Here is a 144,179-nt window from a genome sequence, read left to right as displayed (position 1 = left end):
ATGTTGAAAACGGCCTTTCTGCAGGGTCACCCTGAACTTTTTGCCTTCCTCCTTCTATTTTTCATACCTCATTTTTGCTGGGACACACACACGCAACACCCCCACCCCACCCTCACCCACTACAACACACACACGAATGCATATCCAAACATTACAGTAACACCCACCAAGCCCCCCGGAAGAATGCAAAGACAAAAGGAAATGAGTGGAACCATTGTAATATATCAAAATAGAGTAAGCAAATATATACATATATACACTATTAACAAAATATACACCACGAATAGTAGTCCAGGTATTGCACCATTCATAGTCCGTGGACCACTGGGCCCAAAATGCATGGGCGAGGCCCACACAAGATACCCAAACATGACGAAGAGAACACTGCAGGGGCATCAGATAGAAATACAACAGGCACCTCAGGGGGAAGGGAAGGGGGGGCACCTCAGCCGGATGAGTGCACGATGCCAGATCCACGAGGGGGCTCCATGCCCATTGATGTATCCTGGGGAGTGCAAAGCCACAGTCTCTCAAGTCTCTACAGTGGGTGGGTTGCCCACTGTACCATCCTGGGGAGTGCTTGCCTTGGCGGTCCTTGCCCTGTTCAGCGGTGCTTGCCTTGATGGTCCTTGCCCTGTTCAGCGGTGCTTGCCCTTTTCAGCGGTGCTTGCCTTGGCGGTCCTTGCCCTGTTCAGCGGTGCTTGCCTTGGCGGTCCTTGCCCTGTTCAGTGGTGCTTGCCCTGTTCAGCGGTGCTTGCCTTGGCGGTCCTTGCCCTGTTCAGCGGTGCTTGCCCTGTTCAGCGGTGCTTGCCTTGGCGGTCCTTGCCCTGTTCAGCGGTGCTTGCCCTGTTCAGCGGTGCTTGACTTGGCGGTCCTTTCCCTGTTCAGCGGTGCTTGCCTTGGCGGTCCTTCATTGCCCAGCTGGGCTAGGGCTGGCGGTCCTTTATTGCCCAGCTGGGCTGTGGCTGCCGGGGCCCTCCTGGGCAGCTGGGCTGTGGCTCCCAGGGCCCTCCTGGGCAGCGACGATGGGGCTGGCGGGGCCCTCCTGGGCAGCGACGATGGGGCTGGCAGGGCCCTCCTGGGCAGCGACGATGGGGCTGGCAGGGCCCTCCTGGGCAGCGACGATGGGGCTTGGGGCCCTCCTGGGCAGCGACGATGGGGCTGGCTGGGCCCTCCTGGGCAGCGACGATTGGGCTGGCGGGGCCCTCCTGCCCAGCGACTATGGGGCTGGCGGGGCCCTCCTGCCCAGCGACGATGGGGCTGGCGGGGCCCTCCTGCCCAGCGGGGATGATGGTGGTCTTCTCCGCCGTGCTGCTCCTCCTAGACTTTGAGGGTTTATTCTGCCCCTTCCCCACCCTGGGAGGAGTCACAGCAGAGTCCACACTCCCCCCGGGACCCCTGTGATCGGCTTGAGTGGCTGGAGTCTGCCCCCTCTCCCGCCGGGCACTGGCCAACTTCTGGTGCTTCACAGGGGGGGAACTGGCTGTGCTCTGGCTCCGTGATACACTGGCTGGCCTGGTAGCACTCCACATACCTGTGACAACAGGCACCACTGGTCCCGGTGATTTTGTGGCTGAGGTGCTAGTACGGGAGCTATGAGTTGGACGGGGGGGGTGGTGGGAAATAGGTTAAGGGTGGACAGGAAAAGTTGCTTGGAGACACTGGGACGGGTAGCTGGAGGGGGTTTGGGAGTGGAGGAAGAGGAGGTGGTTGTAGGAGGTGTAACTTTTGTGGCTTTGGGTGCAGGTGCATGCGCTGGAGGCTGTCGTGAGGTGGATGTATGTTGGGTGGGTGTGTGCCTGCGTTTGTGTATCTTGGGAGGGGGCGTCACAGACACACTGGGAGAGGACACAGGGGACGTGTGTATGGTAGTGGGGGTGGTGACTGCACGTGAGCGGGGTGTGCTGCTGGGTGTGCTGGTGCGGGACGTAGTGGCTGTAGAGGTAGTGCATGCAGGTGTGAGTGTAGACAAGACTGGGAGGGAGGAGGGAGACGAGGAGGAGGGGGACACAGTGGAGGCAGTGGATGTTGGTGTGTCTGTATGTGTGTGATGCTTGCGTGAGTGCCTGTGGGATGTGTGGTGCTTATGTTTGCCAGAGCTTCCCTTGTGTGTTGAGGTGTGTGCAGGCTGGTCTGATGGTGTGCTTGGGATAGGCAGAGGTACAGGGGATTGGGTCTGGGTGGAGGAAGTTGGAGAGGGGAGGCTAGACACAGGGACAATGGCTGCCATCAGTGCTGAGGCCAGAGTTTGAACGGTTCGAGGAAGGGCAGCCTGACCAGAATGAATGCCCTCCAGGTATGCATTTGTGTGTTGCAACTCCCTTTCTACACCCTGGATGGCATTCAAAATGGTAGACTGCCCAACAGTGAGGGACCTGAGGAGGTCAATGGCCTCCTCACTGAGGGCAGCAGAGGTGACAGGGGCAGGGGCTGAGGTGCCTGGGGCAAAGGTGATGCCCACCCACCTGGGTGAGCGGGCACGAGGCGAAGGCTGAGGGGCTGCTGGGAGGGCAGTGCTGGTAGGGGGGGTGGCGGCTGTACCTGTTGAAGTGGGGGGCACAGATGTTGCCGCCACCACAAGGGAGCTCCCATCGGAGGATGAGTCTGTGTCGCTGGTTGCAGATCCTGTGACCGCCGTGGTGCTCCCCTCGCCCTCCGTCCCACTGGTGTATTCAGAGTCTGTAGTGTGGGCCTCCATGCCCATGTGGGATGCAGCTCCCTCGTGCTCCGGTGCCACTGCACCTCCGCCTGATGATGCTAATGCACACAAGAACAGGGAGACCGCAAAAAAAGGGGGGGGGGGGGAAACAGAAGAAAGACATGTTGAGTGCATGCATTACCGCTACCGTTGGCGGACAAGACAGACACAGCAGCCCCCTGCCCTACGTCGCGCTGTTGGGCTCAACCTTGCAATTCCTGGGAAATGGCCTACAAGGCTATGGACGACATCTGCACACATAGATGACACAGGTGCATGAATACCTGTACTTGGTACTCTACAGAGGTGGGGTGGGCGGCCACAGGGCCATGCCTTACGAAGAGGCCTTGCCTACGGAACTCGCCCTGGCCTAGGGAAACCCACAGCCCTCCTCCCCCACCCAGACCCCTCCACTGCGCGCAAAGTCAGCAGAATGAGAGTGTACTCACCCCCTTGTGTCTGCTGTGATGCCCTCAAGCGTCCATCCAACTCAGGGTAGGCCACCGCCAGGATCCGGAACATCAGGGGGGTCATGGTTCGACGGGCACCCCTCCCACGTTGGGAGGCCATCCCCAGCTGAGCCTCCGCCGTCTTCTTGCTCCAGCGGCGAATGTCCTCCCATCTCTTCCGGCAGTGGGTGCTCCGTCTGTGGTGGACCCCCAGGGTCCGGACTTCCTTGGCGATGGCACGCCAAATATCCTTCTTCTGGTGGGCGCTGACCTACAAGAAATGTACAGGGGAAGAGGAGAAGTCATTACCAACTGCACCGTCAAAGTGAGTGGCCCCCATCCCTATCCTTGCCATGTGGCACATGCACCCACCGTCTTTCATGCACGCAGAACTCTGCCCCCTTCCTTCTTACAACCAGCCCTCTCCACACAGGCATAGCCCATACAGCATGCTCCCTGTGTACTTACCTGTTGGTCTGGAGGACCGTAGAGTAGCGTGTACTGGGGGAGGAGCCCGTCGATGAGCTTCTCCAACTCCTCCGCAGTGAAGGCAGGGGCCCTTTCCCCAGACGCATGAGCCATTGTCTCTTCCAGACCGAGGTCACAGCAGCACTTGCAGTGTAGGTCCTCTCCTGTCGAAGATCAGGTATCGAGTGATTCAACAGCTAGAAAATGGCGGTCACGTCCACGGCGGTCACATCCGCGGCGGTGCGTACCATCACCACCGGCGTACATCGTCATTGGCTCCTGGGACCCATAGGGTCCAATGTTAACCAATGCAGCATTGCGCCACGGTCTTCGACCGCCTACCGCAACGGTGTACAACACCAGCACTGTTACCTCACATCCCATTGTCCCGCTTTAGAGGTCAGGCAGCCGCCATTTCAGGGGCCCACATGGCCTAATTACCAACTGCGTCACACATACCTAGGCCTACTCTCAACACACATACAGGCCAGATTTTGTGTATGAATCGTGTTCTGTGAAGACTGTGGGTACATACCTCTGAGTTGTTTGACTCTGTGGTCGCTGTTGTCCTTCATAGGCACCGTCCGCTGGGACATGTGAGGAGATGGCGGAATCCTCCGGTGTACCGACCGCTGGTGGACCTGTCGACAATGAGGAAAGAAATTTGATCATCACCTACAGGTTTGACCATGCCACAATCCAGGAACTGTGTACCCAGTTGGAGCCAGACCTGATGTCAGCAATCCGCTATCCCACAGGAATCCCCCCTCAAGTGCAGGTGCTATCAGTGCTCCATTTCCTTGCAAGTGGGTCTTTTCAAACAACTGTGGCCATGGCATCAGGGATGTCCCAGCCTATGTTTTCCAACGTGTTGTCCAGAGTGTTGTCTGCCCTGCTGAAACACATGCGGAGCTACATCGTTTTCCCTCAGGTGGAGGACTTGCCTACAGTGAAAGGTGACTTCTATGCCCTTGGACATATCCCCAACATCATAGGTGCCATTGATGGGACCCATGTGGCTATGGTCCCCCCACACAGGAGTGAACAGGTGTACAGGAACCGGAAGAGTTATCATGCCATGAATGTACAGATGGTATGTTTGGCAGACCAGTACATCTCCCATGTGAATGCCATGTTCCCTGGCTCAGTGCATGACGCCTACATCATGTGGAATAGCAGCATCCCTTATGTGATGGGTCAACTACTGAGGCACCGGGTGTGGCTATTAGGTGACTCTGGTTACCCCAACCTGTCATGGCTACTAACCCCAGTGAGGAATCACAGGAACAGGGCAGAGGAACGCTACAATGAGGCCCATGGGCAGGCTAGGAGGGTGATCGAACGCACCTTCGGCCTCTTGAAGGCCAGGTTTAGGTGCCTCCATATGACAGGTGGATCCCTATTCTACTCACCAAAGAAGGTGTGCCAGATCATCGTGGCCTGCTGTATGCTTCATAACTTGGTTTTGCGATGACAGGTGCCTTTTCTGAAGGAGGATGGCCCAGATGGCGGTGTTGTGGCAGTTGTGGAGCCTGTGGACAGTGATGAGGAGGAAGCAGAGGAAGAAGACATTGACAACAGGGACTCAGTCATCCAGCAATATTTCCAGTGAGACACAGGTGAGAATACATTCCTGCCTACTACAAGTACTTTTACACTTCTACCTCTCTCCTTTCTGTTGATTTCACCCAGTGTATGGTCACTGAGTTGTCACTTTCCCTTACGGTTTCACAGGTGTGGGTCCCAACGTGTGTCATCTGTTTAGATTCCTCATGGACTAGAGCTGTGTGACATCGGTATGTTGACATTACTATTTCCTGGAAATTTTGTCACTGTAATTGCAAATACACTATTTCGAAATCACAGACAGACTCCAGATCTTTTGGTGTTTTAGGTGTGTTTATTTACATAAAAAATATTGGAGGGGGAAGTTAAATGGTGAAGGGTGATGGCAGAGGAGTGTCCATGGCAGAGTCCAGTCTATTTGTCTCATAGGTGCATTGCCCATATGGACATAGGAAGTGGAGCTGGGGCAGTTCCAATATGGACAGGGTGACAAAGTGGGACAGTGGGTTGACAATCAGGGTGGTCTAATTTCTTGGCGGGGTCTTGGCATCGTGCTCTGTCTTGTTCCTGGATCTCAGGGACCGCTTGCGGGGTGGTTCTCCATCTGCAGGGGGTGGGGTACTGGTGTGGTGGTCCTGTGGCGGTGCCTCCTGTCCACTAGCGCCGGCGGAGGTGGTGGGCAGTTCATCGTCCATGCTAGTGTCAGGGGCCCCTTGGAGTGCCACAGTGTCCCTCCTGGTGTTGAGTATTTCCTTCAGCACCCCTACGATGGTGCCCAGGGCGGAGCTGATGGTTCTGAGTTCCTCCCTGAACCCCAAATACTGTTCCTCCTGCATGCGCTGGGTCTCCTGAAACTTGGCCAGGACCGTTGCCATCGTCTCCTGGGAGTGGTGGTATGCTCCCATGATGGAGGAGAGGGCCTCGTGGAGAGTGGGTTCACTTGGCCTGTCTGCTCCCTGTCCCACTACCCCTGCCCCCAGGTCCCTGCTGTTGTTGGGGTGGTGGGTTATCGTGGGTTCCCTGTAGTGGTGGACACACAGCTGATTGACGTGTCCTGGGGACAGAGGTATGGGCCCGCTGGGTGGGTGCTGTGCTTGTGTTACCAGAGGGTGGAAGGTCTGTGGTGGCCTGTGCCTGTGTGAGGGGAACCGACTGTCCCGAGGCCCACGATGGTCCGGGCTGGTCATCTAGATCCAGGTGGACAGAGCTGCTGTCATCACTGTGGGCCTCTTATGTGGGTGGGGTGGAGATGTCTGGACCCTCCTGTCTGGTGACGTTGGGTAGTGGTCCTGCAGGGGAGGAAAAGCATGATTATTGCATCTGTGTGTGTCATGGTGTGCAATGGGTGGGTGACTGTGTACCCCAGTGCTGGCATTCCTGTGTGGGGGCTTGTGTGATGATGGTTTAGGGGGGTGTTATGGGTATGTGCAGTGGGCATGCTTTAGTGATGGGTGTTCATGCTTTGGTGTTGCATGCAGGGCTTTGTGTTGGGTGGTTTGTGATATTGGGACATTTGTGAGGAGTTGGAGTGCTGGGGGTGACTCCTGCGAGGCCCTCAGGATGCAGAATCTCCAAGACCTGCTCCTCCCATGTTGTTAGTTGTGGGGGAGGAGGTGGGGGTCCGCCGCCAGTCCGCTGAACCGCCTGGTGGTGTCTTGAGAACACGGAACGCACCTTCCCCCGTAGGTCATTCCACCTCTTCCTGATGTCGTTCCGATTGCTTGGGTGTTGTCCCACTTTGTTCACCCTGTCGACTATTCTTCGCCATAGCTCCATCTTCCTTGCAATGGAGGTGTGCTGCACCTGTGCTCCAAATAGCTGTGGCTCAACCCGGGCGATTTCCTCCACCATGACCCTGAGCTCCTCCTCCGAGAACCTGGGGTGTCTTTGCCGTGCCATGGGGTGGTGTAGGTGATGTGTGGGGTGGTGTGTGTGGTGATAAGTGTGGTGATATGTAGTGGTGTGTGGTGTTTTGTGCGTGGAAGTTGTGTGGGTGAAGGTGTTGAGTGCCTGTGGATGCTAGTTTGTGGATGGTGGTGTCTCTCTCTGGCCTTCTCTCTGTAATAGTGGTCGTAGGGGTTTGTGGGTGATGTGGGTGTGTGTTTTATATTGTATTGGGTGTGTGGGAGTGGTGTGTGTATGTGTATCAGGTGTGTGTATTTCGAATTGTCCAATGTGGCGGTGTTTTGTAGAAGTGTGTGTATTTTGAGCGCGGCGGTGTGTACCGCCAATGGAATACCGCGGTTGAAATACCGCTACGTGGATTCGTGTGTCGTAATAGTGTGGGCGTATTTCTGTTGGCGTGACGGTGGAGGTTTTGTTTTCGCCAGTTTATCACTGACCTTTGGTGTGGCGGAGTTGTGTGGGTGTCGGATTTCGAGATGTGGGTCATAATAGCTGTGGCGGAATTCCACGGCCGCGGCGGTGTGTTGGCGGTCTTCTGCACGGCGGTAAGCGGCTTTTACCGCCAATGTTGTAATGACCCCCAAAGTGTTTTGGCACAGTACAATTCAACAGCAAATTCAGAATGGAAGATACAAGGACAAGTGGACCCTAAAGCTACAGGTAGGCATGTGCTAAGGAAAAACCTAAATAGAATCTCACACCTCGGTAGGGGCAGACATGTGCCTCAGCTATTTGGATCACAGGTGCAGCAGATATCCATTGCTAGGAAGATGGAGCTATGGCGGAGAATCGTGGCCAGGGTCAACGCTGTGGGACAGTACCCCAGAACAAGTGATGACATCAGGAAGAGGTTTGAAAGACCTGGGGTGAAGTTACGTTCCATGGCAGCAAGACTCCAACTAAATGTAGAGAGGACTGGGCAGTGTCCCTTCATTTGTAAATATGTATCTAGTTTGGGATTTGTATGGACATATTTCTACTATATTTATCTTATTACACTCACTTTGATCTATTGCTGTTGTCCTTGCATTATTCCTGAGGAGTACGGGATAAATATGTTATGTAACTGCATCTGCTTGTGTGTGTGGTGTTGTGGTGGGGGTGTTGCGTGTTGCGTGTGTGTGTCACTCTCTTTTTCCTCCACCCTCCCCTGTATGCTAGGTGGCAGTACTCACAGTGGTCGTCTTCACTGGCGTTGATGTTCGTGGTGGAGCAGGACGTAGAAGATCATTGGAAAAATATGCAGCTCGGGCTCCAGGGTGGCATGGTTCCTGCCAAACTCTCCACAGGTGAGTCGTTTCCCTTCTGTGCAGTGTTTCCACCAGGCTTTTGATGTCATTGGTACCGCCCCTGAAAATGTGGCGGATTGATGTGTCATAATACAGTGGGCGGAACATTGACTTCCGTCTGGCTGTAGGCAGTTACCGCCGTGGTGCCTGTCGATTCCGCCATGGCGGTCGGTGTGTTAAAGTGGCTGTCTATCTGAGCTGTTTCCACCATAGTCATAATTTGGCAGTGTTTACCACCAGCCTGTTGGCGGTATTACTGCTGCTTTATCACCGACCGCCAGGGTTGTAATGAGGGCCTTTGTCTCCAATTGGGTTGATATTGACCAATGTACTTGCACATTCATCTTCTGAGTCCTTCTAGCCTCACCAGATTGATTGGCATCTGTCTTCTCTTCCTGTGGCAGCCTCCAGACTTCAGCATCACCCTCCAGGTGCCTTCTGGCCCCCACATTTGGTTGATCTCAATTCTTAGAACTTACTGCCTAGCTAGGATGTCCTTTTCTAGGTGGTGCTCTCCTGTAGGGCAACCTCCCAGCACCCTTTACCTCAGTGAGCTTAGCCTCATTCCTCAAGTCAGATGCAGCTTCTAAGGCAGGGCTAGGATCCAGGTCCCTTGCACCACTTCACAGTCATCAAGCAGCGGGGTTGATGACTCCACATGGCAGGCTTCTGCTCTGGGGGTTGCAGACTATCCTCTTTCTTCTGCAGGCAGTTCCTCCTTTTGTCTGAGCAGTCTACAGCTCTTCTAGCAAGGGTTTTCTCAAGTTGTCCCCCTGGTTTACCTTGGGGTCCAGTTGCAGGCAATTCCTGACATTTTGTTTATCACTCCAAAAGTAGTCAAGCATGCAGTGGATGCAACATGGATACCCATTCACACACAGTAAAGCACTACAGATACAGTCTATACTCACCATAATTCACACAAGCAACATGCAGAGTGCACACATGCTCACCATCTATGTCCTCTGCAACCTACACAGAGCCCATTCCCTACCTGTTCACAGCCGACTGGCCTTATATTAAAAGGCTTCCATGTTGCAGCTCATAAGGCAATTTAAACAGAGCTTACCGTGTGTGTGAATCCATTAGGGAAGCTTACCACACAGTAGACGTCCTAATACCAGATGTTAGAAAACTGAAACTACGGTTTTTCATGGGTTAGAAACCATTTTCCTAAAAGGTGGCTAGCAGAGACCACAACAAAAGTCTCATGGAGGGATGTAGGAGGGAAAAGGTGACAGGAAACAGTGCACCCTCTTCAAGCTCACAAAAGGAGCCTGTAGTGGAGGTGCAAGACAGAGTACCAGATTTTTCACTCCCCTCTGCTGTGCAGCGAGCGCTTGTTAATGGGCCTTGTAGCGAATATGGAAGAATGGTGCTGAGGGAAAGTGGGAAGTTAAGAAAGTGTTGACAGTGAGTAGGGCTACAGGTATGGCCTTGATGATGGCACTGGTAAAACCGTATATTCCTATCTGTTGATGAAGCTTCCTGCTTAATATCATACTTGCCTTGATTGTGATGCAACATTGCATTGCAGATACCAATGGTTTTGTGAGGGTAGCTTGCATTGAATGTTCTGTTTAGGAGGGAATGTCTCGGTTTTGCTATAGTTTAGCTGTCCTTTAATTGTGGTGCGTGGGGTTCATTGTCGCAGCATGTGTGGTACTTGTTCCATTAGGGGGGAAACTTTCACTGCTGCTGAACATGCTGTGCCTCTCCAGTTTGTCAAGAAGCATTGCACCACTGCCATCTCTGCTGTAACTGTCATAGTTGTCAGTTTAATTTTTGCACTTTTGCTGCCTCTACTGCACCGCGTTTGTTTGTGCAGAAAGCATTCATCACTGCTCTATCTGCTGTACCTGCCACATAGGTGAGGGAAGCGTGTGTTCTACCTGTCCCGCTTGTCTTAAGTGTGTACCCCTCCTGCGAGTACTGTACCTATTCTGTGTCTGTGAAGGGGGAAGATGAGCCACTGCTACCTCTTGTGTGGGAAACTAGCATTGCTTCTGTCTGTGCTGTACCAGGTTTTTCTGAAATATGTATATATATATATATATATATATATATATATATATATATATATATATACACACACACACACACATATAAATAATCACCCTGGGAAAAGAAAAGCCAAAGGTTACAGGTACGTTATGGTTAGACTCACATTTTAAACACACAGAACCATAGAAATTCACCTGTTATACTTAGAGATACTTAGAAATTATCTCAAGTAACTATAACTCGTGCCTTAAGGTAACCATAACTCGCGTCCCCGCCATGCACAGTTTTTTCGTCAAAAACTTCACTGCAAATATTACATTGATATTATCAATGATGTTATCAAAGATGTCATGAGGTGCATAATTTGTGGGGTAATTAGCAGTGCATGGAGAGCAATGTCTTTCTTTTTAAATAAAATGACCATATGCATTAATTACAACAGAAACAAGGATACACAAATAATATCATATAATGACTTAAACTGTTAAGTGCTCATTAACAGTAAGTTAATTTAGGAGCATGATCATGAATACTACATTACATAACGATTCTGCTGATTAAGCCGGATGATTCATTGCGGCTTCCAGAAATTTGCTCACACATGTTTTGTTCACAACAGGGATGAATATACACATCTGAGGCCTCGCTATGGCCTTAGCTCTGTTCTTGTATATCTATATGCACTTTGAAATGATGATCTTTTTGAAAATGGATACCCAAATATCTAAACTCACTAGTGGTCTTCAATAATCTCCGTTGAGCCACTGCTTCAGTTTATTTGTTTCTTTCTTTCTTTGAGACTATCATTACTTTTGTTCTGCTGGAATTTGTTGTCAGGTAATTCCCTGCACAGTATGAAGAGATGGCACCTAATTGTTGTTGAAGATCAACAGGCGTAAGGTCAAGTAAGGTGGTATCATCAGCATAGAATATAGGCAAAAATAACCACACGCTCCCAGTTTCAGTAGAAGGGCATGGACAGGGCTACATTTTGTGGGACATCAGCAATATACAGCAAAAAGAGGAGTGGGGCTAAAATACTACTTTGCCTAAACCCACTGGGCATGCTGATTTTCCCTCACAAGGCACCATTTCTCCCCAGTTTAATCCAGGTCTCAACACCTGCATGGAGGTGAATTAGTAATTTTAGGAGACCTGGTTGGATTTTCCAATGAATCAGTATTTTTCCATTGATATCCCTGATTGATGTTATCAAATGCCATTGATACATCTAAGTATGCAACATAGCTTGGTTGATTTATTTAAAAGCATATTCTTTCACCAATAACTTTATTGCAAAGCACCCATCTATTGTTGAGTATAAGTGGCTGAATCCTACTTGCACTTTTGGCAGGATCGAAACCTTTTTGACCCATTCTTCGAGGGCTTGAAGAAGGTGTTTTGTATAACTTTTATATAAACAACACAAAGACTACCCTGTTTGCTCATGAGAACCAGGGTAAATCTATAAAAACCAAACGATTGTTCCATGGGACTAATTTATGTAGTTCTCTCATCTACTTTAGAGGTGTGTTAACTCAATTCACTATTTATATAATACTCAATCGTTTGGCAAAATGTACAGGACACACCTTTTGTACAAAACTGTATTTGTAATATAGGTACAGTATATAGCTTATAAATCACACAATTTAGTGCTGATGACGCAGTGCTCAGACTGTGAAAAAGCCTTTTGCACACATGGTGGCAGTTCGTTGGCCCGCCCCTTTTACAACAAAATCCTAATAAACTATGTTTATTGCTGCTGCTGGCAGGGGGGGCGACGCTCCTCTGCCATAGCGGAGTAGCCGCCCCAGCCTGATTGATTGATTGATGAGCTCTGTTCAGTGTCTTGCTTTATGTTGTTTTGTGTATTCTTGTTCACAGTTTGAGCATTACGTCATCCACATCCACTGAGATTTGAGAACATGTGAGACCATTGAAGAACTGACATTCAGCTTGCCTTTGTGAGAGCCTGTGTCATCTATCAAAATGGAACACAGGACTCTTTACCTTTCAACCTAGTTCTTTGAGGGATGCCCCGTTGACAGAGGCTGGTCACCCCGATTCCATCCATGACTTTCATTTCTTGATACACCACTGTTTAGCTGTGGGGTATGTCTCTAATCCACTCCAACTGCTTATTGGAACCAGTCTGTCCCAGAGCTGTCCCAATTCCAGTGAGTCTAATAAGGGCCACTGGGATTATGCAATTGTGTGGTCGCAGTCAATTTTCGCATAATGATAGATTTGCCGCATTTGTTATGTAATCCATCATCTGCCACATAGGGGGTTATTCTAACTTTGGAGGAGGTGTTAATCCGTCCCAAAAGTGACGGAAAAGTGACGGATTTACCACCAGCCGTATTACGAGTCCATTATATCCTATGGAACTCGTAATACGGCTGGTGGTATATCCGTCACTTTACCGTCACTTTTGGGACGGATTCACACTCCTCCAAAATTAGAATAACCCCCATAATCTGCAGATTTTAACAAAAAGCTTTGGGGGTTATTACAACTTTGGAGGAGGTGTTAATCCGTCCCAAAAGTGGCGGTAAAGTGACGGATATACCACGAGCCATATTACAAGTTCATTATATTCTATGGAACTCGTAATACGGCTGGTGGTATATCCGTCACTTTACCGTCACTTTTGGGACGGATTAACACCTCCTCCAAAGTTGTAATAACCCCCTTTGTTTCTAGCTCACAGTGTTTGAATGTTAATAAAAATGCAGGGACACATGTTGTCGTGTGCTGGAAGGCCCTTTGCAAAACTGGACGAGTCACCTTTTTGTTACATATTGCTATATTTGGGTGTTCATCTGGTACTAATGAAATGCAGCCAATGCCGAGACAGTGTTTAAAAATGATTGAATAATGAAGTAATATTACTACAAAACGTGCAGCATTATGCCACATAATTTGCATTTTCTTGCTGCATAAGCTACTCAACCCTGCTGCGTAACTTGGTCCTACCCTGCTGCATAATTTCAGTGGCCCTGTATATAACTGTAAAACTTTCAGTTTGACCTTTTCCTTATGCGATACGAGCCCCAACGGTTTGGTAACCCCTGAGGTTTACTTTGGGAGCTAAATCCATTCCTAGCACCAATGGCATCTGTAAGAGAAGGCCTATTTTTGCATGGTTAGCCCCCCACTTTTTGCCTGATGTTGATGTGTTCTAGAAGTTGGTAGTGCCCAGGGCCCCTGCTAAACAGGTTCCCTGGGCCAGAGCTCTTTCCTTAAATCTGTTGTGATGCTTGGCAAAGTTGGATACGTCCCTAGTAAATGGGTACCCCAGTAACAAAGGCAGGAGATATTAAGAGTAGACTCCAGAGGTCAGCAGCACTGATTGTGCCACCACCAAGGGTCCTGCACCCAGATGCACCCAGCACTGCCATTGCAGGCTGAGTGAACTGGGGCAAACCTAAAAAGACAAACTCAACATGGCACCCCCTCGGTGTGCCCTGTCCACCTACACTTCATGTATTATGGATAAGACACCCCTCTGGCAGGCCTTCCAGCCCTAAGGCACGGTGCACCATACTGTATGTGAGGGCATAGCTGCATGAGCAATATGCCCCCACTGTGGCCTTGCCAAACCTAGGACATAGCGAGTGAACAGAGCAGCCATTTTAGATGCATGTACTGGACACTGGTCAAACATGAGTTTCCTAGTTACATGATGGCTACTCTGCACCCTGGGTTGTTCGGTATCAAACAACTCAGAATGATAAATCCAAACTGGTGCCAGTACTGGATTTATCCCTAAATGTACCCAGGGGTCACTTTAGAGGTGCCCCCTGCAAAAGCTAACCCTAACTGGTAGAGTTGTTGACTGGTTTCATACAGCCTGCCACTCCAGACAGCCAATCTACAAACCTGGGGGAGAGCCATAGCTCTCTGGTTTGTAAGACAATGCTCTTCCTGGGTGGAGGAGCTAACACTCCCTCCCTCAGGAATGTGCAACACCCTGGTGGTGAGCTTCAAAGGGCTACATCCCCTGAAACTCGAGCCCCAGGATTGCTGCTTGCAGCAGAGGGCTTCCCCCCTTGTAAACCACAACTTTGGGCGGGAAACCAGACAAAGGGTAGGAGGAGTGGCCTCACTGTGCATGCACCACCCCTCAGGGCTGGCATGCGTAGTGGACCCTCTGATTCAGTTTTCTCCATCTTGGAATGGAGGAAATCAGCCAATGAGGTTTAGGGAAGTGACCCTTCCCACAGGAAGTGGTCACTGTAGTGGGTGTAGCCACTCAAGGGTAAGTGTCCCATTGAACACTACCAGGTTCCCCCTAAAACGCCTACTAAATTCAGTATTTAGTGGGCTCCCCTAGACCAAGATTTTAGATTTGAAAAGCATCCCAGGAAGAAAAGAAGACCAGCACCAAGGAACCCACCAGGACGAGAACAGAGGACCCCTGCTTGCTGCACCAGAGTCCCGACAATCGTGACTGCAGAGTAGCTGAACACTGGACCAACCCCAAGAAGCCCAGGGGACCTCCAGGCTTCAAGGATCACCCCAGATCTCTCTCCTGAGTGGAGGCACCGCTCAAGAAGAGCAAGAAACCTGCAAAGGACTAACAAACCAGTGAGGGTCACTTCACTGTATTGTCAATATCTACATGACAGGAAGTCACAGCTGAACCGGACAACACACGGATGACTGCATGGAAGTGCTCCACAACTGTGTCAAGTTTGGTGGCACTGTGCCCCCTAGTGGCCGAGATACAGCAATACCCTGGGTACTGGTCAGCTGATGTTGGACCAGGAGGAATCCAGCTCCCCCAGAGCTGAAAAAGGAGCAGGAGGAAGCCCCATTCGAAGGACTTCAGGAACACCCCAGGCCTCTGACCAGAGTGCCCCTGTTGTCCTGTAAGTCACCAACAAAAAGACTCACCTCCAGCTCCAGTGGACGCCATTGCACACAGCATCCAAGACCTCCAAAACGCCCTGCACCTGGCCGCCCTGGGCTTTCCATCATGGGATCCGTTGTGTGCCCCAGGTCCCCAACCCCTTGCGACCTCATCTGCCCTAAGGGACCCCAAGGCACCAACTTTAAATCTGCAAACCAGCTCCTTCTCCAAGTGGCCCCTCCAGGTGGCCTTGTGCCTGTGCCAAGAACCTCTCCAACGCTGCTCCTGCCAGAACCGGGAGCTGCCCAAGACTCTCCAGCTGGTATAGTGTGCCCACCAACTGCTGCGGCCACCCTGCAAAAGAAGAGACTGGTAAATCAACTGTGGAATTTTTAGTGCATTTTTATAAGTGACTGCCTATTGATTCATATGGTGCGTAATTACGCACAGAAATACTAACTTTGCTAAAACTTTTAAAAGTCATAACTCAAAAAGTACTTATCGTATTCTAAAGATTTTGGTCTTAAAAATTATAGAAACGTCTGAAGTATTTTTATAAATTCCGATCTCGAGTTATTCATTGAGTGTGTGTGGTGCATGATTGGATTTGTGAGTGCAGCAAATACTTGGCACACCTACTGGATTAGCCTAACTGCTCGACCAGCTACCTTAAAAATTAGAGAATTAGGTGGTCTGATTTTTTACCTCTGGAAACCAGCGTGTGGTTGCCTGAACCCTCTGCATAGTGTGCTTGGTTTTGCACGCTGCATAGAGGGCCAGCCTCCAACAGCCCCTATACCGAAAACAGGGAATTTGACTTTGGGACAACATTTTTTACTATCTTGAAACCATCTTTCTTCCATGATTCAAAGTCCTGTTAATTTTTTAATTGCTAGTTTTTGGGAGTATGATATTTTTTATCTTAACAATCTGTGCTGTGACCCACTGAGCAAACAACCTTCTGCTAATAAAAAACTAGAATAAACATCAGAACTACTACTGTACACTTGATGTGTTTGTAACACTGTCTTAGGCATCTACAGCCTCAGGGAAACACTGCCCACAGTTAAAGAAGTGAGAGTAAATTAGAGATTTTTTTATGTCGGTCCGTACACTCCCAGCCTTATTTTTTCATCACATTACTGCATAAGTACTACAATACTTTTTGAGGTTGAAGCAGATGCTGCAAGGACGTCCTTAGTTTTTGATTTTTGCTTTATGACAACTGCCATCTTATGCTTTAACCACGTTTACATGAAGATCTGCTCGTTTGAAAATCGATTACTGTATCTTAGTTCCAAACCTACTCGGTCTGCTGGCACTAATCTTGACTGCTTGATGGAGCAACACTTGAGGAGTTAACCAAACTAACCTCACGGGGGAAGCTATGCACTTATCCAGGGTTAAACATCAGTACCCATCCCTGTTAGGGGTAGCATCCACTGACTGTCCTAAATCCCAGAGACCAAAACCTTCACAACTTATAACATTTATTAATCAATTCATCTAATGTGTCACTAGTGTGAGGTTCCATATTTTTGTGGAGGGGACTGTATGCCACACTATAACAATATGGGCATCCTTTAGGGCTTGGTGAAGTGCTGGATGCCATAAACCACTGATCAGCCCTCCGCTCCATCCCTGCGGTTCTCCTGCTCTATTTCAGGTCCTGGAACCGCTTGGGTAAGGTCGGCATAGCCTCCTTTGGCTCCGATGACTGTGACCCCTAACTAAGCGGGCCCTTCTCCACACAACCGCTGGGTCATAGTAGCAATTTCCCCACCATAATGGTGGGGCGACCGTCACTCATATTCCCTATCTGCGTCGGATATGTTAACTGTCCCATACTGGGAGAAAACTTCCCATCTGTTGGCGCTATGTTTTTTAATGAGCGTAAAGAACCTACTATGGGAGTTTGTTTCTTCTGAACAAAAGTTTGCTGTGTGGGTGCTTCAAACATGGGGCAAACCTTCAGTGCTGTAAAAGGAGCTGTCTTGATCCCTGTTCTCTTTACAGCACAGAGATCCCTGCCAAACGGATGGAGTTCGCTAAAAGGGGTAGATGGTTCTTCGTCCCCTAGCACACCATTAAATAAGGTCGTAATAAGATGTGATGGCTTTCGACGATGCTACTAGTCACCAAATAGCACCTGCAATGATACATTAGGCATTGCATTTTGACATTTTAGGTGGTTATCCAACGTGCTCCGAGCTTTTGCATTTTGTTGAAAGTGTAACTGTACGAGTATTTCTTCAATATCATCTGTTACATTATCCCACGTTATGGTCCTTAGCAGGCCTTCAGAATTCTCTGCTGGGAAAGTTTTGAGGATAGGTTGAGGGTAAAGGCTTTTGCCTCTTTCAAGAAGTATCACATGGTCACAGTGATGGGTCCTCTGTTACAAACAAGGTCGGCTCCAGCTGACCTCAGGGGACGCTGTGTTTAAAAATTACTTATGGGTTAAAAGCACAGGTTGCAGAGGTCGTTCTATGTCCAGCAGTTTTCAGGCATCAATAAAAATGTCAAGCTAACTCTACTTATTAACGTTCCTGCTGCATAGAGATTGACGTTTTGTTTAGTGGCAGTTCTGACTCATCATAAAATAGCGTGGAGAGTTAATGTGCTGGATGAAAAGAACGTGTACCATGCAGATCACAGAATTAAGTGTGAGTGAACTCTGAATTGCGCAATAAAAAATGTAATGCATGCTAGAGAAGGGCTGTGGAGGGATTAGGGGCACTGTTGGAGGGTCATAGTTTAGGAATTTGCAGAGAAGGAGGTTGTTGGGGGTGCTATCAAACAAGGCTGTTGCACCAGGTGCCACCAGTTCTAGACCCAATCCTCATACTAACCTCACATTGAACGAAGAGACTATGGTAGCCATTTAGAGGTTGGCAGAGGAATATAAAGACAGACTGATGCAGTAAATTATGGAATGTAATCCATAAGTATTGAGAAGCCACATAATGGTGGCTCAAGTCATGGATACGATTAACTAATAAACAGTACAAATCGGTAGCCTGCATGAAGGCAGAATAGATAGGGGCACTTCACACTAGCTCCCAACTCAAGCCTAAACCTCTTCCATGTTTCTGGGGGCGCTGAGATCCATAGGAGATCAGGCATTAAAATTGTAAGATTTGACATTGTATACCAACGAGGTCAGCCAACCATTCTCATGTCGGCCACCTATTCCCTTGTTGTGGCATCATAGTCAAGTGTCTTCAGCTGTAGCACTCAGGTACACTTGAAACAACTGTATTTTATTGTACTATGTTGCTATTATAATTGCATTTGCAAAGCACTTCATATTCCTAAGAAGGCCTCCAAACACAGTAGTGGATTGGTCAGTGGCATAGCTTAGTCAGTGAGATTAGGAGGAGTGTCAACCTCAGGTTTTCTAACTAAAAAAACAGTGGCATACAGGGTGAATATGTGAAGTGACCAAGGCAACCTCAAGTTTTCCAACTAAAACAGCAGTGGCATACAGGGTGAAGATGTGAAGCGACCAGGGTTGGCGATGGACTGTTCTCATGAGGAGCAGGGTCAGTACTGATTTGCATTAGGTAAGCCTCATTGTCTGATTTAGAATCTGGTGGACAGAAACCTTCTAGACGGCAACAGAGTACCCTGTCTGCTAAACTGAAGGTCTGACACCCATTTTTAAGTAGGGTGGATCACAGGTTTTACGCCGATGAGCAAAATTTACTGTCACTGTAAAACATCCTTCAACGGTCTGACAGGTAGGTGCCATCAGAAGTAAGCCATCCCACCATCAGCCCTATTGGAGAGGATGGTCAGTTGGCTTTTATTTTTTTTATTTTTTTTTACAGACATTGAGGGACAGTAAAAAAGGGAAAAAGGGAAAGGAAAAAGGAAATTAAATGACTCCCCCATACAATGGGAAAAAAACTGGTATGGGGGTCATTATTGTTTTTATTTTTGCAAAAACAAACTTCAGTTTTTGGAGTTTGTTTTTGAAAAATGAAAAACTTCGCGAAAGTTTCACCGCCAGCCGTCACGTTTGACGGGGCCTTCCGTTCAACTTTTCCTGTATTGACAGGAACCACCATGATGGTGGTTCCTGCCAGTGTAAAGAGATGTCTGCCGGGCTGTCCGCCTGGAAACTTAAGACTGCTATAGCCTACTACTGCCAATGTTTGTGAATTCTAAAAGGCAGTAAACTAGCATTCATTCAAGGAGTACTTCTGTGGGTTCAGATTTACTACTTTTTTGGTAAACCAGTCACTAAGGAGTATATTTAATGAGAAGTAAAACAACACATCAGCAACCAAAGTTGCTGCACTGTGTTGCGTCTCTGAGGAGAGCAGAACTGCATCATCACTTCAAAGAAATGACGCATTCTGCTCTCTCAATGTGCTGGTGCATGTAGGGCAGCCTTGTGCCAAAGCAGGCACCTACGCACAGTAGTGCAAAAGATGTCTGGAAAGGTCGGAAACATTTCTGTGCAGGAAAACCTACCTTCCTATCCACAAATGTTCTTTGCAGGCTTTTTCTTTTTCGTATGTGTGCTGCAGAATGAGAATACAGCACACAAGCAAAAAATAAATTATCAGGATAAATAAAGATATCTCATCTTGATATGCACTTGTATCAAAAGCCATGCACCAGTCACGGAATGCCTACCTGATACAAAGTAACACAACACAGTGCTTCCTTACAAAGTCATGCAAATTGACATTTGTATGGCTTTGTACCTACCTAAAAGAATTTTGCATTGGGGCAACATCAAAAAACAACGCAACCCAGATGCAAAACCTTTCTAAATTTTGGCCTATGTAAATATGTGCTTGTATCAGAATCCATGGGTGTATGCACAGGAACGCCCATGCGCCACCCATGAAACACCTACCTGAGGGAAAGTAATACAAGGCAGTGCAATGCCTTGTGTTGCAAGTTTTTTTCTTACATAGCCACGTAAATTTACATTTGCATGGCTTTGTAAATACCAAAAAAGGATTTTGTGCTGGGGTTGTCTTTAAAAAGGGACGTAACCCACACAATATCTTTCTGAATCTGGACGTATGCAATTATGGATTTGCATCCAAATCCATGGGTGGATGCATGGCAACATCCATGCACTACCCATGGACTGCCAACCTGACACAATGTAACGCAAGGTAGTGCACTGGGTTACGTTGCCTTTTTTTAAAACGCAACACAATTCAACATGTGTATGCTCAGTAAATAAGGAAAATTATTTTGCATCGGGCTGCATCAAAAAAGTGAGGTATCCACTACACAAACTCCTCGTAAATCTGGGCCTGATCATATTTAAGTTCCTGATCCACAAAATGAACGCGATAAACCTTTTAGTGAAATGAGGACAGCAAAAAAAGTCAGAGCAGACCAAACTCATGGCCCCCAGATCCAACTAAAATGTCAAGAGTGCATTTATTTAGGGGGTGTCATACCCGAAACATTCCCCCCTGAAGCTATGCCCCTGGGACCTGTAGCATGCTTCTCCGAGGGAGGCTGTTCACAACGCTGGAATACACAGTGAGCTCCGCCGAACTACATGGATGTGAACAGGGATTTTCAAACTGTGACTATTCGTACAGTTAGTGGTCCAGCATAAGCGCCATTTTACAACAATGCAGTTGAGCGCATGCGCACTGACCTTCAGAGAAATAAAATTAGAATTAAAACAATGTGTGAACTTCGCTGCGTGCGAAGCAAACAGAATTAGAAACGTGAAATCAGCAAATACTTATGCATGTAATGCCCCAGCGATTGATGCACTAAATTTGATTATATTGAGCAGTTCAATTATTCTCTTCGAAGTGACCTCACCGCTACGTTCCAGTGCGCCGCAAGGTCCATTAACGTAATGCAACAATTCACCGTTGACATGGTGGCAATCAACATGTCAGCGCGCATGACAAATCAACCGCGAACAAAATGTCGCTCATGAGTGGAACATACATCAGGGTCAGTGGAGACTATAAAAATCATAAGCACGACTTCCCTAAGCACAATTCTAAGCGCGTGCTGGATTTGCATGGGAGCATAATTGCCAATAATGTGAAAGCATGTCAGATCAATAATTTCCACTAAAAAAATAATTAAATATGATGTTCAATTTCCATGTGTTTTCACTTACATGATGGATGCGGCTTTATTGATGAATGGAACTTCATTTGCATGTATTTCTCAAATGCCATTTATTCGTCAACGTGCCTCGCATACAATACTGTTTTCACTGTGGCTACCGGCTGTGCGGCACCTCGTTATCAGGCATACTGTCTGAATTAGCATATGTTTCCTTTCAGGTGAATTCTTCTTCCTAAGGCATCACTGGAAGGAATGCAGGGGGTCTCTGTTGACTTTCACGTGTGCTCACGTGCTTCAGTCAGTGACGTCTCTAGATGTAATTTTTACGGGGACACAGAAGAGGCCACAGTTGAAACATGCGAGTCCACCTACAACGAGTATCATGGAGAAAGGGTGCACGCACGCGCACTCACATATATATAAATAAATATATATATATATATATATATATATATATATATATATATATATATATATATATACTACCTGCTGGCGGTCACCAGTAGGTAGTTATAGTTCGGACCTTGTCTCCATAGAAAAAGCATTTTTTGACTTGCCTATAATTTTCACAAAACTGTCCAAAAAAGTGCCCCAGTGATTCCTGTTGCACATAAAGGTTTCGAGGTGATCCCTAGTGGGGGGGGGAGCGATGGGCGAGAAAAAGGGGAGGTAAAAAAACATGCGTTTCCCATGTTAATTGCATTAATAAATCTGTTCAGTAGTTTTTTGAGATATTAAGGGAAATCCAAATTTGTATATCTCTGACTGCAACAACTTCACAAATAATGACAAGCTTGTGCAGGGAAAAGAAGAGCTCTGATTGGCTGCCAACACTTCAACCAGGAAGTGTTGGCAGCAATCTTGGGGCTCAGCTTCAGCCAAGTCCCAGAAAAAAAAGTAAAAAAATAAGACATGGGCCATGGTAGATTCATCCGACCCCTTAGCTCTGGTGCTGGGTTCCCAAAGGGACCCTCCAGGGCCGTAATCCCTTCAAAAAAAATGTTTGCTGCAATTTTGCAACAACATCACAAAATTGTGGGAAAGTAAAAAAAAAACAAGCACAGGCTGCTGCACTTGTTTTAAAAAAGCCCCCGGGTGGGCCAGGTTCCAGGGGTATAGATCTTTTTAATGCACGGGGCCACCTGGTGCCCCTGCAGCCTCAGGGACCTCCACCTCCCCAGGGCATTCAAGAATTTGAATGCGGGGGCTGCCTGCCCCCCCCGCACCCCTGGTGACCGCCACCTTCCCAGGGCTTTTGAAAAATACAGTGTGGAGGGGCCAAGTGCCCTCCCGGCAGCCCCGGAGACCACCACCTGCCTGCAGCTTTAAACAAACATAAGGCTGGTCCGCGTGGCCACCCCACAACCCCGGGGACTGCCACCGCCCCAGGGCTACAATAAAAGAGTGAAGGGGGTCTGTTTCAGACCCCCGAACCCTGTGGACCACCACTTCCCAAAGGCTAGAATACATGGGAAGGGGGCTGCGCGGCCCCCCTCATGGAGGTAATTCCCCATACCGCCACACTCCAGGGCCGGCTCCTGCCCCCCGGGATATAGCCTTTTGCTTTTGCTTGGTGGGAGCTGACAGCTCGCACCAAGCAAAAGCAAACAAAGTCAACTTTCTGATAGCGGGAGCTGTCAAAAAGCACCCACTGGCAGAAAGAGGAGTTTTCATCTATTTCCCTGCTTGCAAATATGCATGCAGGAAAACAGATGAAAACATTTCTCCCATAGGCAGGGAGCTGCTATCAAACTATTTTAAGTAGCTTCCTGCTTCTGGGAGCAATGCCTGCTCTCACAGGATGTGGGGAACCGGCTTGGACCGTGGGGTCCTTCAGGCTCCCCACACGATCCTGGTTTCTCCATGCAATGACTTCAAATAGTAAGACTAGCAAGATGTTTGGCACAAAGGTTATAGTTAGGTTTGGATGCAGAGCAGGGCTAATGGTCAAGGTCTAGTGCTGTCACTCAGTTGGCTCAAAGTTCAAATCCTAGTATCACTTGGCAGCGTGTTTGTTTGTTTACTAGTATTTTGAACATCTCATTCTAAGAAAAGCATTCATCGACGCCTAAAAAAATCTCACTCTCTCCTCCCTTTCACTATCCTTCTCTCTCAATTTCTCTTTTTCACTCTCTTTCTCCACTCACACACCCACTCAGACCCTTAGGCACCCACTCACACACCCACTCACAGACCCAATCAGACTCTCATACACCCACTCACAGACCCTATGTGACTCACACACCCACTCACAGATCCACTGAAACCCCCACGCACCCATTCACAGACCCACACAGACACTGGTGCCCCTACTCAGACCCACTAAGACACTGATGCACCCACTCTCATACCCAGACACTCTCCTAGCCACTCTCACACTCAGATACACCCTCTAGTACCTATTCTCACACCCAGAGAGAGACCGTGGCTAACTACCACCGTGCATGGGCAAAGGCTGTGTGCAGCTTGGGGTTAGGTGGTTACGGGGGTTGGCTGCAGTGTCTGGCCACAGGCCAGAACCTGCGGCTAACCCCCCCATTCGCAGCGTGGGGTTGTGTGGTTAAAGGGGTTGGCTGCAGGCCCTACAGCCAACCGCTGCTGCTTAAGGCCATAGACCATGAGCAGCGCAGGGTTTGAGCTGTTTTAGGGATTGGCCGCAACCTGTTTATAGGGATTGGCTGCAACCTGTGAAGGTTGGATTAATATATAGTAATGAAAATTAGTTTACGTTAAAAAAACACAGAATTTCACTAAAAAAACAAAGCTTACAGGGACATTACAGTTAGGAAATAGAATTTTAAAAAAACATAGAAATTCACTAAACAAAAAAAAAAACAAAGGTTAAAGTGACGTTATAGTTAGGCTCACATTTTAAATGTACAAAACTTCACCTGTTAAATAACTTGTGCCCTACGGTAACTATAACTTGTGCCTTCGCCATTCACTGCTAATTACTTCACAAATTGTGGCGCTCATGACATCTTTGATAACACCATTCATAATATCAATGTAATATTTTCAGAAAAATGTTTGACAAAAAACATGTGCCACTCAAATACCCACTCACTGAGCCACAAAATCACTCACAAGCCCACCTATCCACTCACACACCTACTCAGACCCCCATAACAAGTGATACATGCACTCATACAACCACCACACACTCACACACCCACTTATACACCCACACAACCACTCACACACCCACTCACACACACCCTCAATCAAACTCCCAGGTTAGAGAGACGTTGGTGGTCATTACAACCCTGGCGGTCGGTGGTAAAGCGGCGGTAATACCGCAAACAGGCCGGCGGAAAAAAAAGGGAATTATGACTGTGGCGGAAACCGCCAACAAAGACAGCCACTTTAACACCTAGACCGCCACGGCGGCACAGACAAGCAGAGCAGCGGTCACCGGCAACAGACAGGCGGGAGACAAAGTACCGCCCACAGTATCACAACCTACCAATCCGCCACCTTTTCCGGGGCGGATTCTCCGTGGATAAAAACACGGCAGAAACAGCCATTTCAATGGGAAAACGCTCACCTCTACACACTCCACGAGGAACGAGGGCACCATGGAGCCGGAACTCCAAATACTCCCTGCAATAGTCTTCCTGCTTCTCTACGATCATCATCAATGCCGGCGCCGAAGACAACGGTGAGTACTGCACCTATGACATTGGGAGGCAAAAGTCAGGGACACACACATGCAACACCCCCACCCCCACCCCCACCCGACCATCACCCACTACAACACACACACCAATGCATATCCAAACATTACAGTAACACCCCCAACCCGCCCGGAAGAATGCAAAGACAAAAGGAAATGAGTTCAACCATTGTAATATATCAAAATAAAGTAAGCAAATATATACATATATCCACTATTAACAAAATATACACCACGAATAGTAGTCCAGGTATTGCACTATTCATAGTCCGTGGACCACAGGGCCCAAAATGCATGGGCGAGGCCCACACACGATACATGAGCACAACGGAGAGAACACTGCTGGGGCATCAGATAGAAATACAACAGGCACCTCAGGGGGAAGCGAAGGGGGGTCACCTCAGCCGGATGACAGCACCACACCAGATCCACGAGGGGGCTCCTTGCCCATTGATGTATCCTGGGGAGTACAAAGCCACAGTCTCACAAGTCTCTACAGTGGGTGAGTTGCCCACTGGACCATCCTGGGGAGTGCAAAGCCACAGTCTCACAAGTCTCTACAGTGGGTGGGTTGCCCACTGGACCATCCTGGGGAGTGCAAAGCCACAGTCTCACAAGTCTCTACAGTGGGTGGGTTGCCCACTGCCATATCCTGGGGAGTGCAAAGCCACAGTCTCACAAGTCTCTACAGTGGGTGGGTTGCCCACTGCCATATCCTGGGGAGTGCAAAGCCACAGTCTCATAAGTCTCTACAGTGGGTGGGTTGCCCACTGCCACATCCTGGGGAGTGCAAAGCCACAGTCTCACACGTATCTACAGTGGGTGGTTTGCCCACTGCTTTATCCTGGGGAGAGCAAAGCCACAGTCTCTCAAGTGGATAACAGTCTCTACTGGTTCTGGAGGGGGCTTGGTGCCCAGAGTGCTTCATCCTGCCAAGGACTGAGGTAGTGGATGTGAATCTCCACTGGTTCTGGAGGGGGACTGGTGCCCAGAGTGCTTCATCCTGTGCAGGACAGACGGAGTGGATGCATGTCTCCACTGGTTCTGGAGGGGGACTGATGCCCAGAGTGCATCACTCTCACCGTGACGGTCCCAGTTCCGTCACTGCCCCTGCCGCACATGGGCTAGCGGTGCTTGAGTTGGCGGTGCTTGCCCTGTTCAGCGGTGCTTGCCATGGCGGTCTTTGCCCAATTCAGCGGAACTTGCCCTGTTCAGCGGTGCTTGCCATGGCGGTCTTTGCCCTGTTCAGCGGTGCTTGCCCTGTTCAGTGGTGCTTGCCATGTGGCGGTCTTTGCCCTGTTCAGCGGTGCTTGCCCTGTTCAGTGGTGCTTGACTTTGCTGTCTCTGACCTGTGCAGCGGTGTTTGCCATGGCGGTCCCTTATTGCCCAGCAGGGCTGTGGCTGCCAGGGCCCTCCTGGGCACTGACTCTGGCGGTGGTCTCCTGACCAGTGACGATAGGACTGCCCTCCTGGGCACAGACTCTGGCGGTGGTCTCCTGACCAGTGACGATAGGACTGCCCTCCTGGGCACTGACTCTGGCGGTGGTCTCCTGACCAGTGACGATCGGGCTGGTGGTGGCCTCCTGGGCAGCGGGGATGATGGCGGCCTTCTCTGCCGTGCTGCTCTTCCCAGACTTTGGCGCTTTCCTCTGCCCATTCCCCACCTTGGGAGGAGTCACAGCTGACTCAACATTCCCCCTGGGACCCTTGTGAGCGGCTTTGCCGGCTGGAGTCTTCCCCCATCTCGCTGGGCACTGTCCAACTTCTGGTGCTTCACAGGGGGGGACTGGCTGTGCTGTGGCTCTGTGTCACACTGGCTGCCCTGGTGGCCGGTGCACTCCACATACCTCTAACAGGCACCACTGGTACCGGAGATTTTTTGGCTGAGGTGCTAGTATGCGACCTATGAATTGGGGGGGACGGGGGAAGAGGTCAATGTTGCTCAGGAAAAGTTTCTGATGAACACTGGGACGGGTAGCTGGAGGGGGCCTGGGAGTGGAGGAAGAGGAGGTGGTTGTAGGAGGTGTAACTGTTGATGATTTGGGTGCAGGTGCATGTTCTGGAGGCTGTCGTGAGGTGGATGGATGTTAGGTGTGTGTGTGCCCGCATTTGTGTACTTTGGGAGGGGGCGTCACAGACACACTGGGAGAGGACACAGGGGACGTGTAAATGGTAGTGGGGGTGGTGAGTGCAGGTGAGCGGGGTGTGGTGGTGGGTGTGCTGGTGGGGGTCCTAGTGGCTGTAGTGGTAGTGCATGCAGGTGAGTGTGTAGACGACACTGGGAGAGAGGAGGGAGACAACGAGGAGGGGCACACAGTGGAGGCAGTGGATGTTGCTGTGTCTGTATGTGGGTGATGCTTATGTGAGTGCCTGTGGGATGTGTGGTGCTATGTTTGCCAGAGCTTCCAGGGGATTGGGTCTGAGTTGAGGAAGTTGAGGGGGGGAGGCTAGACACAGGGACAATGGCTGCCATCAGTGCTGAGGCCAAAGATTGCAGGGTTTGATGATGGGCAGCCTGACCAGAATGAATGCCCTCCAGGAATGCATTAGTGTGTTGCAACTCCCTTTCTACACCCTGGATGGCATTCAAAATGGTAGACTGCCCAACAGTGAGTGACCTGAGGAGGTCAATGGCCTCCTCACTGAGGGCAGCAGAGGTGACAGGGGCAGGGGCTGAGGTGCCTGGGGTGAAGGTGATGCCCACCCTCCTGGGTGAGCGTGCACAGGGCGAAGGCTGAGGGGCTGCTGGGAGGGCGGTGCTGGTAGGGGGGGTGGCGGCTGTACCTGTAGAAGTGGGGGGCACAGATTTTGCCGCCACCACAAGGGAGCTCCCATCGAAGGACGAGTCTGTGTCGCTGGTTGCTGATCCGCTGACCGCCGTGAAGCTCCCCTCGCCCTCCGTCCCAATGGTGCATTCAGAGTCCGTGGTGTGGCCCTCCATGGCCATGTGGGATGCAGCTCCCTCGTGCTCCGGTGCCACTGTACCTCCGCCTGATGATGCTGATGCACAAAAGAACAGGGAGAGCACAAAAAGGGGGACGGGGGACGACAGAAGAAAGACAGGTTGAGTGCATGGCTTACCGCTACCGTTTGCGGACAATACAGACACAGCAGCCCCCTGCACTACGCCGCGCTGTTGGGCTCTACAGATGCAATTCCTGGGATATGTCCTACATGGCTATGGTCGACATCTGCACACATAGATGACACAGGGGCATGTATACCTGTACTTGGCACTCTACAGAGGTGGGGTGGAGTGCCACATGGCCTGCATTACGGAGGGGCCTAGGCTACGGAACTCGCCCTGGCCTAGGGGAACCCACAGCCCTCCTCCCCCACCCAGACACCTTCACTGCGCGCAAAGTCCGCAGAATGATGTTGTACTCACCCCCTTGTCTCTGCTGTGATGCCCTCAAGCGCCCATCCAACTCAGGGTAGGCCACTGCCAGTTTTCGGAACATCAGGGGGGTCATGGTGCGATGGGCACCCCTCCCACGTTGGGAGGCAATCCCCAGCTGAGCCTCCACCGTCTTCTTGCTCCAGCGGCGAATGTCCTCCCATCTTTTCCGGCAGTGGGTGCCCTGTCTCTGGTGGACCCCCAGGGTCCGGACGTCCTTGGCGATGGCACGCCAAATGTCCTTCTTCTGGTGGGCGCTGACCTACATGACATGTACAGGGGGAGAAGAGAAGTCATTACCAACTGCACCGTCGAAGTGAGTGGCCCACATCCCTACCCTTGCCATGTGGCACATGCATTCACAGTCCTTCATGCTCGCAGAACTGTGCCCCCTTCCTTCTTACAACCAGCCCTCTCCACCCAGGCATAGCCCATACAACTTGCTCCCTGTGTATTCACCTGTTGGCCTGGAGGACTGTAGAGTAGCGTGTACTGGGGGAGGACCCCGTCCACGAGCTTCTCCAACTCCTGTGCAGTGAAGGCAGGGGCCCTTTCCCCAGACGCACGAGCCATTGTCTCTTCCAGACCGAGGTCACAGCAGCACTTGCAGTATAGGTCCTCTCCTGTCGAAGATCAGGTATCGAGTGATTGAACAGATAGAAAATGGTGGTCACGTCCGCGGCGGTGACGTCCGCGGCGGTGCGTATCATCACCGCCGGCGCACTTCGTCATTGGCTCCTGGGACCCATAGGGTCCAATGTTAACCAATGCAGCATTGCGCTGCGGTCTTCGACCGCCTACCGCAACGGTGTACAACGCCAGCGCAGTTACCTCACATCCCATTGTCCCAGTTTAGAGGTCAGGCAGCCGCCATTTCAAGGGCCCACATTTCTTCATTTTCAACTGCGTCACACATACCTAGGCCTGGACTCAACACACTTACAGATAACTTTTTGGATTATGTTTCGTGTTCTGTGTGGACTGTGGGTGCATACCTCTGAGTAGCTTGACTCTGTGGTCGCTGTTGTCCTTCCTAGGCACCGTCCGCTGGGACATGTGAGGAGATGGCGGAATCCTCCGGTGTATCGACCACTGGTGGACCTGTTGTCAATGGAGGAGCGACATTTAATCATCACCTACAGGTTTGACCGTGCCACAATGCAGGAACTGTGTACCCAGTTGGAACCTGACCTGATGTCAGCAATCTGCCATCCCACAGGAATCCCCCTTCAAGTGCAGGTGCTGTCAGTGCTCCATTTCCTTGCAAGTGGGTCATTTCAAACAACAGTGGCCATGGCATCAGGGATGTCCCAGCCTATGTTTTCCAACGTGTTGTCCAGAGTGTTGTCTGCCCTGATGAAACACATGAGGAGCTACATAGCTTTCCCTCAGGTGGAGGATTTGGCTACAGTTAAAGGTGACTTCTATGCCCTTGGTCATATCCCCAACATCATAGGTGCCATTGATGGGACCCATGTGGCTTTGGTCCCCCCGCAGGAGTGAACAGGTGTACAGAAACCGAAAGAGTTATCATTCCATGAATGTACAGATGGTATGTTTGGCAGACCAGTACATCTCCCAGGTAAATGCTATGTTCCCTGGCTCAGTGCATGACGCCTACATCATGCGGAATAGCAGCATCCCTTATGTGATGGGTCAACTCCAGAGGCACCAGGTGTGGCTATTAGAGGACTCTGGTTACCCCAACCTGTCATGGCTACTGACCCCAGTGAGGAATCCCAGGACCAGGGCAGAGGAACGCTACAATGAGGCCCATGGGTGGACTACGAGGGTGATCGAACGCACCTTCGACCCCCTGAAGGCCAGGTTCAGGTGCCTCCATATGACAGGTGGTTCCCTATTCTACTCACCAAGGATGGTGTGTCAGATCATCATCGCCTGCTGTATGCTTCACAATCTGGCTTTGCGACGCCAGGTGCCTTTTCTGCAGGAGGATGGTCCAGATGATGGTGTTGTGGCAGCTGTGGAGTCTGTGGACAGTGATGAGGAGGAAGCAGAGGAAGAAGACATTGACAACAGGGACTCAGTCATCCAGCAATATTTCCAGTGACACACAGGTGAGAACACATTCCTGCCTACTACAAGTACTTTCACACTTCTACCTTTATCCTGTCTGTCTGTTTCAAGCAGTATTTGGTAACTGAGTTGTACATATCCATTACGGTTTCACAGGTGTGGTTACCAACGTGTGTCATCTGCTTGCATCCTTCATGGACTTGTGATGTGTTACATAGGTATGTTGACATTACATTTGAAAACGCTTTTTGTCACTGTCATTGTTAATACACATTTTCAAAATCACAGACTGACTCCAGATTGTTTTGTGCTTCAAGGGTTTTTATTGAAGTGCTAATTATTGGAGGTGGTGGTAAAATGGTGAGGGGGGATGGTGGAGGAATGTCCATGGCAGAGTCCATTCTAATAGTCTCACAGGTGCAATGCCCATATGGGCATAGGAAGTGGAGCTGGGGCAGTTCCAATATGGACAGGGTTACAAAGTGGGACAGTGGGATGACAATCAGGGTAGTCTCATTTCTTGGCGGGGGTCTTGCCATCGTGCTCTGTCCTGTTCCTGGTTCTCGGGGACCGCTTTCGGGGTGGTTCTCCTTCTGCAGGGGGTGGGGTGCTGGTGTGGTGGTCCTGTGGTGAGGCGTCCTGTCCACTAGCGCCGGCAGTTCTTCGTCCATGCCAGTGTCAGGGGCCCCTTGGAGTGCCACGGTGTCCCTCATGGTGTTCTGTATGTCCTTCAGCACCCCTACGATGGCGCCATGGTGGAGCTGATGGTTCTGAGTTGCTCCCTGAACCCCAAATACTGTTCCTCCTGCATGCTCTGGGTCTCCTGAAACTTGGCCAGGACCGTCGCCATCGTCTCCTGGGAGTGGTGGTATGCTCCCATGATGGAGTAGACGGCCTCGTGGAGAGTGGGTTCCCTTGGCCTGTCCGCCCCCTGTCGCACAGCAGCCCTCCCAGTTCCCCAGTGTTCCTGTGCCTCCGTGCCCTGGACCGTGTGCCTACTACCACTGCCCCCAGGTCCCTGTTGTTGTTGGGGTGGTGGGTTCCCTGTAGTGGTGGACACACAGCTGATTGACGTGTCCTGGGGACGGAGGTTTGGGCCCGCTGGGTGGGTGCTGTGCTGGTTTTCCAGAGGGTGGAAGGTCAGTGTTGAGCTGTGCCTGTGCGAGGGGAACCGACTGTCCCGAGGCCCATGATGGTCTGGTCATCTGGATCCAGGTGGACAGAGCTGCTGTCATCACTGTGGGCCTCTTCTGTGGGTGAGATAAAGATGTCTGGACCCTCCTGTCTGGTGACGTTGGGTAGGGGTCCTGCAGGGGTATAAAGGCATGATTATTGCATCTGTGTGTGTCATGGTGTGCAATGGGTGGGTGAGTGTGTACCCCAGTGCTAGCATTCCAGTGTGGGGGCTTGTGTGATGATGGTTTGGGGGGTGTTATGGGTATGTGCTGTGGGCATGCTTTAGTGAGGGGTGACCATGCTTTGTTGTGTCATGCAGAGCTTGGTGTTGGGATGGGTGGTTTGTGTTATTAGTACATTGGTGAGGAGTTGGAGTGATAGGGGAGGGGCTGAGGATGGGGGTGTGTGATAGCATGCAGGTAGGGTGGGGGATATGATAGTTAAGATTTGACTTACCAGTGTCCATTCCTCCACCGACTCCTCCGGGGCCCTCAGGATGCATGATGGTCAAGACCTGCTCCTCCCATGTTGTTAGTTGTGGGGGAGGAGGTGGGGGTCCGCCGCCTGTCCACTGTACTGCAATGTTGTGCCTGGATATCACGGAAAGCACCTTCCCCGTAGGTCGTTCCACCTCTTCCTGATGTCCTCCCGATTTCTTGGGTGCTCTCCCACTGCGTTCACCCTGTCGACTATTCTTCACCATAGCTCCATCTTCCTAGCTATGGAGGTGTGCGGCACCTGTGAGCCAAATAGCTGTGGCTCTATCCGTACGATTTCCTCCACCATGACCCTGAGCTCCTCGTCGGAGAACCTGGCGTGTCTTTGCCGTGCCATGGGGTGGTGTAGGTGATGTGTGGGATGGTGTATGTGGTGATGTGTAGTGGTGTGTGGTGTTTTGTGCGTGGATGTTGTGTGGGTGATGGTGTCGTGTGCCTCTATGTTGTGGGGTTGTCTATGCTGTGCTGTCTCTCTAGCCTTCATCTAAATATTGTACAAAGGTTACAGGGACGTTATATTTAGGATCAGATTTTACACACACAAACCCTAGACATTCAGCATTTATAGTTACCTCAAATAACTATAACTCGTGCCCTAAGGTAACTATAACTCACGCCCATGCCATGCACAGCTAATTACTCCCTCATATTTCATCACTCATGACATCTTCTATGACAGTGTTGATAATATCACAAACATTTGCAATAAAATTATTAATGAGAAAACTGTGCATGGCGGGGACGCAAGTTATAGCTACTTTAGGGCACGAGCAACTCTTTTCACCCAACACACTGTACATGGGTAATATGTTGAATACAAAATATTATAGATACACACCGGCCTAGAATAAGCAAATACCCTTAGGGAATACAAGAATAGGCAAAATGTAAACAGGAACAACATCACTGTTCTCAGGCTAGGAGGGCAGTGTCTTATTGCTGCTAGTTGCGGCTGTCAGTGATGGAGCACAATGGTGGGGAAACAGGACATTTACAGATGGGTCACTGCCCACCAACCCTCCACTTCACCATCAACAATGCCAATAGGGGCAACAAAGCTTGCAGCATGGGCATATGCGGGGTTAGAGGTTCTGACTAATGCCAGGTTTTGATTTACCTATCTTCTATACAGTCTGTTTCCTGGCTTTTACGCTGTAGTGTGCACAATTTAGTTTATCTCAAGTTGTATTAGGACCTATTTGAAAACAGAAAAATCTTGAAGACTTCCATTCCATGAGTTTGAAACCATTTCTACATTTTTCCTGTATATTATGTGTACATCAAAAATCTAGTGCAAAGTATAAATGTTCATCAAACAAAAGGCTCTGCATTGTTCATACAACAATATATATATTTTTTGACACAATTGTTTCCTTTGTTTTTTTCTTTGGCTGAGAAGGCCTTCAAAAATCCTCTTTACCAACCTAGCACTTATTCATTTTTAAATTAATTAATTTTGAAATCTGATGTAAATATATGATTTTGTGTTATTTAACATAAACACTCTTGGAAATTGGTTTACTGTTTGGGGTGGGGACCCTACCGAAGCAGCAACCATAATTCTTGCCAGGGTAAAATGCAAGCAAACCCCAAACTAACATGTGCTTAACCTTCTGGTAGCTTGGTAAAACAGTAGTCAGGCTTCACTTAGAGGCAATGTGTAAAATATTTATGCAGCAGTAAAGTAATAGCACAACACAAGAAAAATTCCACACCAATTTAAAAAATTGAGCAGAATTTAATAAATTATTTGACACTGTAAATGACAAAAAGCCAATTAGTAGAACCTGAGATATGCAATGACAAAGATTTAGAAGAAACCAAGCACTAAGAACAAAAATGTGCCAACTGCGGTTATCTAGGCACAGTGGACTGGGTCCAAGTCACAAGTTCAGGCCAACTTTAATAGAGCACAGGCCGACTACAGGATGGAGTTCAGTCCGATGGCAAAGTACCTTGTGGCCTGTTTGTCAAGCTGTGAATTCCTTGCATTCAGCTGCGCAGGCTGGAGAGGAGCAGCTGTGATGCAAGGTTCCGCATCGAGTTGCGTTGCACATCGGTGGAGTCGATGTTCATCGACAAAGAGCTGCAATGCAAAGTCCTGCAGCATCATCAAGGGAGCCGGCGGGGCCTGCGGAGACTTGCTCTGCGATGAATCGGTGCAGGGAAAGAGATATGTCGCACTGGGCTGGTGTTGTGTGTCAGGGTGCGTCAGCATCAAAGTATCCATGGCTTGCTAAGCTGCATTGGCGTCAACGATAAGCTGGGTCGCTCTTTGCCAGAGTTGATTGTGGGCTGCATCACAATGCACCAGGCTGAGTGGAGATGCTTCAATGTCAAAGAAGACTGTTAGGTCAAAAGGTTTGACTAGAGGTCCAGCTGACTGACCCCTGGAGATTTCCTAGAGTTTTGGGTCCCCACAGGCAGCCTGGAATCAGCAGGACAACTCACAGTAGCAGAAGAGTCCTGGTGCACCACCAGCAGACCGTGGCCAGCAAAGCAGTCCTTGTTCAGCAGAACAGAGTTTTAGGCAGTGGGCAGTCTTCATAGCTGGGCTGTCCTCCTTTCTTGCAAAGTCTACAGGTCCAGACATGATCTGAAGAGTTGCATCTGAGTTGGGTCTATTTATACCTGTGCTCACTTTGAAAAGAGAGAAGCTACTAAAGCTCTTCCCCTACAGAGGTACCTGGATTTTCATGTTTCCTCACCTCGGCACCAGCTTGTCTGGGGGCACCAAAGAGTAGTGTGAAACCCTTTGTGAGTGTGCTGAGGCAGAGTCTTTGTGATGTGCAAGTGTGGTAGGTGACAGTCCCCGCCCACCTCTCAAGTTGAGATGATCCATCCTGCCAACATCTATCATCTTTTTGTCTCACTGCCTGGGAGTAATGCACAAAGACCAACTGCCAGCTACACTTAGTCATGTGACCCAGGATACAGGCTGGAGGCACCAAATGGTTAATAAAAGAAAATGCCAACTTTCTAAAAATTATATTTTCAGAAGTGTGACCTAAACTCTGACTATAACTTTAAAGTGGGTTGTGAATTAGAATTATTTGGAAACAAAAGGTGACTTTCCTATCCTCTCCAGATCAAATGTTATCACTTATTAAATGTAATAGGGTAACCCAATATTACCCTATGGAACAGGCAGCCCTTGCAGTAGTGAAAAACAAATTTACGTTTTTTTTCCTACCAGCACATGTAAAGGTAAAACATGCATGTCCCACCTTATAAATACACTGCACCCTCCACTATTGGCTGTTAAGGGGCTACCTTAGGGGTGACTTATGTGGATTAAAAAGGAAGGTTTAGTCCTTGCAAACCATTTATTTTGCCAGGTACAAATGTCAGTTTACAACTGCACAAATAGGCTCCAATGGCAGGCCTGAGCCATGTTTCAAAGCCTACTTAAGTGGGTGGCACACTTACAGCTGCAAGGCAACTAGTAGCATTTTAATTATCAGGCCCTTGGTACATATAGTACCAATTTCCAAGGGACTTATTAGTAAATTAAATGTGCCAATTGCGAGTAAACCAAATTTCACCATGGTGAAAGGAGAGAGCACAAGCACTTTAGTACTGGTTAACGGTGGTAAAGTGTGCAAAGTCCTAAGGCGAATTCAGCAAAAACAGGAGGAGTAATTAAAACGTTTAGGGTAAGACCAACCTAAGGCTGGCAGGTGTAACACACGATTTTCATTTTTGTTGCCACCTTCATTTTTAGATATCCAATGAGCACTTTTAAAGTGAATTAGTGAGATGCCTATTTAATAGTTCGCTATATATTATTGTTTGAAATTAAATATTGTAAATGCTTTTTCATACGGTTCACCTTTCTCATAGTTTACATTTCTTCACAGTATTAATGTATGTATTCTATATTGCTTCAATACCTACAAATATCCCTTATTCCTTCTAAATGGAAAATAATTTCTTTATTGTGATTAAAATTGCTCTTGTATTTAATCGCAAGGGGTTTTCTGGTTTTTAGATTCAAGATTTTCACATAATACTTATAATCCTGCCTGTGCCCATGACCATGGCTCTGCTACAGCGGCAACCTATTTCACCTCCTACTTCACATGGTGCCTTTATATTTACATAAAATGTAGTACATGCAGGGGTTGTATTGGGAACAAAATTAGGCCTGGGCACCAAAAGAAAAAGTGGCCCACATTTGTGAATAATGACCTTTTATCAAACAATGCTTTGTATCAGGAGCAATTTTGGGAGAAATCTCTGATAAATTAAGCTTTCTTGTGACTCGTGGGGTCAGTAGCATTGGCCAAGAGAAGACACACCACTAGAAACACCATTATTCTTCACCTGATGTTCAGGCCTATACATTTCTCTACTTCGGGTGCCTACATTTGTTAGTCATCTATTGGTCCATTAGTCTTTCCTCCCCCCACAAAGATCTTTAAATGTTGTATACCATATCAGGCCATATGTCACGGAATCAAGGGCATACTTTGTTTCCGGAGGCTTCTGTTAACCCTCAAGGAACTAAGGGTCTTCCTCTTTTGACTGTCACTCAGGTGCCTCTCTGCAAGAAATGTCTTTGGGGATTGCATACAGCTTTGTACTTGATGTTGTTTGAATTGTGGGTAGAAACTTGATTTGAATCTGGAAAAGCTGCAGGAATTCAATCCAAATGCCTTTCTGCCTTTGTCTCTGTACTCCCTTGGCACTTGGTGTTTCCATCTCTCTCATTCTTGATATCACTATTTTGCCCCTCTGTCTTGTTCTTCCTTTTTCTCTCCCAATGTTTCCTTTTTCCTCTCCTTGGTGTGTCTCTTTCTACCTATGTCCTTCACTAAGCCTCTCACATTTCTCCTCTGTGTTTTCCTATCTTTCTGTCTAGAAATCCCCGTCTCTCTCCCACTCTTGTGTAGCTTGTGGGTTCTTTCTCCATTTTTATATCTCTTATGCCCATATTCATCCTGTTATTGTTTATCTCTCCTTGACGTTTTATTTCATGTATCTATCTTGAAGAGTTTCCCTTTTCACCTGTCTTGTTCTCTTCTGTCACACCCCTCTACCCCTTGAATTTCTCTGTACTATACATAATGTTATATTCTTATTTGTTTCCTTCATTGCTATACTACAGACAATAATGGAAAGCTCTCATGTGCCTGGCGGCAGTGTTTAACCAAAGGAGAAACCACAGGTGGAACTTCCTTTACCATTCAATTTCCTTTGAAGAAGGAAATTCCACTGGTGGATTGTAATGTACATTTAGCACTACTTCTTGAAATGTCAACAACTTCTAAACTTAGCCCTAGACTGAGGGATTGAATTAGGACACTGCACGTGCTGTAGTAGTCAACCTTCCTTTTTCTCATGGACCAGGAAATGTTTGACACCCTCTTCTACCTTCCTCTCCTGTCCATCATTGCCTTTGTCATTCACTTATTTGTAGTTTTATAAATCGCAAACTCCACCCAAATATATTGGTGTGCTCTAAATGGATGCATGCATTTTTTAGGCACACTGATATTAAGTGATTTGCCTAGATTCATAGTATGCTGAGCCCACACCGAGATTCAGACCTGGCTCCCAGCTTTGGCCGTTGTGCCACATCCTCTAACACTTTCCTGTCTCCCTCTTTTCCACTTTAGCTTCCCAGCTTTCTCTCTATCTTTAATACATTTCTGACCCTTCTCTCCAATGTCTTTCATCACTTCTCCCTAGTCTATTCCCCCTCACTCACTCCATCTGTCTGCATCTCTAGCATTCTTATACTCCCACCTCTACGTTTTCTTTGTTCCTCACTTGATTTCCATTTCCTCTTTCAATATGTCTGTCATTCTCCTCCATTCTGCTGTCTCACTTCTCCTTTTGTCTCTCTCCAAATTGTGCTCTTCACTCAATTCATTTGGTTACTGACCTGCATGTCTGTTCTCCCTTGCCTTTTTTGGGTCGAGCCGGCGTCGCATGCGTTTGTGCATGTGTTTCGCTAAGCGAGATGCTTTAGTAATTAAAAAGGGCTCGGAGCCACGTCATGTCAGAGTTTGTCATTGGCTTGTGGGCTTGCCTGTTAGAATCTGCTTGATTTCATTAGTGGAAGGCATGCATACGTCATGCCTTTTCTGGTGGATAGCCCTCCTTGAGCGCATCGACCAAGAACAGAAAACATGCGAGGCTTGCTGTTTTCTGTCCGGCTCGTGGACTACTTTTTCTCTATTTTCTCAGCACGATCTTGCTTGGCAGAAGTCGAGCGCTTTACATAATATCGACCCTGTTACACAGTTAATTGCACTTTTTTGGTTAGTACATAAATTCACTTTTGCTGATAGGTTTCATTACCAGTGAAAAGTCGGGTTAGGAGTTTACAACGCTATCAGCTCTAACACGAGCAAACGCGAGACCTGTTGCATTGCAAATGCTTGTTCATTTTGTCACAGAATGGACGTTTCTCACAAAAATTGTTTTGTGTTGTCAAAAACATTCTTTCTTTTTGCTCATTTTGGTTGTTTGCTTACTTTGTATTTTTGTTTAGTGGTGAAAAGGAGTCTCCTCACAGTTTTTAAGATAACAAGGTGGCAGCGGACACCTGGGGCTGGTCTGTCTGCTGCTGGAGACAAACGTATCACCTACTAGATGTCCATTTGTAATCTGTTTCCGTGCACAGCTCAGGTAACATTAGTGCTAGCTGTGCATTTTCGCGGTGAGAAGGAGGAGACCCACCACATGCTGTACGGCTCAGTTTGGCCCATTGTCCTAGTGCACAAGACAATGAGCCAGCCGCTCTCTGTACTTGCTTATAATGAGCACCGATCTTCACTCTTGGGCCATGGCAGCTTTCAAAGTCAGGCACCAGCAGGCCAAGCCGGCCCAGTCAAATGTGACTTGATCAGCAGCTAATAAAATCTGTCCCCCCAGCTGGCCCTTGCCTCAGGCCGCTCAGGCAATGGCCGCGTGACCGATCTGCCAATCCGATGCTGAGTACAGCTCCTCATATGTATTATCACCTGTGCTTCTAGGAATTGAAATGGGAGAGAGAAAGCCACCAGAGAAACTCATCAGCTTTCTCTACTTTGTGGTTTAAACATAAAGAAAAGACCTGCCCCATCACCCAGAGATCCGAAAGGACCAATGTTTAAAGACATGAAAACATAAACCTACTTTGCCACTCAAGAACAACTTCTCTCAGAGTCATATTCAGTAAGGTCACCTTCACAGCAAGTAGTGATCTGAAGACCTCTTGCTACTGGTTTAAATCTCTTGCAAAGGATAGAAACTAAAGACGCGCAGCACACACTGATCACTGAGCAGAGCAAAACTGCAGAATGCTGGGTTATTTTGCCATTACCATCAGACCTGTCTCCAGACAGGCAGGGCACAAGTCCAAAAAAAAAGTGGGGAGACTAACTGAGTTATACAGTATACAAGTGATATTGCATGTGATTTCACAGTGTATGACATTGCAAGTGGCATCACAGGAAGTGATTTTACAACCCATAACCTCACAGGAAGTGACAACATAATAAATTACATCTGACCTTAGAACCTCACACATGTATTTATAAGGTCTATAAGGAGTATATGTGAGAGAATTCTCAGATTTAACAAATTAGATCTTGCTTTGGGGTTGTGCCCAAAAAGTGACACAACTCTGACGCAATATCTGGGCCTCAATTTCAACATTTATTTTTTAAAATCTCTGCCACAAAGACATTGACACAAGGTGACACTGCAAGAAATCTGTTCTACTTCTTTGGTTGCATAGACTGCATTAAAAAAAAATATTATGGTGTTAAGGCACCTGCTGCAGAGAGCTTCCAATGCTCCGTAAATCTCAGGGAATAATAATAATGGTAAGATAACTCGGGTGGTTAACACATTTGCTGGAGAGATGTGTGCTGTGTCTAGTCAGTTTTGTATCAAAGTAGCAAAGCAGGTTAATGTAGTTCCTGCAATCACATCATGACACATTTTTATTTTATGTAGATAGGTAGGTGGGCTACTGTTTTAACACGGAGATCCTTTTGTTACTTGCAGTTCATAATTGTAATCATTCTAATTTAGCACAGGGAGCTATGAAGGACATGTGGCTCCTACACCTTGTAACCCTCACTATCCTATGTAACATATCCTGTACATAGATTTATAGTTTTATGATTTATTGCCAGCGTAAAATGTGTAGCTGTGCATTGTCGCACTGTGAGGGAGGAGACCCACCCTGCTCAGTTTGGCCCATTGTCCTAGTGCTAGCTGTGCATTGTCTGACACACTAGCTGTGCATTGTCTAAAGCGCTCTGACACCCTTCATTGGGACAAGTAGCGCTATAAAAGAAATACAACAAAATTGTATTTTAATTGCTATTTGTGTAAATACAGGAACTGACCAGCATATCTGACATTCTTACTGTGCATTCATCTCTCTTAATTACCAGGACTGACCAAAGTCCTGTGTGCCTTTGTTTCCCCTCCATTGCAGTTAGTTGTGAGGCTCCAGATAGCTCCAGCGAGAACAAAAGAAGGCCCGATGGCCACTTAACTTCGGCCTTTATTTTTGCCCCAGCTCAAATTTAAAGTAAAAAAGCCCCCTCCTTGTCGCCTACATATTGCTGCTCAGAAGGAAAGCAGACAACGTGCAGGCGCTGCTGAATGTGTCCCAGTGTTCAAACATTACACTGGGACGAGTTCATCACAGCTACTTGGCAGGGTGGACAGCGTCCACCTTGTGAAAATAGTGGGTGGACACCATGTACCCGAGTGTACCCCCGACTTGTGCCCTGCAGACGGGGTATTTTGGCCCACAATAGGTTAAGCCATTTTGCCACATTTTGGACTCGTTGGATTCACCTGATCGTTCCACGCGGGCTGCCATAACTCAAGGTCGCCTTCCGTTGATGTGCCTGCTTCATCCAAGTGTCCAATCTATTCCTTGAATCAAAGGAAGTGGGTCAGTAGGCCTAATAAAGTGGCATCAATGTGACTTTTGAACCATCATTTCTCAAAAACTACTGAACAGCATTAAACTAAATCACAAAAAGCATGCTTTCTGGGTAAACATCTAGCTTTTTACCAACTTTGGTGTAATTTCGCTAAGCCATTTTGGCTGTAGCCCTGTCTAAAGCTCACTATGGGAATTGCAATTTGGGGCACTCCCTTTTAAGTGGCCCCCTCTGGGTGGATCACCCAAAAACTTTTGAGGAAGGAGCTGAGGTTGATGAACTTTTTGACTGGAAAGTTTTATGAAGATTCAAAATATTTATTTGCTATGGAAAGTGGTTCTTATTATAACTACCCAGTGCACTTGATATTCAGGCATACATCCCTATTACCAACTTCCTACCCACACTTTAGGACAAACAATAAAACTTAGTAACAGTCGCCAATAAGAATAATATAGGAAAATAACACAGGAGTGCAAATGCATTAAAGAAACCAAGCCATACATTCAACTAGGCTTTATAAAGTACCTACCCACTGGAGATCTACAACCATACATATTACACCATAAGCCTATATCTGTGAATAGTTGGGTGACACACTTTGGCCCTCATTACAACCCTGGCTGTAAATCCCGCTTACCGCCATGCTGATGGCCGTCAAGATACTGTCGCCGCGGCAGAAATCTGCTACAGGTACTACGAACCACATCTCGTAATCCGCCACAATAGAGACACCCACACAAGTCCACCATACCAAAGATCAGTGATAAACTGGCAATACCAAAACCTACAACGTCATGCCAACAGAACTACGCCCACACTATCACGACCCACGAATCAACGCAGCGGTCATTCAACCGCGGTAATCCATTGGCAGTACACACCACTGCGCTCAAAATACACACACACTTACAAAACACAACCACATTGGACAATTTAAAATATACACACACCACACCCACGCACCCAATCCAATATAAAACACACACCCACAACTCCTTACAATGACCTGTTTGGAATAAGCCCTGAGAGAGAGAATAGCAAACACAACACCAGCATCCACAGGCACACAACACCATCACTCATACAACATCCATGCACCTCAGACAACACACCCCAACACATCACAACAGACAGCACCCCAGGACTGGTCAATCAACAGTGTGTCCACCACTACAGGGACCCCAGGCAAACCCACTAACCCAGGACAATCAGGGACCTGGGGTCAGTGGCAGTGGGCACAAAGTTCAGGGGACCGAGGCACAGAATAACAGGGAAGCTGGGAGGACTGCTGTGCGACAGGGGGAGGACAGACCCAGGGAACCCACTCTCCACGAGGCACTCTCAAACATCATGGGAGCATACCATCATTCCCAGGAGACCATGGGCACAGTACTGGCCAAGTTTCAGGAGACCCAGCGGCCACAGAAGGAACACTACCTGGGGATCAGGGAGGACTTGAAGTCCATTAACAACACGCTGGTCACCTGGTCACCATTGCAGGGGTGCTGGCAGACATGGCCAACAGCAAGAGGGACACAGTGGCACACCAACGGGCCCCTGACACTAGCCAGAACGATGAATAGCCCTCCACCTCCGCCGGTGCAAGTGGACAGGAGGTCCCACCACAGGACCAACAGGCCACCAGCACCCCACCCCCTGCAGAAGGAGAACCACCCCACATACGGTCCCTGGGATCCAGGCACAAGACAAAGAACATTGCCAAGACCCCGCCAGGAAATAAGACTCTACTGATAGTCACCCTTCTGTCCCACTCTGTTACCCTGTCCACCTTCAACTGCCATTACTCCACTTCATATGCCCCCTTGGACAATGCACCTGTGATGCCAATAGACTAGACACCACCATGAACATTCCTCCACTATCACCCCAGCCCATTGCACAGCCCCCTCCACTTATTAGCACAGAAATAAACACCCTTGAATCACAAATCAATCTGGAGTCAGTCTGTACTTTCACAAATGTGTTATTGCAAACTTTCAGAAAAATAGCAATGCCAATGTTCATTTTCACATACCAATGTTAGACAGTTGTTGGGCAGCAGTAAACATAGCAGAAGGCAGAAAGTGGTACACAAATCTGTGAAATGGAAAGCCAAAGTGAACTGTCAGGTTCCATACACAGAGGCAAAAAGGCAGAACCATGCAATGTCCTACAGTAGTCTGATATGAGAGGAGCAGTGCCAGTCTCTTACCTGTATCTCACTGGAAGTATTGCATGATGCTTTTGTTTCGGTTGTCAATATCTTCTTGTTCTGCCTCCTCTTCTTCACTGTCCACTGGCTCCACAGCTGCCACAAGACCAACATCAGGCCCATCCTCCTGCAGAAAAGGCACCTGGCGTCGCAAAGCCAGGTTGTGCAACATACAGCATGCCATGATTATCTGACACACCTTCTTCGGTGAGTAGTATAGGGAGCCACATGTCAGATGGGGGCACCGGAACTGGCCTTCAGGAGGCAGAAAGTACACTCAATTATCCTCCTAGTTCGCCCATGTGCCTCATTGTAGCGTTCCTCTGCCCTGGTCCTAGGATTCCTCACTGGGGTCAGTAGCCATGACAGGTTGGGGTAACCAGAGTCACCTGCAAATATATAGGGACAACTGTGAGACATACACCAACCATTAGGGACTCTACCATAGCCAGACACCTATGTAATCTGTGTTGGGAACTTGGGCGCACCTATTAGCCACACACAGTGCCTCTGGAGTTGCCCCATCACATAAGGGAATGCTGCTATTCTTCAAAATGTAAGTGTCATGCACTGAGCCAGGATACTTGCCATTCACATGGGAAATGTACTGGTCTGCCAAACACACCATCTGCACATTCATAGATTGGTAGCTTTTGCAGTTTCTGTACACCTGTTCATTTCCGCGGGGGACAAATGTCACATGTGTACCATTAATGGCACCAATGATGTTGGAGATATGTCCCAGGGCATAGAAGTCACCTTTCACTGTGGACAATTCCTCCACCTGGGGGAATTCGATGTAGCTGCGCATGTGTTTCAGCAGGGCAGACAACACTCTGGACAACACGTTAGAGAACATTGGCTGTGACATCCCTGATGCTATGGCCACTGTTGTTTGAAAGGACCCACTGGCCAGGAAATGGAGTACTGACAGGACCTGCATTAGAGGGGAGATTCCTGTGGGATGGCGGATAGCTGACATCAGGTCTGGCTCCAACTGGACACACAGTTTATGGATTGTGACACGATCAAGTCTGTAGGTGATGATGATGTGTGGTCCACCAGGGGTCTGTATACCAGAGGATGACGCCATCCCATCATCTGCCCCAGCGGACGTGGCCTATGGAGGAGAAGGGTGAGCAGAGGGTCATACACCACATAGGTTTCACAAGGGTGTTTAGAACAAATGTGGTGTAATCTGTGTTTACCGCTGTGTATCCGTATTCCTGCACAAAACTGCTGTGATGCAGTTAGTTGGCCTGCTATGTGGCCACCTGAAATGGTGGCTACCTGACCTGTAAGGAGGGACATGGGGAAATTAGGTAACTGCGCTGGCGTTGTGCACCGTCACGGTAGCGGACAAAGACCGCGGTGCAATTCAGCATTGGTTATCATTGGGTCCTATGGGTTCCAGGAGCCAATGATGATGTACGCCACCGGTGACGGTACACACCGCCGCAGACGTGACCGCCATTTTCTATCTGTTCACTCACTTGATACCTGACCTTCAACAGGAGAGGACCTACACTGCAAGTGCTGCTGTGACCTGAGTCTGGAAGTGACAATGGCCACAGTGTCTGGGGAAAGGGCCCCTGCCTTCACTGCGGAGGAGTTGGACAAACTGGTGGATGGGGTCCTACCCCAGTACACGCAACTCTACGGTCCACCAGATAAACAAGTAAGTGCACTGTGAGCATGATGGATGGGACATGAATGTATGGAGTGGCGTCATTGGAAGATACAGGTGGAAGGTAGGCAGAGGCCAGCATGTGAGGATGGCCAGTGTATGTGTTTGTGGGCAAGGGTGGGTGGTCGTGGCCAATGAGTAAGAATAACCGGACGGGGGAGTAAAATTCTTTCCTACTTTACATTTCCTCTAAGTCAGCGGCCACCAGAAGAAGGGTATTTAGCATGCCATCGCCAAGGAAGTGCAGACCCTGGGGGTCTACGATAGACGGAGCACCCACTGCCGCAAAAGATGGGAGGACCTTCGCCGCTGGACCAAGAAGACAGTGGAGGCTCAGCTGGGGATGGCCTCCCAACGTGGAAGGGGCGCCTGTCGCACCATGACCCCCCTGATGTACCGGATCCTGGCGGTGGCATATCTGGAGTTGGATGGGCACTTGAGGGCATCACAGCAGCCACAAGGGGGTGAGTACCGTCTCATGCAGCTGACTCTGCACGCTTTATGAGGTTTCTGGGTGTGGGAATAGGGCTGTGGGTTCCCCTAGGGCAGGGCAAGCGTGCCAGGGTAGATCCATTGTTAGGCAGGCTCAGTGCCAGTCCAACACCAAAAGTGGTAGTGGCCCTCTACACCTAGTCAGGCTCCTGTGGGTTCCAGGTGTGCATCAAATGGGTATAGGCACAGTGCACCATGGGCATGTGATTTTCCCCTGAACTGTTAGTGCATGGCCTAGTGCATAGGGCTTCTCCCTGTGTGCTGTATCCGCTAACGGTGGAGTTGTTACAGGCAAAGACCATGTATCTCCTCTGTTTTCCCCTCCTTTTTGTTTTGTCACCTTGTCCTTGTGTGCATTAGCATCATCTGGCAGAGGAGCAGTGGCACCGGAGCCACCTGGAAGGTGAATGTACGGAGTCTGAAGGCACCAGTGGGACGAACGGGCAAGGGGAGCTCCACGACGGGGACAGGAGGAGACACCAGCGACAGCGACTCCTCCTCTGATGGGAGCTTCCTTGTGGTGACGGGCACCTCTTTGCCCACGGCAACAACAGGTAAAACCGCCACTCTCCCCCCACCAGCACTGCCCTCCCAGCAGCCCCTCATCGAGTTTCCCATGCCCACTCACCCAGGATGGTGGACATCTCCTTCGCCCCAGACACCTCAGGCCCTGCCCCAGTCAGCCCTGCTGCCCTCAGTGAGGAGGCTATTGACCTCCTGAGATCCCTCACTATTGGGCAATCAACCATTTGGAATACCATCCAGGGTGTCAGGAGGCACTTGCAGCAAACAAATGCATACCTGGGGGGCATTCATTCTGGCATGGCAGCCCAACAGAGAGCATTTCAGGCTCTGGCCTCAGCACTGATGGCAGCCATTGTCCCTGTGTCCATCCTCCCTCCTCCAACTTCCACTACCCAGACCCAATCCCCTGTACCTCAGACTATCCCAAGCACACCATCAGACCAGCATGCACACTCATCAACACACGAGTGGACATGACAAACATAAGCACCACACATCCCACAGGCACTCACCCAAGCACCATCCCCATGCAGACACACCAACATCCACTGCCTCCACTGTGTCCCCCTCCTCCACGTTCTCCTCCTTCCTCCCAGTCTCGTCTCCACTCACACCTGCATGCACTATATCCTCAGTCACTTCCTCCATTACCAGCACGTCCATCGCCACACACCGCTTACGTACAATCACTACCCCCACTATCATTCACTTGTCACCTATTTGCTCTCCCAGTGTGTATGTCAGCCCTCCTCCCAAACTACACGAACGCTGGCACACACCCACTCAACAGCCATCCACCTCACAACAGCCTCCAGCCCATGCACCTTCACCCAAATTCAGCAGACGTACACCTCCTACAAGCACTACCTCTTCCTCCACTCCCAAACCCCCTCCATCTTCCTGTCCCAGTGTGTCTAAAAAACCTTTCCTCACTAACTTTGACCTCTTCCCTACACCTCCCCCCGTCCTTCCCCTAGGACCAGGATGTCCAGATCCCAGCCCAGCACCTCAGCCACAAATCCCTCCAGCACGTTGGTCCCTGCAAGTCCCTTAACATTGTGTGCCACACCCATTAGGGCTGCCAGTGAGCCACCTAATGAGGCCAAGGATCACCCTATTCCGCCACCTGTCAGGGTGAAGAAGGGGACATGCCATAAGGACAAGCCACACTAAGCAAGCAGCAAGGCCTCCTCCAAGACAAAAGAGGACAGTGCCAGGGTCCCAGCAGCGACTTCCAAGGTGGGGAAGGGACACAAGGCTGAAGGGAAGTCAGCTCAGGGCACGTAGCCTCTGGATGAGGGACTGGTGACACCCCTTCTGCAGGTCAGAACTGCAACCTGTACTACGGTGGACACCGCCGCAACCACCACCACCTGCACTGCCACCTGCACCGCCACCTGCATGCCCACCTACACGTCTGCTGCCTCTGCTCCAGTCCCCAGCATCATCTCCAGCGGGCAGCCGTCCGAGGCTGCAGGAGACGTCCTGGTTTCTCCTGGTGTCTCCCTCAACAGATGCTGACACATGCACCACTGCCAGCATGTCTGCTGCTGACACCGCCGCAACCACGCCACCTGCTCCGCGACGTACTCAGACCGTGCCACCACAGCTGACATGGACATCATCCCCAGTGGGCAGTTGTCCAAGGCTGCAAGAGATGTCCGGGACCCTGCACAGCATACATGAGGCACCACAACCAGCACTGGCAGTACCAGCATTTGGCAGGCTGAGTCGCCGCAGGATGGAGTGTGTCTTTGCCTCCATGGAGTATCATGCTGCCTGTTCCCAGGAAATCTCGTGGCTCTGACACCCAGGTGGGAGAATGGGAACTGCCCCACACCATGTGAAGCACTCTGGGCACAAAGCCCCCTCCAGAACCAGTGGAGAACAGTGCCCACTACCACAGTCCTTGGCAGGATGAAGCACTCTGGGCACAAAGCCCCCTCGAGAACCAGTGGAGAACAGCATCCACTACCCCAGTCCTTGGCAGGATGAAGCACTCTGGGCACTAAGCCCCCTCCAGAACCAGTGGAGAATAGCATCCACTACCCCAGTCCTTGGCAGGATGAAGCACTCTGGGCACTAAGCCCCCTCCAGAACCAATGGAGAAAAGGATCCACTAGAGAGACTGTGGCTTTGCACTCCCCAGGACCAAACAGTGGGCAAACCACCCACTTGAGCGACTTGTGAGACTGCGGCTTTGCACTCCCCAGGACCAATCAGTGAGCATGGAGCCCCCTTGTGGAGCAGTGGCGTCGTCCCTTCATCCGGCTGAGGTGCCCCCCCCTCCCCTTCCCCCTGAGGTGCCTATTTTTTTTTCGACCTGATGCCCCAGCAGTGTTCTCTCCGTTTAGAGGCAGGTATCATGTGTGGGCTTCACCCATGCATTTTGGGACCACTGGTCCAAGGACAATGAATGGAACACTATCCGGACTTGTGTAGTTGGTGTACATATTTGTATATACTGATCTGTTACAGACCTGTTTCCATATCTGAATTTTAGATGATTACACTTGTTACAATCATTTCCTTTTGTCCTTGCGTTCTTCCAGAGGGTTACGGGGTGTATATGTAATGTTGCGGCATGTATTTGTGTGTATGTGTTGTGGGTGAGGGTGGGGGTGTTGCGTGTTGCATGTGTGTGTCACTCTCTTTCCCCCGTGTGCTAGGTGCAGTACTCACCATGATCGTCGCCACCGTCTTTGCCGCTCCTGGTAGAAGAGGAGGTAAACCAACATTGGTAGTACCTGTAACTCGGGCTTCATGGCATCCTGGTTCCTCGTTGGGTGACGAGAGATGAGTGGTTTCAGTTCCAAGTACTGTTTCCGCCGTGCTTTTGATGGCGTTGGTACCGCCCCAGAAAAGGTGGCGGATTGGTGCCTTGAAATACAGTGGGTGGTACATTGTCTTCCGCCTGTCTGTTGGCGGTTACCGCCGCGGTGTTTGTTTCTACCGCCGTGGCGGTCGGAGTGTTAAAGTGGCTGTATGTGTTGGCAGTTTCCGCCATGGTCATGATTCCCTTTTTTTACCGCCGCCTGTTGACGGTATTACCGCCGCTTTAACACCCACCGCCAGGGTTGTAATGAGGGCCTTTGTCATGGCGGCGCAGCAGAGGGGAGAATGGTGTCTGTAAACAGGTTATTTAGCCACTACCATACACCCGATCAACTATATATTTGCTGAAGCCACAAATTAATAATTCACGGGATGCGGGTTTCATGCTCTTTTACGGCCGCAGGGAGATCTACTAGGATTACAGGGGGAAGAATGGCCCCCATTAGAGGAAATGAGGGGGGCAACACAAAAGATAAAGACAATGAGGAAGTCTAATTTCGTACACTATCTGCCTTTTATTCTCTTTCACTGTCTCACATTGATGCCCTGCCCTGGAATTCTGCTGGTTCTTGACACAGGCTCAAATCCCAATTTCAGTGTGAATGCGATGTTCTATATGAACTTTCCTTCTTTTATTTTATTTGATATAATATGTGAATGACCCCTGTAAGGGATGCTGCTCAACTCATTGTTTATATGCGAAGCACGTCAACACTTTCTGGTAAAGAAGCACTTTATAGAAATGCAAATGCTTGAAATCCCAGACTTTGAGATTTGTAAAGCAGCACTTTGGTTTTTACTTAGCTTTGGCCAATGCCACGGAAAGTGATTTCTAATTTCTGAGAAGGGATTGTAGATGTGGTATTGATTACGTTTTTAGAATGTAACTTCCAGAAGCCATATAATGCGTCAAGATAGATTCGATCATTAGCATCTTTGTGGAGATTGAGTTTTTGGAGGCAGCAGGTGGTTTCATGCAGAAGACTGCATTCACGGACTTGGCAAGGGTTTCCAAAACCGATTAGGGTACAGATTACAAAAACCTTCTCTTGTTGGGAGACAATGAGAAGAATATGATCCAGATGTGACTTTTGGGAACAAGCACAAGATGCATGTAAATATCGAGAAGAAAAAGGATGTGAAGACCCCCGGGTGCCCTCTGCATAGATGAGCAATAGAAAGATGACAAATTGTTGACAGTATTTTACTGAAACCTATAACACAGAATTCGTCTTACTCAGCAGATAACATTGGCTCAAGAATGCCAGAGACATGTCAGATTTTCATGATAACTATTGGCTATTCAAATCAATACCACCTATATCAACTGCACGGACATTCATTTGACATGTTTTCCCTTAAAATGCTGGCATGGTGCCCATCCTTAGCGTCCACTCCAATCCTAATCTAAACCCCAGCATAGTTTGTAATTTTACATATGGTTTATAAATGCTGGAGTAAATTATTAGAGTCATAATGGATGAATTTAAGAAACTAACAGACTACCATGGTAGACAAGGAAGGGGAGGGAGCTTCGCTAACAGCCCAACATCACAGCAGGGTTTTAGCAGTGCTCCGCATTGGCCTACGATCAGTGCTTAATTTGAGATGGTGGTTTCCCGTGCTCAGCACTGTCACTTAATTGTCAGCATCAGCTCTAGTGACAGTTCACCACATGGTGGCACTGTCTGTCTAATTATGAGATGAGCACAACAACTGTGTTTAATAAGTCAATATACATTAAAAATGAATAATACCTGCCACTCACGCCATTAATATAGCTTAGGGTGAACTTGCATAGTCTGAATTGCCACACTTTTAGGAGTGCAGTGGTTAGTAGTTGTGTTGGTACTGTCACTGGCAGTGCTGGCAGGTGGAATGGATGGGGCAGGCAGCAATGGCCTCCCGAGAAGTGTTGTGGCACTTACTTTTACTTATTATTATTGGTTTTTTTTAATAATTAAGCACTGCCTACATCATCCTAAGCTGTCCATAGGAGACCTGGGCACCTAGCAACTCGGGGGACTTCCTTGCAAGAGTGGTGGGTGCCCATACTGGAGTCAGAGACCAGATTCATACTTCTGACTCTTTGTTGTAGCTGGATGCAGCCCCATGGACTGGAGGATGGGCCAAGTTGCATGTCCTGCATGGGAATGCAAGATTGTGAACCACGCACGCTACCTCGTTTGCTGACCTGAAATGTGATGTGGTCTGACTGAGTGGTGAGGCCTCCCCTTCTTGAGCCCGACCAACATATAGCCCTTGCAGTGCCCTATTGCCCAACTCTCCCAAGTGAGGCAGATGCGTTAAGCTGATCCCACACAGTGCTGCGGTGTGGTCACTATATCTATCTGAGTTAAATAATTACATTTTGATGTGACCCTCTCTACCCTTTGTAACCAATTTCATATTGTTGCAAGTGTGATTGTTATTGAAGAAAAATAACAGCGATGCTGAGCGATTTTATTTCAGCTGGATGCTTGTACTAACAGGGTGGCACTCTGATATTTGTTCTCTGTACATTCTATGCAAATTCTATCAGTACTTGGAATGGTGCACATTTTAACAGGCTGTACCCCCAGTAATTGTTGTTGAAATAGTGCAGAGCTGCTTCCCCTAATAGTGAGTGTGATTGGCCTATCTGTGTTGGTGGGAAGAATCATATAGTTCTGAAATGCCATACCGGTATTGGATCACTAAATTTTTCCTAACTATGGGCTTGATTTAGAGTTTGGCAGATCGTAATACGATTCTCATAGGATATAATGGGATTGTAATACAGAGGACAGGATATCCGTCACATTTCTGACAGAGTAACCCCATCTGCCAAACTCTAAATCAGGCCCTATGTTTGCTACCCATATTTGCTGACCCTATCCACCCTATAAAAGTGCCAGCTCTCTTATCTTCAAATGGGCAGGCTATGCAGTTCCCACAAGCCAATACCTAACAATGAAATGCAGCAGACACCCATCTACAAGTACTGCAGTAGCTGTTCCTCCATGAGAGCAGAGGAGCATCAGCCCCCCACACTGCTGCAGAAACAGTGAATAATAACATGGTAATACCATTTTGTTTTTTACTCTCTCCTGAATGGAGTGTGGGGGAGGGCCAGTGCATTATTACTGCTGATTGGCAGCAATGAGTAGCGGCCACTTTAGTTTGAAATGCACATGTTTGACCAGCTATCTTACTACAGCCAGCCCGACATGCGCAATTCAAACCTCTCCAACCCAGCTGGGTTGGAGAGCAGGCACAGGCTGCCAAGTCCTTTCAGAATGCTGAGGCAGCCTGCTCCAGCCTATCCAGATGCTTCACTCATGTTGCTTAACATTGTGAACAGCATGAGAGTAGTGTCTGGAATGGATAAGGTAGTTTAATGTGTGACATCACCTCGCGCTCAGAGGAGTCTGAAGCCAGGGCCTGGACGTGCAGGATAAGGTATGTGAAACTTTTATTTTTTATTTTTTAGATGTTTATTTTAATACATTGTTAATGTAATTGCTTTAGCTTAATGTTTGTATGCTTCAATGTATGTAGTGCCCCGCTGTTTTTTTATGTCACCAACCACCATTGAGGATCATATGGCACTATCAGGCTCATCAGACGGATCTCAAAACCCACCAGTCAAACTAGACATGATGTTGGTGGCTGTCACTGAGATACACACAGCTTCAGAAGCTGTTAAGCGAAAATCACTAGCAGTTGTCTAACAAAGTGACAAATAATGACCTTGCTTCCACTGAACCTTGCCCCCATGTGGAAGATCTCTCATCAGATGCAGGACCTTACGGCACACGCAAGGTTCATAGAAGGCAGACTCAAGGATGCGTAAGTCCATTCTTTCCTTAATAATATTCATATAAGTGGCATCCTTGAGGGCCTGGAGGCACGGATGATACACTCTACATGAATAACTCTGAAAAAAATTAATTGCTTCCGAATCATTATGTCTTTTCTTTGAAGTGGAATGTACCCTTGGAGTGCCAGCTAGGTGCACATCTCCAGGCTTGCCCCCCTGGGCCTGTAGTGGGTAGGATTCTGAATTATTGCAGTAAGGATGCTATTTTAAAGGTGGCCAGTAAAGTTGACTCCATCCAGATTTAAAATGCTTGAGTGATGATTCTTCCTGATTACACCATAGCTGTACAGCATAAACAGTTGATCCTTATGCAAGTCAAGAACAAAATTATACATGCTGGGCTTGATACACGCATTACTATTTCCTGCAAGATTACTGGTGGCCACTGATTGACATATTCACTTTTTCTTGAAACCAGGAGCTGCCTAGGAGTATGGTATGGGTGAAAAATTCCACTCTGCCAGAGGAGTTTGGGGAGTTTTGGCTCCTAAGCATCACACATGTAAAGCAGAGTTCTGGGCAAATTTTGCCAACTACCACATGATGGAGTTTTTTCTCCTGCACCCCACTCACCAACGGTAAGTTGCTGAGCAAGAACTGGCATACCTCAGCATGATTTTCAGGCACAATGAGGGCACCCAGTAAGATTTTCCCAATGCGGGCAGTCACAGGTGGTCAAGACTGTTTGCATTGTGGAAGCTGCCGCACGAGTAGAAAATGTACTCTAGCGGCAGCAAAACTAACTCAAGCAGCAATGCCCTCTGGTTCACTGTTTGGTGCCATTCGCGCTGATTTCTCAGTGCAGATCAAGCTCCTGGCAGTAAAAATCAGCTTGTGCAGAGTGACATGCTGTTTTCTGCCCGCTGGCAGAACTCTGCGGAATCTTGCAGAGTTTTTATTTAACTTTGCGGAATTCCAGAGAGTGGGCAAAGACCTATGCTGCTAATGACTATAGAACAGGTCATACAAGAACAGCAGATGCCCCTAATTCCAGGCACAATTCCACAAATGGACGTAATGCTCAGACATGCTGGGAACAAACAGGTGGCCCATCTTTCTCCCAAATCTGACGGGCACAGTGGCAAGAGGTGGCCAATGCTCTATAGGACCTGAACTTTCATCTTCATTACTCCTCATGGATTCATGTGTGTTGAGTGATGTGCCCCCTTCAGATGCAGAGGAACTGGCCATTTCATCCATGCCACTGGTTACAGCACAAACAGCAGATGATATTATCTAATATAATTCTATCCATTGTTTATAGTAGTCTTGGTCACTTTAATGATGTTTTGTTAATGTTGAAGCATGGAATATGTCCTTATGCTTTATTGCCCTTAACTTGTGGTTTAATAATAATATATGTTGGCCCCCGTATGTCATTGGTACAGTTCTTACCTTGGAGTTAGCGAGGTCTTTTATAATTATATTTCTATATAATAATTATTATTATTTAGTGACTCAATATAGACTTTGAACCTGGAATGTCAGGGGGATGAACTCTGTCCATGAAAAAGAAACACTCTTCGCCCCACTGAGGTGTAAAATTCAAATTGCCTTTTTACCACAGACACAATTGATTCCAGAAGAAAATCCTAGATTACCACACCACTGGTATGGCGAGATATAGAGTACTAAATATTCATAGCCTTGATATGGATCAAGGTGAGTGTTCCCTTTGTAATAGAAAGTTCATGTATTAATTCTGATGCACTATGTATTACTCAAAGGCAGTCTAGGTGTCAGGCAACTGGTGCTGGGCTGTCTTTATGCCACTAATACTGACCAATACACTTGCTGACCTCAGATCTCGACTTGTCTTGCAGACTCAATGCACATTGGAGGAGATTTTAATTGCATGTTAGATACGCTGCAAACCTGCTCACTACCCCCTCTCTCTCAGTCCCCTCACATAATGCTAAAAGGATTACAGAATTGGGTGGATCATTGGAACTTGGGAGACATGATGCATATATGCTACCCAGCATGACATGAGCATTCCTTTTACTCTGCTGTGCATAATATGCACTCCTGCTTGGATGGGCTTGAGTGCACGGTGGGGATACATACATGTGTCATCTCTATAACATTTCTGATCATAACCCTTTCCCTGTTGTTTTAACATAGGGTAGGACTCTGACACCCATTCCAATGTGGCATATGCAAGTATGTGTGCTGGGAGATGTAGTGTGTTGCCACACAGTAGAAGAACTCATGGAGATTATCTTTTGGGAGAATAAAGTAAGTATAGTGTCTCACTCTTATGAGGGTGAGAGACATTTGAGGAGGTCACTAAGGGCCTCTGCAAAGAAATCACAATGTGACATTTAGAAACACACCTTCCTAATCACTCAAAACAATCTGAAGAGCTTACCAGGACAGACTTGAATTTCTTCTTTCTCATGACAACTCTTCATATCTAGCCAGGCTTTTCCATGAAGAAGATAAATCCAGTTGTTTATTGGTTCACCCTATTAATCATGTGGCTTCTCAATCTACCCACCTACTAATTACTACTCCTACAAGTGAAAAGGTTTGTACTCAAACTGATACTAACAAAGTTTTTTTTTTGTGACTGTTGTTTTTATAAGGAATGTCTGTGGATGTGACTGGGATAAAATCACTGAATTATTAGTGGAGAGCTACTTAACAAAAATTCCAGTTGAAGCTAGAGAATCAACGGAGTAATCAATTACTCTGCGGGATATTAACCCATTGGCAGCCAAGGATGTAACAGTTACGTCCTTGGCTGCGGCGCTGAGGCGCCAAGGAAATAATCGTTATGTAGCGCTCCCCCCATGAGCCTCGCCTCGGCGCCCCCACTGCAGAGATGGAAGGGGAATTGCTTCCCCTTCCACCCTCGTCCCTCCTGCCCCCCATGGCGTCTGATGACATCAGCGCGCAATCGCTTTCTGACCTCATTAGAGGCCTGCCCTGAGCTTCCAGGGTGGATCGAAGGAAAAATGCTTTTGCATTTCTCCTCCGATCACGTGGAGGGGCCGAGAGAGGCATCAAAGGAAAGGAAAGGCCTTTCTTTTCCTTTGATGTCTTTCTCATCATTTCTGCTGCCCGATCGCAATGCGATCGGGCAGCTGAAATGGCCGCTGAAATGCCCACTAGACGCCAGGGAGTTTTTTGTTTTTTTTTATATGTGGGGAGCAACCCTTTAGGCTCCCCGGGGGGCAAAATTACTTTTAGGCCATTTCTGCCCCCCTTGGGGGCAGATCGGCCTATTTTTATTAGACCAATCTCCCCCAAGGGGGGCAGAAACCACTAGACACTGTGAATTTTATTTTTTTATATTATAGAATGAGGGAAGCTGCCCCTTGGGCACGGGCCACTCCCCAGGGGGGCAAAATATTTTTAGGCCTTTCCTGGCCCCCCAAGGGGCCAGATCAGCCTATTATAACTAGGCCGAGGGATATATATATATTTTTGTTTACCTTATTTTTTTATATATGGGGCGTGACCCCTTAGACAAGGGTCGCTCCCCTAAGGGGCAAATTGTATTTAGCCCATTTCTGCCTCTCTTGGGGGCAGATCGGCCTATTTTTATTAGGCCAATCTGCCCCCAAAGGGGGCAGAAACCTCTAGACACCAGGGATTTGAATTTCTTTGCCTCAATTTCACACAAGGGGAGCGACCCCTTAGTCAAGGGTCGTTCCCTTGGGGGGCAAATGTATTTTAGGCCTTTTCTGCCGCCCTTGGGGGCAGATTGGCTTATTTCCATTAGGCCTATCTGCCTGGGTGGGTGGAAACCACTTAGGCACCAGGGATTGATGTGTGTGTGTATGTGTTTGTTTTGTTGGGGGGGCAGCCCCTTGGGCAAGGGTAGCTCCCCATGGGGTCACATTACTGTTGGCCTATTTTGGGAGGCCCATCTGGCCCCAAGAGGGGCAGAACGCCCCACCAGGGAAGATTTTTTTTCCAAAATAAGAGGGTGGGGTTATGGCCATACCTCCACCCCAAATCAATGGGGCCAAAGTTGTTCTGCCCACCAGTAGGCAGATCGGGCAATCACCCCTGATCCACACCCTGGGGGCGGGGGCAGAAAGTCTACTAGATGCCAGGGAATAAAAAATAAAAAAATAGTGGGGTGGTGGCTGCCAACCAGTATGGGCCTGGTTATGCCCCCATCCCAACTGAAGGGGTAACAGTCTTTCAGCTCTACCCCGCACATTAAAACATCTTATCCTACAGCAAGCAAGAGGACATTTGATTATTTTGGGTTTTGGTTTTACATTTGTACCATGAGAGCTTGGCTAACTCTCAAAATCGTCCCACTTGGAATGGTGAGGGCTGCACTTTTTGGACTTTGGGAGGCTGCCATGTAGAAAAATCCACAAGACCTAGACACTTCTGAAAACTAAACATCTGAGTGAGTCCAGGGTGGTGTGCTTCACATGCACCCTGCACCATTTTCTTACCCACATTGCCCTGCAAACCTCCAACTTTGCTGGAAAGCACACATTTTTCCCCTTTTTTTGATGGAACCTTCCCGAAACTGCAGGAATCCACAAAATTCCAACCACCCAGCATTGTCTCATCTATACCAATAAAAATTCTGTCCCAGGTGTCAGCCTAAATTTTTTTTTTTTCCAACTGCCCTTTTAGACCCGCTTTGGTTCCCCCTCAGTTTCGACATGTTTTTGGCTCTTCCCTGTCACAGGCACTTGGCCCACCTACACAAGTGAGGTATGAATTTTTCGTGGGAGACTGAGGGGAATGTTGGGTGGTAGGAAATTTGACCCGGTGTGGTCATCCAACACAGAAATGTGGGAAAAATGTGATTTTGTTTAGCTAAATTTGAGATGTGCTGAAGATTCTGGGTAAGAAAACACTGGGGGACCACCACAAGTCACACCTCCCTGGACTCCCAGTTTCTAGTTTCTGTGTCTAGTTTTCAGAAATGTCTGGGTTTGGTAGGTTTCCCGGTATGGCTGCTGAGCCCAGGACCAAAAACGCAGGTGCCCCCAGGTAGTTTTTGTATTTCATAATTTTGATGAGTCCAGATAGTGTTTTGGGGCATTTCCTTTTGCGGGCACTATGCCTACCCACACAAGTGAGGTACCATTTTTATTGGGAGATGTGGGGGAATGCTGGGTGAAAGGACATTTGTGGCTCCTCTCAGATTCCAGAACTTTCTGTCACCAAAATAGGAGGAAAAAGTGTTTTTTTTGGCCAAATTATGAGGTTTGAAAGGACTCTAGATAACAGAACCTGGTGAGAGCCCCACAAGTCACCCCATCCTGGATTCCTCTAGGTGTCTAGTTTTTAAAAATGCACAGGTTTGATAGGTTTCCCTAGGTGCCGGCTGAGCTAGAGGCCAAAATCCACAGCTTGGCACTTTGCAAAAACAGCTCTGTTTTCTTTGGGAAAATGTGATGTGTCCACGCTGTGTTTTGGGGCATTTCCTGTCACGGACGCTAGGCCTACCCACACAAGTGAGGTACCACTTTTATCAGGAGACTTGGGTAAACACTGGGTGGAAGGGCATTTGTGGCTCCTCTCAGATTCCAGAACTTTCTGTCACCAAAATGTGAGGTAAATGTGTTTTTGGCCATATTTTAGGGTTGGAAAAGGATTCTGGGTAACAAAACCTGGTGAGAGCCCCACAAGTCACCCCATCCTGGATTCCCCTAGATGTCTAGTTTTAAAAAAGGCACAGGTTTGGTAGGTTTCCCTAAGTGCCGGATGAGCTAGAGGCCAAAATCTACAGCTAGGGACTTTGCAAAAAACACATCAGATTGTAAATGTAAAAATTTGATGTGTCCATGTTGCATTTCCTGTCATGAGCATTAGGCCTACCCACGCAAGTGAGGTGCCATTTTATCGGGAGACTGGGGAGAACACAAAATAGCCAAAAAAGTGTTAATGCACTTTGTCTTTCTCCACAGTTTTTTATTCCAAATGGAAGACAGTGTGTAAAAAAGAGGTCTATTTGAGAAATGCCCTGTAATTCACATGCTAGTACGGGCACCCCAGTATTCAGAGATGTGAAAATAACTGCTGCTTCTCAACACCTTATCTTGTGCCCATTTAGGAAATACAAAGGTTTTCTTGATACCTATTTTTCACTCTTTATATTTCAGAAAATTAATTGCTGTATACCCGGTATAGAATGAAAACCCATTGAAAGGTGCAGCTCATTTATTGGCTCCAGGTACCTAGGGTTCTTGATGAACATACAAGCCCTATATATCCCCGCAACCAGAGGATTCCAGCATACATAACAGTATATACATTTTAAAAATCTGACATCGCAGGAAAAAGTTACAGAGTAAAACGTGGAGAAAAATGGCTGTTTTTTTCACTTCAATTTCAATATTTGTTTTATTTAAGCTGTTATTTTCTGTAGGAAATCCTTATAGGATCTACACAAATTACCCCTTGCTGAATTTAGAATTGTGTCTACTTTTCAGAAATGTTTAGCTTTCTGGGATCCAGCATAGGTTTCACACCCATTTCTGTCACTAACTGGAAGGAGGCTGAAAGCACATAAAGTAGTAAAAATGGGGTATGTCCCAGTAAAATGGCAAAATTGTGTTGAAAAATTGGGTTTTCTGACTCAAGTATGCCTGTTCCTGAAAGCTGAGAGGATGGTGATTTAAGCACCGTAAATACTGAGTTGATGCCATTTTCAGGGGAAAAAACACAAGCCTTCTTCTGCAGCCCTTTTTTCCAATTTTTTTAAAAAAACTAAATTTTTGCTTTGCTGTATTCTGGCTAATTCCTTGTTCTCCTTCAGGGAAACCCACAAAGTCTGGGTACCTCTAGAATCCCTTGAATGTTTGAAAACAAAATACCCAAACTTGGCATGGGTAGCTTATGTGGACAAAAGATTATGAGGGCCTAAGCGCGAACTGTCCCAAACAGCCAAAAAAAGGCTTGGTACTTGAGGGGGAAAAGGCCTGGCAGCGAAGGGGTTACAGCCACTCTTTATGACTTACCATGGGAGAAATCCCTGTGAAACAGATGGCATTCCTCAGAGCTATACGCAATATATCCTCTTAATTGGCTCCCAAATTAGTGAATGTAAATGAGAGGGCCTCTGGAGCAGGCTTGCAATCTTCCTCTGCTAGACAGATGATAATTATTGCTATACCAAAACCATATAAAGAACCCAGTAAAATGGCCTCCCACAGACCACTCTTAATTTTGAATACAGTTTATAAGATTTTATCCAAGATCCTGGCCTGTTGACTCCTTCCAGAACTTTCTTGCGTGATCCACCCTGATGAGACTGGTTTCATGCCAGGCTGTAACACCTCCCTTACCTCCAAAGTATATGGGATACTATGTCTAGCCCTAAAGAATTATGGCGGTGCACGGCCTGTCAGGCTATAGATTTACGGAAAGCTTTTGATTATCTAAATTTGGAATACATGCATATTATTCTTGAATTATTTTAAGTAGGTGCCTATATGTGGAAATGGGTGTGGATTCTGTATAAGAATCCCACCGCCAGGGACAAGTTGAGGAAGTGTATTTCAGACTCCTGTGTCATCAGCAAGTGCACTCGCCCAGGCTGTCCCTTATTGCCCTTGCTTTTTGCCACGTCCATTGAAACACTGACCACCCATCTTCACATTCTGGTGGTACACTGTGGAGTGAGGATGCACAGAGTGGTTACAGCTGTTTCCCTTAATGCTGAAGATATTGCATCTATGTTAGGCAGGCTACGGAGGACCTCTCCAGTATTACCCAGTCATTTAAGAAATTTCACCTTCTCTCTAGCCTTTGTGTAAACTGGGGACACATCCTGTATGTTTACCCTCAGTCCTAGTCAGGCACTATTCACACAACAAGACATGGAGAGCAGATTGAAGTGGGAAACCAAGCCATGTAGATATCTACATCTTAAATGAGAGTAGCACAAACAGGAGGTAGTGAATGGTATCTGTCGCACATCAAGAACGCTGTCCACAGTGGTGAATAGTATAGAATAAAAAAGTAGGGGTTGGTGCGTGTGGTCAGGTGCCCCACTACCAAACAGGCACTGTAAAGTGTATCAAGTACACAACATGAAATGAACAAAGATAACCACTGCACTCATATAGCGTATTGCATCATTTATAGTACATGTACACATTGCATATCGTAAAACCAGTAATAAGTAATGCAGAGTTCCTCGTTGAGTTCCAGTAGATCATTTAATGGATTGTCGTCATCATTTCATAGTTACATTCAAAAAGGTACAGCCAGTAATCTATAGCTGTATCTATTTGGATGACATGACATGTGGTCATCCAAGAGGGTGGTGGCCTGCCTGTGATTGGACAGTTGCCCCTCCCCTCCACACTTTTCACCTCAGGAGCAAGGATAAATCTGGCAGAGCTGCACCCACACCTAAGATCCCTACAAGGATCAATGACAGAAGAAGAAGGAATGCCCTACTGGACCCCTGACCTGCATCTGGACACTGCACTCTGAAGGACTGCACTAGCTGCACACTTGGACTTCACCACTAAAAAGACTTTGCCTGTCCTAAACTGGTTCAAGAAGGGACTCCCTGCTTGTTACAGGTTAAAAATAGCTATATATAGTCCCCCGCATCAAAACCTGAAGAAACTGATCAGCTGACTAGTGGATAGTGGTCATTTTTGGATTTGAACCAGGTGCATTCTCGGAGTTGGAGTCCTAACCCTCATGGAGCAACTCAGAGCTTCTGGAACATTGGGGTGAGTGCGGACTCCTATGGGACCTTCTAAGACATTCTGGAAGAAGATCCAGAAGTATGGAGAACTTTTTGAAAAAAGCTTCAAAAAGGGAACAACCTGACACTATGAGTCAAACCGGCTTACCTGAACCGCGACCCAGCCTGACTTGCAGGTTCATCCCACTGAAAATCTATGGAGCCCCAGAATTCCAGGATTTCACCAGAGGCTCCTGAAAAGGCAATCTGAAATCGGCTTGCTGTGGAGGGTCATCCGATATTGAAGAGAAAAAGCTCCAAAAAACTGTCAAAGTCTGAATGTAAAAAGTTGACCTGGACTTCCCCTGTCACCAATCCGAGGAGGGCTCCAGAGACGTCGGATCAAGATTTAGCTTTGGTCCAGTTGAAGATTTCTGTCCTGAAAAATCATCTACGTCCAAAGGTAGAATTCTTTACCAAGGTCTCTTGTGAAGCGTGTCCGAAGAGGGCTTCAGGGAGGTCAGATAGGATTGGTGACTTTGTCCTGCAGAAGAAAAAGTCTAAGGTGGTCATTATTACATTGGCGGTGAGTGATAAACTGGTGGTAATACCGCCAACAGGCTGGCAGAGACAACTCCCACAGACAGCCAATATACCACACCAACCGCCAGGGTGTAAACACCACTGACCACGGCGGTAACCATCAACAGCCAGGCGGAAGACAAGGTACCACCCACCATATTATGACACAGCACACAGCCACGATTTCCGGGGCGGTACCAACGCCATCAAAAGCCTGGCAGAAACACAACACAGAAGACCAAAGACTCACCATTGGAGACACAGAGAAGAACAATGCCACCATGGAACCGGAACTGCAGGTCTTCCCAATGCTTTTCTACGCCATGCTGCACCTGGAACACCAAAGCCGACGATGACAGTGAGTACAGCCGCCTAGCACACAAGGGAGGGAGGGAGGAAAAAGAGAGTGACACACACACGCACAACACACATCATTCACACACACACTATACACACAACCAGCTGCAGAGTTAAACCAATGTCACAGGACACACGTCATAATAATGCAAAGACAACAGTAAGGCAGAATTGAAAATGTATTCGCATGACAACTACCACCATTAGTACTGTAGTGACAAATATTATACATTAACCATTGTTCAGAAAGGACCAATGCCCAGTTCAAAGTACAAAAGGCCCACATGGCCACAGGGCAGCATCCAAGTCCCAACTTGATCCTGACATTCACTGCACCAAACTGTGCAGGGGCAGCATGTTGGAAGTGGGCAGGCACCTCAGGGGGGAGGGGCACCTCAGCTGAAGTGGGGAACTTGCTCACTGGTTCTGGAGGGGGCTCCTTGTACAACAGTCCCAGCAGAGTGGCCTACATGCCCTCTGCTGGAGTTGAGGGCTACATTGTCTCTGCTGGGGAAGATGTCTCCTGGGTAGCTTCTGCTGAAGGTGATGGCTGCATTGTCTCTGCTGGGGGAGGTGTCTCCTGGGCAGCCTCTGCTGGAGGTGAGGGCTGCTGTGTCTCAGCTGGAGGTGGGGGCTTCTTGCCTTTCATTGGTGGTTGAGTGGGAACCATTACTGTCATTGGTGGTTGAGTGGGAACCATTACTGTCATTGGTAGTTGAGTGGGAACCTTACCCTTCCCGGCTGGTGGAGTGGGATACTTCCCTTTCCTGGCTGGTGGAGTGGGATACCTTTCCTGGCTGGTTGAGTGGGATCCTTCCCTTTCCTGGCTGGTGGAGTGGGATCCTTCACTTTCCTGGCTTGTGGAGTGGGATCTTTCTCTATCTTGCCTCCATGACTAGGAGGTACCTCCACTGTCCCCGTGGACTGTTTGGCTGAGGTGCTGGGCTGGGTCGTTGGGATTCCACTCTTACGAGCAGGACGGGGGGTGGAGGGAAAGGGAAGAGGTCAAGTTGGGCAAAGAGAAGCTTCTTGGGGACGGTGGGGTGGGATGAGGGAGGAGGGATGGGAGTGGAGGTTGAGAGAGCGGTTGTTAGAGGAGTACGTCTGCTGACGTGGATGCAGGTGCATGGGCAGTGTGCTGTAGTGAGGTGGAAGGCTGTTGGGCCCCTGAGTGCCTGCGTTTGTGTCCCTTAGAAGGGGGGACAGACAGGGTGGGAGAGGACACAGGGGATGCGTGGATGGATGTTGTGGCGGTGTCTGCTAGTGAGGTGTGTGTGCTGCTTGGTGTGGTGATGGTGGTGGTGGCTGTTGAAGCAGTGCATGCAGGTGCGGATGTGACTGGGAGGGAGGAGGGGAGACAGTGGAGGCAGTGGATGTTGTTGTGTGTGCAACTGTCTGTTGTTTGTGTGAGTGCTTGTGGCATGAAGTATGCTGCCTGTGTTTGACTGTGCTACTCTTGTGTGATGTTCTGTGTGCATGCTGGTCTGTATGTGTGCATGGGATGGGATGGGGAGACTGGGAAGTGGTAGTTGGAGTGTGGACGGTAGGAACAGGAACAATAGCTGCCATCAGAGAGAAGGCCACAGCCTGGAACGATCTCTGTTGGGCCGCCAATCCACCGTGAATGCCCTCCAGGAATGCATTGCATTGCTGCATCTAGGATGCCAGCCCAGGGATGGCATTCACTATGGTTGACTGCCCTATAGAGATGGGTCTCAGGAGGTCAATAGCCGCCTCACTCAGGGCAGCAGGGCTGACTGGGGCAGGGCCTGAGGTGCCTGGGGCGAAGGAGATGCCCACCCTCCTGGGTGAGCGAACACGGGCAACTCAGTGAGGGGCTGCTGGGAGGGTGGTGCTGGTACAGGGAGTGGCGATTGTACCTGGAGCTGGGGTGGTCCCAGAGGTGTCCGCCACCACCCGGGAGCTCTCATCGGAGGAGGAATCAGGAGTCAGTGTTGTCACCTTCTGTCTCCGTCATGGTGCTCCCCTCACCCACCGTCCCACTGGTTCCTTCGGCGTCTGTGGACTCTGCCTCCTGTGTCCTGTGGGATGCAGGTCCCTCAGTCGCCGGTGCCCCTGATCCTCCGCCAGATGATGCTAATGCACACATGGACAGGATCACAGAAGAAAAAAGGTGAGAGAGAGAAAGGGAACACTGGGTCAATTACAGCACCAACACCACAGTTGGCTTACAAATTACCATCACACACAGGGTTCAGGATTGAGCACTACGCACCACACTGGCAATCGATTGGCTAGGTGCCACAGCAAGATAAGGAGCAAACACAGCCAACTGCACCCCTCCTGGGCCCCACTAAGCCCAGTCTGACATGGAATACAACCTAGCTAGGTCTCCTGAATTTGCTACACACCCATCGTCCTTGAGCTGGGTCACGCTGCAATGTCTGACCTGGCATTAAGGGGCACCCAATTACTCACAACCACCACTGGGATCCCATGCCACCTACCAATGATTAAAGTTACACCCACTGTACTCATCCCCTTGTGGCTGCTATGATGCCCTCAAGCGTCCATTCAGATCTGGGTAGGCCACCACCAGTATGCGGGCCATTAGGGTGGTCAGGTTCCGAGGGGCACCCCTTCCTCGTTGGTCTTCCATGCCCAGTGTCTCAGGTCCTCCCACCTTTTCCGATAGTTGGTGCGCCACGTGCTGTAGACCCCCAGGGTCCTCCCGTCCTTGGCGATGGCATGCCACAATCTCTTCTTCTGATGGGCGCTGACCTGCAGAGGTAATACAGACAGAAGGACACCATTACACATACAATCCAGCCTGTCACACATATGGCCCACAAATCCCATTTCCATCTCCATTGGCACACACATCACCCGGCGCCCACCATGTACACTACCACCAGGCATACCACCCCCCAATTTACACAATGCTTGCACACACATCTCCATGCAACCTTGGCACATGCATCGTGCCCCAGGTGCACTCACCTGTTGGTCTTGAGGCCCATACAGCAGTCCATACTGGGGTATGACCCCTTCCACCAAACACTCCAACTCCTCCATACAGGACAGGCGGTCACCATTTAATGGTGGTGGACAACATTCAGATGGTCCATAACTGTGTCATTGCTGATGATTGCACATACATTGCCATTCCCACTGTCCAATCACATTAATGCTCTATGTACACTGAGGTGGTAGTAGCATTGTTCAAATTGTGACAGCTTACTCACTTTTGTGTCCCTTAGATACCCACCACTGCGGACGAATAGGAGGAGGAGACAGTCCTTCGTGTACAGACCCCTTGTGTACTTGGCTACACTGGAGGAGAGGCACATAATACTCACCTATATGCTGGACAGGGCCATAATCACAGAGCTGTGTGCCCAATTGGAGCCTGATCTGATATCAGCTATGCATCATCCAACTGGGATCCCCCCTCTTCTGCAAGTCCTATCAGTGCTCCATTTCCTGGCAACTATTTCTTTACAAGTGACAGTGGGCTTGGCAGCAGGAATGTAACAGCCAGTGTTCTCAATCGTGCTGGCAAGGGTTCTGTCTGCCTTGGTCAAACACATGTTCAGCTACATTGCTTTTCCCAGGTGGAAGATTTGGCCATTGAGAAGGCAGGATTCTATGCAATGGGACAAATATTGTTGGGCGACTGATGGAACACGTATTGCGTTTGTCCCCCTCCTGCCAGAATGATCAGGTGTTCAGGAATCTGAAGAGTTTCCACTCACTCAATGTGCAAATGGTGTGCCTGGTGGACCAGTACATCTCCCACGTCACTGCCAAGTATCCTGGGTCAGTGCACAACGCCTTTGTTCTGAGGGATAGCAGTATCCCACAGCTGATGGCACAACTACAGAGGCACAGAGTGTGGCTAATATGTGAGCCTGAGTGCCCACCCAGTGTATGTCAGTGTATGCCTTCTGGCCCTCTCACCTTTTCTGAAAGCGGGTGAGTGGCCTGCTGTTAACCCCATACCATTGTGTCAGGCTAATGTTTGTCCCTCAATACTTGCAGGTGACTCAGGCTACCCAATCCTATCATGGTTCCTGACCCCTGTGAGGAATGCCAGGACAGGGGCTGAGAATCGTTACAATGATGCACATGGGTGAACCCTTCGGCCTCCTGAAGGCCAGGTTCAGATGCCTGCATCCCTGTGTTACTCACCTGAGATGGTCTGACAGATAGTAGTAGCATGCTGCATGTTGCACAGCCTGGCCCTCAGACAACATGTGCCTTATGTGCAGGAGGAGGAGACTGGAAATTTCCTTGTGGCAGCAGTGGACCCCGAGGACAGTGAAGATGAGGAGGCAGAGGACAAGGATGTGGACAACAGAACATCAGTTAGAGGTCAATACTTCCAATGCCACACAGGGGAGACAGTGTAACTGACCATTCCTCTAACTATTGTTTTGGCATTAGTGGCATTCACTTTCGTTGCATCTCTACTTACTGTCCCCAATGGCTTCTCATTTTGCAGATGTTGGTGATATTACAACAGTGTAGTGATGTGATGACTACAGACAGCTACAGGTCATTAATTGTATGCTATCACAGTTTTCAGATCATTTGCACATGATGTGAGTGTTTCCATAAGTGCACGTTATCATTACATTAAACACTATCAGTCAAATTGTGTTCAAGGGTGTTTATTGTAGTGCAAATAGTTGACGAGAAAGTGCAATGGAATGGGGTGATGGTAGAGGAAAGCCCAGGGCATGGCTCCATTCTGTTTGTAGCACAGGTCCAATGGCCATAGGAAGGGCAGCAAAGGCAGTTCAAAGTGGACAAGGTGACAGGGTGGGACACAAGGGGGACATTGAGGAGGGTCTTATTTCCTGACTGTGGTCTTGGTCTTGGCAAGTGTCTCTGGCTTCTGTCTGGGTCACAGGGAATGTTTAAGGGGTGGTTCACCTTCTGCAGGGGGAGGGGTGCTGGTGGCCTGAGGGTCCTGTGGCAGGGCCTCCTGCCCTCTAGCTGCAGCGGAAGTGGAGGGCTGGTCAATAGGCTGGCTAGTGGTAGGGGCCTGCTGGTGTGCTGTCTATTCCCTCATGATGTTGGCCATGTCTGCCAGCACCCCTGCTATGGAGATCATGGTCGTGTTGAAGGCCTGCAATTCCTCCCAGATCTCCTGATGGTGTTCCTCCTGCAGCCGCTTGTTCTCCTGCATGTTGGTAAGGATCTGGCCCATCTTTTCCTGGGATTGTTGGTAAGCCCTAGGACATTAGTGAGTGCCTCCTGTAGAGTCGATTCCCTGGGCCTGTCCTCCCCCTGGCACACAGCGGTCCTCCCAGTGACCCTGTAGCCCTGTACCTGTGTCCCCTGAATGGTGTGCCCACTGCCAGTGACCCCAGGACCCGTCTTGTCTTGTGAGTGAGGTGTGGACTGGGGTCCCTGTGCAGGCAGGCACACTGCTGATTGATGTGTCCTGGGAACAGAAGTGCGGGGATGTTGAGTGGGTGCTGTTGAGTTGGATACTGATGGGGGAGGCTCTGTGGTGGACTGTGAGTGGGCTGGGGTGTCTGACTGACCAGTGGTCCTTGATGGGCCAGGTAGTTCATCCAGATCCAGAAGTCCAGAGTTACTTTCATCACTGGGGGCATCTTCTGTTAGGGAGACTGGTTAGACGTGTCACCTCCTCTCCGCTGAGATTGGCTGGTGCACCTGTGGGGATGTAAGTGATGTATTATGCCTCATGTAAGCGACAAATTGTACATCCCTGGCTTCCCCTCTATCGTTGCTGTTGTCCTGCCGCCTTTGTTTTTGTATGGTGATATATTTTGGGCTTGTTAGTTCTCCTTGCTGTGCATGCTTTTGTAATGGGTATCCATGCAGGGCTGGGATGGCTGTCCATGCATTGGTACAACATGCATGGCTTGGCATTGGGGTTAGTCATATGTGTAGGTGCAGTGTGTGGGATGTAGTGGAGTGATGGGAGTGAGGGTGAGGGGGTGTGATGGCATGCAGGTATGGGGGTGATAAGTAGTAAATATTGAGTCACCAGTGTCCAGTCCTGCGGCAACTCCAGTGAGTCCCTCAGGATGCAGTATTGTAAAGACTTGCTCCTCCCATGCTGTGAGCTGTGGGGGAGGAGATGGAGGTCCACCGCTAGTCCTGGTGCCTTGCTGCCATGGAACATACCTTCCCCCATAGGTCGTTCCACCTCTTCCTGATGTCATCCCTTGTTCTTGGACGCTGTCCCATGGCGTTCACCCTGTCCACGATTCTCCGCCATAGCTCCATCTTCCTGGCAATGGATATTTGCTGTACCTGTGCTCCAAACAGCTGTGACTCTACCCTGATTATTTCCTCCACCATGACCCGCAACTCCTCATCAGTGAAATGGGGGTGCCTTAGTGGGGACATGGAAGTTGTGGGGTGTGTGTTGGTGTGAGAGTGTTGAGTAATGGGTTGGGATGTGGGGTGTGTGATGGCTGTGTGGGTGTTTGTGGTGTGTAGTTGTCTCAGTGGTCTTGCTTTCAGTCTGGTGGCAATGACTGGTGTTCGTAAAGGGTTGTGGGTAATGTGGGTGTGTGTTTTATGGTGCTGTGGGTGGGTGTTGTGTGTGTATAAGTGGCATGGGTGTGACTTCAGTTTTGGCCAATGTAGTGTTGTTTTGTATTTGGGTGTCCATTCTGAGCAATCCGGTGTATACCGCCAATGGTTTACCACCTTTGAATGTCCGCCATGGTGATTCATGGGTCATAATGTGGTGGGCGTTGTTTTGTTGGTGTAACGGTATGGGTGTTGGTACCGACACTTTACCACTGACCTTTGGGTTGGCGGATTTGTGTATGTGGCAGTATTCTGTCGGATTGGTGTGTGTGTGTCATAATATGGCGAACGGATATCCGCCACTGCGGCGGTATGTTGGAGGCCGTCACCGTGGCGGTAAGCGGCATTTACCGCCAATGTCATAATGAGGGCCTAGGTCCCAAAGGGAAACTTTTGACCAAGGCCTCCCGCTTGATGTAGCCGAGCAGGGCTCCATTGCAGTTGGCCTCAAACTTTGACTTTGCCCAGGTCTAGTGCGACCAGATTGGCGCTTTTAGTTTCCATGAGCTAGTAAACATAAATTTTAAAGTTCATATCGCCGGTTCCCCTTATCTGATTTTAATAATTTTGGTGTCATTATACAGATAAAGATATACTCTATTTGTATAAATTGGTGTTGGATTTTTATTGTGTTTTGTGTTTTACTTAATTACTGTTTTATGATTTTTAAATGCTTTATACACCTGTCTCCTAAGTTAAGCCTTGTTTCTCATTGCCAAGCTATGAAGGATTGGGTTTAATTTATTGAGACCTAACTTGACCTAGTGGGTGTTAGTAGCCTATTGCTAAGTGTAGGTTCTTACCTGCCTCAGTAATCCACTTTCCAACCGCAACATCCTCCTCTGACTCTCTAGATGCTGGAGATAACCAGGAGACCTAAATTATTTGATCTGAGATCTCTAGTGGGCTCATACGAAGAGGAATGGGAAACTGTTGTTTTGAACATTTGACCCCAGTTACACCATTTCAATCCCCACTTAGTGGTCACAGTAGGTTTCCTGTAGGTCCTATGTTGCAGCTTGGGCATGAACATACCCCCTTCCACAAACCCGACACTACTACCATTGTAAATACAGCACACATAAACGGATTGTGCTGCAACAGAGAGGAAAATGTATAACCAAAACTAATGTATTTCTCTCTATCCCTTCCTCCTCCATGTTCAAGTCTCTTAAAGCAATCGAGGTGGAGCAGAAATTGGGACAGTACTCATCAATGCACTTGGAATGTGGAAAACAAGGGTTAATGAGACTAACTCAATAGATTACCTCACTTCCACCATAGCTGTGCACTCAGTGGAGACCCAAAAAATCTCACACTGGCACAGCCATCAAAAAGATGTTGAGTATAGGTGGGAGGGCACTCAAGGGACTGGGAAGAATGTTTGATATCTTAGTTTTAGAAGTTTGTGGAAACTGGCAAGTGATTTGCAACTGTGGTCTAAAATTAGGGCATCAGTCAGCCCTAAAATGGTGAAATCCCAAAGGATTACAGGTTTGGGAAGATTGACAACATCTGAAAGGGGAGTTTCATAAATGGTGGATAGAGGATGATTTGAAACGTGGACTGAGAGGGGAGATGGTGAGGGTCCATAGCACAAACATCTTCTGTGAAGTAAGTGTGCTGGCCCACTGGTGATAAAACTAATAAACAGATGCCTGCTACCCAGGGATCACCAACCTTTCCTGTAATAAGAGCTACTTACGTTCAATAAAAAGCACTTATTTTTCCATATGAAGTGTTCACCCAGATAAAACACATGAATTAGAAGGATGGAGGAAAATAAATACAGAAAATAGTCACAAAGGCAGAAAGCAGGAAATTGCAAAAGTACGTTAAAGGAGCATGGAGTGTCTGGTAGTGAATTAAAAGGCAGGCCTTGGTTTTAAGACTACCAGCCTTGATATTGGACAAGGCAACATTAAATTGCACCATTTGCGGGCCTCTGAGTAGAGTTTTGAGCACATGCACTCATTCTTGTACAAATAAAGCACTGATTACTGGTTAGCCTGTGCAAGATTACTATTATTGATGACAGTAGTGCATCAGCAATAATGTCAAAAAAGTTATTTATCAATTTGGTATGCCTCACGTGTGTATCCAAAAAGCCAAAGTTGCAATGTCTGTGGCATCAAGACAATAATATTAGTAATATGTCTCTCCAGTACAGCATAGCTTATTATTCACATATTATCTCTAAACAGATTTTGGAAATGTAACCATTTTTCTCCAAACACCAATTTATGAGTTCTGAAAATGCACTCATTTTCAAATCGTGAATAGACCAAGCAAAAACCTATCATTCAATAGGCTGGACGCACACAGGAGAACACCTAGGGCCCTGCTATCTGAAAAAGCGTTTAAACAGTTAATCGGTTTAAAAAGTACAAATTCTGCTTGACTGTGATGTACCCCGGCCCCGGTTAACACAGCTCCTTATCACATAGATGCTGGTTAAACACTCAGGAATGCTCTAAAACTACTCCTACCAAACAAACCCAGAACCATCTAAGCAGCTCACTGGCCCAGTCTTGTTTCAGCATCCTGTACACTGGCCTACGCAGAGCAGAAATTCAAAAACTGGAGAACACGTAAGATGGCTGGAATCTGCCCTAAACTAAGAAGCTGAAAACTACTGCACCTTCCCCTGAAACGTTCTACTCGCTCTTCGGCGTTCTCCTTTAATGAAAAAAGTCAGACCACAACCATCAAACCTTCTCCTCACTATGAAAACAACAATTATTTAATCAGACAAGAGATCCGCGTCTCTGCAAGTGCCAAGATACTGAGATTCGGGCACTACTCAATGACCGGGGCAGGTTCAAACTTAAGTTCCTTGCACGTCTCTAAGGTCACAGGCAAGTATCTCGAAAACATTCCTGATTAAAAAAAACCCTCTAGCGACTCAACCTCCTCTCATCACCCCACCCTTCCTGCAGGGAACAGTCTCTGCCATACAACGCACCTCGCCACACACGCCTTAGGCAAAGATGCAGTCAGCTCTATCTTATAACCCTCCTGCCCAGGGAGGCTTCTGTTTCTGTCACGAGACTCACTTCTGAATCGTGCCTGAGTGAACTATTTGAAAATTCGATCGGCAGCAATGCGTTTGCACAAGGGCCTGCAATGCAACCCAGCCAGATTTTGATACTGTACCAAATGTATCAACCTAGCATAGTGCAAAGGAGCCATTTGCGAAGACATCAAAGCTCATTAATATTAATGAGGTGGGATGCATTCTGTCAACCTTTAACCATGGCTGTGAATACAGGGCTTCATAGCAAACATCCATCTCTTAATTCACATTTTGAAATCACTGCTTTCCGTTCTCTGTCCCAAATCCTACCAAAAAAGTCACACTACCCAAGGCACAAAAGGGAGGGCGGGGTTTGCAGGGGATATATATATATATATACATATATATATATATATGTATATATATATATATATACACACACACACATACACACACACACACACACATACACACATACACACACACATATTACCTAGTGGTGGTCACCTCTAGCTAATTATAGTAAGGACCATGTTTCTATAGAAAAAGCGTTTTCCATTTGCCTACATCTTTGGCACCGTCTGACAAATCTTCGCAAAATTGTCCAAAAAGAAGTGTGTTGGTGATTCTTGTTACGCATGGGAAGTTTTGGCGTGATCCGTCAAGAGGGGCTGAGACAAAGGGGAGGGGTCAAAAACATGCATTTAAAATTCGCATAGGAGCTTTGAACACGACTACAGCCTGAATCACTGATCAGAATTACACCAAATTTGGCAAAAAGATAGCTGTTGGAATGCAGATTGTGTTTTCAGTTATTTTGTGTAAATCTGTTTAGTAATTTTTGAGATATTAAAGGAAATCCAAATTTGTATATCTCTGGCCACGATAACTTAGTAAGAATCTTGTGTAGGAAAATGCAGAGCTCTGATTGGTTGTCAACACTTCAACCAAAAAGTGTTGGAACCATCTTGCAGCTATATTGGGACTCGGCTTCAGCCAAGTCCCACAAAAAAAAGATTAAAAAATAAGACAAAGAGCCAGGGTAGAATCACCCTGACTCCTTAGCTCTGGTGCTAGGGTCTCAGAGAGACACCACCAGGGCTAAAAAAACACTTTTTAAAAAACGTTTTGCAAATTTGAAGGATTTTTTTTTAAAAAAGAAGCATGGGCTGCAGCGCTTGTTTTTATGAAACCCTCAGGTAGGCCAGGTCCTGCGGGCATTGACATTTTTAATGCGGTTGGGTTGCCTGCCCCCCACAGCTGCAGGGACTGCCACCTTCCCTGGGCACATCTTTAAATTGAATGCTGAGGGGGCAGCTTCCCAGGGCTTTAAATAAATACAACGCGGGGGTCATGTGGCTCTCCCCACCTGCAGCCCCGGGGACTACCACTTTCCTGGGGCTACAATAAAAGAGTCAAGGGGGTCGGTTCCTGGCCCCTGAGTCCCTGGGACCACCACCTCTCCAGGGCTAGATTACGCTGGAGGAGAGGGCACAAGTTATAGTTACTTGAGATAACTGTAGCTATAACAGGTCAATGTCTATGGTTTTGTATGTTTAAAATGCGAGCCTAACTAGAACATCCCTGCAATCTTTGTTTTTTTAAGTGAATGTATATATTTTTTTGTTTTGCAAAGTAGTTTATTAGCAGGTGCAAGTGAGTGCCTACAGCTAGTAATAATGCTACAATCACAAATAAGGTCCAGTCAAAGTTGCAATAAATTAATCCTAGCTCAACCCTTGGTAGCTTGACTGACGAGGCAAGCAGTCAGTATTAACTTAGGAGACAGGTGTGTAAAGCATTTAATATCAACAAACAGTAAATAAGTAAACAATAAAAAACCAGTACCAATTTCTAAAAATAGAATATATGTGTATCTTTAAAATGACACCAAAGCAACAAAAATCCATTTTAGGAAACCAGAAACACGAATTTGAAAAGATTAAATGTAATTATGTGCTTTCTAGCACCAAAAAGTGAAAAGCAGTAACCGCAGCTATCAGGTCGCACACGGCCAGAGCAAAGTCAAAGTTTAAGACTGACCGCGATAAAGCGATGGGGTCGGCAACATTGAGCGCTAGGTCTCCGTCAAAATTTTATCTTTGCACCTAGTTACTTTTTGGCTCTCTTTCTTTCGATGCTGAGTGAGTCTCCTAGGCAGGCAGGCCTGTAGTTCGATGATGACAGCTTGCTTTAACACAAGCCCTCTGTTAGTCTTGGTGGTCTTGGTTCTCATCGTCGACGGCGAAGAGCTCTGGAGCTTCAGCGAGGTGAACCTGAATTTCAGATCGAGAAGTAGTTCAACATCGCTGGCTTGGCTCTCGATGATGAGTTGGTCAACTTAAGGAGCTTTTCCCCAAAAAATTCTCCAAATCATTCCAAACTTCTGGATCTTCTTCCAGAATATCCTTGTAGGGTCTTGAAAGGTCCACAACACCAGCCAACGTTCCAGACATTCTGAGTTGCTCCTTGGAGAGTTATGACTACAATTCCCACAATGCACCTGGTCAACTCCTTAAAAGCCAACTGGACACTGGTCAGATGTGCTCTTCTTGCAGTTGTTGCAGGTGATTTTTGGTAGCTCTTTTGTACCTTTTGCTTCCAGTGAGCCCACTCCTTAAACTTTAAAGCAAGGCAAAGCTCTTTTTTGTGAAGCCCAGAGTGTGCAGCAGGTGCAGTCTTCTTGGTATGCAGACCATGGGTTCAGCAGGACAGTCCTTCTTCTCTTGATGTTTCCAGGCAGGGATCTGAGTTGTTGTGCAACTCTCCCATATGTATCCATGTTTCTGGGAAGGCAAGCAGGGGGGCTCCATGACCAATGGGGTTCAGGGTCCTACCCTACGTGAGGACAACTTCATTCCTTCCCTCTGGGAGGACAACTTCCTTGTAAGTGTGGCATATTTTTGTTCCACAATGCACTGTTTCACAAGAACCCAAAATTGAGAAAATCTCTCCTGGAGGTTCAGGTCTGGCTACCCCAACACACAGGTGTGGCTAACTTTTCCTTACACTCTCCTTTCACCCCTCTCCTAATCTAATAAGAAAGGATCCCATCTGGCTAGGGCTGCAGGAAGTGGGGATGGCCTGGGTCCTACACTATCATTCCTTCTCCCTTCACCAGTTTGACTACTCAGCCCCCTTCCTGTTATGGCATCTGCAGCAGCATTTCTCCTCCCACCAGATGGTCCCTTTGTCTCAGCCCAGGTCACTTCACACCTCATCAGCCCAGCTTGGTTCAGCCTGTCCAAGGCTGACCAATCAGAAGAGGCTCCTGTAGGGCTGATGTTAGGTAACTTTAGGGAAGCAGTTCTAAAACTACTATCCTGCAATAGTTATAAAAAATCTAACCTTGGCAAGTTGTTGTATTTATCGCAACTATTATTTTGACACTTTGAATCACTGTTCTAGCTCACTCCTGCCAACCGTTAGACCTTTTAAAAATTGAATAAAGCCTTCCCATGTTAGCCTATGGAGCTAGAAGTATTACAATGAGGAAACGCTAAATTGATGGTTTTACCCTCACCAGGGCATATAAAACATCTTCTATATGGTCCCTGCTAATTATTACACTGCATCCTACCCTTGAGGCACCTAGGGTAGACCTTAGGGGAGACATGTGTAAAAATAAGGTAGTGTGAGTCTTCGAAAGTACTTTTGATCCCAAAGTCGAATTTGGACATAGTTTTATTTTTAAAGCAGCCTGAAAGACAGGACTACCTTTAAAAAAGGCAGCAGGCAACACATCAGTGCACACTTAAGAGCATTAAATCTACTGGGCCTTTAAACCTGCATGCCCTAATATATACTAGGGATTTACAGGTAGGTTGTCAGTACCAACTTTAATTATACCTGATTAGCATATACTTTTTAAACAGAGCGCTGGCTCTGGCTAGCGGAGCCAAAGGCACCATCAGAGTCAGAAAACACTAGTATCAATCAGTGATGCACAGTTTACACTTTGAGTTCACTGACTGTAGGACATTTGCTTTTTCTGCATGCTGACCTCTGATTTGTCTACTTTGAGGGTGTCTGTTTTTGATTACTGGCTTTAGAACTCTATGCTCTTTACTACTGCTAAACAGTGGTAAAGTTTCTATGCTGCCTATTTAAACATTGTTGAATTGGCTTATTTCTGACTGGTGCATGTAACTTGCCTGCAAGTTACTAGCATATGATGTAAAATGTATCCAAGGGCCTGAAGGTTGAAAGCCACTAGTGGACTGGAACATCTATTGTGCCATCCACTATGGTAGTGCAAACATGACTTCAGACCTACCACTAGCGCCTGGTATTTAAATGTAGGGCTTGTAGAAATGTTATGTTAACATGCACTTACTGTGACAAGGCCCTACATGCTATTTTAATTGTGGCAGGTATAAATATTCTATGTCAAAAAACAGACTACAGATTAAAATAGTAATATTGCATCTCAGTAATGGAACCAGTTACAAAAAGAATCAAACCACAATTTTAACAGTTAATAACATTTCAATTCAGTGGTGAAATCCAATTTTTAACAAATGTTAAGGAAAGGTGACTTTTGCAAAGTTACCCGGTACCTACTTGAACAGTCAGAAGGCTAACTAGCATAAGCACTGAGACCGCCCTCATCGCCTGCACAGATGACATCAGAACCAGAGTGGACAAGGGCGAGACCATCGCCCTCATCCTCCTGGACCTCTCCGCAGCTTTCGACACTGTATGCCACCAAACCCTCTGCGCACGCCTTTTTGACGCAGGAATCCAACACAAGGCTCTAGACTGGCTCACCTCCTTCCTCGCCGAAAGAACCCAGAAAGTCCCTCCCTTCCAGTCCCCAGCAACCAAGATCATCTGTGGGGTCTCCCAAGAATCCTCCCTCAGCCCTACCCTCTTTAACATTTACATGGCCCGCTCGCTAACATCCTCCGCCCCCACAGAATCACCATCATCTTGTACGCAGACGACACCCAGCTCATCATCTCCCTCACCAGGAACCCTTTCACCGCCAAGACAAAACCTCGACGCCGGACTCCTCGACATCACCAAATGGATGACAGCAAGCCACCTCAAACTCAACATGACAGTATGGGACGACTCGTGGTGGCCCACCGCCCTATGACCACCCCCAACACCCTCCACCCACACATGCAATCTAGGCATCATCTTAGAATTATCTCTCTCCATGGACCAGCAAATCAACACCATATCGTCCTTCTGTTTCAACACCCTTCGCATGCTACGGAATACCTTCAAATGGATTCCCTTAGAAACCCGAAAAACAGTCACCCATACACTCATCAGCAGCAGATTGGACTACGGAAATGCCCTCTACGCTGGTACCACAGCCAAGCTTCAGCAAAAACTCCAGCGAATCCAGATGCAGCCGCACGTTTCATCCTCAACTTCCCACACAACAAACACATCTCCGCTCACCTCAGATCCCTTCACTGGCTGCCCATCAGCAAACGGATCATCTTCAAAGTCCTTATCCACGCTCACAAATCCCTCCGCAACACTGGACCAGCCTACCTTAACGAACAAGTAAACTTCAATGCACCTGCTTGACTTCTCCACTCCGCTGACTTTGCCCTCGCCACAGTCCCCCGCATCCAACACACCACCTCTGGCGGCAGATCCTTCTCCCACCTCGTCTCCAAGACCTGGAACTCCCTCCCCACCAACCTACGCAAGACCCAGGTCCTCCAAACCTTCAGAAAACACCTCAAGACATGGCTTTTTGAGCAGTAAACGGCAACCCTCTACCTCACCCCACCGCGCCTTGAGACCCTATCGGGTGAGTAGTGTGCTTAATGAATTTTTTGATTGATTGATTGATAAGTCTATGCCAGCTCTCAGCCTGTGCTCAGACTTTAATAGGAGTGAAAATGGTGTGAAATGCCTCCTAGAAGAAAACAGTAGACTGGCTTGAATGGACAGAGATGACTCCTCTGAACTCCACAGAATATGCAGTATGGGGGTTGTGGGCATACTTTAGGACACTACAGTGCCAAATCCTACTTGACAGGTTTTAGATATTGGGTTTCTGTTGGGCAGAGGTAGGTACCCTTTCCAACCAGGAAGCACAATCCTAGTCAGAGTAAATCAGATACACAGCATAAATTAACGTGTGCTCATCATTTAGTAGCTTGGCACAGAGCGGGCAGGCTTACCTTAGGGGGCAATGTATAGAGTATTTGTTCAATACCTAGAACAGTAAAACAGTGATAACACATTACAAAAAGATACCACACCTGGTTAGAAACACAGAGCTCAGTTTAATGAACTAAATAAGATCAAAATGACAAAAATCCAATATGTTGAAGTTGAGTTAAGAATTATTAAAGAATATGTGCAAATATAGGGGGTTATTACAACTTTGGAGGAGGTGTTAATCCGTCCCAAATGTGACGGATATACCACCAGCAGTATTACGAGTTCCATAGGATATAATGGACTCGTAATACGGCTGGTGGTATATCCGTCACTTTACCGTCACTTTTGGGACGGATTAACACCTCCTCCTAAATTGTAATAACCCCCATAGTGTTTAAAAGCATAGAGTGCCCACCTGGGCCATCTGGTCGTGCTAGACAGGGTCAAATATGAAAAGGCAGGCTAACTACAATGTAGCATGGCTCAGATATAGGGACCAACCTTGTTCTGCTGAAAAAAGTATCTTGTGCTTTCGATGGGGGCTGATACATGGAGCAGAGGAGATCATGCGTCGGCACCAATCCCGCTGGATGTAGGCAGTGCATCTGTTCCGAGCCATGCAAATCAAGATGCATCGGTTGCGACTCCCTCCAAGGTAAGTGATGCATCATCTTCAAGTCGTGCAGACGGTGATGCAATGTCCTTGAAGTAGGCGATGCATCGACATCGAAGGAGATGCGTCAGTTCCCATCAGTGCAGCTGCATCAATGCACATATTCTGGCAGTTGCAGCACTTTACACCCACCTCCAAGTGCTCCAGGCTTGATTGGCACCACTTGGCAGAGCAACACTTGCAGCAAGCAAAGTCCAGGTGCTGTTGTAGGATGAGGAGAAGTATTTGACAGACCTGAAACTTCAGAACAGGAGGCAAGTCAGCAAGCCCTTGGAGTCACTTTGGCTCTGGGGATGTAAAGATACAGGTCCAATCCTTCTCACTCCCAGGCAAGGAGGGCAGCAGGCAGCTGAGCAGGCACAACACCGCAGAAATCCAGCAAAGTCAAGTAGAGTCCAGCAGAGGGACAGTCCCTTCCGCAGCACACCAGTCCTTCTTCGTGGCAGAATGTCCTCAGGTCCAGAAGTATACTTAAGTGGTGGTGTCTGAGGTCCAGTACTTATACCTAGTGGTTTCTTTGACGTGGGGAGACTTCAAAGAAAGGCTTTTGAATTGCACAGGGTCCCTGCCCTTCCTGCCCTGGCTCTAGACTTACTGCAGTGGGCATGCAGCCGTTTGTGTGGGGACAGGCACAGCCTATTCAGGCGTAAGTGTCAGCTTCTCCCTCCTATCCTGCCCAAGATGGCCCATCAGGATGTTGACTGGCTATCAGTCGCACCTAAGATCTCTTTGTGTATGGCTGTCTGGGAATGCACAAAGACAGGGAGAAGGCATAGAGTAGTCAAAGTAAGAAACAGCCAACTTTCTAAAAGTGGCATTTACAGAGTTAAAATTTAAAACCTGACTTCCCCATAAATTGAGATTTTAAATTGTGATTCCAGTGACACCAAACTTGTGAGTCCCATCTCTTCCCAATTGAAAATTACACTTATAAAATGTAACAAGGTAATCCCAATGTTACCTATGGGAGAGATAGGCCTTGCAGTAGTGAAAAATTAATTTAAGAGTTTCTTACTACCTGAATATTTGAAACTAAAAAGTACACGTCCAAACTTTTTAAATACACTGCAACCTGCCTTTGGGACTGCCCACGGCCTAGCACAGGGTTGACAAATGCAGGGCCACTGGAATCATGCAGCAGAGGAGTGCCAGATTATGCGGCAGGATTGAATAAAATATGCAGTAAGAAAATGCAAATTATGCAGCATAATGCAGCATATTTTGTAATAATATTACTTCATTTTTTTGTCATTTTTAAACTTTGTAACACTGTGGGCCTGATTCTAACTTTGGAGGACGGTGTTAAACCGTCCCAAAAGTGGCGGATATACCACCTACCGTATTACGAGTCCATTATATCCTATGGAACTCGTAATACGGTAGGTGGTATATCCGCCACTTTTGGGACGGTTTAACACCGTCCTCCAAAGTTAGAATCAGGCCCAGTGTGTTGATTGCACTTCTTTACTACCAGATTAACACCCAAATATAGCAATGAGTAACAGAAAGGAGACCAATCTCGTTTTGCAAAGTGCCTTTCAGTGCACTGCAACATGTTTTGCTTCATTTTTAGCATTTTTGTAACCATTTGAGCTAGAAACATTTTTTGTTGTTAAAATCTGCAGATTATGTGGCAGATGACGGAATATGTGGCAAATCTAAGATTATGTGAAAATCGTAATGGCTGCATAATTTCATAATTCCAGTAGCCCTGCTTATATGTATTAAAAAGGAAGGATTGGGCCAGGCAGGAGGGTTACATTGCCAGGTTGACTTGGCAGTTTAAACCTGTTCACGTAAGCTTTGTAAATGGCAGGCCTGAAACATGTTTAAAGGGGCTGCTGATTTGGGTGGCAGACTCAGTGCTACGGGCCCACTTATAGCATTTAATTCACAGACCCTAGGTAAATGTAGTGCACTTTACTAGGGACTTATAAGTAAATTAAATATGCCAGTTGTGGACAAGCCAGTGTTACTGTTCTTTGATTATAGAGCACTTGCACTTTAGAACTGATTAGCAGCGGTACCCAGAGCCCTAAAGCCAGCACAAAAAAAGTGAGCAAAACAGGAGGACTAGAAGGCAAAAAAGTAAGGGTAGACTATGCAAGGATGCCAGGTCTAACCGCAGCTCTGCTGACATACATGTAACATTTGGGGCACAACTAAAAGGGAAAGAACACAGTGCCAAGACCGTTCTTGTGTATCCACTGCCTGGTTCCTGGAGGACCCTGATTTTGTCCTACCAGACTTCTGTCTGCGGGTTTGTTGTGGGTATAGTGCCAGCCTCTAACTGGATTTTAGTGTTAAATGTGGAAGGATAAAAGGACTACCATAGCAAAGTCCAGTCCAGACACACCCAGCTCTCAGAGCCCACATTTGGTGTGGTTGAAGATGTTTGCCATCTTGAAAATGATCTGACACTTGGCACTCCTGGCCTATTTGTAGTAAGCCAAACAGGAATTATTAAAACATTGGGTGGTTTTGGCCCTGGGAACTTTTACCCCATTGATCAGGGCATACTCAAGAGTTCCCTGCCTACTTTAAGTGTTTCCAGGCATAAATGAATAAATATGGCATCTCCAGGCACCTGCCTCAAAATGCTTTCTGAACCTGTGGAAGATCAAAAGGGGACTGGGTCTGATGTTTGTGACCTCGGAGCAGCCCTGAAGAACTGGACCTCCTCCCTCTTGTACTCAGGACAAAGAACTGGCCACCAAGGATCAATTGGCTAATATACTGTGGGGATACAGGGAGACAACATGCTGAAAGAGGTATTTTCTGGAAGTACCCAGTAGACCAGTGTGGACCTCTCTCAGCTTGCCTAAATACCTGCAGCTGCTTTCTTACGGTACATACAGACCCACAATACACAGCTTATACTTTGAGTTTACTGAATGTTTGACATCTGCTTTTTCTGAATGGTCATCTTGGATTTTGCACCTCTGCTGGACCCTGACCAGTGGCAACTGGACCTGAACTGGACCCTGCTGCTGGCCAATGCCTGACACCCTGTGAGTCTCAAAGTGGCTCCCCCGAGGTCCTGGGTGGCTTTAGAATGTGTACTTCAGTGGTAGATTGGGACTTTATGACCAAGGGGCCAAGTAAGAGTTTGGCAGACGTGAACACCCATCCGCCAAACTCCTGATGGGGTGGTTGCCACCATGCTGGCGACCTCCCTACTTGCTCCATCATGACTTTCCTACTGGGCTGACTGGCGGAAACCAAGGTTTTCAATGGTCAACTCAGTGGGAAAGGTGCAGCAGCATTGTTCCCGGCTCATAATAGAGCTGGTAGCTGTGCTGCTGCAGACAGGGGGCTTGAACCGGATAAAAAGGCTGGAGAAGAACAAGGTTGTAATCAGCAGGGCTGCGCTGACTTCAGTGTGGCCCTGGCTGATTCTAACCTGCACCGCTGTCAGCCCCTCGGGATCTTGGATCCTGGTGTGGACGGCAGGAGGTTGGCTGGTCTGCCCCCCAACCTCGTATTGCGAGGCTCAGACCGCCACAGCCGCGGCGGTCTGACAGCCACCGCAAGGCTGTCCGTCTTCAGACCACCAGTCTCGTAATCAGGTCCTAAGTCAGATGGTAACCTGGTTTGTGCATTCAACTTGAAATCTATTGAGATCAGCCTCAAATTGCACAAAGGTCCCGGTCTACTGTGACCATAAATATCACTGCTCCGTAGTGATTCTCCGGCTATTTTTTCTTTTAAAAAATGGAAAACTCGTATCTCTGGTTCCTCCTATTGGAATTTTGGCATTGTGTGTCATTCTGTTGAATACCTTTTACTCTATCTTGTAATTTAGCTTGAGGTGTTTATTGTTTGTCATTTTGACATTGTTACTGTTTTGGTACTACATAAATATTTTACATATTGCCTAAGTTAATTCTGTCTGCTCTGGCCATAGGTAAAATGGTGTTGAGCTCAGGTTCATTTACTGACTTTGAGGATCCACCCTGACATAGGTTGGGATTATTCCTTGAGGTGGATAGTCACCCCCAATAATACTTCAATCTCTCACACTCAAAGGCAAGTTCAGTCTCTACACATTCACAGCTTTGTGACCACAGGCCGATTACAAACCATTGATACATTCTCTAGCAAATCGCAAGAGAGAAGGGGCACCTCTTGGCCTCCCTCTCCATCTTCTGAACCAGAAGCAGTCACCATGTCGACTCTGTGGGTACCAATGACATTAACGACTTGCAGTGTAACCATGATACACTGTGCTTTTGTTTAGCACACTGCGGAGGGAGCGACGTTGTGCAGCACTGAATTTCTGAGGATGAAGACTATTTGTTATATCGAGCTCTGTACCCATCCTGGTGGTATGTTGTCTGAGGTCACTTACTAAGTCCCAAAATTTGTCTGGCACAGGGCCTCAAAGTGATCTGAAAAAATAGTGAAACCGATTAATTAGTGTGTTACAAAACTTTTAATTGGTAATTGTCTTGCGCCAAAAATATGTTTATTTAGAGTGCTGATTTACATTTCTGAATTACACAATTGCATTACATTTTACGTCTGAATTTCATGCATTTACTCTTTTTAGCACAGGTAGATTAAGTGATAATCTGCCCAGAATCACATGATTTTCAAACCAGCATGGTGGCCGAGGTTGGGTGCTGCAGGTGACGAAGTAGCCAATTTAGCCTCGAAATTACATCTCAACCCTAAAGACACAATTGCAAAGGAAATGTGCGAGAGGAGGAACGCGCTGCCGTTTCCAGGACTATAAGAGGAAAATGTCATGCAAAAATGTTCTTTCGGCCGCACTGTACCCAAGTCCTGTTTTCCCTCTATGTGATTTGGTGACATTTTAAAATGGGTCTCATGTATTATTGATTTTGAATTTGTAAAGTGTTTTGTACAAGAAAACTACCTTGTTTACCGTTGCAAATGTTAACTAAGGCCCTCATTCTGACCTTGGCGGGCGGCGGAGGCCGACCGCCAAAGTCCCGCCGTCAGGTTACCGTTCCGCGGTCGAAAGACCGCGGCGGTAATTCTGACTTTCCCGCTGGGCTGGCGGGCGGTCGCCTTCAGACCGCCAGCCAGCCCAGCGGGAAAGAGGCTTCCACGATGAAGCCGGCTCGGAATCGAGCCGGCGGAGTGGAAGCTGTGCGACGGGTGCAGTTGCACCCGTCGCGTATTTCACTGTCTGCGCAGCAGACAGTGAAATACATTTAGGGGCCCTCTTACGGGGGCCCCTGCAGTGCCCATGCCAGTGGCATGGGCACTGCAGGGGCCCCCAGGGGCCCCGCGACCCCCCCTACCGCCATCCGGATCTCGGCGGTCCGACCGCCGGGATCTGGATGGCGGTAGGGGGGGTCGGAATCCCCGCGGCGGTGCAGCAAGCTGCGCCGCCGCGGAGGATTCAATGGGGCGGCGGTACACTGGCGGGACCCCGCCAGTGGTGCCGGTCCGACCGCGGCTTTACCGCCGCGGTCGGAATCCCCATTGGAGCACCGCCGGCCTGTCGGCGGTGCTCCCGCGGTCCTCCGCCCTGGCGGTCAAAGACCGCCAGGGTCAGAATGACCACCTAAATCTCTTCAGAGATGCCAAGTTTGCAACAGGCAGGGAGAATAAGCTCCTCTCTCACCTCCATTGATCATTCCCAAGAGTGAAAAAAGGTTGGGCATCACGCCCTTGCAGACCATTCCGCCAAAAGAGGCCGATAAATGAATGGGCATGGAGAACATAGACCCACCTCACAGCTCTATATTAGTTCTTTAGGGAGAGGGACATTTATTTAAATACACCTTACAGCCCAAATAAGCGTCCCTGCACAGAGACACTGCGTTAAAAGGCACAGGGAAAAAACATCCATATCGAGTCTAAAACTGTATCTTTAGAAAGAGGCCACAAAAGAAATGGTCATGGAGTACAACCTGAGAACTAAAGAATATTTCTCCACAGAGAGAGACCCATGGTAGTAAGAGCCACTCAGGCTCTACAATACATTGTTGCCCACCAAGGGTGCGAGGGCGGGACGCAGTCCGATGTTACAAATGAAGTTGGGGCTGCTGACCCGGCAGTCCCAGAGAGAGAATCCAGCTAGGGTGTGTGTGTCTGTGAGTAGCGACGATAGCAGGCCCTGCGCCATGCTACACTGGTGAGGAGGCCAGAAACACCGCAGCCCGCAGCGCTTCCCCTCCCCGGTGGCACGCTGAGCGAAGAGTTGTCAGCGGCTTGACGGCACTCGGAAGCACCTCACCCACTGGTGCCCTGCCCCCCCCCCCCCGACAGCCGTTGCGCAGGCGGCTCGGCAGAATAACAACCGCTAGTGGCTACCTGTTTACTCTGCCATCCTCCGCTCCAGGAATGTTGCACTCACTGTGTCCGATGAAGGGCGTGTGCTGAGCAGTGCTGGGCGTGGTCTGGCAGGCAGCAGCTGGGCTACATGAGGAACGGTGCTTGGCCACATTGCAGTGAGAATCCAAGAGGGTGTCCACCACGGTGCCTGCCCTAAAACACCACAGATGTGAGTGGCTACCCTCCGTAGCATCCTGGGTCGTCACCTACAGAACCGGGTGCACGTGACCCATAACCCCAACACCGGCTGTTTCCCCACGAGTAAGGGGGGGGAACAAAAGACAAAAAAAGGAAAACAAAATATAAATAAAGCACAACTCAAGTTTTGACAACTGCAGTACTTCAAAGTGGACTGAAACACAACACACCAAAAGGAAAAAAAAGTATATGATAAACAGCGACAGTCAAAGACTCTCACCTCCCGAAACACGTGGAATAACAGAGTGAAACAACAGAGTGTCATAGAGACCTGGTCGCCTGAGCCTCAAAAGGAAAATGAAGAATGAGCACACTGCAGCAAAGTCGGGAGCAGCAACCCACACACACACATGCAGGGGCCCATTCGTCCGTGGCTGTGCTGCCCCCGTTTAGTCAGCTAGCGGACCCCCGCCACAGCAGCGCCACGATGGCGCCTCTGGCTAGGCCACCTTGAGAACTATTTCTGCGCAACCAGGGAAACAGATGGCGCAGGTCGCTGATGCTACACATGGGAGGCGATGAACTTCATGAGCTTTTCTACTCACTCCCCAATACAGGTGACATAAGAGGATTTCGACGCTGCGGTGGCGATGCTAAATAGATATTTCGATCCCCAACTCAATCCCGATTATGAACGGTTTAAGTTGCGCCAAGCCCAGCAGACGGATGTAGAATCCGTAGACATGTTTTAGGCCAGGTTGAGGAAGCTCACCAGCACGTGCATAGGCCTCAAACAACACAGAGAAATCCATGTGCAAATCATCCAGGGATGCCGTTCGAACATGCTATGAAAACTTGTGGCAGCCATGCATCTCCCTGGATGAAATATTGATCCTGGCTCGATCCCACAAACTCTCAGCTGTCAAGGCTGACGCCATGGCCGCAGTGAGGGGGCAATCAATGTCGGCAGCCACTGTCCCTCGACAGCCAACAGTGAAAGAGGAACAGGCCGACGCCATCCAACCTCGCCAGACCCCGTGGCAGCAGCCCAACACATCGAAACAAGGTGAAGGTACGTGCAGTAGCTGTGGATCCTAGCACAAAACACTGGGCGGATGCCTGGCGAGGGGGAAATTCTGTAACAAATGTGGAAAAGGAAACCACTTTGCCAAGATGTGCCGGATGGGAAGAGTCAGGCAGAGAGAGTTCAAAGGAAAGGCGGCCACCGTAAAGAACATAAGTCCTGGGGACAGTATGCCCGAGGGCGCATGGACACGAGGATGCCAATGTATGAGGAGGACAACAAAGAGGACATCTTTGTCATCTCATTCACTGGATACTGACAACATAAACGGCGACCGCCCCCCATGAGCACAATCATGATAAATGACACCCTTGCAACGGTGCTGATTGACATAGGCGTCTCGCTCAAAGTCATGGACAATACAATGTACCAAAGACTTTCGCCAAGACCGAGTTTGTCGCCAAGCAACATGAAAATCTACACCTATGGAGGGCGTGACCCACTTCCTCTGCAAGGCACCATAGAAGTGTCTGTCACCAACAAAAAACACACAACCACAGCCAAATTCTACATGGTCAAAGGGCACTCTATTGGGGTATCACACTATGGAGGTTCTTGAACTTGTTTTCTTTGCACACCAGGTATACGAATCACGCACAGAGTCCCTCCTCAATGATCTCCTGCAACTGTTCGCGGGATTTGGGAAAGCTCAAAGCCAAGCAAGTAAAACTGCATATTGACCTGAATGTGACACCAGTGGCGCTGCAGCACCGCAGGGTGCCTTTTTATCTTCGACCAGCGGTTGAGAAAGAACTGCAGATGCTGGAGGACCAAGGGGTGATTGAAAAGGTTGATGGACCAACCCCCTTGGTTTCACCATTGGTAATCGCGCCCAAGCCGAAACAACCAGGGGCCATCCGTCTCTTTGTGGACATGCAGTTACCAAGTCGTGCCATAAAGAGAAAGCGTCACATCACACCCACAATGGATGACATAATTGCAGATCTGAATGGAGCCTAATGGTTCTCGAAATTGGACTTGAACTCTGGCTAGCACCAGCTAGAGTTGGACCCTGACAGCCCGAATGTCACCACGTTTTCTACTCACGTGGGGTTGTGATGATACAAAAGGTTGAGTTTCGTAGTATCTTCTGCAGCGGAAGTATTCCTAAACACCATCAGAGAGACACTCTCAGGCCTGGCAGGGGTGATCAACCTGAGTGACAACATCTTGATCTTTTCTGAGACACGAGAGAAACACCATCACCATTTAAGAGCCATGCTGCAAAGGCTCTCCGATGCCAGCCTTACACTTCACAGAAAAAAGTGTGCATTCTACCAGATCTCGATCGATTTCTTTCAATACATCTTCTCCAGAGATGGGCTGCGAGTAGACCCAAGAAAGGTAGAAGCCATTCGCCAGGCTCCAATTCCTCAGAATGCGGCTGAAGTCCAGAGCTTCCTGGGAATGGTGAAGTACTATGTCGGCTCATTCCCCAACTAGCCACGATGGCGGAACCACTCAGACAACTCACGAAGGTGACTCTCAAGTGGGAGTGGAGCGCAGAAGCGGACAAAGCCTTCCAAGATGTGAAAGTGGCACTATTAGACAAGGATCCCATGGCATATTTCCACCCTGAGAAGAGGACGGAAGTGGTGGTGGATGTCAGTCCTGTGGGACTGTTCTATTGCAGGAGCAGCGTCACTAAGAATGGGCCCCTGTTACCTATGCCAGTAGGGCTCTGTCGGCTGCGGAGACCAAGTATGCACAGGTAGAAAGAGAAGTGCTGGCAATTCGGTGGGCGTGCAAGCACTTCCACTAATCCCTGTACGGCCATGAATTTCAGGTGGTCACGGACCACAAGCCTCTGGTGTCGCTGTTTTCCGAATCCATGCACTTGGCTACCCCGAGAATTGAGCGATGGGCTGTCTTGCTCCAACTGTACCAGTTTAAGGTCATCTACCAACCGGGACCAAACAACCCGGCCGATTACCTGTCAAGGCATCCCCAGACAACACCACTGGATGCGTCACAAGAGGATAAAGAAGAAAGAATGGAGAGTTTTGTGAACAGGGTGGTGCAGGCGGCTTGCCCCGTAGGCTTGATGGTGGCTGACATAGCAGAAGCTGCGGAGAGTGATCCTGTCCTCAACCGTGCGAAGGAGACCCTGAGTAAACAACAGTGGAAACATTTCCTGGACGGTGTAAGAGCCTACGACCTGGAAGAGAGGGCAGCCATGCAAGGAATGAGGAGAGTGAGGGACAAGCTGTCAGTGGGGGGTGATGGTCTCCTCCTGTGAGGTCAAAAAAGCATACTTCCACAGTGCCTGTGGAACAGGGTGGTGAAACTAGCCCACCAAGGGGCAGCCAAGATGAAGGTGCACCTCAGAGCCAAAGTTTGGTTTCCTGGCATAGACTTCAAGGTAGACACCCTGGAGGAAGCTATCACTCCTGTGTAATCACCTCTATCGAACAGCCCACCAATCCAGTAGTCAGTGAAAACCCCCCCTCCCCCAGTCGGAAACCGTGTTCAAAACTGAGCATGGACTTTGGAAGTTTTCCTGATGGGAGGCTAACCGCGGTCCTGATTGACTCTCACACAAACTTTCCCTTGGTAGAAGTAGAGACCTCCACTGCCTTCAAGAATGTGAGACCAGTGCTAGAGAAAGTGTTTGAATTGTTTCGTCTCCCCGCTGAAATCCGAACAGACAATGGTCCACCATTTCAGGGGTAAGAATATGAGAACTATCTAGAAGGGCTTGCCATACATCACCGCAAGATCATGCCATGCTGCCCGCAGGCCAACAGTGATGTCGAAAGATTCATGCGGACACTTAACAGAGCCATGAGGATCGGTGTGGAAAGAGGCAAAGATATAGAAAGGTATGCATCAGTTCCTAAGAGCATATCAACAGACGCCCCACAGCACCACCGGTTGTGCGCCAGCTGCTCTGATGTTCAAGGTACCTCAGCGGGATTGCATCCCGGCTGGCTCTCAGTGGGAGCCCCCTGAGTTGGATGTGGAAGCTACACAACAACGGCGTATGGGGACCAACCAGAAAGCGACTGCTAGAAGAAGAAGCAGATGCCCCGATATCCAGATGGACGACCGAGTGGTTGTGAAAACCCGGCATCCTGGAGGAAAGTTTCAGACCACATTTGAACCTGAGGTGTGGAAGGTCGTGGTGGTCAGAGGGACCATGGTGACAGCCCGTAGAGGAGAGAGAAAAGTGACGAGAAACGTGTTTCAAACGAGCGGGTGCATCTGAGGAGACTGGAGAAGAGGATGGAGAAGACGAGGGTGTCGTTGGAGGAGAACACTGGACTGAGGAGAGATCCGGTGGCCAAGAGATGCCATGTCCTGCATTGGCGCAGCTAGCAGATGAAGCTGGTGGTTTGGTGTTGGTTGGTCGGAGTGAGAGGTATCATCTCCGGCCCAACCCTGCGCCTAGCCAGAGACTCAGAGACTTTGCCTGCTAATAGAGATCGTATGGCATGAGGTGTGACAGGTTCCAGGTAACTGGACAGTGGTTTGGTACTTTTCCCCTATTGTTTTCTGTTCTTTTCTTTTTCGTTCTCTTTTCTTCTTTTGATTAAAGCCTTAGGGGGATGTAGAGAGCCACTCTGGCTCTAAAATACATTGTTACCCTTCAAGGACGCGAGGGCAGGCTGCAGCCTGATGTTATAAATAAAGTCGGGGCTGCTGACCCAGCAGTTCCAGAGAGAGAATCCAACTTGCATGTGTGTGTGCGCAGCGACGATAGCGGGCCCTGCGCCACGCTACACCATGCACTAAAAGGAAAAGATAACAAATATCCAGGGTCCCTCTCTAGAGTGACACCGATAAATAAATAACAGTAGAAGACCCTGCCTTTCTCTACCTCTGGGTCGTCCTTCCATCCGTGGAATGTCGGTTTCACTGACACAGGCAGATATCCTGTCTAATTCAATCATTGTTTTCGTAGTGGGACTCATGACTGGATGAACTCGACATATACTTTTTTTCCTCTAAGGGAAGCCCCCGAAGAGAGAGAACAATGACAAAATTGGCCTGGAGTGCAAATTGTCTCTGTAGATGTTGCATTCCTGTAGCATGGACATGAAGTGGGAGTTAAAGTGTAACTTCTAGCAGAGTTCATGCACAGAGGCCAAAGACTGAATGGTCATGGGCAAGACACTCCATCATCACTGGAAAGAATCAAGGACTGAAAGGGCATGGATGTTGGTATTTGGTGTTTCCTTACATCAGGCATCCCCGTACACGGGCTTAAATTTGAAGTGAAAATGAGACTCGGTTGCCTCTCTCCAGTAGCAGGACGCCCTGCAAAAAGGCCACTATCTTGGACTGAATGGACATGAAAAAAATATCTTGTGTGTCTTCTGAAGGTGATTTTGCGGAGACCAGTTATTGAATGTGCATTGATACCAAGTGTGTTTCTTACTCGTAGCGTGGATCCAAGCTGAGGAGCCGGTGATTGAATGGGAAAGCAGCCAGGGCCCCTCTTCCTGACAGATGGAGGAACGCTCAACATTTTCCATGTTAGGCAAAAGCAGCTTCGGAGCTATGAAGTTTCCTCAGTCCAACCGTTAGCGGATCATTCGGTCCAAGTATTTATTTGTGCATTCTGAGACGTGTAGTCCTGATTTTACAGTGCTCCGCACACACCAGAACCAAAATACAAATCTTTGAGCGGACGAGCTACTGACTCATGAACCTGGGATGATTGAGAGTTTTGTAGTTCTTCGGTTCAAGTTTTACTCATTGGAGCCTGGTACTTGTTTCTTTGCTTTATTGACCGTAAATGCAGAGCTTCTCTTACCCGACATGGGGCCTGAGGCGTGGCCCTCGCGCAGCAGGAGCGCAGCTTGCCGCACTGCTAAGAACACACGGGCACTAAGTACAGAGTGGGCCGCAGAGTCTGCCGTCAGCATGCGACCCCCTTTATTTACAGCCTTCTCGTACATAGACCCACATGACCCCCTATAGCGACATTGTATGAGAGGGGGCCACTTGAAACCTCATGGGCGATGGTATCGAGAAAGGTAGGTCTTCAACTGCTGGGTGGTAAATACATCAAGTAAAATAAGAAATATTGTTAATCCTCAGAACCTACAATCCGCGGTGCCCGGAGAAGGACACCCCGGCAATGAAAGTCTCTGACTGAAAATTGGTGTTAGGGCTCAGTCATTGGCTGATCCAAAGAGGGGCTCATTAACCAGCTTGCGCCTCCTTACCTTTCAATTACTTTCCATGCTTATCCCCCCGCCGCCCCCTATGGCGGCCTGGCCACCTGGCCGACACTAATCGCCCCCCAAGCCCACGCGGTGCGCCACAGTTGTGGCACCCACCGCCTCCCCAGCAGCCGCGGTACAGGCCGTCATTGGAGCCGGCAGCACAAAGAGAGGGTGGGCGGGGGGAATCTGTCAGCTCCCGGGTCCTCCTGTCATTGCTCAATCAACTCAAGTATTGCTTTCAATTTCTTGTTATTACAGATCATTTGGCTGCTTCATAAGAGAGTCATGGCAACTAGGCTTAAGAACCCCTCAGTCACGTACAGTGACACGAGGAAGGCCTCACAAGGGTTTGTTTTCAATCTCGGCAGCATGGGCCCACCATGGGGCATGTTGTTTGTACACACCTCGCTCCTAACCGCCTTCACACAGCTGTGCCACCATCTTCTCCGGAGCCTTTCATGACGTTCCCACGCAGCTCTGCAAATGCACCTCCGCACACAGCTCTGACGACAGAAGGCGCTGCTATACCACACACGGCTCTGCCAATGCTGCTGTGCATTAAAATGTAAGCCACTTTTGGCAGGGCTCCACATATGCTGTGAATTTGAGAGCGCCACATGCACGAGACCCCCGGGGCTTTTTGCGTTGCATTTGATCTGTGGGCACAAAAGCTTAACACAAGCCCGTTCAGTGCAGAGTTGTGTACAGCGACATTTTAAGGATTTTGGGGGCCTTGGGCCAAACTTATTTTGGGGGCCCCACAGGCTTGAAAGCCCTGTTTGACAAGGTTACTTACAGTGCCCAGGTGCACTGGTCCGAATTCTAAACGTGTTTACGTCTACTATTCAGGAATATCGTGTTTTCAATATTGTACCACAACAGCAGCTCACTAACATTACTACGAATAATCTCGGTGACACCTTCCCATTTCTCATGTTTGAAGGCCTGTTTTGATCAAAAATAATTTTTTAACAGATGTTGCATGGAACAAATGCAAATTTGTCTGCAAAATGTCTTTAATGACCGCCACACATTACCAACATTAAAAATAAATTAAAGGAAAACGGTATTTAAAACAATCTGTTTAAGAATTATGCAAGGTCATCAGGACCAGACTCTGCAAAGCAGAGCTGGCTCTTACGAGAGCCCCATAAAAGGCTGAGACCCTGGGCCAGAGCCCACTTTGCCCATGCCTAAAAACGTCTCTGGTTGTGCCTCTAATTCAGGGATGGCACCCTCTTCAATGACCTTTTTAGAGTAGATATTTGACCTTGTGGTCATTTCTGGTCTGGTTGAAACACAAATCAAAAGCAGCGAGGCCATAGTGTAAGCCTGCTTTCTTTTGGTTTGTGACCTGCTGCTGCCTGCACAGGCCCTAACATTTGTGCAGAGCAGGCAATGGTGCTGGAACAATTTTCTGCGTGCATGTGCTGCCATCAGGTTACTTCACTGAATTCATAAGGATTGTGAAAAATCCAAGTGTAACACAAAGAACAAGTGTGGCAAATGTATGTCAGAAGGAGAGCGGTATGGGTATGTAGCCAATGGTGCATTTTGGGGCACGCTGTCACAAATATATTGCTAACCCATCAATAGGTATTGTACTATCATAAACAGACAGTACATTTTACATTTAAATAGCCACTAAGGCCATCATTACAACCCTGCGGCTGGTGTTAAAGTGGCAGTAATACTGCCAACAGGTCGGCGGTAATTAACGCCAAATTATGACAATGGCAGTGTTATCTCCGAAACACAGCCAATGTACCACACAGACCGCCAGGGCGGAAACAACAGCCACCACGGCGGTAGCCACCTACAGCCAGGCGGAAGTCAATGTTCCGCCCACCATACTATCACCCTGGAAATAGCCACTTTTTTCGGGGCGGTACCAACGACATCAAAAGGCTGGCGGAAACACTGCACAGAAGTGAAAGGACTCACCATTGGAGACACAGGGAACAACCACGCCGCCATAGAGCCAGAGCTGCATGTATTCCCCATGATTTTCTACGTGCTGCTCCACCACGAACACCAATGCCGGCGAAGACGAAGACAGTGAGTACAGATGTCTAGCACACAAGGGAGGAAGGGAGGAAAAAGAGAGTGGCACACACGCACACAACACCCCCCCAACACCATACACACAACCAGATGCATTACCAAAACATTTGTACCCAGTACCTCAGATGAATAATGCAAGGACAAAACGATTTTAAGAAAGTGAATGTAATGAGAGAAACACCTCAAGATAAATAAGTGAGGCAAGACAAGAGATCTATACATATGTACACAAAAAGGGACACAGCCCAGTCCACAATGTACGTAGTCCACATGGCCACAGGCCAAAACCCAAGGCCAAACATGGCACCTGCCTCAACACGGAGAAAACACTGCAGGGGCATCTGTTGGTAAATAGGCAGGCACCTCATGGGGACAGGGGACGGGGGGGCACCTCAGCCGGGAGATGGAACAACACCACTTGTTCTGGAGGGGGCAACATGCCCTGTGCCTGGTCCTGGGGAGTGATAGGCCACAGTCTCTCAAGTGGGTGACTTGCCCACTTGCTCTGGAGGGGGCAACACGCCCTGTGCTTGGTCCTGGGTAGTGCAAGGCCACAGTCTCTCGAGTGGGTGACTTGCCCGCTTGCTCTGGAGGGGGTAACATGCCCTGTGCTTGGTCCTGGGGAGTGGAAGGCCACAGCCTCTTGAGTGGGTGACTTGCTCACTGGTTCTGGAGGGGGCATCGTGCCCTGTGCTCTTGATCCTGGGGATTCTGGGGTAGGTGGGTGTCTTACCCACTGGTTTTGGAGGGGGCATCGTGCCCTGTGCTCTTGATCCAGGGCATTCTGTGGTAGGTGGGTGTCTGGGTAGGTGAGTGTCTTATCCACTGGTTCTGGAGGGGGCATCATGCCCTGTGCTCTTGATCCTGGGGAGTCTGGGGTAGGTAGGTGTCTTACCCACTGGTTTTGGAGGGGGCATCGTGCCCTGTGCTCTTGATCCAGGGGATTCTGTGGTAGGTGGGTGTCTGGGTAGGTGAGTGTCTTATCCACTGGTTCTGGAGGGGGCATCGTGCCCTGTGCTCTTGATCCTGGGGAGTCTGGGGTAGGTAGGTGTCTTACCCACTGGTTCTGGAGGGGGCACTGTGCTCTTGATCCTGGGGAGTACAAGGTCACAGTCTCTCAGGTGGGTGTCATACCCACTGGATTTGCAGGGGACAGGCCGCACAGCAGCCCATGAAGGCAGGATTACATACCATCCGCCGGCGGTGACGGCTGCTCACTGGAGGTGGTGGTGGTGGTGCTGCTGTTGGGGGAAGGCTCCTGCCTATCCCCTGCAACCTCGGATGGCTGCTCATTGGAGGTGGTGGTGGTGGTGCTGCTGGTGGGGGGAGGCCCCTGCCATCCCCTGCAACCTCGGACGGCTGAACAACCATGGTTGGTGGTGGGGGCTCCATCACAGTTCCTGCCCCAGGCCCCTTGCCCTTCCTGCCTGCTGGTGCAGGCTCCTTAGTCTTCCTGGCAGCAGCTTGTGCAGACTCCTTTCCCTTCTTGGCAGCAGCTTGTGCAGGCCCCCTTCCCTTGAGGCTGCCTGGTGCAGGCTCCTTTACCCTCAGGGTATGTGCCTTGGATCCTTTTCCACCACAAGTGGGTGTGGTGATGACTGGGCCTGTGGACTGGGTGGCTGAAGAGCTTGGCTGGGTTCTTCCTACCCTGGTCAGACGTGCAGGACAGGGGTAGGGGTAGGGAAGAGGTCAATGGTGAATAGGAACAGTTTTTTATGGACAGTGGGGCGGGAAGAGGGAGAAGGTTTGGGAGTGGAGGAAGAGGGAGTGGTTGTTGGAGGTGTCTGCTGATTTTGGGTGCAGGTGCATGGGCTGGATGCTGTTGTGAGGTGGATGGCTGTTGGGTGTCTGAGTGCTTGCATTTGTGTGCCTTGGGGGGTGGGTGGGCAAACACAGTGGGAGAGACACAGGGAACATGTGCATGTTGTGGAGGTGTCTGCCAGTGAGGTCTGTGTTCTACTTGGTGTGGTGGTGATGCTGGTAGTGGATGATGATGTAGTGCATGCAGGTGTGAGTGTGGACGGAACTAGGAGGGAGATGGAAGAGGAGGAGGAGGGGAAGACAGTGGAAATAGTGGATGTTGGTATGTCGGCAGAGACTGGGGGGACAGTTCTGACACAGATACCTCCTCGATGGAAGCTCCCTGGTGGTGGTGGACACCTCTGTAACCACCCCAGCTACAGGTACAGCCGCCACCCCGTACCAGCACCATTCTCCCAGCAGCCCCTCATCGAGTTGCCCGTGCCCCTCACCCAGGAAGGTGGGCATTTCCTTCGCCCCAGGCACCTCAGGCCCTGCCCCAGTCAGCCCTGCTGCCCTGAGTGAGGAGGCTATTGACCTCCTGCGATCCATCTCTGTTGGGCAGTCAGCCATAGTGAATGCCATCCAGGGGCTGGCAGGCCATTTGCAACAAACAAATGCATTCCTGGAGGGCATTCACTCTGGCATGGCAGCCCAACAGAGATCAATCCAGGCTCTGGCCTTCTCCCTGATGACAGCCATTGTCCCTAGCCTCCCCCCTTCCAACTTCCTCTACCCAGTCCCATTCCCCTGAACCCCAACCTATCCCAAGCAGACATTCAGACCAGCACGCACCCAAGACTACACACAGGAGTGGCTCAGGCAAACACAAGCACCACACATCATCCCACAGGCACTCACACAAACACCATCCAGATGCAGACACACCAACATCCACTGTCTCCACTGGGTCCCCCTCCTCCTCCTCGTCCACCACCCTCCCTGTAGCGTCTCCACTCACACCTGCATGCACTACATCCTCATCCACTACCCCCATCACCATCACGTTTATCACTACACACCGGCAGTCACCACCCCCACATCCATGCACACATTCCCTGTGTCACAAAAGCAAGCACTAAGACACCCAACAGCAATCCACCTCACAACAGCATCCAGCCCATGCACCTACACACAAACAAAGCAGACAGACCCCTCCTACAACCACTCCCTCTTCCTCCACTCCCAAACCTTCACCCTCTTTCTGCCCCAGTGTCCCTAAGAAGCTTTTCCTCTCCGCCATTAACCTCTTCCCTACTCCTCCCTCCCCCCGTCCTTCACGTCGGGCCAGGGTGGTCAGAACCCAGCTGAGCACCTCAGCCACCCAGTCCATGGTCACAGTAGTGTCGGCAGCTACTGCAGGTGTGAGAGGCTCCAGGGAACCAGCCATCAGCACTGACAGTGTGCCTGCACCAGCTGCCAAGGGGAAAGGCAAGGAGGCACCAGCAGCTACCAAGGCCAAGGGCATTGAGGCACCACCAGCTGCCAAAGGGAAAGGCAAGGAAGCACCACCAGCTGCCAAGGGCAAGGGCAAGGAGTTGGGACTGATTCTGAGCCCCCAGCACCAACCATGGTGGTTCAGCCGTCTGAGGCTGCAGGGGAAGGGCTGGAGCCTCAACCCACCACTGGCATTCCCGACACCAGAACCGCCACCAGCACCTCCACAAGCACCACTGCCAACACCGCCACCAGCACCACTGCCAGAAGCAGCAGCCCCTATGGGCAGCTGTTCGAGGCTGCAGGGGATGGGCTGGAGCCTCCCACCACCACTGCCAGCACTGCCACCAGCACCACTGCCAGCACTGCCAGCAGCAGCAGCCCCAGTGGGCAGCCATCCGAGGCTGCAGGGGATGTGCTGGAGCCTCCTACCACCACTGCCAGCACCGCCACCAGCACCACTGCTAGCAGCAGCAGCCCCAGTGGGCAGCCACAGAGGATGCAGGGGAAGGGCTGGAGCCTCCCACCACCACTGCCAGCACCGACCCCAGCATCATGGCCAGCACTGTCACCAGCACCACTGCCAGCAGCCCCAGTGGGCAGCCATCCGAGGCTGCAAGGAAGGGCTGGAGCCTCGCACCACCACTGCCAGCACCAACACCAGCACCACCACTGCCACCACTGAGCAGCCGTCACAGTGCGTCCTGGACCCTGCAAATCCTGTGGGTGTGACACCCAGGTGAGAGACTGTGACCTTGCACTCTCCAAGCGCTGCATCCCAGGGCATAATGCCCCCTCCAGAACCAGTGGAAGAAGCCATCCACTCACCCCATCCTTGCAAGGATGAAGCACACTGGGCACCAGGCCCCCTCCAGAACCAGTGGAAGAAGCCATCCACTCACCCCATCCTTGCCAGGATGAAGCACACTGGGAACAAGGCCCCCTCCAGAACCAGTGGAGAAGCCATCCACTAGAGAGACTGTGGCCTTGCACTCCCCAGGACCAAGCAGTGGGCAAACCACCCACTTGAGAGACTGTGCCTTGCACTCCCAGGACCAAGCAGTGGGCAAACCACCCACTTGAGAGACTGTGGCTTTGCACTCCCCAGGACCAAGCAGTGGGCAAACCACCCACTTGAGAGACTGCAGCCTTGCACTCCCCAGGACATTGCACAGGGCATGTAGCCTCCTCCAGGACCAGTGGTGTTGTACCATCTTCTGGCTGAGGTGCCCCCCGTTCCCCGTTCCCCTGAGGTGCCTGTGTATTTTCGACCTGATGCCCCTGCGGTGTTCTCTCCGTGTTGTTGCAGGAGTCAAGTGTGGGCTTGGCCTATGTGATGTGGCCCTGTGGCCCACGGACATTGTGGACTGGGTAGTGTCCCTTCATTTGTATATATGCATATACTGTTTTGATTTTGAAGCATGATTTTCTACAGTTTTATCTTATTACACTCACTTTAATAAATTCCTTTTGTCCTTGCATTATTCCTGAGAGGTATGGGGTGAATATGTAATGTTACTGCATCTGGTTATGTGTGGGGGTGTTGCATGTGTGTCACTCTCTTTTTCCTCCCCCCTCCCTGTGTGCTAGGAGGCAGTACTCACGTGGTCGTCTTCGCCGGCGTTGGTGTTTATAGTGAAGAAGGAGATAAACAACCATGGGGAACACCTGCAACTCAGGCTCCATGGCGGCGTGGTTCTTCCTTGTGGAACAAAGGGTGAATCCTTTGCCTTCTGTGTACTGTTTCCGCCGTGCTTTTGATGTCATTGGTACCGCCCCAAAAAAGGTGGCGGATAGGCCTGTTGTAATACAGTGGGCGGTACATTGTCTTCCGCCTGGCTGTTGGCGGTTACCGCCGCGGTGCTTGTTGCAACCGCTGTAGCGGTCGGTGTGTTAAAGTGGCTGTCTCCGCCGTGATCATAATTCCATTTTTGTTACCGCCGGCATGTTGGCAGTATTACCGCCGCTTTATCACCGACCGCCAGGGTTGTAATGAGGGCCTTAATCTCCCCTTGCTACCAAAAGTTAACGTGTTCCTGTGTAATGTAAGCAGTGCTCATGTAAAGTGCTGTAACACCTTTGTATTGAGTTTGCGCTATATAAAACTGCAAAAATAAATAAATAAAATAAAGCTCTCCAATACCTTTGTGTCGAGTTTGCGCTACTTTAAAATTGCAAAAAATGTTTTAAAAAGAGACCCACAGACATCTCAAAAACAGCAAGATGCCCAAAAACAAGGAGGCAACAACATATGGCCACGGAGTGGTGAGGCAAAGGCGAAAAATAGTGTGCTGCACTAAGGTACATGGCTGATTGTGCAATTATCCATGCAACAGGGTCAGTCTCCAAGGCGGTATCAAACTAGCCTCAAGGTGGGACAAACGTAAAGCATTTACCAACGACATCTAGGTATTTTCGAAAGGCAGGCCCAGGAGCTAATGAAAGTGATGGACGTGAAATTGGCGTGGTTAAAGCCCACACAATAAATTACTACATGTCTAGAAGAGCAGCGCTTGCACGCTGCTATGCGCGACTTAAAAATAATAAACTTTCAGGAACATTTATCAGTTTAGTTTAAAAACTCTCACATCTAATAAATCCTTCACACATAGTCCGATGTACTAAGGTCAGGGCCACTGAAATTATGCTGCAAGGGACCACCAAATTATGAGACCGGGCTGACTAAATTATGCAGAAAGAATGGTAACTTATGCAGCATAATGTGGCAATTTTTTTAATAGTATTACTTCATTGTTTTGTCTTTTTTTTACAGCCAGCCTGCGCTTGCGCTGTGTGGCCCATAATTGGACTGCAGTGAGCACTTTTGGCCCGACGTCGGTGGCATGGAGCTGCTGCCGGCGCCAGCTCTGGATCCTCCAGGCCTCCCTCTGGCAGCAGATGGGGCCGGGCTAGGGAGCAGGGAGCAAGAGAGACAGAGAGCCAGGCCACTGGCAAGTGGCAACAAAGACCCTGGAGTTGACGTGTATCGAGGTAAGACACTTGTTTCCCTTTCTCTTCCTTGTGCACATGCCCGGGACAAGTGGGTGCACAAAAGGCCTGAAATGGCAGCTTTCCATGACTACGGCCCTGGCCTCAATGCACCCGATTTCTAAAGTGCTAAGCAGGGTCGGGCCGGCCAACCAGGCCCATCCTTGCTTAGCGCTTCCAAGATCAAGCGCATTCAGGACGCGATGCCACTAGGGCACTGAAGAGCAGGTAGCAATGGCATTCCGCTGCTCACGGAACTCCCTGGAATTCTCCAGAGTTTTAAATCAACTCATACAGTCGGGGGCTCGTCCAGGATGTATGAAGATTCATTCATGATCTTTGGAAAAACCACTATAAAAAGACAATAAAGCATTGAGAATCTTGTAAAAGCAAGAATTTGGTTTGAATTCTGGTTGAAAGTTATTATGGATTGAAGATATTTTGGAGAAAAAAAAGAAAAAATTGGGAATAGATATTTGTTATGAAGACATTCATTGTTTTGGACTTTTTCTTTTGTGGCATGTGCCCTTAAAATGTATTGGTCATTTCAATCTTTTGATTAGATATAGGGGAGGTGGGTGTGTCTTTCCTATAGGGTGCACCGCTTATAAATATTTGTCACATGAAAGATGGGTTTTTTGTCTGTGAGCGCTGATTATCTATAATACACCCAGAGTTTGTGAAAGTTTGTTTAAGTGTTAGTTTGTCGATAGTGAGACCTGAGAAAGGAATCTTGGCAAGAACTGTAAGGTCCTAATAAACCCATGAAGACCTTTATTCATTTGTACCAGACTCTGGAGATGTTCAAGGTTGCTCAATCTGTCTGGGCTACCTTGGGATGAAAAGACTGGAAGATGTTAGAGTTGGAGATAGGCTGAGTGACTTGATTGGTTACTGATGATGTGGATGGAGACATGAGTTCCCGAGGCTTCTGTTTTTTTAATCAATGTTCACTGATGGACGTTAGGCAGATTATTTTTATCCTTTGAGAAGAACAGATTCTCTTTGCTTTAGGTAGGAACAGACCTCACTATTCTTTTGACCAAATTGTGAAGCTTTATGCTGAATAATTGCCTGCTGACACCTTTGCATTTCTTAAACTTTTTGCCCCAACATCCTTTTTTACCTAGATTAAATTTCTTTGTAGAGCCTTAAAACTCTGATGTTTAGAAGAATATATTCCAGTTCCTCTATGGAACATTATTTTCTGGTTCTCAGTCTTTGTGTTTTTGTGATTGTGCATTTTGTATTTTCTATCTTATTAAGACTGAATTTATTGTGACATTTCAGTTTGCCATTTATGATTCTTTATCTATATCTTTATTTTTCTGAAATGCATATTGACTGACTGAACTAATTTGCTTAATAAATCTTTGAACTTGGATAATGGTCCTTTTTGTGAGGTTGAATGGGCTTCATGAGTTAAATGTTAAATTGGTTACTGATTAACTGCCTTTATTTTCAACTACACTTCAACGTCCGTCGAAAGAGTGTCCTCATTTATGTGGCAAAGGCCACTCTAGCACAAGCTTGTGTATTAAGTTGTTGGTTTTCTTCAGCACACGCAGCCTTAGATGCAGTGCACAGAGCACCTTTATTGTCGCACATAGAGGAATAAAATAGAGGGAACATGACTAAATTCAACATTAAGGCTTATTTAAGTCACTCTATCAGAACTCTAGCTCATCAGTAACCCAGAACCTTTTTAAATGTATTTATTAGAAAGTTTTATATACTGCAAAATGTGTTTTTTTGTTTCTTTTCAGTGCTGCAAATAATTAGGAGTCTGGATGTTTTGTTGTTGGGTAAGATAAATCCAATTGGTGAAAGGTAAGCCTTAGCTGATTTTATGTAATCACTATTCCTGTTATTGGTCTTTTAGTTGCAGATCATCTGGAATAAGTGTCTTCTGAAACAAATGTATAGTTTTGTTTTTATCCAGGCTTGGATTCAGTGTTTCATCTCAACAACTGTTTAGTAATCTCACCTGTTACAGCAGAATCCAGTTTGTCACATAGTGGCAAAGACGTTCTTGTCTTTTCCACAACTGACCTTGTGACCAGTAGAGGACTGTTAATGAAATACTCACTTGCTGTGGAAAGTAGTATAGAGTTGTCAAAGATCCTCTTATACATTTGTGTTTTCCCAGGCTAAAGCATTGTCTAGCTGCCTTGGTTTAAATTATCCACCTGGTGGTCATCACAGAGGAGCTGGTTAATTTTCTAAGGAAGCGGCAGCTTCAAATTGATGCCCTTCATCATCAAATTGCCTTGGGAAATATACAGTAACCAAGTTTGGAATATTCAAAGAGAGGCTAATGGTATTCTGGTCCCCCGACACTATGATCCTTATAATGAGTTGGATATTGTGAGATGGGAATGCCAATTCTGGACACTATCCCTGGGGAGAAATATCGCAGTGACCCAGGAATACCCGATCCAGATCGATGAGTTTACCCCCCATTCTAGGGAAGCTAATGGAATAGGTAGTAAATGGTTGTAGGGCTTTTTTGACCAGTAATGCCAGTGGCAAAGCGGACCAGGAGTAGAGGGGAGAACTAAGGGAAAAGGGTGGGTGGGGGCTGGGCAGCCCCTCCAATCCCTCTGCCAGATATGGATCTGGTGCCTACGGCCAAGGATTACTGGATCTGGTATATACAGGCCTAGTAACTTTGGGTCCTGAGGCACCAGAAAGACTGGAATAGCCTGGAGTGTTAGCCGTCATTCCAGGAGATCTTGCTTCAGGCACTGGTAATATACCTAGTCAGAACAGGTTGCACCACAGTTTTATGTCACTTGTACCACTCTGAATGTGTCTGTTGTTACAGAGAGAGGAATGAACCAGGTCCATTACAGGGCAACTCCAGTGACTTCAACCCTTTAGTCGGCTCTACTGTTCCACTCTACTTCAGACTGAGAGGGAAAGAAGTGAAAGGAATGCAAAGAATGCAGCACTCTTAGTCTGAGTAATGAATTTATTAAGGCACCTCCCAGGTTACACGAAGATAATAATGTGAGCATTTACTGCGAATGTAGCAATATATGTGCAACTCTTAAAATAATCGCAGCAGTAGAATAATTATGATCAAAGAATATGCAATACATCAACAAACAATGAATGCATATCTATCTATACATATTTATATGCAGTGACTACGTATTCATGCATGCACCCAGCAAAACTAAATAATAAGAATTAAAAATGCATCACCATGGGGCTTGACTCCAACATCATCCCCTGCCTGCCAACTTCAGGTTGTTGAACCCTGACAACCGAAAGACAAAAGAGAACCACCCTAATTGGATTATTCTTTGGGAAATGCGCTCATTCCCGGAGATGAGTTTGTTTTGTTCCAGCTGTCAAGCTTCCCCACCTTATATTCTTTAAATAAACTTAAGAGGAAGGTTCTAGAAACTCCCCTCCCTTTGAGTAAGTTGTGAAATTCACGCATTGGCCGTATCAGGTCAATGTTGAGAAAACACGCATAAGATTGGCCAAATCTCACTGTGGTTTTCCAAGACCTAGCTGTACCCTGCTCTACCATAAACATTCTCAGCCTGGTTATCTACATTTCTCCTCAATGTTTTGTTCCTTTCCCTAGTGAGAAGAGCGAAAACAGGTTACTAAGATGTGCACGGAAAAATACCTGCTCCACAATGTGACGGAATTCGAAGCTAGGCTAAGCACAAAATGGAGTCAGTGGTCAAGATGGAGCTGGTGGTTAAATACAGATAGCATTACATCTACTCAGCAGGTTGTTGCCATCCACAATGCTGTAAGATGTTGAATTTCCAGCCATATAAAGGCTACGTTCTTACTTTCATCCAAGGACAGCTAGACTTGCTCTTTGATGTTAGCCGGTGCCGATTTAGCACATTCAGCCTGTCTCGTTCTCGAATGAAGGTCATTAAAATGTTGTTTGTAGTAATTACTGTTGGAGCCATGTTATCAAGTTCCTTTCCAGTATTTTGCTGGGTATCAGTAATCTGGAAATCAGCTGGTAGTTAGGATACTCTGATCAGCTGAATATTCCATCATCAGTGGTGTAACAACGATGTTTTACAATGAGCTAGAGACACCTCCATTATGAAATGAAGCATTCATTAAGATGTGTGAAGTAAAGTGTGGGGAGAATTGCTTCAAGGAAGTGACTGTATATGGCGCAGCTTTCTTATCAAAAGTGAAGGTTCTGAGTTTTGGAGTTGGAGTCCCAGAGTTTGGTGATTTTAGATGAAATAAAACAAGATGAAGATCCTAGCTTTGTTGGAGAATCCTAGATGGGGTGTTTTTGAGTAAATCCAAACTGGTCATTAACTGATAGATGTGGAATATCCCCAAGGAGTAGGTTGAGGATCTTGCTACAAGGTTTGTTAAGGTAGTCTTTTATGTTCTTGTAACAGCTGTTTCCTGCTTCAGAGCTTATCCTCATCCTGCATCAATTGGCACAACAGGTGTTTAAGGTTTAGCTAATCCATTTCCACTCATGCAGTTCCTTAATGTCCACCCAATGCACTTGATTCCTGTCATAGAATCACACAATACCCAAAGGCAGGAAAGAGTACCATCAAGCCTTGTTGGCCACCAATGTACAGAAAAGTAAAGTGAGCCTTAGGGCTTGATTCAGAGTTTGATGGATGGGTTACTCTGTCACAAATGTGATAGATATCCCGTCTGCCGTATTATGATTTCCACAGGCTGTAATGGAATCATAGCACAGTGGGTGGGATATCCACCACATTTGTGATGATCCACCAAACTATAAATTAGGCCCTAAATTGTTGAGTGCAAGTCCTCCGGACTGCTCTCAAAGTACAGAGGCACTATGATCCACCCCCAATAGAGAAAAGAACTCCCAAACATGGTTACACTGCTCACATCTGCTATGTAATTGGCGCTCATGACTGGAGATATTAAAGGGATAGGGGCCAGTAAAATTGGGGTTTTACTTACCTCAAGAATCCTAGAGAGATTCCTCCAGGAAACAGACAGAGAATCTCCTGGAATGCATAGGTTTCGGACAGCCGACAAAATGGATAAACATCTAAAAGAGACCTCAGGAAGAGAGATCATGGCAGCACAGCTTTCTGCAATGGGAGTGGGGACTGCCTATATTGGAAAAAATATCCCCAGGAACCAATCGAAAGTAATCAGGTAAGAGGCCTTGACTCAATATTCTACGGCAGGAAAGGATACACCTCTAGGGCTCCCTGTGTAAGTCAGCCACAACTGCCAGATGGGAGAAGTCTTGTGGCTGGCAGGAGGATTACTGACATCTACCTGCTCTCCAAGGTGATTGGAATACCTCCTGACAATACAAATAATTTTCACCTAACCCTTTACATGGGATTTGACTTATTACCCTTATACCAGTCGTGGGGGCCGAAGACAGTGGAGCTAAGTGCAGTAATGAAAAATAAAGCAATACAACATTAATTTTCTGGTTCTTCATTCCCATATTACAGTGTGACAGATGGTGTCAGCAGTGGGAGTCCAGTAATATATGCATGCCATGAAAATGTTAACCAGCAGAGGGTCAATAACAGCTTACAAAGGCCATCTAAATCCCACAGCAACAAGTAGACTTAGATCACTGGGCTTTCCGGCAAGCTCTACATACCAAAGGAGCCTGTCATCTTGTGGCCTATGAGAAGCACCAGGAGGGGCTTGTCTAGTGATCAATGTAACTGCGTATATCCAAACATGCCCACATCCAACCTTCATGATATAACAGCTACCAACCACCTCAAATATTTATTCACAGCCTTTGAAAGAGTCACTTATTACGTGGCCTGGCCTTCAGACGGGGGGGCTGAGAAATTTGGCAGAGAAATGGCTGAAACACCCACCTTCACTATGGAAAATGTCAAAGATAAAGGGGGTCATTCCAACCCTGGCGGTCGGTGTTAAAGCGGCGGCCAACCCGCCAACAGGCAGGCGGTAAAAAAAATGGAATTCTGACCCTGGCGGAAACCGCCAACAGAGACCGCCACTTTAACACTCCAACCGCCACGGTGGGACAAACAAACAGCGCTGCAGTCACCGCCAACAGACAGGCGGGAGCCAATGTACCGCCCACCCTATCACAACCCACCAATCCGCCACCTTTTCCGGGGCGGTAGCCCCGCCGATAAAAACACGGCGGAAACAGACATTACGAACGGAAAACGCTCACCTCTACACACTCCACGAGGAATCTGGACAGCATGGAACCCGAACTACAAATCCTACCAGCTATTGTCTTCCTGCTCCTTTACCAGGAGCACGAACGCCGGCGCAGAAGACACCGGTGAGTACTGCACCTACGACACAGGGGAGGGGGGAGGCAAAAAATTACAGGCACACACATACGCGACACACCCACCCTCACCCTCACCCACAACTACGTACACATCAATGCAGAGCAACAACTCAGAGTGACACCCCCCAAGCCCCCCGGAAGAATGCAAAGACAAAATAATATGATCATGAATTTTGAAGTATATTGAACGGCTAAGTAAAAAAATATATCCAACATCTATAACTATATATACAAATGTAAATTGTCCTGTCCGAATTGGGTATCAGCCATTGTTCGTGGGCCAATGGGCCTAAACACATGGGCAAAGCCCACACACGATACCCGAATCCATTGGAGAGAACACTGCAGGGGCATCAGATAGCAAAACTACAGGGGGAAGGGAAGGGGGGCACCTCAGCCAGATGAGTCCACGACGCCAGATCCACGAGGGGCCTCCATGCCCACTGTGCCATCCTGGGGAGTGCAAAGCCACAGTCTCACAAGTCTCTACAGTGGGTGGATTGCCCACTGTGCCATCCTGGGGAGTGCAAAGCCACAGTCTCTCAAGTCTCTACAGTGGGTGGTTTGCCCACTGTTCAATCCTGGGGAGTGCAAAGCCACAGTCTCACAAGTATCTACAGTGGGTGGATTGCCCACTGTGCCATCCTGGGGAGTGCAAAGCCACAGTCTCATAAGTCACTACAGTGGGTGGATTGCCCACTGTGCCATCCTGGGGAGTGCAAAGCCATAGTCTCACAAGTCACTACAGTGGGTGGATTCCCCACTGTGCCATCCTGGGGAGTGCAAAGCCACAGTCTCACAAGTCTCTACAGTGGGTGGATTGCCCACTGTGCCATCCTGGGGAGTGCAAAGCCACAGTCAATCAAGTGGATTACAGACTCCACTGGTTCTGGAGGAGGCATGGTGCCCAGAGTGCTTCGTGCAGCCCTGCCCGACACAGATCCGGCCCTGCCCCTTCTGCCAATGGGCCAGCGGTGCATGAGACTGCGGTGCCCTGTCCAGCGGTGCTTGACTTGAAGGGCCCAGCGGAGCGGTGCAGAGACGGCGGTGCCCAGCGGAGCGGTGCTTGACTTGAAGGGCCCAGCGGAGCGGTGCAGAGACGGCGGGGCCCAGCGGAGCAGTGCTTGACTTGAAGGGCCCAGCGGAGCGGTGCAGAGACGGCGGTGCCCAGCGGAGCGGTGCTTGACTTGAAGGGCCCAGCGGAGCGGTGCTCGACTTGAAGGGCCCAGCGGAGCGGTGCAGAGACGGCGGTGCCCAGCGGAGCGGTGCTTGACTTGAAGGGCCCAGCGGAGCGGTGCTTGACTTGAAGGGCCCAGCGGAGCTGTGCAGAGACGGCGGGGCCCAGCGGAGCGGTGCTTGACTTGAAGGGCCCAGCGGAGCGGTGCAGAGACGGCGGTGCCCAGCGGAGTGGTGCTTGACTTGAAGGGCCCAGCGGAGCGGTGCTTGACTTGAAGGGCCCAGCGGAGCGGTGCAGAGACGGCGGGGCCCAGCGGAGCGGTGCTTGACTAGAGGGCCCAGTGGAGCGGTGCAGAGACGGCGGTGCCCTGTTCAGCGGTGCTTGACTTGAAGGGCCCTGTTCAGCCGTTCTTGAGACTGCAGTGCCCTGTTCAGCGGTGCTTGACTTGAAGGGCCCAGCGGAGTGGTGCTTGACTTGAAGGGCCCTGTTCAGCGGTTCTTGAGACGGCGGTGCCCTGTTCAGCGGTGCTTGACTTGAAGGGCCCTGTTCAGCGGTTCTTGAGACGGCGGTGCCCTGTTCAGCGGTGCTTGTCTTGAAGGGCCCTGTTCAGCGGTTCTTGAGACGGCAGTGCCCTGTTCAGCGGTGCTTGTCTTGAAGGGCTCTGTTCAGCGGTTCTTGAGACGGCGGTGCCCTGTTCAGCGGTGCTTGACTTGAAGGGCCCTGTTCAGCGGTGCTTGACATGTGTCTCCAGGGCACCAGATCTGGCCATGACATGGATCTCACTCGCCACCCGACATGTGGCTGCCGTGCCCTTCGTGCACATCTGTCTTCTCGCTTGCGGGGCCCTCCTGTGCTGCCGTTCCGGGCCCGTGGGTGTCCTCCTTCACCCCTGGAATGGGGCTGGTGGGGCCCTCCTGGGCAGCTCGCCTGCTGCCGGACTTGTCGGGCGTGCTGCCCTTGCCACCCTTCCCTGCTCCTCTGTGGCCCTTTCCTCCCTTTTTCGGTGTGCCAGGTGGCACCCCACTTCCTGACGGTGGCAGGGTAGTGCCCTTGGAGCCTGCTGTCTCTGGCCTCTCGCGCCGGGCACTGGCTTTCTTGGCTTTCTTTCCAGGGGGTGGGCTGGCTGTATCTTTACTGCTAGCCGAAGTAGCTGGCCTTGAAGGTGGTGGACTCCAAAATCCTTGGACTATTGTCCTGTAGGTCCAGGTTTTGTGGTGGCTGAGGTGCTGATTGGAGTCTTATGAGATGGAGGGGGTGGGTCAGGTGATGGAAAGAGGTTAATTTTGGACAGGAAAAACTTTTTTGGAGCAGTGGGAAGGGTAGGTGTAGTGGGTATGGGAGTGGAGGAAGAGGATGTGGTTGTAGGTGAGTCAAGTCTGGTGTCTTTGGGTGCAGGTGCTTGTGCTGGAGGCTGTCGTGAGGTGGATGGCTGTTGGGTGGGTGGCTGCCTGCGTTTGTGTGGTTTGGAAGAGGGGGTGACAGACACACTGGGAGAGGACACGGGGGACGTGTAAATGGTAGTGGGGGTGGTGACTGCACGTGTGCGGAGTGTTCTGGTGGGTGTGCTGGTGATGGACGTAGTGGCTGATGATGTTGTGCATGCAAGTGTGAGTGGAGACGTCACAAGGAGGGAGGAGGGAGACGAGGAGAAGGGGGACACAGAGGAGGCAGTGGCTGGTGGCATGTCTGCATGTGGCTGTTGCTTGGGTGAATGCTTGTGTGATGTGTGGTGCTTATGTCTGGATGAGCTTCCCTTGGGTGTTGAGGTGTGTGCAGGCTGGTCTGTAGGTGTGTCTGGGATAGGCAGAGGTACAGGGGAGTGGGACTGGGTTGAGGAAGTTGGAGGAGGGAGGCAGGAGACAGGGACAATGGCTGCCGTCAGTGCTGAGGCCAGATCGTTGAACGATCGTTGATGGGCAGCCTGACCCGAATGAATGCCCTCCAAGTATGCATTACTCCGGTGCACCTCCCTTTCTACACCCTGGATGGCATTCAAAAGGGTAGACTGCCCAACAATGAGCGTCCTCAGGAGGTCAATGACCTCCTCACTGAGGGCAGCAGGGGTAACTGGGGCAGGGCCTGAGGTGCCTGGGGCGAAGGAGATGCCCACCTTCCTGGGTGAGCGGGCACGGGGCGAAGGCTGAGGGGCTGCTGGGAGGGCGGAGCTGGTGCGCTGGGTGGCGGCTGTACCTGTTGTTGCAGTGGGCACGGATGTTGCCGCCACCACAAGGGAGCTCCCTTCCGAGGACGTGCCTGTGTCGCTGGTTTCACCACGTGTCCCCGCTGTGGAGCTCCCCTCGCCCTCCGTCTCACTGGTGAACTCCGAGTCGGTTGCATGGCCCTCCATGGCCATGTGAGATGCAGCTCCCTCGTGCTCCGATGCCACTTCTCCTCCGCCTGATGATGCTAATGCACACATGAACAGGAAGACCACCAAAAAAAGGGGGGGGGAGAAATAAAGACATGTTGAGTGCATGCATTGGCGAACACAGTTGGCGGAGAGGACAGACACAGAAGCCCCCTGCACTACGCCACGCACTTGGGGTACACTACTCAATCCGTGGGACATGGCCTACAAGCCTATGGACGACAAATCCACACATAGGTGACACAGGGCCATGATTAGATGTACTAGGCAACCTACAGAGGTGGGGGGCGGGGGCACAGGGCCATGCCTAACGGAGGGGCCTAGCCTACGGAAATCGCCCTGGCCTAGGGTTAGCCACAGCCCTCCTCCCCCACCCAGACACCTCCACTGCGCGCAAAGTCAGCAGAATGTATTTGTACTCACCCCCTTGTGTCTGCTGTGATGTCCTCACTCGCCCATCCAAATCGGGGTAGGCCACCGCCAGGATCCGGGACATCAGGGGGGTCAATTGACGAGTGCCACCCTTCCTACGTTGGGAGGCCATCCCCAGCAGAGCCTCCGTGGTCTTCCTGCTCCCGCGGCGGATGTCCTCCCACCTCTTGCGGCAGTGGGTGCCCCGTCTGTTGTGGACCCCCAGGGTCCGGACGTCCTTGGCGATGGCACGCCAAATGTCGATTTTCTGATGGGCGCTGACCTATGTGACATGTACAGGGGGAGAAAAATAAACAATCATTTTCTGCATGCTCGATGTGAGTGGCCCCCCATCCCCACCCTTGCCATGTGGCACATGCTCTCATCTGTCGTTTGATGCATGCCTCATTCGCTCCCCTCCCCACCATCGTTCATTCACCCCACTCAACCCAGGCATTGGCCACAAAGCATGGTCCCAGTGTACTTACCTGTTGTTCTGGAGGACCGTAGAGTAGCGCATACTGGGGGAGCACCCCATCCACGTGTTTCTCCAATTCTTCAGAAGTGAAGGCAGGGGCCCTTTCCCCAGTCGCAGCAGCCATTGTCTCTTCCAGACCGAGGTCACAGCAGCACTTGCAGTATAGGTCCTCTCCTGTGGATGATCAGGTATCGAGTGATTAAGCAGATAGAAAATGGCGGTCAGGCCCGCGGCGGTGCGTACCGCGGCGGTGCGTACTGCGACCGCCGGTGCACATCGTCATTGGCTCCTGAGACCCATAGGGTTCAATGTTAACCAATGCGGCTTTGCGCCGTGGTCTTCGACCGCCTCCCACCACCGTGTGCCACGCCAGCGCATTGACCTCACATCCCACTGTCGCACTTCACAGGTCAGGCAGCCGCCATTTCAAGGGCCCACGTGGCTTAAAATCTACTGCGTCACACATACCTAGGCCTTGCATCAACACTCATACAAGCCATTCAATGCATTGAGAATCGTGTACTGTGCAAGCTGTGGGAATGTACCTGTGGGTTGATTGACTCTGTGCTCCATGTTGTCCTTCCTAGGCACCGTCCGCTGGGACTTGCGAGGAGATGGAGGAATCTTCCCGTGTACAGACCGCTGGTGGACCTGTCGACAATGGAAGAAAGACATGTCATACTGACATACAGGCTTGACAGAGCCACTATACAGGAACTGTGTGTCCAACTGGAGCCAGACCTGATGTCACCCATCCGCCAACCCACAGGGATTCCCCCTCTAGTGCAGGTTCTGTCAGTACTCCATTTCTTGGCAAGTAGGTCATTCCAAACTACAGTGGCCATTTCATCAGGGATGTCACAGCCTATGTTTTCCAAGGTGTTGTCCAGAGTGTTGTCTGCCCTGTTGAAATACATGCGGAGCTACATTGTTTTCCCTGAGGTGGGCGATTTGGCTACAGTGAAGGGTGATTTCTATGTGCTTGGACATATTCCCAACATCATTGGTGCAATTGATGGGACACATGTTGCTTTGGTCCCCCCCAGCACGAGTGAACAGGTGTACAGGAACAGAAAAAGTTATCATTCCATGAATGTCCAGGTGGTCTGTTTGGCTGACCAGTACATCTCCCATGTAAATGCCAAGTTCCCTGGGTCAGTGCATGACGCGGACATCATGCGAAATAGCAGCATCCCTTACCTGATGGAACTACTTCAGAGACACCGTGTGTGGCTAATTGGTGACTCTGGTTACCCTAACCTGTCATGGCTACTGACCCCAGTGAGGAATCCCAGGACAAGGGCAGAGGAACGGTACAGTGAGGCCCATGGGCGTACTAGGAGGGTGATCGAGCGGACCTTTGGCCTCCTGAAGGCCAGGTTTAGGTGCCTCCATATGACAGGTGGATCCCTAATGTACTCACCAAAGAAGGTGTGCCATATCATCATGGCCTGCTGTATGCTTCACAACCTGGCTTTGCGCCGCCAGGTGCCTTTCCTGCAGGAGGATGGTCCAGATGGTGGTGTTGTGGCAGCTGTGGAGCCTGCGGAGAGTGAAGAGGAGGAAGACGAAGAGGACGACACAGACAACAGGGACAGAGTAATACAGCAGTATTTTCAATAACATACAGGTAAGAATCAACACCGGAATTTACATTTACTTAAAGTCTCCTGCCTCTCTACTGTCTGAGTTTCCACCCAGTGTATGTTCACTGAGTTGTGTCATTTCCTTCCAATTTCAGAAATGGGGGCCCCACTCCGTGACCTCTGCTTTGTTTCCCCATGGACTACAGCTGTGTGACAGTGGAATGTTGTCAAGCCAATGTAACTGGACATTTTTGCACAGTTCTGTGTAATACATTTGTTCAAAAATACAGGCAGACTCCAGATTATTTTTGTGCAATAAGTGTGTTTATTAAAGTGCTCAATTGTGGGTAATGGTTGCAATTCGGTGATGGGTGATGGTGGAGGAATGTCCATGGCAGAGTCCAGATTTTCAGTCTCACAGGTGCATTGTCCATATGCCTGTGGAAGGTGGAGCAGGGGCAGTTTAAGGTTGGACAGGGTGACAATGTGGGACAGTGGGATGACAATCAGGGGGTATCCTTTCCTGGCGGGGGTCTTGGCGTCTTACTCTGTCTTCTTCCTAGATCTCAGGCCCCGCTTGCGGGGTGGTTCTCCTTCTGCAGGGGGTGGGGTTCTGGTGGCCTGTTGTTCTTGTGTCGGGGCCTCCTGTGCACTAGCGCCGGCGGAGGTGGTAGCCTGTTCTTGGTCCATGCTAGTGACAGGGGCCCTTTGTGGTGCCACATGGTCCCGCAATGTGCTGACTATCTAATTGAGAGCCACAGCGATGGTGCCCATTGCGGAACTTATGTTTCTGAGTTCTTCCCTGAATCCCATAAACTGTTCCTCCTGCAGTACCTGGATCTCCTGGAACCTGGCCAGGACCGTCGCCATCGTCTCCTGGGAGTGGTGGTATGCTCCCATGATGGAGGATAGGGCCTCGTGGAGAGTGGGTTCCCTGGGCCTGTCCCCCCCCTGTCGCACAGCAGCCCTCCCAGTTCCCCTGTTTCCCTGGGCCTCTGTCCCCGGGACCGTGTGCCCACTACCACTGCCCCCAGGTCCCTGTTGTTGTTGGGGTGGGGGGTTAACCTGGGTGCCCTGTAGTGGTGGACACACCGCTGATTGACGTGTCCTGGTGACAGAGGCATGGGCCCGCTGGGTGGGTGCTGTGCTGGTGTTCCCAGAGGGGGGTAGGTCTGCTGTGGCCTGTGGCTGTCTGAGGGGAACCGACTGTCCCGAGGTCCCCGATGGGCCGGGCTGGTCATCTGGGTCCAGGGAGACAGAGCTGCTGTCATCACTGTGGGCCTCTTCTGGGGGTGGAATGGACATTTCAGGACCCTCCTGGGCGGTGTCGTGGCGTTCGGGTCCTGCAGGGGTATAAGAGTATGGTTATTGCTTCTGTGTGTGCAAATGGCGTGCATTGGGTGGGTGCCCGTGTACCCCAGTGCTGGCATTCCCTTGTGGGGGCTGTTGTGACGGTGGTTTGGGGGGGGGATGGGTATGTGCAGTGGGCATGCTTAGGTGATGGGTGTCCATGGTTTGTGGTCGCATGCAGGGCTTGGTGTTGGGATGGGTGGGTTGTGATGGTGAGACATTAGCAAGGAGGATGTGTGATGGGGGTGGACGGGGGAGGGTGGGGGTATGATTTGGCATGCCGGTGGGTGGGGGGGGATGAAGTAGTTGAGATTAGACTTACCAGAGTCCATTCCGCCGCCTACTCCTGCGAGGCCCTCAGGATGCAGGATCGCCAAGACCTGTTCCTCCCATGTTGTAAATTCTGGGGGAGTAGGTGGGGGTCCGCCGCCAGTCTTCTGCACCGCGATGTTGTGTCTGGATACCATGGAACGCACCTTCCCCCGTAGGTCGTTCCACCGCTTCCTGATGTCGTCCCGATTTCGTGGATGCTGTCCCACAGCGTTGGCCCTGTCCACTATTCTTTGCCATAGCTCCATCTTCCTGGCAATGGTGGTGTTCTGCACCTGTGTCCCGAAGAGCTGGGGCTCTACCCGAACTATTTCCTCCACCATAACCCTGAGTTCAGCGTCTGAGAACCTGGGGTGTCTTTGGGGTGCCATGGGGTGGTGTGGATGAGGTGTGGGGTGGTGTTTGTGGTGATGAGTGTGGTGAGTGTGCTGGTGTGTGGTGTTTAGTGCGTGGATGTTGTGTGAGTGATGGTGTTATGTGCCTGTGTATGCTCTGTACTAGCTGGTGGTGTCTCTCTCTGGCCTTAGTCAATAAATGGTGGTCGTAGGGGTTTGTGGGTGATGTGGGTGTGTGTTTTATATTGTGTTGGGTGTGTAGGAGTGGTGTTTGTATGTGTATCAGGTGTGTGTATTTCAAAATGTCCAATGTGGCAGTGTTTTGTAAGTGTGTGTGTATTCCGACCGCGGCGGTGTGTACCGCCAATGGAATATCGCGGTTGAAAGACCGCCGCGTGGATTCGTGGGTCGGAATGGAATAGGCGTATTTCTGTTGGCGTGACGGTGGAGGTTTGCCATCGCCAGTTTTTCGCTGGCCGTTGGTGTGGCGGACTTTTGAGGATGTCGAGATTTTGGCGGTTTGCCTGTTGTGGGTCAGAACGACCGTGGCGGTTAACCGCGACTGTGGCGGTGTTATGGCGGTCTTCTGACCGGCGGTATGCGCCTTTTACCGCCGAGGTCAGAATGACCCCCAAAGTCATATGCGAACAACATTTAGAAACCTAGCCCTTACCTATGCAAAGATGAGTAGACAGCACTCAAAGACCCTCACTGCAAAGGGTAGTTGATATGTTAACTGCAAACCAGGGAACAAATATGGCCTAAGGCAACAGCCAGCTTTCATTTATCTAGCACGATGTGTGGTGGACCACTGAAATAAAATATCCCGAAAAGCTGTGGTACAAGAAGCCAAAGGAAGGAAAAGGGCTAAGCCACTGAAAATTTCCTGGAGAGAGGCATTATTCCTCATTTAGGATCTTAGTGCTTCAAGTTTCTAGAATGGGGTATCCTAGCCAGGAACTGTCCTCATAAAAACTAGACCGAGCCCATAGGAACTGGGGTTATAGAAGTACCTTGTGATGACCCACAATTTTGCAGCCATCCATACACATGTGAAGTAAGTCCACATGGAAGAATCACAGAGGGACTGTTGGATAATGGGTTCATGCAGATCATTTTTAACCCCCCTATGTATAACCTAAAGAAAGAGACCTCACATGTCCTCATAATCTGCATCAATGGAGACACAAAGGCCTCTCCTATGACCCGAGTCCTCCCTCCTGTGAACGAACAGACATATCTTGTGACCATAGGAGTTTTTTCACATTTACCAACACCTGTGTCTTTGGGTACTGCCATTCCCTCATTTCTGAAGTTGGTTAAAGGACAGGAGTCTTCCACAGAGTAGCTACAAGAGGCAATGTATTACCCTCAAATGGAGTGTTTTGTGTCTGCCCAAAATAAACCAAGAAGAAGGAAATAAGAACAGAGTCATATAATGGCACTGCTAATCTCCCCCAAACGTCTAACCAACCAATTGATTGGTGCATTAATTAAAATTGCACTACCTTCAGAAAGGCCAATGGAACAGATCACACAGTACTACTCGCTCATCAGGACTATTGGGGATCACAAGGGAAACTTTGGGCTGGTGGCCAAGATGTGCTATGGCCCATTGGCGTCGGGTAATTTGTGGGGGGTGGAGAGATGACAGAGGGGGGTGGGGGGAGAACTGTGGCTAGGAATTTTGGGCAGTGTGGTGGGTTCAGGTTACCAGTAGGTCATAAGCTACCTGCGCCAAGGCCAGCCTACTAATACCTGTGGGGTCAAGGAAAAGATAAACAAAGGTTATTAACGGTCCAGCTGGAAGGAGAATAGCTGCATCCCATGAGCTCCAAGTAAGATGTAGGTGGAGTAGGGATGAAAATTGGTAGGTAATCCATCTGGGCAAACCTCAATGCACTTCTTTGTATAAAGGAGCCAACTCATGGATACTTTGAAGACATGGTAGCAGGGCTGGACTGGAACCGAAAGCAGCCCTGGCAAATGTTGTCAGACCAGCCCTGATAGGGTGCATAGCAAGTGAGCCTGGCCACTACAGTGGGGCTTGGGGGGCTCTCCCCACCCCAAGAATATTTGGGAAAAAATGACAAAAACAGTGCATTCTACAACACGTTTCATTACATATTCAATGGTATAAATTTTTAAAGCAGCACCAGGATACAGCCATCTTTATAGGGGCTCTTCAATGATTCCCTTATGATCACCCTCTAACACTGCCTCTCATCTCTCCATAGCCCCTCTCTCACATGTATTTAATTTGTTTTATAGCGCCACTCTTACCAGCATAGGGTGTTGGAGCACTTTACATCACACACATACACAGACAATAGATCATACTTATTCAAATCACTGTATCAAAAATGTTACATAAGACAAAGGGGACTACAAGGTGTAGGATTCACATGTCATCCATAGTGGTAGGCATGTTTTAAGAGTGCCTGGTCTGGGGAAGGATATACTCAGGATTCCGAACATAGCAAAGTGGTTAGGGTTGACTTTGCTAATAACAATTTATTTCTGTCCCAAAAATAAAAATTTTAGCAAAATTAGGATAATCAAGGACCAGGAAAAAACATAACCTTCTAACATGTACCATGCAGTTTCCATGCAGCTCTTTGATGGCAGTTCATAGCTCACTGGGCTAGATTGTGATTGTATCTTATGACCTGCACAGTAACAAAAGATCCTTGTGACAAAAGCAATATTCCACTGAGCATTGCACATAAAATACTGTCCCGTGATCTGCATAGTACACGTTCTATGCAGCAGGCATACTAACCCTCTGTGCTACCTTAGATGAGTTAAAACTGTCACTAGGCAAAACTCTGATCCCTCTCCAGCAGGTGCATTCATCACCGAGGTTGTCTTGGCCTTTTATTGTTGCCTGAAAACTGTTGGATATATCAGGAACTCTGCAGTGCTTTTAAAACTGCCTCACTGCTGCAAAACCGGCCCCTAGTAACAAAAGTGGTCCCCAACCCTTCAAGCCTCCTGGGGAAACGCCTGATTCCCAGTAGGCCAGTCTGGCCTTGTATGGCAGCAGATTAGCCTCCCTAGGGTGCACTTATGAGTGCTAGTGGGTTAGATAACCATTATGTGGGGCAAGAGGGTCATCTTTTCTTCACATCCGTTTAGCAGGCAATAGATGGCAACTAGAAGATTGGTCGCAAATTGTGTACTGACTTTTTTTTTGACGAACAGTATTTCATTTTACAATGTGATTTATGTACTAATAGGTAACATCCCAAAATGTAGAGTCTCAGGAGGACACAGAACAACACTTTTAATGAATGTTAATTAAGAATGTTGCTGTTTACAAACAGGGCTCCTTCCCGTGTGGCTGCAAGAAACAGCAGGCTTAAATTGCTGCATTTGCATTTCATGCAGGAACCTTATTGTTTTTTTTAAATCAGCTTATGTTCTTTAAATCACCTGGAATTGCTGTAAAAACACAAACTTTATTTTGGGAACACACCGGAGTTGCCTGACATGATTTCTAAAAGGGGAGCTATCCTACAGGAACAGTTTCCCCTTTGCAAAACTGGGGTTTAACCTCCTTTGAGGAATTAGTAACTTTTCAATGGCTGGTGGCTCCAGTTGTGATCACAAGCCTTTGGCATAAGCTATTCCAAATCGCAATTGTGAGGGGCATACTTCTTTCTGACTGAGATATGGAAAAGGTTGGTAAACCCTGTACAAACCGGTGCTTCTTTTCCCTGCTCACTCATGGAGGAGGCTACTGCCGCTCCTTCCGCAGCCAGGGGGTGTGGATTGCCAGGTCCTAAGTTACTGCACTGATTTTCTCCAGCAAAGTTTAGATTAGAATCCGCCTGTCCCAAGTGGATAGTACTCTACAGGACCAACATCCAGAGGGGTAGCCTGTCACAGGGACATTATGATCATACCAGAGTTTAATAAACTTGTGACTGTCAGTGGTCTTCTTCATGTATTGCGCCATGTTGGAGGAGAAGCATTCTCGGAGGCCTTGCACACTGTTTACGGTGTCCTGGAGGGCTGGCTTAGATAGTATTCCCATCCTTCTTACACAATACCAATAAACTCAAGTGGACTCAGACCTCTCTTGTGTGGTACCTCATTGAAGGAAAGCAAAAGGCAACTCCGGAGAGCATCTGACTTCCTGCTCATGGGCTGTTCCAGCCGCTCATCAAGCTCTTAAGATCATCTTGATCCTTTTTACAAGTTATTCATACGAGGAGAAAAAACAGTCAGACAGTAGACATAATAAAGCTGTATGAACAGGAACACACGACTCAATCAATCAAGCAATAGCAATTATCAGCATCAAAATGTTCTGTGCCAATTAATCTGTCTGCTACGTGCCTGCTCCCAGACATCCTGGAGACAGAGGATGTATGACGTAGCATTATCTAATTCACAAATTGCATCGCTCCACATGGCCATAGGAAGCTTCCCAGAAATGGGACCATAACAGTCGGCTTTACGGTGCCCACTCCCTTTCCTGCCAACCATAATCACTGAGCTTCTGTCTGTGTTATTGAGTAGAGCAGAGTGCTAGCGAGAGTCAAAAAATAAACTTGTGCAGTTGTCATTACTAAGTAAACATAACAGTAAAAAGCGGCAATACTGGCTACACAAAATGGCTTCAGACTTGGCTATAGTTGTCTCGACCAGTTTACTTTCATTCACTCTTGATCGGAGCAGTCTGCTGGGCATCTTTCAGATTATACAGAAAAGTGCCCAAATACCACAGACAGTGCTTCTAGATCATATGACCTGCTGACCAGACTCGCTTAAGAGCCTACTCTTGAATTACCACCCAGTCGTTGCTGATTATTAGCTGGAACTGCCCCCCCCATTGTCTTGGCATGTTTTGTTTAGCTTCCACAAGTGAATATCACGGATCTATGTGAATGTTAAGACTTCTTCCCGATCCTGAGAAACTATACAGAACCGTTCTTTCTGGCTTCCGTTGCTTCTTCATAACGTTTCTCATATTTTCTCTTTGAGTAACTTTCAGCCTCCTATGAAGCAGTGCAGTCATCTAGGCCGTGCACGAAACCTCCTGTTGTGATGTCTCGCATCTGCTTCCATCTGCACGTTCTCTCAGTCCCACCAGCAACCAGTCTCTGTTACCCTCCTAAATCATATTCGCTTGTCTGAAGGTAAATCTGCTTTCCATCAGTTTTACTTTCTACTACTTTTGGGCATTGTATGTCTGTAAAATGCCTTGCTTTCGAATAAGCTTATCGCCTATGGTCAAAATTTAGAATTGGCTACCTCAATGAGAGACACGGTTAGTGTTACGGTCAGGAATCATGCATGCTATTCCGTGGAATAGTCAAACAATTACACACATTTTTACACAGATGTTTTCATCAATGCTGAAAGGCAATTCGAGGACACGTGAGGAACACTGAAAGGGAAAGTTGCATATCTTATTTTAAAACAAAAAAAGCATGACATCGATGTGCACCCTACATTGTGGAGTAGCCAGAGGACCATTTACCCAATTCAACACTGTATTAGAGAAACAGAATTATATTATATATCTATTATATATTTATAAAATTACCTAAAATTTCATAGCACCTGACAACTTTGGAATTAGGCAAACCTATCGTTCTCTCTGAAGGCACCCCTGCAGACATGTTGCATGTCATCGTGGTGGTGCTATCACCACCCAGTAACGGTAAATTACGATTCTCCTCAAAATATTGGCAAGAAGATTTTATGTGTCACCAAGAAGGCTCATGTTAATTTGCAATTTTCCTTTAATGCCACTGCTCATCCTGTATTTGTATAACTACATCATCACAATGGAATGTTTCTATTAAGCTTGACTGTTGATCGTAATCATTGACTCCCATATTGTGATACAACAACTACAACACTGGATCATGCTGGACAGGGGCTTGATCCGAAAGACAAGTAATCAAAGAGACTATGTTCAAACAAAAAAAGATAAAACAACCATTCCAACGGTAATAGTAATGGAAAAACAGCAATACTTTAGTATAGTATAAACCAGTATAAGCAGGAGGAATTGCGAGACATTTGTCAGGGCAAAATCAATACCTTCTGGTACAGATTTTCAGCGGAGTAATGGTTGGTAATCACACATACATCTTTAGTCTTTAATAAAATATTGATTTTTCCAATGAAGTCTTCACAGAAAATCCCAATTTATGCCAAGACCAGAAGCTCATCTCGTTTGCAAATTTATAATGCAATAACTGTCTCGAAGGGTGCTGACACCACAGTGAAAGCTATATATAAAAAGAAACAAAGATGCAGGAATTATAACTTGCAGGTCAGCGGCCATGGAGTCTTTAAATCCTCGAAACATCAAGTTCAACATTTGGCTGGTGCAGTTTCTGGACTTTTTTTAAAAGTTTGACTAAGACCAAAGACTCTCCCAAGTAGATCTCCAGATTCCCTGTATCAAAAAGGTGCCAATGGCAGGGTGTGGTTGTGCACAGAAGGTGGCTGAAAGATGGGCTGCTAGGTGGTACATTAGGTGTGAGAGTGAGAAGAACACTGTGGGGGTCATTCTGACCCCGGCGGTCCCGGCTGGCGGTGCCCCGCAGGGCATTCTGACCGCGGCGGTTTGGCCGCGGTCAGATGCGGAAAACCGGCGGTCTCCCGCCGGTTTTCCGCTGCCCATTAGAATCCTCCATGGCGGCGCAGCTCGCTGCGCCGCCATGGGGATTCTGACAGCCCATACCGCCATCCTGTTCCTGGCGGTTCTCCCGCCAGGAACAGGATGGCGGTATGGGTTGTTGTGGGGCCCCTGGGGGCCCCTGCAGTGCCCATGCCAATGGCATGGGCACTGCAGGGGCCCCCGTAAGAGGGCCCCACTTTGTATTTCAGTGTCTGCTTTGCAGACACTGAAATACGCGACGGGTGCCACTGCACCCGTCGCACCTTCCCACTCCGCCGGCTCAATTCTGAGCCGGCGTCCTCGTGGGAAGGGTCTTTTGCACTGGGCTGGCGGGCGGCCTTTTGGCGGTCGCCCGCCAGCCCAGTGCAAAAGCCAAAATACCCTCAGCGGTCTTTCGACCGTGGAGCAGTATTTTGGAGGGGGGAACTCTGGCGGGTGGCCTCCGCCGCCCGCCAGGGTGAGAATCACCCCCGTATCCCCTATTCTGTCTTTGGAGCTCCGAAGGATCATAGGAGCATACCAAAATCCCCACATAACTCCCAGCTGTAGAGGGTCAAAAGCTCCTGGGAACTTCCATGGTCAGACCCTGTATGTGCCTCTGAGGAGGGGATCTGGCTGTAACCCGCACTTGTTATGCACTATGCACTTTACATTTTAATTTACGCTGTTTATGTTGTCTAGGCCCAGGAGGTGCGCGGGCTGCATCTTGCACTCTATCATGCACTATGGACTTTACAGAATGACAGATATGTTGCCACGCTCCAGGTTTCTAATTTTCGCTGCTATTATAGGAGGGAGGCGGGAGGGCACGGGGGCGCGCCCTCAGAGACACATTCTACTATGCATTGTGCACTTTACCGAATAATAGATACACAGCCACGCTCCTGGTTTCCTGATTATGCTGCCACCAGAGAGGGGAGGTAGGAAGGAGGCACCCTCTCAGAGGTACTTACAAGTACAAGCTTAAGTGCTTTTCAAATCTTTGAATCTTGTGCTTATATCTCCTTTTTATATTTCTTATTGAATGGTTATGTCACACTGTTTGATGTATGTTTTTATGTTTATAGTTTTTATTAACTAATAAACTAAGGCCCAGATTTAAGGGGGCCTAGCGCCTTCTTGTGCCACATTAGCGTCATTTGTTTAATGACGCTAATGTGGCCCAACGACTCCAAATTCGCAGCGCCACATTTACAAAGTGGCCCAATGCATGCATTGCACCAATTTGTAACCCCTTGCGCCACATTATGCCTGTGCCAGGCATAATGTATGCAAGGGGGGTATTCCTCCGTTAGGGGGACCACAAAAGTAGTGAAGTGGTAGCTAAGAGAGTCCACTGTGCCATTTTTGATGGCTATTTTTAACACCTGCACAGACACGGTTTTAAAAGGGGCACACCGTTGTTTTCATTGGACCCCTATGTACCCTGCAGGATTAGACCCCAAATTTTTGCGCTAATCCTGCATAGTACATCAATAGCGTAAAAAATGTGGACGCAATTGCCCCTGCCCTGCGCCATGGTGCGCCGAATATTAAATTTCGGCGCACATATGGTGGCGTTAGGGGGGCACTGAGAGATGCAAAGTGGCGCCGCATTGGATGCAGGGTCACTTTTCTTAAATTCTGGCCTAAATTTCAAACCAAAGATGACAGCCTTTGTACATCAAGTAACATGAAAGTAAACTTTCCCTAATATGAAACTTTGACTCAAGATATTAAATTGCCTGACTTTCAAAAGTCGAGAGAAGGAGACAATCTAGAGACTAAAGTGGGATTGCTCAAAAGCTGCTTCAAGAAGAACTGTAAAGGAAAGAAAGAAGAAATTATATGATGCTGAGACCACATCGTAGGGAAAAGAGTATGTAGGTTTGGGAGGCCCCTTGAGGGGTAGATGCACGACATTGCTCATTAGCCCACAAATATGGAAACGTTTGCCGTCTTTGCCATCGATTTGGCAAAGCTTGTGTAATACAACTAACCTAAGTGAGCTAGTAGGCCAATTAGCCTTGCCCTTCTTAAAAAGATAAAACAGAAAATTAATTCTCCCATTGGCAGAGTGAACCAGACCTTGCCTGATGCACCAACAAATAACTTCCAGCCACCTGAGTTCCAGAGACCCAAAATTCCAGGTGAAGCAGCAAAGCTTGGTCTGAAAGGCCATTGAGAAACCAGAAGCTCCTGAAATCTACCAGTACCTAAGGAGGCAGTTGTGGAAGTTCACAATATTCTGCTAGAGGGTTGGGGAAGTGGGGGGGGGGGGGGGGGGGGTTGGTGCCAAAGACATCAAGAGGGCTGAGTACAGCTAAAGAATGGTCAATAGAATCAGAAAAGTCAACTGTCCCTGTGCATGTAGAACTTCGGTAAACAAGGAAAAAGTAGAGAAAGTGTGAAACTTTGTTCATCTATCCTCATTACTCCTCATTATTAGCAAATTCCCTTTTTTGCATTTTGTAACTGCCAATGAACACTTTCTTGGTTTCTAAAGCCTAAGTCACTTTCCGTGTGTGGTAACCTGCATTGAGAGGGGTGGCCTACATAGCAAAGCGCATGTGCTAAAATTCATCCAAATTCATTTACTTTCTTGTGCCCCCCCCCCTTCAGCATCGTGGGGCTTATGTACAAGCCCCATGATGCAAGTCAGCACAACTAGTGACCTTGCTGCACTGACCTGCGCTACAGCGAAAGGGCAGAAATATGCCATATCTACAAGATACGGTGCACTTCTGTCCTCTTCCCCTGCACTGGCGCACAATGGGCTGCCTAGCGCCAATGCAGGCACCCTTGCACCATGGTGCAAGGATGCTGGTGCAAGGATGCCTGCGTCACAGAAAGGATTGTTTTTGTGCAGGAAGGGGCACCTTCCTGCACAAAAACAATCTATGGAGGCTTTTTCCTCTTTCTATGTGTGCTGCAGAGTGCATCACACATAGAAAGAGGAAAAAACGAGGAGAAATAAAGATATTTCTTCTCGTTGTGCCTCCCCTGGGGAGGCCTAAGATTTTGACACTTTCCTAGGTTTACAATGTCTTGTAAATCTGGGAATGCGGCAAAATCCATGGGTGTTGCATGAGTAAATCCACGGCAAAGCCCATGGAACGCCTCCCAGATGCAGTGTAAGGAAGCGCAGCAACCTGCTCTGTGTTGCCTTACACCATATCTACAACGTCATATAGATACGGGCTACACTATGCCCTGCCGGTGCATCACAAAAAGTGACGCACCAAATTGGCCCCCTAGGGTACTTCAAAGTGCTATGCAAGTTAGGCAGAAATACTTATATAGGCAAAAGTTAAAAATCATGTCATACAATAAAAGGATTAACCAGGAAATCATTAATGAATAAAAAATAAGGCATGCATAGAAATGCATTTGTTTTCAAACTAAAACAATGAATGCTATTTTCCTTGTATTGCTAAAATATTTATATATTGAGTCTTTCAGTTCATTTGATGATATGTGACTTTCATTCGAGACTTTTCTTAAACTTGCTTATCTATCTGTATCTGTTTTAAAACAATGTATCTGACCTAAGAAACAACTGTCAGGTTTTAGCTGCTGCAGTCATTAGTAGAGTGTTTCCGTTCAGAAAAAACGCAAGCTCCCATAACACCCAATTTTGTATTTATTTCTCGCATACTTTCTGTGTGGGTGCAGCTGACCAAAGAATACTCTGTCAGCTTTCAGCTGTGGCTGTAATCAGTTCAGTGTTTCGTTCAGAAAAAAGCACGACCTCTTTTAACATCCAATTTTGTCTTTATTTCTTATACACTTTCAGTGTGGAAAGTCCTTCTGCCTAGGTGAAGTTTGGTTTAGTCATCACAAGTCCCTTTGAGCTCCTGCCTCATTGTGAGTGTTATGTGAGTGTTATGTTTTCTTTACTGGCTGATTATACTTCCATCTGGGTAACAACGAAGGGCCTCATCAAGAGTTTGGCGGTGCATGGACCACCAAACTTGAAGTGGCAGTTGGACAGTTGTTCCGACTGCCAGATTATGATCCAGGCGGTCGGACCACCAGGAGACCGCCACCACTGCCAGGATCGTGGATCCCGACCGGTTAGCGGTGGTCGAAGTCGTGGTCAGCCATGACAGTGCCTGCGGCGGCACCACCATGCTGATCATGACTTGACTTTCTACCAGAATTTCCATGGCAGTGCAACCATATCGTGGGCAGTGCAGGGGCCCCCTTGCCATCACCCTCAGAATGCGGACTGCCTGCTATGCAGACAGTGTGCATTCTGAGGGCGCTGGTGTGCGACAGCATTGGCCTCGGCTCACTGCTTCCACCGGGCTGACTGGCAGAAATATTGTTATACAATGTTTCTGCTGGTCAGCCCTGTGGAACATCGTAATAGGATGGGGTGAGGCTGCCAGCTTGATGGTGGGCTCCTCCCCACGGCTTTGGTGGTCCAACGGTCAGACCGCCAAAGTCCTAACCAGGCCTTAAGTCTGTTGTTTCTATGAATAGCAGAATGGTGATTGAATTTCTAAAAGGTGAATTTAATCAAGGGGGTGTTCCCAAATCCATCCCCACAGACAACGAAGATGCGAGGGTTGTCAGTTGAACAGAACTGTACTTTATTTCCCTCATGCTAATGGTTTGTCTGAAAGCGTGAATAGCATGATCAAAGTGCATGTGCAAAGGACAGTGGATGCCAAAATTCCTCTCAAGGATGTTTTGCAGGAAACGTTGTGTGGTCATTGTAACCACCTTAACAGCATAACCTTGAAGTCTCCTTTCCATGCATTGAAGGGTAGGGTATCTAATTTGAAACTCGGTCATGCATGGTTGGGTGCTGGCATGAAGTGGAGAAAGGAAAGAGACGTGCTGGATGAATGTGTTGTTTCCACTTGAAGTAAGAAGTACAGAGAAATAAAGCACATTTTCATGACAAGACTGTGTAAAATAGGCAGTAGAAGAGAAGAAATACTGTTTTTGTAAGGAAAATAAGGTTTAACAGGAAGGGTGTGTCCAAGTTTATGAGTTATTTCATTAGAAACAAATTGTGAAGGAATGTTGTAGTTCTGAAGTTGGATGATGTTAAGCATGTCTAAGTTGGTGATGACAGATATCCGACCTGGTCATGCAGAAGAGGGCATGAGTGGTTCTCTGGATCGCCTTGCTGCTAACAAGTTTGTCACACCTGAAGATAGGGTGTGAGATGATGCTCATGCGGAAACATAAAAGCCCCAATGTTGGAGACCCCATTGATGGAAGGACTATGTTTCAACATAGTGTGTTTCTTAGCAAGTTGCTTTTATTGCATATATCTGGTCTTCCCTCGTGTTATTTTATGGTCGTTCATTGTACTTATGTTGGCTTACTTTTTCCCTTTTGTTCTGTTGCCTTAGTTTTTCAATTTTTGTGTTTCTGTATTTTGAAGGGGATGTTTTACTATTATACAGGAAGATGGACCTAGTATGAGCTCTTACATCACTGTGTGTGGAATCTTACTGATGTCAGGCTGCATGTATTCACTTGTTTCTCAAAGTTGGCAGTTGGAACACAGAAATAGGTTGGTGGTTTATGTTCTACTCCGATTTTCTATTAAATGTCATGTTACTTCACTCATCCCTTGTTGGCATTTCTTTAGGCTCATCTATGTGGATGACCAGCTGCCCCAATAACTCAGAAACACTGGTGATGCTCAAGGCCGCTAATCTGTTGAGCACCATGGGCCTGTCATTGGCCTATCATCAGGTCCTCTGAATGTTTATTCCAGATATCTCACATTGTTCGTCACACCTTTGGGAACTTACAGATTTTTAAGAATGTCTTTTGGACTGGCATCCTCCCCTCCATACTTCCAAAAAGTGAGGTAGGCGGTGTTAAAAGTAATTCTGCAGATTCTGTTTTTTCAGCATGATGTTCTCGTGTCCGGTAAGATAGGGAAGACCTTGACAGAATATTGAGGAGGGTCCTGGAAAGATTAAGAAAAGGGGACTTACTCTTAAGAAGAGCAGGTATAAATTGTGGATTACTAATGTGACCTTAGGCAACACCATTTCCGAAGAGGGAATAGTTCCAAATTGCAATTAGCCAAATGTATTGCTGATGCGCCCATGCTATAGGATCAACCTTAGTTGAGATAATTCCTGGATCTTGCAGAGTTTTGTTAAAAGTTTATTGCCGATTTTGAGGTGTTGTTCATCCATTGATGTTGTTGCTTTTAAAAAGAGCTCTTACTGTACAGTTGGATAATTGTGAGAAGGCTTGTAAGCGTTTTAAGTAGTGTATTGCTGTTGTACCAAATCAAGGACATTGTGATGCATGTAAAATTACCATTTTGGCAATGGACTCAAGTCCGTGTTGTCGGAATGCTATGTTGAGATAAAGTTGTAGCGTTTGCTCTTCGCTCATTAAAGGAGGCAGCGGCATGTTACTTCATCGAAGAGTGGGAAGCTTTGGCTGTTGCTTGGGTGGCACATTATTTTAATGTTTTTTCATTGGGGTTTGCCCTTCACAATGAGAACTTATCATGGTCCACATTGGGAGATCTGTACATGCAGGAGAGGAGATAACTTGACCCCAGAAATTCAAAGGTGCCATCAGAGGATTTCTGACTGCAACTTTCAAGTGCAATATTTAGCTGGTGCCACTAACCCTGTGGCTGACTGTTTATCATGGCTGCCTAAACACATTATTCTGGAAAATGACACACATTACTAGAAAAATCGAAAAAAGGGGGGTCCAGGTTCTGGACCTAATCATAACACACGGAGAGGAGCTGGAAATTTAGCAATAATAAATAACATTTCACTATAAAAGTATTTGTTAATTTTTTCACATTTAATAAATATTTTCAAATCATTACTTACATTTATTTAAAACATTTCCCCACGTTTTTCCATAGAAGTCTATTGAGAATATTGCCTTTTTCTGACCAATGGCAGTTATTTTTTTCGTGATCAGTTTGTTGCTGCATTATTTATGACCTTCGGCTGCAGTGTTTTGAGCAGGACAGAGGTATGCACCTGAGTTCCAAAGGTGGTGAATACAATTTTAAAAATAAATAACATATATGGTATTGGTTATTCTAAGGACTGCCTAAGAGAGGATTATGTGCAGCTAGGATTTTGAAATTGTTATGTATTCGTTTGTTTTTGCAACTTTTGTTACTGGTTGCTGGAGACTCGGCACACTGGGAGCCAAATAACAACATACATTTTTTGTGATTTCTTTTGTTTTTTGAAAAAAGGTTTTTTTTTAAAAAAAGTTGTGCTTAATTTTCATGCTAGTGGGGTATGCTGCCTTTTCAAATTTCTTTTTTTTTAAACAGATTTTTGGTTATTTGGATATCATGTTTTTTTTTAGGTGGTTCTTATTTAGGTATTATGGAAGTGCATTGATTTACAAATTTGCTCAATCTGCCTCCATTTTTTAAATCTTTACTCTTTTTAAATTAGGGCCCATATTTATACTTTTTGACGCAAAACTGCGCTAACGCAGTTTTGCGTCAAAAAAATTAGCGCCGGCTAACGCCATTCTGAAGCACCATGCGGGCGCCGTATTTATTGCATGACGTTAGCCGGCGTTAGACGCCGGCGCCGTCTGGTGTGCGTTAAAAAAAACGACGTACACCAGGCAGCGCCGGCGTAGGGGAAAATGGAGCTTGGGCGTCAAGAAATGGGGCAAGTCAGGTTGAGGCAATTTTTTCGCCTCAACCCGATTTGCGCCATTTTTTTCGACTCCCAACCCCCATAGAAATGACTCCTGTCTTAGCAAAGACAGGAGTCATGCCCCCTTGCCCAATGGCCATGCCCAGGGGACTTCTGTCCCCTGGGCATGGTCATTGAGCATAGTGGCATGTAAGGGGGCACAAATCAGGCCCCCCTATGCCACAAAAAAAAAAAAAAAAAAATCCTGAACTTACCTTAATGTCCCTGGGATGGGTCCCTCCAGCCTTGGGTGTCCTCCTGGGGTGGGCAAGGGTGACAGGGGGTGTCCCTGGGGGCATGGGAGGGCACCTCTGGGCTCCTTCAGAGCCCACAGGTCCCTTAACGCCTGCCTTTTGCAGGCGCTAAAAAACGGCGCAAAAGCGGCCGTACGTCATTTTTTTTGACCCGCCCACTCCCGGGCGTGATTTTTGCCCGGGAGTATAAATCCGACGCACATGCCTCGGAGTCGATTTTTTAGACGGGAACGCCTACCTTGCATATAATTAACGCAAAGTAGGTGTCCACGCAAAAAAATGACGCTAACTCCATGGACTTTGGCGCTAGAAGCGTCTAACGCAAAAGTATAAATATGGAGTTAGTTTTGTGTCGAAATTGCGTCAAAAAAAACGACGCAATTCCGGCGCAAACGGAGTATAAATATGCCCCTAGGTGTTTTAAGAACATTTAAAAAATTTTTTTTTTTTTTAGGGATTTGGTTGTTATTTTAAAAAATGTGGGTTACAAGTACGACTTGGTAAATGTTTCTTTTAAAATTCTTTATTGATTTTATCACATGTAGAAGTAAAAACAGAAATCATAATGGTAATAACACAAAATGTGTCACTCTCATACAAAATCATATCCTAAACAGCATATTAAAGGTAATGGAGTTGCAGTAGCCTAGACATGTGACACCCCATCCTAAGCTGTGGCAGAATGACTTAGCAAAGGAGGTTCACACACAGGCTTGGGTCATTGTGTAGTGTAGCCAGGCCACAGTCCCCGGGGGCATAACAGGACTAGTAGGGACACTCAGGGGCACTTACCTGTAAGCAGAGGTTAATTGCCATGAAAGAGCCTGTAGGCCAGTGTAAATGGTCACCTCAGGCCGGGACACTGATGATGGGGAGTCCACCATGTCTCCTGATAAGTCCCACCCCTCACTTGGTAAATGTCCCTCAACAAATTGCCTACGCTTGAAAAGTAAAGACAGCAAAAGGTAGAGCATTCAAATTGTATTGCTAGAGTCAATAGAATATCTGTAATTATAGAAAGGAGAGAAAGAGAGTAACAAGGATGTGTTGTATTTAGTCAGGTTAGTTAGTGACAAGTAATTTAGTACATAGGCAATGTTTTCCAAAAACCGTACACCCTGAAACATGCCAAATTGTTGAATTTTAGAAAGGCGTTTCTCTTTCATGTGTTTTATTTTTTGCTGTAGACTGTTTGGCTTCTCTCATTTCTTGAAAACTATGGGCCTCATTACGAGCCTGGCAGTTGGAAACTTGGACCACCAGACCCATGGAGAGGAGACCGCCGCGGAGCTAGCGGTCTCCCCCCAGCCCTATTACAAGGTTTCCACTGGGCTGACCAGTGGAAACCTCTGAAATCAGGTGGCGAGGGTGGGGACTAGGGTCTCCTGGCGGTCCGACCGCCAAGGCATTATTGTGGTGGTCAGACCGCCTGAAGCGCGGCAGTCCGACCGACACAGCGAGGCTGGCAATCTCAAGACCGGCAACATCATAATGAGGCCCTTTGTTCCTTTCTCAAAATTTCCAAGAACAGCTACAATGTTGGATGGGCTTTACCAGTAGCATAGGAGAGCCAGTTATGCGACACCTCTTCAGGCTTTGTTAGGTTTTGCACCCCTTTCTATACACGCCGAGCAGCAGTTCCACCATTCAATTTGCTACTTTGGTAGTCTCCTGCAACCCAACCTGTTTAGAAGGCCAATCCAGCTTAGCTCGAACTGATTTAGTAATGTAGCCAATTTCTCTTAATTGTGAGAAAAATTGTGTGCTTAGGAAATGCTGTGAAGTATTTCTCTACATGTTCAGAGTGTACAAAAGCAGACTGTTATTAATTTAATTTGAATTGCAGTTTACAATCTGTCATATGAGGGTCATTATAAGTTCAGTGGATGGTTTTTACTGTCCTCTGAACTTCCGACGGGGAGGTTGCTGCCACACAGGCTACCTCCCTGCTGGCCCCATTAAGAGTTTCCCCCTAGGTCAGCAGGCGGAAACCTGAGTTTCCACCCACTGGCCTAACAGGCTACAGCATTGTCTCCTGGTTGTAATCGAGCTGGTGGCATTGCTGTAGCCGGCAGGGTGCACCAGCACCCTCGCAATGTTCACTGTCTACAAAGCAGACAGTGAACATTGTGATGGTGATGGCAAGGGGGGGTTGCCCTGCACTGCCCATGCCAAGTGAATGGGCAGTGCATTGCCCCCCCTGGGCCCCATGGACCCATTCTCTGCCAGCATTTTCACTGCAGTGGTACCGCCATGAAACCACTGGTGGAGAAGGGGGTTGTAATCCCCAGGGCAGAGCTGCTTGCAGTGATGCCCTGACGGATTAGAACCGCCACCAACTCCAGACCAGTGGGATCTCCAATCCTGGCGGAGCTGGCAGTTCCCTGGCAGCCTGACCACTAGGTTGTAATGTGGTGCTTGGACTGCTGCATTGACGGCAGTCCGACCGCCACCCATGAGTCTACTGGTCAAGTGACCTAGGGGTTTTTGTAATGACCCCCAAAAATCCCCAGCTAAGGATGTTTTCTGGATTTCACTGCATATTGAGTGCAGAAAATGGAAACAGCATCCTAAAATTTGTGTTAGAAGGTATAATTTGATCATTGGTAAATTATTCATGGGCAAATAAAAGTCAATTATTATTTTAGCAGGACGTTTGTTCTTGGTTTTAGTTTTAATAACAGAAAGAAATTCATTATACATTGAGGATTCCGTGCCAGGTAGCAAAACATAGACAAATAGAAATGTGTTTTGATTAATAGAAGCATAAATAGTATACATTTGGGTGACCGGAAATTGTGTTATTTTGAAAGTCCAATCCATTACCCAAATATTACTATGTTCATGGGTAGCTAGGTTGTAAGCTGTGGCAAATATTAGTATTTTGGACATAGCGATTTCTATCGTAGTTTATGAAGGGTTCATGAGAGTATAGACCTGTTTATGAGTTTAGGGGTCGTAGTGCCATCCTGCCACGGTGGCGGTCCCAAGCATTCCATTGAGTAGGCGGTCTTTTGCCCACCCTAATATGATGCATGCAGCCTGAACCGCCAACTGCATTGACTGAGTGTGTCCCGGCAGAGGCAATGTAGGCTATTCATACTATGTCAGGGTCACAGGTTCTCACGGTACTGGCGGTCCCCTGGCTGCGGTTCTCAGACAGTGGTAGGCCGTCACAATATGTGCTCACCAAAGCACCATAACAGTGGCCATTGGATGGATAAATATACAACACACCTGATGTCCATTAGCCAAGTGGATACACCTGCAAATCACACTATAAAACACATCCCATTCCATACCATGGCCCTTTGCCACTCCACTGCACCACAGCAATTATTAGACAACATTTTGCTGAGTGAAGGCAGGTCTTTTCCCCATACCTTTTACCACTCTCCACACACTTTGCCAGCATATTTTCTTATCATCCTTTTGTGTATTTTTTGTTGCAGTGTCACTGACTTTAATTTGGGGATATGTCAAGGCCAAAATATCTGTGTTTTTCAGAGGCAGGGTTGGCTGTAATGGTGGATGAAATCATAAGAGAAGAGCCACAATTGTTTGGAGCTCAAGTCCAACATACTACTATCAGTCAGAAAATGGACATTTGGTCCAGAATAGCTGGCATAGTGAATGCTGTAGGTACCACCCTGAGCACACAGGAGGAAATTAGGAAGAGGTTGGAAGACCTAAGGGGGAAGGTATGTTCCCTGGCCTACAAGCAACGCCTGGAGGCCAATAGGACTGGTGATGGTCCTCCCGGCACCCCAATCAAATGGTTTCCATGGGGGGAGAAGGTCTTGCAGGTCCTACATCCTGGAGGCTTGGCAGGAATACCCGGGGAGTAGAGTCTGGTAAGTTACAACTCACAAACTGTCACAATACTTCAATGGCCTGTTTGCTCCCAATTCAGCTTTTGCATTGGATTGTCTACCTAGTTTCCTAGGTTCAAGTAATCCCCAAAGTATCAGAGATGTTGCTTTGGAAGTGTCACTGTGTATTGTTGCATGTACGATCATATGTGTCAATCTCAATCACATGCCACATATTGTAGTGGTGTCCATAAGTGTAGTCCTACAAAAATATCATTCCAGGAACCATGATATGTGTCAATATGTAAATATATGGTCTAACCAACTGCATTTTGTGAACAAGTATGGTATATTAACCCTTTTTTAAGTGTTGTCAAGTCGAGATTGAAATGACTACAACTACCATGAGGCTCTGTTTCTGTAACTCAAAACAAGATGAAATTGTGATTTTACCCATTTTCACTAACCTGACATATCAGAATTGATGTTTATTTCTCATGGAGTGAACAATCTAAATACAATGCTCTACTCAGAGACACTTCTGCCTTCTTCGCTTTATGTTGTCCTGGTCTCCTTAACTGAAACAGTTGATGGAATGAGTGACAGCATACCAACTGTGTGGCAGAAATATTTACAAGGCATGAAGTTAACTCAGCAGGTTACAAGTTGCAGGTGACCCAGTGACTCTGTACTGCTTAACGATGACTAATGCTAAATATACACCCAAGCTGTTTGATTGCCTGTTTTGTACATAGGTAGGCCTTGTAATGGTCAAATACACATTAACTCTCCACTGTGCTGTCTTGAATGTTTAGGAGATGTCTTGTTTATCCCTTAATCAAAAATAGAACATCTGGAGACATCTAATGAGCTGCCTAATTCAAGTATATCTATTTAACATCTACAAATGTCTTGTCAACAAGTTTTATACAACTGAAATATATCACAATGCTAATCTCTACCTATTTTTCTAGGTTTCTACCTACTGTGTCACAAAGAATTTGGATGTAGATACCACTCTCCCACCAATAACAATGTTCTCTATTTCACAACAGGTCTATCTGGCAGAGCACCTGCTCAGAACTGGGACACAGAAGAGATACCCACTCCATCCTCCGACCAAGCCTTCATTGATGACAACACTCCCAGCGATCTGGATGGGAATGATGGTGCAGGTCCATCTGGTTAGACTGGGCAGATTGCAAAAGTGATTGTCACTGGGCCCACAACAACACCTCCCACCCCCGCTACAACACGTCAGCCAACATCATTCCCCACAACCTATATACCTAGCACAGTAACAACCATTGTCTGCCTCCTCCCCCCAGTACTGGATCTTGATGTGACAATCACCACCCCAGCTACAGAGGAGCCAGGAACCAGTAGGAGTGGGCACCCTGCTCTGAGGGCACAGGCTTGTGGTGGTAGGAGTTGTGGGAGGGTGACTGTGGGCCAACATAGTTAGGCCACTGGGGCCACTCACACCCAGGATACCATCGACCAAGTCTTAGAAGCCTATCATGAGTCCCCAGGCATGATGGGCCAGATACTCACTGAGCTCCGGGAGATGAAGCAGTTGCAGAGGGACATCCACCATGAGATGGAGGCCCATAACTCAAACATTGGCTCCCTAATTGGGGTGCTGCTGGATATTCGCACAAACCTGCGCATGGCTTTTCCAGCACCATTTACCTCTTCCTGTGGTCCAACTACATCAGGCCCATCAACATCTTCTACAGCCACAGGAAGGAAGGCCCTGCAGAGGAAGATACACCTGCAGACACCATTGCCCCTGCAGTTGTGGATCCCCCTTTTCCCTCACACTGGCGAGCGGGGATGGCCACGCAAATTACCAGGAGGTGTGGTGGCAAGACCTCCACCACCACCAGCAAGAAACATCAAACCTAATTTGTTCCACTGTGTGTAACATATTCACTTTGTGGACTATTTATGGACAAATCTACCTTTCTGATGACAGCAATATTTTGGACATTGGACTTCAAATAATTTGGCATCTACAACTATGGTTTCAATCATCATAACCGACTTCTTAACTTTTCAGTTTTCCTGTTTGGTTTTCATAATGTTTCTTTTCTCCTTGGTCACTCAAATAAATCCACCAGTCCGAAACTCATTGCCTGTTGTAGTATATCTCACATCTAGCAATGTTTATATGTTCTTCTATATGAACTGTACAATGGCAAAAATATATACTTGTGTAAGTATAGATATGTTGATGTATACAATGTGTAGCTCAGGATCACAACCATGTCTCACCAAAACATACAACAAGTATTATATTATATATATTATATATTATGGCATTATATCAGAAACATAGCAAATCATACATGGCACCAGTAATCAGTGGCGATAGTCACATTTTCGTTTGCAGACCTTAACAACATGGACCCACAGTCTTTTGACTGATTATTTCTTCAACCAGAATAAACCTCCATCAAATCTAATATTGTGTCTTTGGACTTTATTTTTACTGTTCCACTTGGATGAACACTCTTTGGACAACCTTTGGTGTGCCTTGGTACTTCTATGCTATATTTATTTCTGACTGGTCCTCCAGTTAGTAATCATCGACATCCTTGGTGTTTGGATGTTACAACCAAGTCGGCACCCATCCTTCACGTCTTCATAAAGGCCTTCATATCTCTCACTTCAATTATCTATACCCATTGTACTGGATGTGCGAACCTCTTTGGCACCAACCACTGTTTCAGTTTATATTTTATGACCTTAACAACATGGAAGGAGGAGATACATCTTACAATTTCATATTCAATAGGCAAAATAAAATTGGTCTATGTCATCAGCTGGTGCCTTATCTCCTAACCCACAAAGGGGATCCCGTATCAATAACACCAATAGACAAACACATGGTAGTAGTACATTTTCTGATCACAGGATCCTTCCAACCCATTGTTACAGTATCTGGTGGAATATCACCAGCATATTTCTGTGGTGTGCCACACCCACTTTGCCCTACAATGAGGAGACACATCAATAGCTACATACACTTTACACACAATGAGGATTTAGCCAATGTGAAGGGAGAAGAGCATGATTTGGCTTCAGAACAATAATTTGTTGGAGTACCTATATTGCGTTAGAACCACCACATGACAAGGAACAAGTCCAATGAACTCATCATAACTTCCATCCTATCACTGAGCAAGCTGTCTGGGTAAAGGATTTGTACACCCAAATTCTGTCATGCTCAGGAATAACTCATGTCCCCATTGTACTTCCAAACAACATCATATACCCACAAAGTTTACAACTCTGAAATGTCCAAGTGGAGATGCCATGGTGAAGGTACCTAAAACAGACCAAAACAAGAAAATGTATTGTTATCAAATCAAATATATAGGACAATTCACAAGGCAATTCACATAGTCCAGTCTTGGAGAACACAGTCCATTACAAAATTCCAAGCAAAACAATGCAACACCAACACAATGACCATGTGTCAAAACCTTGTTCAACAAACACCTTTCACCTGGATTACCAAGATCTTCCCTCCCTGATAATTTCCCTTGTGATACTCCTCTCATCATCACAAGAGTTGCTGTAGCAGTCAAAGTTATGACATTTGACAAATATACTTACACTCATGAGAAGAAGTTGTTGATGAGATCTTGACGCAAGTCAGCTCCTTCCTCTTTACCACTATCATCATTTGGCACTCCAGGATCCTCACCCGGTGGCACTTCATGGTGTCCATCCTCTGCGATATAAGGAATGTTCCATCACAGTGCTAGGTTGTGGAGCATGCAGCAGTCCACGGTGATTTGACACACCTTCCCGGGTTAGTAGAGGAGGGCTCCCCCAGTTTTGTCCAGACATTTAAATCTGGCCTTCAGGATCCCAAAAGCCCACTCTACTGCCCGCCTTGCCCTTCCATGAGCCTCACTGAGGCGGACTTCTCCTGCTGTTGTTGGATTCCTCATTGGGGCCAACAACCATGGCTGGTTTGGATAGGCTGAGTGCCCTTGATGGAAGACAGACATAAGTGCAAAAATAAGTTACCCACTTTCTGATTATACTACTTAACATTACCCACACAAAGTTAGGACAGATCATACTTACCAACAAGCCAGGCCCTCTCTGGTAGTAGTTGTGACTTCAGCTGGGGTACAGTGTTGTTCCGCAGTACAAAGGAATCATGGGCAGATCCATGGAACTGGGCACAGACGTTTGAGATCGGGTAAGCAGACAACTTGCACGTTGATAAAATGGAAGTTCTTCCTGTTATGGTAAACTTGTTCCCTGGCTTGCGGTAGTATTAAGACAATATGGGTGCAATCAATGGCTCCAACTACATGTGTTAACCAAGCAAATCCACAGAATCCAACCTTCACACTGGCTAAATCCTCATGCTTGGAGAACTGGATGCAGCTGTCAATGTGTCTCATCATTGCCGAAAGCACATTTTTCAGAACACGACATCTGGCTGTGACATACAACCAGATGTTTTGAAAGGAACCTGTGGCCAGAAAATGCAATACTGTCATAAGTTTCAGTATTGATGCTATACTTGTGGGATTAGTTTGCTGAGGCAGGAGACCAAGCTCCAACTGATGACATAGTCCCAGTATGGTTTGCTTATTCAAACAAAATTTCATGATGATATCTTTTTCTTCCATGGTCTGAAGGTCTGGAAATGGTACACTGGAGGCTGTTGTCATCTCCAGGGTACCTATGTGTGAAATTAAAGTTTTTCACAATGTCCACAGTAACAAATGTGAAAAGTAAGCCAAAACTCATGTGACAGTGCATAACTGTTTCATATTGCAATATACACATATTACTTTTAAATACTGCATTGTGCAACATCCCTCACCAATTGTGGCCTTGACATGTGTCTTGACCATTACCGTGTATATAATACATCTTGGGTGTATTATTTGCACCCCTTTTTTAATAAACATTTTGTTTAGGACAAAATACAGTCAACTGCGATGTACGCTGCACCGAGCTAAAATAGCCTATATGCAAACTAACACACTAGACAAATGAAATGTTGAGTCAAATGTAAATGCCACTGGATTTGTACATGTTTAAACACATAACCCCTCATTTGGAGTGGTGGTGATGCAGCTAACAGTCACCAACACAGTACTTTCAACCGCTAAAATGGCAGCTGCCTGACCTCGCAAATTGGACATTGTGCATCTGACACCGCAGACGGAAGTCGACCACGCAGTGGGCGGTTGAGTCCATGACTGACACAGCCATAGGCTAACATTGGTGATTGTGATGGTAGAGGGCCAATGGCTGTGTCCATATATGCTGATGACTGCATAAATCGCATACACCCCGCGTACACCCCGGTTTGAAACATACCTCACTTGCCTCCTGACACTGCTGCTGTCAAGATCTCCTCCATTCTTAGCTGCTGTTTGTCACCTTTGCGAACAATCATGACAGGCTTAGCAAGTGAGCGGGCCCGTGCCTTCTCTGCAGGGGAGCTGGAGCTGCTGGCTGATGACTTTCCCTGTCTGGTCAGGTCTATACCTCACCAGAGGAACAGATAAGTATCTTACATACATACGTTACACTGTTTTGCTCCATCATTTCCATTCCCGCAGCCTACAATGTACCTCTGAGTTAAAGTATTAAGGCCCTCATTACGAGCCTGGCGGTCTGTGACCGCCAGGCTCGCGGTTGGCGGGAGCACCGCCGACAGCCTGGCGGTGCCCCTTAGGGCATTCTGACCGCGGCGCTTTGGCCGCGGTCAGTGCAGGAAAACCGGCGGTCTCCCGCCGGTTTTCCGCTGCCCGTCAGAATCCTCCAAGGCGGCGCAGCATGCTGCGCCGCCTTGGGGATTCTGACACCCCCTACCGCCATCCTGTTCCTGGCGGTTCGCCCGCCAGGAACAGGATGGCGGTAGGGGGTGTCGCGGGGCCCCTGGGGGCCCCTGCAGTGCCCATGCCAATGGCATGGGCACTGCAGGGGCCCCCGTAAGAGGGCCCCGCTTGTATTTCACTGTCTGCATAGCAGACAGTGAAATACGCGACGGGTGCAGTAGCACCCGTCGCACCTTCCCACTCCGCCGGCTCGATTCCGAGCCGGCGTCCTCGTGGGAAGGTTGTTTCCCGCTGGGCTGGCGGGCGGCCTTAAGGCGGCCGCCCGCCTGCCCAGCGGGAAACTCAGAATGCCGAAGACCGCGGTGCGGTATTCCTGCGGCGCAACTTTGGCGGGCGGCCTCCGCCGCCCGTCAAAGTTGTAATGAGGGCCTAAGTCTGATTACTGTTGTAACTTTTTGTGGTCCCTAAATAGGACAATACTATCAGGGATTGTCTAGAACTATACATTGTGTACTTAACATCATCATAGGGATGTGTGAGGTGTGGAAAGCCCTGGCTGCCATTTGCGGTGCATGTAGACATCTATGCATGTATACACCTCATGGTACCTATGATATATTTACTATGTAGATCATGCTAATGGGAAAACACATGCATAGCCTTTACAGCAGGAGCTGGGAATGTATTCTGTACAAAGCAGTTGAGGATGATGTTAGGTGGGTGTACTTTCCCACATATCTCTCAGCCTAGATCAGGTCTTGAAAAACTCTTATCTTTGTGTTAGCAATAGCTCACAGACCCCATCAGAGTATGCTCTGCCTGCAGGGAGCAAGGACTACAAATGAGTTGTGTCCTGTCTGAACCATGGGCCAGGCTGGTGCAGAGGTTCTGCAATACAACTGACGCACAGAGTAAAATCCCACAAGACCTGTGGGTCCTTGGATGATCACAAAAAGAGTTTTCACAAACAATAGTAGCCCCGATTGGTTTTGCATGGAATACATTTGGAATGGTGACTGAGGTAACCCCTTTAACCTGATACTTCATTCCATTGACCCACATTGTCAATATATGTCATTAAATAATGACAGACCTCTTATTCTCTCAGGTCTGTGTTCAATTTTCCATAAGTAATGCTTGCACTGTACAGGCCTATTTCACATGTGACACAATAACAGTCCAGATAGTTGGTTACTTCACAAGAGGTGTTGAAAATGTGAATCACCAGCTTTTTCACAGACAACCAATCAAACAAGAAATACAATGGCATATTAATGTTATCCCTGTAACAGTGCTACATATGGCAAAAGGTTTGTCCTGTGATGCCAGTACGCACCACACAAACTCAATCAAGCATAGTATGATATTACATTAAGTTGTTCACATGTCCACACATCCCCAGAGAGGAAGCTCTCATTGACACACATGGCAGCCCTTCCACTGTGACCTAAGTCTTAGGATGTGGTCTATACATTGGTTCCAGGTTCTATGGACCGTATGCATCAAGTCAATGGACCTGGCTGTAAAGGTGTCTGTACAATAATGCACAAGTAGTGTACTCTTCAAAAGCTCACCATTGTGTAATGTGTTTCATAGTAGGCCCCATCACAGTACATGTATGATGGCCCAGGCTACATGATGTTAGTGGGCTGGCTTAGTAAGTGTAGGACATAACCAGGGGTAAGGATGGTCAGCAGATGACTACAAACGTGTGTTTTCATGTCTTTTTAGTGCTCAGCATGTGAAAACTACACATGTTATGTGTCATGTTTTGATTTATGCCTGTGCTAGATGTAGACAAATTGTGTGACAACAAAACAGATATCCAATAAATTGCAGTGATATTCAGTTTTTTCCCTCTCTTGTATCCATACTGGTCAATGCCTATCAGAAGCGGGGCATTTGGAAGGCCATCACCCGGAAGGTGCGGACCCTGGGGGTCTGTCACCAGTGCAGCGTCCATTGCAGGATAAGGGGTGAGGACCTGAGGTGCTGGATCCGGAAGATCGCAGGGGCCAGCTGGAGAAGTCCTTCCAACCCCCATAATGGTCCCCATACTGGTGGTAGCCTATCTGGAGCTTGATGGGCAGTTGAGGGCCCAACAGCAGCAACAAGGGGGTGGGTCCTGACCAGGGTTTTACATGTATTGGCAACATGTTTTGTTACAACGAGGCTTTTCCCCATAAACATTGGTGGTGAGCTATGTCCAATGCACAAGAAGAGTTCTGGATTGTGTAGGGCTAGTAGTAGGTTCATGATGATGTCCTTTGCCCGTTGTCTTTAGGATCATCAACCCAGAAGAGTCCAGTCCACTACCAGTTTGCTGGTTTAAGCAGGCACATTGCTGAGTAAAGTAAAAACATCACCTCAAGTTGTTTGATGTTCTGTGTGACAGTTGTACCAAACAAACCACTTGTCTTCATTGTGTCAGGAGTGATGTTCCCACACTACTGTGTCTCATGTGATGGTAGTACTATTACATGTGACACAGCATACAGTGTATGTTTGCTGCAGTGACTGGACAAGACTTCCCATTGGTAAGTTGGGATTCTACAGTAACATGAGTGTGCAATCATCACTGGTGCCATCAGCATTAGTGCCTACATTTTGCCTGGTGTCTCTTTACCTGTTGTTGTTTCATCTGCAATACTGTTTCAAGATTCATTCACTGACTGGTGACATGCATCAGGGCGTGAGATTTAGAAATGTAGGGATCATATGTGAGTGTCTACACTCAGGGGGTCATTCCGACCCTGGCGGTCAAAGACCGCCAGGGCCGCGGATGACGGAAGCACTGCCAACAGGCTGGCGGTGCTTCCTAGCCTATTCTGACCGCTGCGGTAAAGCTGCAGTCAGAAAACCGGGGCCGGCAGTTTCCCGCCGGTTTACCCCTGGCTGGGCGAATCCGCCAGGGCAGCGCTGCAAGCAGCGCTGCCTTGGGGATTCTGACCCCCTTCCCGCCAGCCTGTTTCTGCCGGTTTTCACCGCCAGGAAGAGGCTGGCGGGAACGGGTGTCCTGGGGCCCCTGGGGGCCCCTGCACTGCCCATGCCACCAGCATGGGCAGTGCAGGGGCCCCCTAACAGGGCCCCAGCATGCTTTTCACTGACTGCCTAGCAGACAGTGAAAAGCACGACGGGTGCAATTGCACCTGTCGCACGCCTGCAACACCGCTGGCTCCATTCGGAGCCGGCTTCAGTGTTGCAGGCCTCTTTCCCGCTGGGCCGGCGGGCGCTACCTTGGTTACGCCCGCCGGCCCAGCGGGAAAGTTGAAATGGCACCAGCGGTCTTTTGACCGCGGTGCGGCCAAATGGCGGTTCCCGCCAGGCGGGCGGCAACCGCCGCCCGCCGGAGTCAGAATGACCCCCTCAGTCTTATAAGTAAAATTGTCGTTTGTAATACAAAATGGTGGTGTGATATGCCATCCCATTAGGACGGAAGTGATTCCACCTATTTATGCCATGGATTTTCACTGACACACAACAACCTTCAAAGGTGTATTAGCTTTTAGGAATTTAATCTAAGAATGGTTTTGTCACCAGTAAGAAGCAGGATGCTTATGATGAGTGCATTTGTAGTATATAGCTCCAAATAATTTGGCCTTGAATGTCTCCAGGCTACTTTTCTATACGTGTGATACGCAGCGAAACTACTTCAGTACACCTTTCATTTGAATATTTAGCCATGGACATATGAGGTAGTTTCAGGGGAAACTGAAATCAGTGTGAAATGAGCCTTTGCATGCCACATGATTTCTGCTACAGTAAATATTGCAGCTATATTGCTGTATTAGTTCACCATCATCACATTATGATGTTTTTAAGGTACATTAGCATTTGCAGAATTCAGGGGCTTGTGTGGTTACTGTGGAAATGTTTTTGTAGCATCCTATTTGATGACATCAGTTCACAATGGTATGCTACAAGAGCTAAACCATACGAGGCGAACAACTATGCTAGTATATACCTAGGAATTGAGTGTAGAAAAGTTGTGTCATGGTATTGGAGCTGTATGGGGTTATGACTTCACTGTGACCAACTGTTTTCAGGTAATGTAGCATGCATGCTAATGTTGAAACCCATGTAGTGAACCATGAAGCTGGTGTAATGTGTGCATGTTTGTAATGTTTTGCGTTTGAATCTGATGGTCAGTTGTATTCATGCCGATGTAATTAACCAATTTTAATGTGCCATTTCAGATTCATCCCGGACTAGCGAAGGAGAAAGAGCCAACATAGTTGGAGAAGCAGCTGGTCACAGTGGTTCCAATCATGACAGTACCAACACAGAGGGACCCAGTGGATGAGAGAGTGTGGGAGTGCCACAGATGACACAAGCTCATCTTCAGAGTCATCTTCTAGTGGACACTCCTGAGTGCTGGCAGGCCCAACAGGATCTGTTCTAACTTCGTTCTTGCCTGACACCTCTAATTCCAGCTCCACCCTTTCTGTTTCTCCCCACCCAGATGGTAGGGTCAGCTTCCCTAAGAGGGGAGCCATATCCTTCGCTCCAGGCACCTGAGCCCCTGTCCCCCCGCTGCGCAGAGTGAGGAGGCTATTGACCTTCTGAGAAACATCTTTTTGAGTCAGACTGCAATTCTGAATGCCATTCAGGGGCAAGGCAGCCATTTTCAGCAGATGATGGCCTACCTGGAAGACATTCACAGTGCAATGTCTGGCCTACAGAGTTCTTTTCAGGCTTTGGCCTCCTCCCTCAGCGCAGCCTCCCCACCCCATACCAATACCCTATTCCCAAACCTGTCCAAAGCACATGCGAACATTTACACACACCCTTTCAAACAGACCCAAGCAGCACATCAACACATAAGCACATACACAAAAAATGCACACATCCAAACAGACACCACACCTACCACCGCACCCACAGACACCCCCACTGTCATCGCACCCACAACCACCACCGACAATACCACACCCACAAACTCACACCACTGCCCCATCACTTCCCCACATAGCACAGATGACAGCACACACACATGCACATCCCCACCCTCACATCCACAGCCAGCTTAGACAACACCACATCCACATGCATCCCCCAACCACCATCAAATCCATACACGCAGCACACACAATCGCACCCGCTGTCACCAACACATCAGCATCCACAAAACCCAGCACTTCCACTGCAGCAACCGCCACAGATCCACCATTCACATTCTACACACCTAAGAAACACAGACGCACACAATCAAGCATCCAACAAACACCACAGATACAAGACACACCTATCCTTGTAGCACATACACCTGATACACATTCACCTGCACCCACGACAGACCCAAGCACATCACACACAGTCACTCCCTGTCTTCTTCCAAACCTCCAAACACCTCTTCAAAGATGGTTCCTACCCCTTCCACACCCAAGACCACCTCTTCCACCTCCAAATCCATCACTTTTATCCACCCATCCACCCCTTCCATGTCCCAAGGCACCCCTGCCAAATGTTCTTGATACGCTTCAACTTCCCAAACTCCCCCCCCCCCAAAATGTAGGTCCTCCCCGTAGGTGTCCTTGGTTCCAAAACCAAAGACACCCCTCCCGAACCCAAATGTCACCTTCCCAAATAACATCTTTGAGGTGCCTGCCCTGCCCAATGGATGTCCCTTTGTGAGGAAGTTAACCTGGCAGTGTCTTTTGGGGCACATTTGGTAGCACTGCAGTGCTCTAACACACAATTTCAAATTGAACTAGCCATTGGCCTTTTGGCATATTTTCCCTTTGATTTTTTCATGGAGAAATACATTTCTGTTTGTTATTGTACACATTAGTCCTTGAATTGCTTTTCCATAGCTATTTTTGGGAACCTACCAATGTTGCATCAATCAGATTGTGTCACAATGTTATTGTGTTTATACATTATGACATGTAATACTACATATATGTTTAGAGTGTACTTTGTTATGTACTTGCATATTTTGAAATGGTATGTGATAGTAATTAGCTTCTATGGTCAGGCATTCATCATAGTGATGAGCACTTGCACCACCTAATTGATGTGACAGGATACATTGGGATGCATGACTATACGTGTGTTTGTTTCACCCTGACTAGGATTGTATATTTAGAGCTTGGAACCAGT

The sequence above is a fragment of the Pleurodeles waltl genome, chromosome 3_2 (genome assembly GCF_031143425.1).
Source record: "Pleurodeles waltl isolate 20211129_DDA chromosome 3_2, aPleWal1.hap1.20221129, whole genome shotgun sequence".
Classification (NCBI taxonomy): domain Eukaryota; kingdom Metazoa; phylum Chordata; class Amphibia; order Caudata; family Salamandridae; genus Pleurodeles; species Pleurodeles waltl.
Note: the sequence above shows the minus strand (reverse complement) of the source record.